The 142,639-nt window shown below is 49.2% G+C and overlaps 1 protein-coding gene across 5 annotated transcripts; it reads left to right on the top strand.

Moving 5' to 3' along the window:
* Positions 1–719: 719 nt before the first annotated feature.
* On the top strand, positions 720–108,448 carry ADCYAP1R1 (ADCYAP receptor type I). 5 transcript variants are annotated; one of them, XM_086398474.1, is made up of 18 exons: positions 46,025–46,378; positions 57,676–57,814; positions 59,577–59,682; positions 75,886–75,993; positions 78,036–78,056; positions 79,298–79,339; positions 81,773–81,882; positions 82,517–82,614; positions 83,077–83,209; positions 84,114–84,267; positions 84,698–84,758; positions 85,310–85,379; positions 89,533–89,624; positions 92,936–93,019; positions 97,014–97,094; positions 100,452–100,581; positions 101,992–102,033; positions 103,538–106,863. In XM_086398474.1, the coding sequence occupies exons 2-18, from the start codon at positions 57,713–57,715 to the stop codon at positions 103,724–103,726; spliced, it is 1,623 nt and encodes a 540-aa protein (XP_086254600.1). In that variant the 5' UTR covers positions 46,025–46,378; positions 57,676–57,712; the 3' UTR covers positions 103,727–106,863. The 5 variants fall into 5 exon arrangements, with proteins under 5 accessions (XP_086254597.1, XP_086254599.1, XP_086254600.1 ...); XM_086398471.1 differs by lacking the exons at positions 46,025–46,378; positions 92,936–93,019 and adding an exon at positions 720–829 and having other exon boundaries at positions 97,011–97,094; positions 103,538–108,448; XM_086398470.1 differs by lacking the exon at positions 92,936–93,019 and having other exon boundaries at positions 97,011–97,094; positions 103,538–108,448.
* The last annotated feature ends 34,191 nt before the right edge of the window (positions 108,449–142,639 follow it).

Below are 142,639 nucleotides of genomic sequence, written 5' to 3' on the forward strand. Positions count from 1 at the left end.
CAACTCCAGGATGTGGTGGGGTGTTGAAACTTCATAATCCAGATGGCAAGGTGTGTGTCCACAAAACAACCAAAACTGCTAATGCTTTTCTATTCAGACATTAATGACAGACCATGTTCTAAGCATGTTACATAAGTCATCTTCATTAATGCTCACAAAGCCCTATGAGACAGGCATTATTTGTGCCCCTGTGTCACGTATAAGAAAACCAAGACACAAAGAGATTACACGATTTGGCAAAGATCACACAGCTTGTAAGAAGGAAGAGTAATGACGTTAGATGGAGAAGAGACTTGAAGAAAGGAGAGGTGACGGCGCAGGGTAGCAGACACACGGGCTGCCCTCCGAAGTTTAGTCCCCCAGGTTGCGGTGACTTTAGAACACTTATTGGAACCCATCAGTGAAGAACTACATAACTCACCACTGGGGTCCAAGGAGTATTCAATCCGAAGATAAGCCCTGAGGGACTATTGTTGAGATAACTCAAAATGTCAGTTAAAGTGGAGAGTCATAAACAATGGCACATGGACCTTACATATTTGGGGACAATTTCTAAAATGCATGCCTCTATTAATCACTCTGAATATACGACCAAAGCCTCTTCTTTGAGCAGAAGTTCACTGACTGAAACTCCAGTTTATCTATTTTTTTTTTTTATAAGCCACACCCATGTTGCCTCATCTTTGGTTTCCTGTTCTGGTTTTTTAATATGCAGAGCAGTCAGGGTGTGGGCTGGTTCACACTTGCTGTGTACAGGGTGGGCAAGATAGCCCTTCTGTGCCCACATGAAGTTCATTATGGCCACATAACTTCCTTGGGTCAGCAGAAGGTAAGTGGAAGTGATGGGAGTCACTCCTGGGCAGGAGCTGGCAAAGCCAGCGCATGCTTCCCCCACGTGTTCTCTTCCTTCTGCCTTGGTTTCTGGCAAAGGTCCAGATATCGGCTGCACCATCAGTCTGAGGCCTGAAGCAGAGCCCCTGCTTACCAGGAGGAGTCTGCAGCAGGACCAAGGAGAAACCTCTGTGTGGGTTGAACTGCTGAGGTCTGGGGAGTGATTTGTTATTGCAGTCTAGCCTACTACCTCCTCCCAACGGGTATACTCATCAAGTACTACGAGTCCAATCTTGGTCTGGGCACTTTGATGTATTTCTCTATATTTCTCCGGTATTTCTGTATGGTCTCCTTAGACCTCATTTCACTCTTATTTCTAGCTTTTGGTTTTTACTGTGGGATACCCAGAGGACCCAGCCCTTATTTATGATGTTACTTCTGTAGTAAATGTGTGTGAGGCCTCCAAGGAGACGCCCAGTGGGCAAGCACGAGGCAGCACACTGAGTGTGGTCACTTGGGACACCCCGGGGGCAGGAACCGTGCCCACCCCGCTCCTGCATTTCCCTCCTGCGGAGACAGACAGCTCTCTGGCAACCCTGGGCATTTTCCCACATTCCTCCTGGGTACTCCACGAATGCAAGGCCCTGACCTCTCTTCACCTGGGCCACTCCTCAGAGTCATGTTTGCCACAAGCAATCTTGAGAGAAGAGGTAACATCTCCCAGGCAAAGAGCAGTCTTTCTCCCACTTTCTATAAAAGTGGAAAATCTCCCGAGGCCAGTGTTCCTCTCCTGTTACTCTAGCCACTGAGTACCCCACCCATCCTGGGCCTCTCGCAAAGCCTGTGTGGGACTTGAGTGGCAGCAGAGAACCAGAGCCAACCATCAGAGTGCTCTGGGGACTGCTTTTGCCTGAGTAATGAAGTCCTTGGTCTCAGATCTAGGAGTCTGGGCTCTTTGGCTGGCATCTGTGTAACAGTAGCAGGCTAACTTGTGAGCTTATACACAGGATAACGGGGTTTCCCAGGTGGCTCAGTGGTAAAGAACCTGCTTGCCAATGCAGGCAACCCAGGTTCGATCTCTGGGTTGGGAAGATCCCCTGGAGGAGGAAATAGCAACCCATTCCAGTATTTTTGCCTGGAAATCCCCTGGACAGAGGTGCCCGTGGGCTATAGTCTATGGGGTCGCGAAAGCGTCGGACATGACTAACTGACTAAATGACAACTACAAACAGGGTGATGTATCAGTCTCTGCCCTGCTCTTGACACCCCACCCCAGTTCTGCTCAGGACCGGGCAGTCTGTGCACTGACGGGCAGTCAGTAAGTGTCCTTTTCACTCACTGACCCGGGGACCGGGGAGTCTCCAGACAGTTCATTCTATACCGGTTCCCTAGGGGCTGCATTACTGATGCTTCCTGGAGCCTCAGTTTTCCCCTCTGCAAGAGGTACAGCACCCAGGACCCAGTTCACACTCAGGGCTATTGGATTCGGGTTTGGAGGAAGATGACTGGCCTTCTCTGGCAATTGCCAGCTGATTTCTGTCTTCCTTTGAGGTGATGCCAGCACACTTGGACTCCAACCAGAGAACTTAGGAAAGAGGAAGGAAGAACTCACTGTGAGTGAGAAAGGGGGAACGCAGCCAGCGGAGACGCACTTGGCCGCGGAGTCTTTCCTTCTGGAGGTCTGCGCAAGCAGAACAGGGGCTCAGTGTTGTCATGAGGCTGGGCTGTTGTGTGTCTCTCCTGGGGTTCTGTTTGGAGAAAGAGATGTGACGTCCACCTTCAGGGAGCTGACGGGAAGGAGTTGCCGTAGTTTCTAGCCAAGGATTTGAGGTGGCTTTGTCAGGGAGGCTGTGGCAGCCTGGGGAAGGTAGCACCTGTGTGCTCAGTTGCTCACTTGTGTTCAACAATTTGCGACCCCATGGTCTGCAGCCCACCACGCTCCTATGTCCATGGGATTTTTCAGGCAAGAATACTTGCGTTGTCATTTCCTCCTCCAGGGGATCTTCCCTACCCAGGGATTGAACCTGTGTCTCCTGGGGGAAGGTAGAAGGTAGTCAGAAACAAGGGGACGGGTGTGTGAGGTCGCTCCCCAGGAAGTGCTGGAATTTGCCCCCAAATCAACTCTTGGCAAAATTAGGATGTGTTCATGCTCTTCCCACTTAATAAATCCAGAGAAACCAACTTAGTGTGACATTGGAAAAAAAAACCCAAAGGGACAATTACTTGACTAGCATTTTTGCTGCGTCTTCAACAGCTGTCACGGGGGAACACCTGTGCGCCTGCATCTCTCTCCTCTGCTTCGTGAAGGAGGCGGCTTAGGGAAGATTGCAGGTGAGGGCTGGAAGGGGAGAAGAGAGGCAGTGGGGGGCCAGGGGCTAAAGCAGGTCTCTTGGGAGGGGCTGCTGCAGGAGAGAGGAGGCATGGAGGAGGGGACGAGATGTGGTTTACTTCTCAGCAGGGTGGGTGGTGTCTGACTGGCTCTGGGGGCCTCGGCGTGCCCTCATCTGCTGCAGCCAGCCCAGGGCTTTCTCTTCACAGAGGATTCTGGCAAAGGTTGTCCCTCGTAGTCTTGGGTCCCAGGGTTTGAGGGGTGGACTCGACCAGTCTCAGGAGCACAGCCTCTCCGCCCTCCACGTAGGAAGGGCCTGTCGCCAGAAGAAGGATAACCCTACTGTGTCCGAGTCCTCATTTCACTTGCAGCTGGGCGCTAATCCAATTGCTGGCTCTAACCTAATTCTCCATTGATGCCCGAGTCCTTTGCCTGCCGATATTAAAACTCTTTTCATTTAATTGTGTAGAAGATAGATCCTCCTCAGCCGTCAGGTGGTAAATATAGAAGAGCTGATGTGTAGCTCTAATTTCTTCCTTGGCAGGGCTCCTGGGGCTCTGAATAATTGGGGACTAAGATGCTCTGGAAGGAGGACCAGGAAGGAGGAGAAAGGAGTTGGGTGGGGCACTGGGACGTTAGCGTGGCCCAAAGGTTACAGCTCAGAGGGAGCGGGGCCTGGTCAGTGTGTTCCTGGCCTGGTCGATGAATCCGTTTCATGAGGACAGTCATCTCCCTCCTGAATCTTTCACATGACTGATGTCCTGAGATGTTGTGGGAGAATCAAATGTTTCTGAATCGAGGATGACCAAGGAGAGGGGGCTGTCCTACCGAAAAGAGTAGGAGGGGTCATGAGACCCCCAGAGTCAGAGGCAGGGAGCAGTGGTCATGATAAGCCCCTTTGATCTCATCACAGAGAAGACTGTGTGAGTCTAGGCACACAGTCACCTGCAGAGTCAGGGTTTTTAATGGACCAAGACCCTCTAAGACAACTGATTGCAGCTCCCTTGTCCGGTGACCACAAGCAGGGCAATGAAGAGGTGGTGACAGAGGGCACGCCTCTTGGTTTCCAGGTCAGCCTATAACAAGGTGGCCATCCTATTTCCCAGTGGAGGGAGGGACGGAGCATCAGAGTAAGACCCTGGTGGCCGTTCGTTAGGAGGCTCATCCACCCAGCAGAGGCCTCCTGAAGTTACTCCTGCCACATGCTGCCTATCCCCACCCTCTTAAAACACCTTATGCAGGGAAAGGTGGTACAGACATAAAGACCACATGGCCCAGGCAGCGGGTCATGGGCAGAGCCTGTTGCTGGCCTCACACCCAGCCTCAAGGAAGCAGGAAGGATCCTAGCAAGAGACCCACTAGTATCTTGGTCACCAGACATGGGCTTCTCTGGCGGCCCACACCAACTGTGGCTTCTCAGGAGCTCACAGCTTCTGGGGCTACCTCGGGCTCTGGAGGGCCTGGCACACACTCCAGCTGTCTTCTCAGGGACAGCTGCCACTGCCTGTAGGCCACCTGCTCAGCCCCAGCTCAGCCCCCAGCTCCTCAGAGTGCCCTGTGCTTGACCACTGGAGGACCAGAGCTTCCTGGACTGGCCATGCTTCCTATGCGAGAGGCTTTGCTATATCTTAGCTTCCTGAAACCCCCCTCCCCCTCCCCCTTGTCATGGACTGGGAGGCACCTCAGATGGTCCTTTCCTCTCCTCTTTCCCTTCCTGCCTCAAGACAAGGCACATATCCAGCATTTCCTGAGGGCTGTTCTCTCCTGGATACTGGGGGATTCTTAAGGCTCCATCCTCTCCTGGCCTGGCTACCCCAGGCCTCTCTGACTCCACGTGTCCACTTCCAATACCAGCTTCTCCCTTCCCACCTCCAGCCTGGGCTCAGTCTTTACCTCTCCTTCACCTGCTGAGCTAGGAGATCCTGGGGCAAGGAGAGGGCACGCCTGGGGCTTGGAGTAGCTGAATCATCTGACTAGGAGATCCTGGAGAAGGTGACCAGAGCAGTTTGCAAGACCGTGGCCCAGATATCACCACTGTTCTTTCCTTCAGAATCTGAGGCCAAACCTGTGACTTGGGGTCACTCTCCCCCATAGTATTTTCAGAGGAAACACTGCTAGGATAGATGACTGCTAGGAACATGGGCCCAGATGGTCCAGTCACAGGATCTCTGAGTGCCGGGGCTGTAACAGCCAGCGCTGCTGAGCAGAGCAACCTTTGCTCATATGAGGAAATTGAAGATCAAATACAGCACACAGAAGGGTGTGTTTGCCCAGGCTCATGCTGTGTCTCCACTCAGAGACCCTGGCTTCCTAACTCCAGTCTACACTCTAGGCATTTCTGCCAGTACAGTCAGAATGATGGGGATTCTTCCGAGCATGGGGGTCAGGATGATGGCATGCCAATTCCATCTCCACCCTCTGCTGGCTGTGTAACCTCCAGAAAGTTACCTGACCTCTCTGGGCATCAGTTTCTTCATCAGTCAATTGGGGGTGCCAATGCTATCTACTTCATATGGGGCTTGAGAATGCACTGAGATCATTCCTCCAAAGCCCCAGCACAGCATTTGGCACGTAGTGAGTAGTAATTAGCCATCATGCAACATTCAGCTTCTCTGGATTGCAAATATCACTAAAACCAATGTGAACCAGAATGAGCATTAGCTATTCAAGAAACAAGCAGGCATTTAATTTACTCCCTCAACAAATCTAAAGGTTCTGTGTCAGGACACCCTTTGGATGGTTTTCCAGAAAAAGAAGGTGACACAGATGTTGTTCTTCCCTCTGTAGAGGTTTCCCAGCCCAGAACAGGGCAACAGAGACATTCCTCTCACCTTGAAGCTGCTCACAGGAAGCAGATGGAGCCATCCGAGTCAGGATGCTGCCGGTCTCTTCCAGAAGGTCCAGAAGCCCAGGACTGCCCTGACCTGCAGCCCACCCTCAACTGAGCAGTATAACTAGTGCTGTGAGAAGCCCCAGTCCCCATCCAAGGAACTTCGGAGCAATGATTACACCCTCCACGGTTCAGTTCCTGCCAAGGCGTTAAGTAAAAATGCTACTACTCACTAGGATCAGAAGAACTAGGGTGAGGAGAGTGGGGCACTCCTAAGATGTAAAATTTAAGAGACACCCTCAAACTCAGTGGGGGCTTCCCAGGTGACTCTAGTGGTAAAGAACCCATCTGCCAATGCAGGAGACATAAGAGATGCGGACTCAATCCCTGGGTCAGGAAGATCCCCTGGAGGAAGGCAGGGCAACCTACTCCAGAATCTTTGCCTGCAGAATCCTATGGACAAAAGAGCCTGGCATGGAATCACAAAGAGTCGGACACAAGTGAAGCGACTTAGCACACATGCATTCCCCAAACTCAGTAGCCAAGATACAGAATATTTCAAGACATTAAAGTTAATTTAAAAATCCATGATCGAACAAAACATCACCCATGCTTTTAAGTGAAGATGGACTCTGTCCCTGCTGAACCGGAGAGTAAGTGCCTCCCTTGCCTCACTCTAGTCCCAGCCCCAAAGCTCAGGTCCCTTCTCAGACAGTAGAGTCAGACTCTCTGGGAAGGGTGTTCCAGACAGAGGTACCATCTGTGGGAAGCTCTGCAGGTAGTTCTGCTGTGCAGAGAGTTGAGTTCCCTTGCTCTGAAAGAAGTAACTAATGCAGGCATGTCTGAGGTTTGCAGAAGAGAAAGAGGAGATACAATGTGATCCCCTAATTGCAGCTGTTTAAGAGTTCTGTGTAGATAGACAGTGCCCCACCCACCAAGGGCGCTGAAATTCTGCTTTTCCAACTTTATTCCTTTGGGGCTTTCTCTGTGGGTTTTCTTTCAGAACCCAGAAACTCCTAGAACAATTAAGCAATGCAATAATTGAACTTGCTGAGTCTTTGCGGACCCTCTGCACCACAGTTTCCACTCCAGATAACTGGGGTCCTTCCCTCTGCTTATTTAAATCCTGTGCAGATTTCCAGCCCCAGTTTATTAAGATTCCGTCTGTGGAATCCCTCTCTCTATTCATTCCATACGTACACATTTGAGGACCTACAATGTGCCAGTCTGGATTATGGACAAGGACTGAATTTTAAAAATTGTGCTTGGGGAAGTCAAAATAATGCCAGCATATAACAAAAGTTAAATTACACTAGAAGGTTCAGAATTAAAATCAGCAATCTCTGGTCCGAACTTCTCCAAGTTCAGTATCATTTCTAGGCGCTTATGACCCTTAATTCTTGTAGGTGTGTCGTCTAGTATTTAGTTCCATTTTTCTAAATATATGCATACAAATTTTTTTATTTACCAGCTTTTGGCATTCACTTTTGAACTCTTGCCATGGTAAAAAAAAAAATAAGACAAATCTCCCATCTCCGTCCCATTTCCTTTCCCTCCATCCTTTGAACATGGTTATTTTTCAGTTTTTTTTTTTTTTTTTACTGAACAATAAAGAAAGCATTGCTGAGCTCAGTTGTACAGTAAAACTGAATTCTTTTTTTTATACAACCTAGAGCTAATAACCTTTTTTATTTATCTGATGTGAGGTATCTATTGTTAACCTTTTCAGTGTCTCTGCCTCTTACCTATCAATATCAATCAAACACGTTGGTTTTATTTTTCCCTCTGTCTTCTTGTTTTAAGCTGGACTTGTTGCTTGCTAAGCCTGGGACTCAAATGTCTTCTTAGGACGCTTGGTCTTCGTCTTCACGCTGAGACATACTTCACTGCACATCTCAGTTCACGTCCTCATTTCTAGAATCTCTTTCTTTTTCTTCCAAAACAGCATTTGTTTCCCTGTTTGGGTGGTACCCATGCTCCAATAGCTTCCTGAGAAAGGGACCTGGGAAGTAAAATTCTCCATCCTTTTATGTCTGAAAATGTCTTTATTCTATCCTCACATTTTGTTGTAAGTTTCCCAGAGCATAAAGTTCTAATCGGAAATACTTTCCACTGTAAAGCATTGCCCATTGACTTTTAAACTCCAGGACTGCTGGTAACCCAAGGCCATTTCTGGTCTCCTGTGACCTGCTCTGTCACTTAGAAGCTCCTAAGATCTCTTCGTAACCATCCTGATTCTCGCTCATGACTTTTTTCACATCCATTATGCTAGGACCCAAGTGAACCCTTTTGTTCTGGAAATTCTTGTCTCTCAACCCTGATGAGGTTTTGTGTGTAATTTCTTTGGTAATTTCTTCTTTTCCATTTTCTCTGTCCTTGCTTTCTTGAATTACCTTTAGCTATATGTTGGACTTCCTAAAATGAAGCTCTAATTCTGTTGTAACATTGTCCCCCTGTATTCTTAAAGAGAATTTTTTTCTGAATGGATTCCTCATATTTCATCTTCTACCCATATATTGGTTTTTAAATTTATCACTCTTTTTATTTTAATTTCTGAGAACTCATTTTTGTTCTCTGTTCCCTGTTCCAAACTCCCTTGTGTCTGGATGTGATATTTTTCTTCTCATTAGGAATGTTATAATTAGCGTTGTTAAAGTTTTCTTCTGTTCTCTGCATAGTCTCTATTCTTCTTCCTTCCTTTCCCTCTTTCTTCTTTCCATCCTTCTTGTTTCTTTCTTTGCAGTTTGGATCTTGTATTTTGTTTGGACTGTAGTCTTTAATGTCAGATGTCTGGTCTTTAATGTTGAGTGTCTAGTGACCCTTGGGTACCATTTCTTACTAAGTGCATGCTCAGTAGCTCAGTTATGTCTGACTCTTTGTGACCCACAGACTGTAGCCCGCCAGGCTCCTCTGTCCCTGGGATTCTCCATGCAAGAATACTAGAGTGGGTTGCCATGCCCTCCTCCAGGGGATCTTCCCAACACAGGGATCAAACACACATCTCTTGTGGCTCCTGCATTGGCAGATGTGTTCTTTACCACTGAGCCACCTGGGAAGAGCTCCCCAGATGCTGACTAAAGCCCTGTGTGCCTGGCCAGGCTCAGCTATTGATATGCTCCACTGGAGGTGGTCAGATGGCAAGCCTGCTTTTCTGTTGGGGAATACCTATATGTCAGATTTTGTTTATATCTATTTTACGGGCTTGTTCAGATCTCCTGAGAAGACTCCTACATCCTGTGTATGGCTGTTGGCCTCCCAGAATCCAGGAGGACTGGAGGGGTGTTGCGGTCCTTTAATGTACCAGAACCTGTTGGTCTGGAGTCGACGATAAGAAAGTGAAAGAGAGAAAGAAGCTAGTATTCCCTGGTTTATGCAGAGAACCAGTAAAACCCTAGAACAGGGCTTGCACTGCTCACAAAGGCACAGGGCATCCTTTCGAGGAGGTCTTGAAAGCCCGGGCAGGAGAATGAGCTTGTGGGGTTTCCACTCTGCAGAGCATTAGCTGGAAGGGGAGAGAGAGAGAGAGAGAGAGAGAGCGAGAGAGAAAGACACGGGGACCCAAGTCTCTGGTGGAGCAAGGGTGTTTTAATGATCTTTTTATGAGTATATATAGGCTGTTATACAAGGAATTTCTTTTGACAATGATAAAGACCAGAAAACCAAACGTACAGTAACGTTATCAAGGAAACAAGGAATTAGCAATGGTCATAAGGTCAGAAGACAATCCATATCTCAAGAAAGAGGGTGGTGACTAAGCAGTTTTGTTGTAAGGAGAATGTTTACTGAAGGAAATCCACGTGTGTGTTTTACCTCACGACCTCAGTCCTGGGAGCAGCGTGCTGCTCCACTCGTTCCCATTACCAGGAACTGATAAGGAACAGAGGATTTATGAGAGACAGAAAACAGCACGCAGGAATCCTCCTGTTAAACGTTCCCTGACAGAGGGGAAACGCCTGAGAGAGGTTTCAGAAGTGGAATCCACAGGACTTGTTTTTCCCTGAAGTTACTAATTTTTTGTTGGCTTCTTCCTTAGTTTCCACATACCTACCACAAATTCTTCCTCAAATTTCCAACAAAACATAAAAATGCTCTCGATTCCGTCAACCTCCTTAGATAAGCTAAAAGTGTGATTTTTTTTTTTTTTGAAAGACATGCCCCTTAGAACCTCCTATTCCTGCCTGGAAGTGATACTCTCCACGTCTCTCCCCCAGCTAAGGAGAATCATTGTAGAGCTGTCCTTCCTTATCATCCTGGGGATTTACTTCTCTCTCTCATGAGCTGACCTCACTGTGTCCTGGATCCGATGCCTTTCTATTTCCTACCTAACTTCCTTGTTTTAGGGTAGCACATTCTCCAGTAACTATCTAAGAAATGTACACAGGAGATAAATTTTGTGAATCATTGAATGTCTGAATATGTATTTATTTTACCTTTTATTTGCTCTTTGTTTTACTTACATGATGGATAGTTGGGCTAGATATGGAATTCTATGTTGCAAATAAATTTTCTCTAAGTTTTAAAGACATTTCTTCATTGTTTCCTAGTTTCCAGTATTGCTGTTGAGAAGTCCAGTGTTATTCTAAGTCTTTGTCCTTTGCACATGACTTGTCGTTCTCCTTTTCCCTAAATTTTTCAGGATTTTTTTTTTCCTTTTGTCTCTGCTGCTCTATGCCTTGAATGAATGAATCTTTTACAATTCTTTGCTGCTAGGTTCTCATGAGTGCTTTCAATGTAGAGACTCATATCCTTCAGTTCTAGAAAAGCTTCTTGTATCATCTTTGAAAATTTTCTCCCCCTTTTATTCTCTCTGATTTCTCTTTCTAGAACTCCTGTCACTAAGATAACTTGAACTTCCAATTTCTTATTTTTTATCTCTTACTTTCCAACTTGTCATTTTGCTCTATTTTTTGAAAAAATGTTTTCAAATTCTCTTTTAGCTCTTCCACTGATTTTAGCTAAAATATTTTTCTCTTTTACTTTCCACGAGCTAGTGGTTATTTTTTGAAAGTTTCCTTTAAAAAAAAATTAGCACTCTTACTTTTTTTCCTCCCGAAGATGCAATATGGTCAGTCTATCACTTTTCAGAGGATATTATCTATACTTTTTGTTTTTTCCTTCTACTTATCTCTGTTTCTCTAAGTTTCTTTCTTTATCTGCCCAATGCCCTTCTCGCTCCGCACTCCTTGTTTAGTGCCTTTCACGTTGAAGGCATTTCTAGTACGTCTGGGGATCCTTGGCAGGAGTTCATTTAACAAAGAGGCACCCACCATCTGATCACAGACTCTGTGGACAGGGCTTGTCCTCAGAGGGGCTTTCCTGGGGGGATCAGGTGCTGAGCTCATGCTACTATCTCTATATCTTTCCTCTTGAGCTGATGGGTTTCTCCAGAGAGGGGCTCTCTCCTATCCAACTGAAAGTCTTTTCAGTGGAGTAGCAGCTGGGACTGGAGATCCACCATTCTGTAGGCAATCCCTCATTTTCAGGATGGCACTTCATCTTCTGCCCCCGCTGCTCAGACCCAGTGTCACTAAGAAATTCTCTTTCCATCCTCAACTAGTAGGGAAGAAATTTGCAGAGAGAATGGGGTGGGAGAGGGTGGGTTTAAGTTCTTTCTTAAAGGGACTTTCACTGTGTCTTGCTCATCCTCACGTCTGCTTTCAGAGGCGTCTGGCCCCTCTCTGTCCTGAGGCTTTCCAGGCATCGAGGTAGAATCTGGCTCGCTTCTTGCTGCTTTCTACTGGCGTGTACGTATCCACTTTCTCAACTTTGCCAAGGCAGTTACTGCTGGGCCATCCACTTTCCCCTTTCCCAAACTGTACCGTGTCATACTGCCTCAAGCTGTGCTCTCCACGATCCTTCTGTCCATACCTGTCTCGTTCGGAATCAAGAAATAGAGCTGAGGGAGGGGAAATAGTTGGCTAAAGGACACGTTGCTGACCTTTGCCCTTCTTCCATCACCCATCAAATCCCAACCTTCCCGCCCCCGCATCTCCTCCCTCCACAGGTATTCAGGACCCTCATGCTATTGACAGCTGCCTTTCACAAGTTGGTCCATCCTAAGGGGATGCCTCCGAGGGTAGATGCCCTAAAGCTTCAATGGTGACCATTCTGGCATCTGGCCACACTCTGGGAAAACAGTGTTGTGTTAACACAACAGTGGCTGCCCTGAGTCTCCCTTGGAGGGAGTATGTGGGTGGCGCCCAGGAGTCCAAGGACTCCCTCCCTCATCTATCCCAGCTCAGATGGAAATCCAATCCCCAGCCTAGACCTTTGAGAAATAAATGCCACTCTCAGGGGTCCACTCCTCAGAGTAAGGCCATGCTAAAATGCTTCAATTCCGGGAAAGACCTGATTGAAGCCTTACCACTCATGTCATCCTCGGTGTGAATGAGAGCCTCCCGCCTTCCCGAGCTCAGCTCTTAATGATGAGGGTGGGAATGCAGGGCACCCGAGAGGAAAATGATTTTGTTGGAGGTCACACAGCAGGAGCGAGGCTGAGACAGGGAGCCTGAACCTACAGTGGTCCTCCGGGCCATGCACCACTCACTCTGTCCTCAGCCTGCTACCCCAGGATGGAGGTGGACTAGGTGGAGACTGTGGAGAAGTGTCTGGGACGGATGTAAGTTGTGGGGGAGGATACGGGAAATGGAGAAAAATTCCGCCCCACCCACTCTGCCTTGAGCTGGTTGCGGATCCCTGGTTCCCACTCTTCTGGGGGGCTGTGGAGAGGGTATGCCTCCACGTGCCTCCCTGGCTGTTGTTCTGACACTGGCTGTTACCTTCTTTCCTTCCAGCTGAGGGTGGAGCCTTTGTTGTTGTTTTTGCGGTGTTTTTGGCATCCAGGGTGAACTCTGGTTGTCATGGCAACCCCAGCAGAGGGAAGCAGGGAGAGGGCTTGAGGGAAGCGAATTTATTCCACCGTCAGCTGGTTCTCCAAGAGGGGATCTGCTGAGGATGGAGACTGAGGGGCCTCTCCCTTCCTGGCCCGACTCCAAGCTGGCTTCTGCACCACCACTTCTCCACCACATGCCATTCTGGGTCTAGAGAAGGATACCCTAGTCGGGGTGGAGAAAGGGGAGGGAGAGCCCCAGAGAAACATCCAGGACCTGGGAACTTGTGCTGACCTCTTAATCCTGTTGGGGCAGTGACCATGGGGTGGGCCAGTGCTAGGAAGTCCTCTGGGTGGCCTGAGAACACAAACTCAATCACTATAGGCCTTGGGCCAGGAAGTCAAATAAGAGCACAGGACCATTGTTTGATGGTTAAATATCTTTCTAAGGAAATCGTCTCCTTTACTATTTTCTTCTTAAAACATATGTCCCTCCCGTTCAATTCTCCACTTCTGACAGTGACACATTGACAGAGTAACAGCTTTCTATGAAAACAACAGCATATGACTGGTGATAAATGGCATCTGGCATTAGGGATGAGGGACGATGGGGAATGGTGGGGACCATGGCCAAATGGAGAGCCCTTTTTCAGGATGATGGGCCCTGTGCCTGCCCACTCCAGTTGACCTGTGCCGTGTGGACATCCTGGGTCAATTGCTCAGAAGTCAGAAATCCATTTTATGTGAAGTTTCCTGAATTTTACCTTTTTCCTCACTGTAGTCCTGTGCCCACCTAGATGCAGGACTTCTGAAGATCATAGACAAAGAGGCCCCTGTGATCACTTAAACAGTTGAAGTGGGTCAAGCCTCTAGAAATGATCTCATTTGCCTCGTCCTGTTACAGACAGAGGAAACTGGGGCAGGGACCTGCCTGGCTAATGGCACTGAATGGGTTAGTGGCAGGGCTGCAGCTGGAGGTACTCAGGTGGATAAACAGAAAGACAGCCCAGGAATACTTGCGCTGCAGGACCACTCGATGAGGACCTGGCCCCGTCAGGATCAGATTGGCTGAGAAGACCTAGGGATCATATCATTTTAGCTCGTATTTATTAGGATAGGCATCCGTCTTGGTTTTTTACTATATGTTGAATGAGCAGGACTTGCCTATTGAAAATAAATTTATTTTCGGATCTCATAGCCTCTTTAAAATGTATTTTTAAGGAGGTCTTCTCTTGCTCCAGTGAAAACTCAGGCTGGTCCTATATCTTTTCCACTCACTCTTAGGCCACAGAGGAGACATGAATTAAAACTCTGAAACTGATTTAACAGCACTTTCCCCCTGGCCCAACTCAGGTATGGAATGTGCCGTGGGAAGATAGAATTTGTTCTTCTGCTAGTGCGTCTCCCCTCCTTCAGCCACTGTCCAGCTTGCTAGCCAGTTTCCGACTCCTCCTCGGTGTGGGAGGACAGGAGGGAGGTGGGGCTGACAAGGGGAGGAAAAGTCTTGCTGGAGCTGGCACCACCATGAACTGACCTTGTATTCTCTGAGCTCAGCAGATGGGTAAAGCCAGTTCCTCCTTTGCAGTCCCCGAGTGGGGGCCATCTCTATTCTGTTGCCCAGGGAAGGAGATGGCACCAATCACGGTGGGTAGCAATGCCCACCCCACAGCCCACCACCTAGCCACAGGGGTCCCCCGATCAATTGGACTATCCCCAGTAACTTGGTCTGTGTCAATGTTTTATGCCAGGACCACTTCCCCACTGCATGACCTTGTTAAAGACCTTGGGTAATCTCTTTTGGTCTCAGTTGTCCTCATCTGTAACATAAAGAGGTCCATACCTTGCCTTCCTGCTGGTAAGGAGCAGCCGGGTCCTCTGGAGGGCATGGGCGAGAGAGGAAACCTCTTTTCCTGGCTCCCACCTGGGCATTCCCTTCACAAGGACTCTGAGTTCCGGTCCCCACGAGACTCTCCGCTGCCTGCCTGGGGGGCCCCTCCCAATCTCTGAGGTCTCTCCTGCCCCTCCAAGCACTGGGCTCCTGGGCTCCCCTACACTTCCTCCCCAGCACCAAGAGTGGAGCAAGAGAAGCCGCTGACTGTGGGGTAAGGAAGGGGCAGGAGCTGATGCCTGGTGGGTCTCTGGACTCCTTTTCTTTCTTGTCCTCCATCTCCTGACCCCACCCTGTCACCAGGCAGAGACCCTGCTCTTGGTAAACTTGCCATGGAGGAAGGTGAGGACCCCAAGGGGCCATATCAGTGTTTGGATGTGGGGTACAGGGGTGTAAGGTTGGGGAGTGGGCTCATCACCAGGAGTTCCTGCTCCTCCCCCCGGACTCAACAGCTGTGTCATTGAGGCCAGGAAGCCACATGGATTCTTAGATGAGATGGGGCAGGTCAGATTAACCCGGAAACTTGGAAGAATCCCCCCGACACCTTTGCCCCAACCCCCTAGGCTCTGGCAGGCCTCCCTGCTGGTGCCTCTGCTCCAGCCCTTCGAGCACTCTGCTGCTGCTGCTGCTGCTAAGTTGCTTCAGTCGTGTCTGATTCTGTGTGACCCCAGAGACAGCAGCCCAGAGAATCCCCGTCCCTGGGATTCTCCAGGCAAGAACACTCGAGCACTCTAGGGATGGTCATCTTCCTTTGAGGCCCAGGGCTGGGCTGTATCTGTTTCCCCTCGTAGACTCCAGCCCTAGGTCTCCTACCTGGCACAGAGTGGCCATTTGACCACTCATTGCTGAATGAGTGAATACATTTGGTAGGATAAGCGGGGGAGAGAGGGGAGGGGCGGGAGCCCGGGAGGAAGGGCTGGGTGTGAGCCCAGTTCAGTCCAGCTGGGTTCATTTCTGCCTGGCGGGAAATATGGGGGTGGTGGTGGTAGGCTCTGAGGATAAGGCTCCCGGCTCTAGTGTGTGAGGCTTGCCCCAGGCTGACAGCTCTGCCGCTAGCATGAGGGCAACAGCTCAGCCCCACTCCTCTCAGTCTGCCCGGGTCTAGGGGTGGGGGGCAGGGGTTGCTCTGGGGAGAAAGGGGGGCAGGTGGAGGAAGCCAGGGGGAGGACCAGGTGGGCATGGAGACCAGAAGAGGAGAGAGACTCAGAAGGAGGGAGACTGAAGCAGGGATGGGGGATCTGGAGAGGTTTCCTCTCCCAGTCCCTCATGCCTTGGCTGACAAAGCACAATTTGCCTATGTGTATCTCTCCTTCAGGAACCACTTCCTGGTTCACTGACCCTGGCCATCTCCTCTGCAGACGGGTGAGGACTACCACAGTGCCTTCTGTAGGCTGTGGGCTCCGAGGAAGGCACTGATCCATGCCTGGGGGGTGGCTGACCAGAGCCATTCAGGCTCACCCTCTTAGTCCTTAGACTCAAGGGGGCCAAGGTAGTGAAGAGCGTGGCATGCTGAGAGATCAGAGGTCCTGGGTTCTAATCCCTGACAGTTGTTCACTGGGTGCCTCTATGGGCCAGTTGCTTAAGCACAATCTGCCTCAGTTTGCCCATCTGTAAACTGGAGATAATAATCAGACTATTTCATGGTGGTGTTGTGAGAATTGAATGAGACAATCCAAGTAGAGCACTGAGCCTGGGACAGCATAAGGTCTCCGTAAATATGTGCTATTTTTACTTGGGGCTCTCTGAATGGACTTGGGACAACAGGCAAACATTTAACATCTGCATGTTGATGATCATATCCACCAAAAGAGAGAGAATGACCCTGGCTCAGACTGCCTGCCAAAGATGGTGAGAGAACTCAAGCTGATGATGGGTGGGAAAACTAATAATTTCCAATAATTCCAATGGCCTCCTCTTTGGTTTTTTATATTATTTCCAATCTTCACTTACTCCTTTGAAGAAGATGTAAATGCCCATTAAACAGATGAGGAGACTGAGGCTTGGGGAAGGTAGGTGGTTTTCCCAGGGTCACAGGCCCTGCTGGGGACAGCAGGGAGGGCTCCTCTAGATTCCCACTTGGGGAGAGGACTGGGGTGTCTAGCGTGAGAGCAGGAGGAAGAGGAGGGGCTTCTGCTTCATCCCTGCCCAGTAACCCTCTCCATGTGTCCCACACACTGCTCCCTGCTGATTCTGAGCAGCAGGTCTCAGATCTCCCTGCCACAATCACCTGTCTGTTGAGGAGAAAATTGGTATAAAATGGTCTGGAGCATTCAGCCTACAGTTTAGGAGAAGCGAGGGTGGGGATGGATGATCAGGATCAGGGAGGAAGAGAGCAGCTTCTGAAGTGATATTTGCACTGCCAGGACCTCAGAAGGTAGCAGTCCCAGGCCCAGGTCCATGTTTGTGGAGGAGGTAAATGCCAGGAGTCAGAGGACTTAGACCCAGGCTCCCAGCTGCAAGACCTGAGCTCCCAAACTGCTTCCCCAAGAAGATGTGGTGTAAAACCCATCCAAGACCACTGGGATCCCAGAGTTTTCCTCTGAGAACAATAAATGTAGTTGTCCAGGCCAAGGAAAGGTGGAGGGCATGAGTGGGCCGTCCGAATGTTGGAGACCCTGCTCTACACTCTGTCCTCTAAATCCTGGTCTTCACTTTATTGGCCTCCTGGAAACATTGGGATGGAGACCTGTGACCTATCCTTCAGGAAGCCCCTGGCTGGTAAGGAGACCAGCCTCACCAGCTTGTCAGTCAGAGAAGAGCCCAGGCTGAGGTGAGAGCCAGGCTGCAGGGGAGAGCTCAGCCCTTTGGGACATGGGAGTTCAGAGAAGGGAGGTCCATGGGGGTTGAGGCTGTTGGGAAACTCCTCTAGGAGGGTGGATAGAGCTGGCCTTTCAAGACTTGGACAGAAGAACTGAGGCAGAAGACCCTCATTGGAGGCTGACATTTTGCAACATCAGTTGGGGGAAAAGTTGAGAATAAACTGAGAAAGGATGGAGGAAGGTGAAGGAAAACTTCACCTGATTGGATCAAGGAAGTTTGGCATGGAGAGTAAGTCAGGAAAGACAAAACAGACCTGGAAGCTGATGGCAGAGAGAGTTAGGTGTGATGCAATGGGAAATAAGGAGTCACTGAGGATTTTAGAGCAAGGGAATGGCTTGGTCAGATTAACAGGTGGCAAGACTCATTCAATTCCTGATGGAACAGTGGCGGAGAGTAGAGGCCTGGTACCTGTGGGGAAGATGTTGCAACTGGTAGAAGGTAACAGTCCCTGGCTTGCGCAGTTCCTTATAGTCAGAAAAGAGAAACAAAATGCCTTTCTAATGTAAATGAGGGACAGGACTAGTTGGATTAGATCAGAATAGGAGTGATCTATGTAGAAGAGGCTAATTCTTAACTAGGTTTCTGATTTGGGCCATTAGGTCATTTACAAGGACTGAGAATGCAGAGATAGCTGGATTTTGGACTGGCTGACTGCCAAGTATCTGTGAGGCATCAATGTGGAGATGCCCAATAGATAGTTGGATAGATAGGAGTGGGGCTCAAATGATGGATTTGTTCTCATTGGTAAATAGATTGGGAAACAGGGTGGTGCTCAATGGGGTGGGCTTGGGTGCACAGTAGGAGTATCAGAGTCCATGGGGGACATCTCTACCCCCTCCCACAGGGACCGAGCTATGACTAAAAGTGCTGCTGCAGAGTGAGAAGAGGGTGGGGACACAGCCCAGGGCCACCATCGTTTAATGGGGGAGCAGAGGAGGAGTGGCAGTGGGTGGGGTTAAGGAAGTTCAGGGTCAGAGTCATAGGCGTCTGTGTGGCCAAGGGGAGTGCAGTGAGGTGTGGGTTATAGTATGGGGTCAGCTGACGGCAGAGCCCATGTTCCAGAAGCCAAGTCACTCCTGCTGTGGCTGGCTCCCACTGGCTCTGCAAATTGTCCTGGAAGGAATGCGGGGTGCACTACTGTGGGCCCCCAAAGCCCCAGGGATGCCCTCCATCTTGTGCTCACGGGAAGAGGCAGCTGACTAGCCAGCATCTCTCCCTCTCCTAGCCCATTTGTCTCGGGTCTCTGCCATCTGTCTTCTCGGCCCTCCTAGTCCCTTTCCTCCCTGCCTCACACTTTCAGAGCCAGAAGACTAGGCCACTGGGCCTGAGTGTGTTACCAGTTCCTGCACCCCATTCCGGGGCCCCAGAGCTCCCCCTTTCCAGGGAGGCAGAAGTACCACGCAGACTGAACTCAAATTTTATGCTGCAGATCTGACCTCCTATGGCATGAACAAGCCATTCCTGGTCTTGTGAGGGAGTGAATAGACTTTGTGGGCAGGTATAGGCTGGGCCCAGTTTTGAGGTGACGAAGTATACTAGTAGTTGGCCACTGGGACCCTGGCTGGGAAAGCGGATGGTCTCTGCCACCCGCCCGATGGCTGAGGGAGGCAGCCAGCACCAGGGGTGTTGGGCAGCTGAAGGCACAGCTCCTGAAGTCCGCATAGGGGGAGCCTGGCTGTCTGGGCAGCGGCTGAGTCATCTCTGAAGCTGCTGTAGCTGGAACATCCAGTGCCCACTGGTGGACAGGAGCTTATCTGGGCCACCCGCTGCCGGCCTGTGTCTGACGTGATCTCCTGGAGAAGACTGTGTCCCTGGCACTGGTCTGCAGCATGGAGGCCTTGCAGAGCTTGGCGGAGGTGGTGAGGAGGCCCCTGAAACCTGTGGCCCAGGACCAACACACAAGACTCGGGTCTTACAGGCACAGGGTGCGTTCTCATCCAAAGAGATCCAAAGTCCCTTTGCTTCTATTTCAGCAACCCCTGCCAGATAGCTCCAAACTATAGCTCCTTCCCTAAGGGACACTCATATCTCCCGCCCTGGGCTAAACAAGATCAGAAATACCTACCTATGCCCGGAATGGAGGCTTGCTGTGGGTAGGTGGTCTGGCAACATGGAGAGAGGTCGAGAGCTTTAAATATGGAGACTTGGAGAATGTCTTGCCTGGTGTGGGTTTTCAAACATTTTTAGCAGTGGCTCAAGTACATGAAAGTAGTCACAGTGACTGCCCTGGGGGGTGAGGGGCTGGGGTCCCTGTTGACCCCACAGCAGCCCCTGGAGTGTCTCTGATTAACACCTGCAACTCCAGGTAGCACAGTCTGAAAAGCCGTATGTGTCAGCTTCAATCTCTGCATGATATATTCAGCCTCCCTGGTTTACAGAGAGGCACGCTGAGACTTGAGGAGGAGGAACGATCTACATGAGGTTGTTTGTGGCAAAGCCAAGGACATGAACCCCGGTTCCTGCATCCCAGCCTGGGGCCTCCCAGCTGCCTGAGAGAACTCCATCTTCCTGACTGCTGATTGGATTCCAACAGCTCTGTTTTAAAGAATAATTTTATTGTCCTAATTATGCATCTCAATATTCTAAACCATCTTACATCTGCTTTGGAAGCAGGCAGAGTGAAGGTCGTCAATGCATATGTAAAATCATTATGTTCCTTTTTTTCCCCCTTGGGAAGAAATAAAAGGATGAATCTGGTCCCCGCCCTTGATAAGCTCACAGTCTGGGTGGGGTGTTGGGGGAGAGAGGGTGGCAGACTCTGGGTCCACCCTCAGAAGCTGCAGACAGATGGGGAGGGCGGCAGTATGGCAGACACCACCAGGGCATCTGGCTAGCTGCAGAGAAGAGGCATATTCATAGTTCCTGTGTCTTTGGCCTGAATTCTATTAAGAATGTAGATTCTGCCACTTAATAGCTATGACCTCAGACAAGTTTGCTCACATCTTTGTGCCTCAGTTTCCTCATCTGAGTGTAAAGATGATAAAAGCACAAACCTCAAAGAGCTATTATGAAATTTATCATGTATCGGTTCATGCAAAACACTTAGCACTGCACTTGGCAGGTGGTAAATGCTGCTAACAGTCAGCTGATGATGGTGATATGACTGGCTTCCCGCGGGCTCAGGTGGGGTGTCTACCCGGAAGGAGGGGCTATGGGATGAGCTGTCCCAGGGGCAGCACTTCTCGCCCGAGGCTTGGTCATTAGAACCTTGATTGAATATAGAGGAAAGTGTGCTGGCCCCAGAAGCAAGAGGCTTGGAACTCAGATCCTTACTCTGCCACTGGGGCAGGTCTGTTTCTTTCCTGAGCCTCAGTTTTTGCATCTGTAAGATGGGGAGCATCATACCAAACACACCATGGTGCTGTGAGTGTTAGATCAATGTGTGAAATGCTTATCACTTTACCTGGCATGCTGGAAGAGGCATTTGGAAAATATTAGTTCCCCTCCCAAAGAGAACAGGGAGGTGAACCCTGGGTAATGCATCACACAAGGTTCCTCTTCAGAGTTTGGGGAGAAGCTGGCAGTGGCAGCACCAGGAGCTGATAGAGATGGGAGCAAGTGGAGAAATCCGGTGAGACATTGGAAAATTTCGTTTTCATTCACTGAGCACCTGGACAAGAACTGTGTCTGGCCCCTGGGCTGGGTCCTGGGCAGATATAATCTCTACCTATGGGAGCTCCCGGCCTGGAGGAAGCCGGGTGAAGATGTCCCCTTAACTGAATATCATGTCAAGTGTAGCTATTAATGGGGGCTGAGGGCCCTTTAAGCTGGAGATGGTGGAGGTTTTTCTTTGTTTTGTTTGGTTGGGGTTTGAGAGACAGCTTTGATAGGAGACATTTTGGTAGGACAGGTAGGTTGGAGGGCATGCCAGGTGCAGGGAGCTCGTGGGCAAGGGGAGGGGTGGGGAATTATGAAGGGTGTTTGGTAGACTGAATGAAGGTCTAAATTGCGAAGTTTTCTTCCTCAAAAGGAGGCAAGCCTGAAACTCTGCTCCATCCCCACCAGTTACTTAGATCACCCTATTTAACCGGATCAGAATTCTTCCTGGAAGAATTTCTTAATATACAGACCAAAGCTTTAGGACTGCACAGGGGAATATGGACTGCAAGTTCATCACAGGCCTTGGGAGGGTCCAAAGAAGGCTGTGGTGAGCCTGGGTAGAGTCAGCCTAGGCCTGGAAGTCTTCTTGGAGGAGGTACTATATATGGAAACCTGCCCTTGTGTCAGGAGAAAGCCAAGCTAAACAGATGATCATTTACTTCGTACTGCATATCAGAGCTGAGAGTTTCCCTCAGATTACTTCTCACTAAGAAGACAGGCCTCTATTCAGGCATGGCAGTTCTGTTTTCCCCAGATGAGGATAATCAGCTTGTTTGGGAGTCAGGCTGACAGCTCAGGCAGCAGGCAGGGGCTGGGGGTGGGAGGCCCTGGGCTGCAGGCAGCTCTGAGGGAACCAAATGCTGCTGCTGTCTGCGTGACAGCCCGGGGCAGGAGGGGACTTCTGTCTGCACCATGGAGGAGTAGGCTGCAGGGCAACGAGCTCAGTTATGTGAACCCCAGAGCCTGCCTGGCCGTCTCATGCCTGAGTCCTGCCACCCCTTCCTCCAAGAAAAGACATCCATCAAGATCTATGCTTGGAGCTATGCCAGGTCTTTTCAGCCCTCCTGCAGGGAAGGACCTGATGCCCTCCTCTCCCTCCCCCTTCTCTGGGAAGACATCCGTTGCTGATGGCCCCACCCATGTGCCCCCACAACCCTGAGAGGCCCAGCCTCAGACTCCAGCCTGGACATGAACTTTCATGGACCCACAAACTGGGGGGCAAGAGGGGCACCTGCCAGCCTTGGGGTCTCCATGGGCAGGCCACAAATGAGCCACTCTTCTGCTTGAGGGTCAGCTCCACGCCCTTGTCCTGCTCGGCACAGCTAAGCATTTGACTGGAGAGCTTGAGTACTGAACACAGCAGGGCCAAGGATGGCTATCTTAGAATCACCTTCAGCAAAACAACCATATGTACCCTGAGCATGGCGACCTCGACCTCGTCTCTGCAGGTCTGTGGGAGGCCCCATAGCTGCTTCACCAGCTTTAAGGAGGCAAACCTGGACATATAGCCTTTCTCAGAGGCTTGCACTTTTCCCTCCACCCAACATACCCTTTGATTTCCCCCTGTGTGGAAGGAAGGGGGCGAACTTGACTGGCTCCAAGGTCCCGCTGCCCCCATCTCATCACCCCTTCTCTGGCTCCCCTCTTGGGGCCCAGCTTCCATCTCTCAGTGTTTGCGTATTCACTTCCAGGGCATCCAGAGCTGGGAGATTTCCTCAGACTCTGTGGGTGCACATGCCGGCGGTCCCAGGGAGTGAGGTTTAGTGGGGACCTTTAACAAAGCCTGAGGTCTTTCCTGAGGATGCAGATGGGAGACCTGGCCGTGGAAACCACTACGCCCCCTGGCTGTGTGTTGCTGGGTTGCGGCCCCTGGAGGTCTGTAGAGTCCAAGGCTGAGGGGCAGGACCCCTTGCTCTGTCCTGGTTCCCCCACCAGTGAGTCTCAGCGTGTCAACCTGTCAGGTCCTCCACCGTCAGCGCCTCAGTTTCCCCATCTGCCTCCTGCATATGGAGGAGGGACCTGCATGGCTTCCCTGCTGCCGGGGCCCCCTGGAGAGGTACCTCTGGGACCAGCAGCCATCGGCCCTCGGTAGCCGTGTGAAGCAACTCTCCTTCTCCGTGGTCTCCAAGGCAACACCGAGCTGCCTGCCAAGCTCGCTGCCGAGGGTTGGCTCTCTGCACACATCTTTAGTGCCTCACTGAGATGGCTGATGGCAGGAGCCAGGGCGAGGCCCAGCCTCCCCAGCTGTCACAGGAGCAAATCGGACAAAGGCTGAGCGGGGTCGAGAGGGGCGGCGCCGGGGCAGGGGGCCTGGGAAAGCAACTCAGAGGCTGGGCTACCCTCCGCCTACCTCATCCTCTTAACACTGCCCTCTCAGTGACCCCTGCTTTCTAGAACACTCCATCTGAAATCTCAGTTTCCCCATATATCAAAGGGGTGGGGGCCAATCTGTAGCCCTTCATACATTAATGGCCTGAGACAAGAGCCCAGTTGGGATATCAGAGGTCTAGGGAATGGGCCCTGAACAGTCTTTGGACAGCTGCCCCAGCAGGACATCAGAGGGTGTATCTCTCCATGGCATTTACTAGACAAAGTTTCCAGGAGCATTTGCTCCAAGGTCCAGAAGCTACCCTCTGCTCCTCACTCAACACCGCTGGTGACGAGCCTTCTCCTAGCTGCCAGTCCAAGGACTGGCAGGCTCTGGGGGCCAGATACCTGTTTCTTAGAGTCACTCCTGCATTAAGGACACTATCCCACTCCCGTTCAGGGAGGAGTGGAAGTTTGAGCTGGCCCAGGGAGTTGGGACCAGGGGGGGATGGACAGAGAGGAGAGAGTCCTGCAGATGGTTGCCTTGGTATATGAATAGCTGGGGCGGCGGGAGCAGCGAACTCCCAGCACCCACAAGACAAGGACAGGGAAAGGAGGTGCCATTCCACCCCCAGCAGATTGCCAGGTTCAGAGCACAGAGGCAGGGATTCCCCACCCAGGCTGAGTTCCCTGGGTCCTGGGCCGGGCTTGGGGCATGAGAAGGGACCATTGCTGTTATGGAGAGTTCCACTGGGACTGGGCAGCTGACAGCATTAGGTCAAGATACTGCCAGCCCCTGTGGCCCCTTTGTGTGAATTAGAGAAAGACTCCTTCTCTGGGCAGACCTAGCCCTGCAGAGCATGGATTTCTCCCTTTGCCACGTGTGCAGGTGGTCATTGCTCAGGGCTGAACCTGAATTGCCATCCAGAGCAGCTGGCCGAGCAGCAACTGGAGAGGCAGTGATGCTTCGACTAACTCCCTGGAGAGTCAAGGGTGGTTCCTGGCACAGCTGTGTGGGGAAGGGTTGGGGACTTGGAGTGAGGCCTGGAGGCTGGGTCAGAAAGGGCATTGGTTCCTTCAGTCCTAGCTGAGAGCACTTACTCTGCCTGGCTCCCCTCAGGATGCTGGGAGGACAGTGGTCATCAAGACAGACAAGGTCCCTGTGGTCCCGAAGCTTACGTTTCAGAGTGAAGAAACAGATGACAGTAACCCAGGAAAACATGAGACAGCTTGCAAAGACTTACACTCCAGGGATGGAGAGTGAGTGAAGAGCAGTGGGAGCTTGGAGGTGGGTAGAGATGTCTGACGGTTTCCATAGAGCCGTACAGTGAGGCCTGAGTAACAAGAAGGAAGGTGGGAGTGGGGTTGCTTCTGGCCTCTAGGGAGTAGAGGTCAGAAAAGAAACAAAGTGTAGTGGCTTAGTCATGTCTGACTCTGCGACCCCATGGACTGTAGCCCACCAGGCTCCTCTGTCTATGGGATTTCCCAGGCAAGAATACTGGAGTGGGTTGCCATTCCCTTCTCCAGGGGATCTTCCCCACCCAGGGATTGAACCTGTGTCTCTCGCATTCCAGGCAGATTCTTTATCATTGGAGCCACTGGGGAAGCCCCAGTAGAGGTCAGGGATGCTGTTAAAAATCCCACAAGGCACAGGACAGTCCCCACAACCAAGAATTGTCTGCCCCAAAATTTCAGTAGTGCTGAGCTTGTGCTCCCCAGGGCTGCTGTTCTTTTTGGATAATCCAGGGCCCCTGTACTCACATTTCCAGCACTTTCTATATATACTCTGGGTTCAAATTCTGTCTCCACCACTTGCCCCCAAAAACATCAATGGTGCAGAGGATTAAAAACTCTGCCATGGAGGAAAAGTGGAAACCTTGAGACTATTTAGACCTGCACAGGTCCACGTGGCGGCCAGTGGCCATACGGGGCTTTAGAGCATTGAAATGGGATAGTCCCAGCCGATGTGCTGGGGGCGTAAAACACTGGACTTAAGAAATAGTGCAAAAAGATGTAAAATATTCATCTTTTAAAATTGATTATATGTTAAAATCATAATATTTTACATAGTGGGTTGAATAAAACATTAAAACTAATTCCACTTAGTTTTATCTTTTATAATGTGGCTAGTAGAACATTTTAAATCATATGTACAACTTCTGTTTGTAGCTCAGGTTATTACGTTTCTATTGGGTGGTGCTGAGTTGGACAGTGATGATATTAATTGCTTCCTATGTGCCAAGCACGATTCTTTTTACATATACCATTTGACTTAATTTTCATAATGACTTCATCAGGGATATATTGCCATTATTTTCACTTCCATGTGAGAAAGCTGTGGCTCAGATGGGTCAATTAACTTGCCCAAGGGCACACAGGGAGTAAGTGTAGAGCTGACTCACTGGGTTTGCTTTGAACAGCAGGTGGAGGGTGATGCTGATCCCTGAGTTGGGGAAGCTGGGGGAGGAAGCAGGCATGTAAGTGGACTCACGTGTTCTGAATGGTCCTGCTAAGCTTGAGATGACTGTGGACATCCAACCAGAGATATCAAGAAGGCAAGGGGTTTACGGGGAGACATTTGGGGTAGAGATACACAACTGGGGGTCAGCAGTAGAAAAATGGAATTTAAAGCCATAGGGAGCAATGTGATCGCATAGAGAGGGTTTCTTAGGACGGAGCCTGAAGCACACCAACATTTGAGGTAGAGACGTGGAGAAGGAGCCCCAACAGGAGGCTGAGAGAGAGAAGCAAGTGAGGCAAGAGGAAAACTAGGCAGCAAAAGAAGATGTCTCAAGAAAGAGTGTGATCAGGCTGACCTGGGAACCTGGGAGCTTCTGGTCGGTTGGAGCAAGACAGGAGGAGAACTCATGGGCCTGAGGTAGGACATCTGGGGGACTGGGCTCACCATGAGCTGGAGCTCTGCAGGCTGGCCAGACCCATGGTGAGCTCCAGAGCTAGACATCCCTGGTTCCTGAAAAGATCAGGGAGGGGCCACGCCAAGTACACCCTGCTAAAGTGAGAGGCAGGCCCTGGGGTGTGGGAGTGGGACCCAGACAGCTCATTTTATTTGGCAACCAGGAAGTCCTCCCTTATGCCTGACTATAATCCTAGGGCCTTCAAAGTTAGCCTAACAGTTCTTGGTAGCTAAGCTGAGCAGATGCCCTCATACACATCTTTTTATGGTTGGAGAGAGAAGATGCTTCTTTTCTCCTCCACCTTCTCATAAATCCATCAGCCCTTCTCTCCTGGGCTACTCCTGCTTCTTTTGCTCCTCTTTGCAACAGCCCATAAACTCAGCTCAGAGTTTGGAGTTCAGGACACATGGGGATTTATAGGTAGAAACTGATCTGAGCCTCCAGTGTCCTGTCTCTTGTTCTAGAAGCTTCTGGCCCCCAGCCTTATTTCCCACTGTCTCTTTCAGTTGATTTGAAAGTTCTCTGTGTCCAGGAATCTGTTCTCAAGAGCACTTGTTTCTGCTTTGGCAACCTCCTCGCTGGCAGCTGGCTCCTGACCACAGCCCAACCTCGCTTCTGTTCTCAGTGTGCCCACCGTGGACATTTCGGGCAGTCCCCGCCAGGAGCCCATGCCTAGTCTGGGCTCTCCTGCGGTTTCATTAGCTCCATCTCCCCGGTGCACTAGCCCCTGCATGTCCCCAGTCACTAATCTCTTCATCAGCAGCTTCTCTTCAACCGCATTGCCCACAGAACCAAGTGCTTTGTCGATGAAAAACTCCTTTGGGGGCAAACACAGGAAATTAAAGACTCCGAGTGCAGTAAGAAAATCCATTCTTTTTCATAGATTTCTTCAGTCTGATTGCTTCGGCTTCTGCTGACTGGCTAGGATCTCCTGGTTGGAGCTCACACCCAAGGGGCCTGGCCAGAGGAGGTGCTATCGCCAGGACAGCATGACTCTGTCTGAGATTCCACCATCCATGTCTGTGCCTCTGGGGCTGTAGGGCTGGCCACCTGGTCAGCAGGATGTCCTGGGCAGGAGGGAGCCTTCAGGGTACCATCAGAGCTCATACCTAGAGTGGATCTACCCATGGTCAGCTGGGCAAGAACATGTCCTTCCAGAGGAGAGCTTTGTGACTCTGAGTGTAAAGTGTGAGGGGAACTGCCTTCTCCAGGGATGCGAGGGGACCATGGCCCTACCTCCTAGTCCCAGTGGGTTAGTGCTGCTCTGTGACTCCATGGCTCAGTCTGTAAAATGAGGGAGTTTGGATTGATGGTGTTTAAGGTCCTTTGGGTATATAACTGATGCAACAAATGCTAGCTGAGCTCTGTCCATGTGCCAGAACTTTCAGGAGCCTCAATCAACAGCTCCCAGGGCTTCAAGTCAACCAGGCAGTAGCGGCCTCCCCTAACCTCCTGAGTCTGGCCACCGCGGAGACCAGATTCAACCTGCCACTCAGCTCACAAGCTCACTGGCCCAGACCTTTGGAAGTGCCTGCAACACCAGGAGGCCTCAGGGACACTGGGCTCAGGTGGGTATTGGGTGTCTTCTCTGAGAACCCCTGAGATTCCACCAAGGCACTTCACTGTGGCTGGGCTCTGCACCCAGAAGAGGAGACTGGGTCACTGAGAAAGCAGGCCAGGTGCAGAGTGATGGAAGCAGGGGATGCCCTGCAGGGCGGAGGCAGAGGGCAAGGAGACACGACCTACATCCGGGACCCTAACTCACCGTCTCTGGGAGCAGAAAGAGGAGCAATGAATGGAGAGGGCAGGCAGAGCCGAATCTGGAGTAGGATGCAGGAAGCACTCCTTCAGGCCACTCAGGTCCTGCCACAGGCCTGAGTGTGGGAACTGGGGGCTGGGGTTGCAGCTGGCCCTGGGAGAGCCTCCCAACTCAGGGTTCCAGGGAGTGGCCCAGTCCAGGCACTGGGAGAACAACTCCCACAGGGCAGGACAGGCCACCCTGGCCCCATGGGTGCAGCAACAATCAAAGACGGCGGCTGGACAACCTGTCAGCATCAGGGTAGGGGCTCAGCATCAGCTGTCCAAGCCTGTCAAGTCTTCTAGTCCCAGCCAGACATGGGCTCCATCATCCCATTCATTTGTCCACTGACTCATCCAGGGAACATTTCCTAGTTGCCCTGCTTTTGCCACCACCACCCTCACCCCCACTGCCTCTTGCCCAAGGGGCTCCTTCCCCACTCACAAGCTGTCGATGCTATTCCCTGTGGACTCTCCCGTGTGTCAGGCAATACTTCCTGGTCGTGTGTCTGACCTTTCACATTTTCTCTGGAGACCCCAGGTTGGGTAACTGATTTCTCACCTTGGAGATGGTCATTTCAGGTGCTGGATCAGTAAGCCCTCTTCCTGCCAGCCCATAATATTGCCAGAAATCTCCTGGTTACAGGGAACTCATAGTCCTCAGACTTTACATTTGTACCACACTGAACAGTTACTTGATTAATATAAAGGAAAAAGAGGAACTGATAGGCAGCTACTCTGAGTCAGGCCTTTTCCTGATTCACTCACAATTTCCTGACGTTTGTGTAATCTGTCAACAGCAAACATAGCTAATATTTACTCTTGGCTACTGCGATGGTCTAAGCTTTATGCGAGGTGATTTGTAGATGAAGAAGCATCTTCAGAAAGATAAGTGCTTCATAACTTGCTTAATGTCACATAATCAAAGGTTGGTAGCACTGATATTCAAATGGGTCTGGTGATCCTTGCCACCTTCCCCCTTGACTTCCCAGGACAGACGTGGGTTGTCACATGCTGTGGGGGACCCAGACGAGGGAAAAACATGTTTGATTTCAAGACAATGCTATAGCTGGGACATCCTTCTGGGGGACTTCCTATCATGACCTCTGCCCTCCTGACCTGCAGGCTCCTCCTGACCAAATGCTTCATGGTTTTCACTGAAGTCAGGCTCATTCTTCTGTAAGCATCGGGGTCCCCTTCCTCTCTTTGTCTGCCTCCCTCCCTCGCTCTGTCTTCCACCAAACCTGGAGAGCAGCAGAGATGGGGAGATGAAAGGTGTTCATAAATCCTTATAATTTCATTACTGGCCGCTTTGATGCTCTCCAAAAACTTACCGTCTTGGTAGGAATGAGTAGAACTAGGTTATTTTATAGAAGAGAAATTGGAGGTTCAGGAAAACAAAATGGCTGGAAAGAAAGGGAGCAGTAGATACCCGGAGTGCTCCCTGTGTGTGAGGTCACAGGCAGCGAGCCCAGCTCTGGTGACAGCCTTGGTGGAGTTCCCGGGGGCAGGGCCTCCACCCATCAGGGAAGGTGGAATTTCCTCCCTTGTGGCTTCTGGCCAGCTCAGCTGTGAGGACTGGAGCAGCTTCCTGAGTGGCAGCCAGGCAACCCCAGGAGGGAGGGAGGGAGGGAGGGAGGAGGATCCGTTTTGTCACTCCAGAGCCTGGTGACGTCAAGAGGGCTACTGAGTCGTCTCTTTGTGTCGTGTAAGAACTGGGGTGGAGACGGCTGGGCAGTTGCTCTGTGTTGTCTGCTCTTCCGCCTGTCCCAGTAGGTCCAGGTGGTGTGAGAGGGCCTGGAATTGATGGGACTGGAAGATGGATTCTTTTGTCATTCTCTACTCCTTCCCTTGGCCATCTCATCCATTCCCACAGCTTCATTACCATCCACACTACTGGTTCTCATCTCTGGCTGCACGTTAGTACCACCAGAGGGGATTTCTAAAGATGCTGATTCCAAGCCCTGTCCCAGACTGAACAAATCAGAATCTCTGGGGTTGGGCCCGGGTATCTGAATTTGTTAAATGCCCTTGTGCAGTAAGGGCTGAGAACCACAAATTCATTCTCTGATCATACTTTCTTCCAACTCCGATCTTTCCCACCTGCTCCCTGGACATCTCTTTTTGTTTCCTTCCAGAAAACAACTTGCCCAAGTTACATTCACAATATGGACAAATCCCACCTCGTGCCACCTTGAAGCCTGTTTTTCCCCCAGGATCCCTGTCCTAGTGAGCTTGACTCACACCATCCAGTGGTGTAAGCCAGTGACCGGATGGCAGCCCTGTCTCTCTCGTCCATATTCTTCATGTCCAACCTGTCGTTCTATGAAGATATGATTCAGCAGCTGTAACAGAGAGACCCAAATAGCAGTGCCCAGACAAAATAAAGCTTACATAAAAGGGTGAGCAGAAAATTCAGGGCTGGCATGGCCACTCCGTAATCACCGGAGGCCCCATCTCCCTCTCAATCGTGTCTTCGCTCTCCAGCATAAGCAGATTTCTTCTCTTTGTCTAAGATGGTTTCTTTAGTTCCCACTGTCATGTCCCAATTCCAGCCGTTGGGAAGGGGCAAGGGGGAAGGGGAGGTCACGGCCCTTTAGGGCACACATTGGATGTCATTCACATCACTCCTGCTCACATCCCATTGACCTGAATCTAGACACAGGTCCACACCTGGCTGCAAGGAAAAGTGGGAAATGTATCTTATTGATTTCATTTGCTCTGATGGTCTCTGGCTCCTCCACTTCCTCTTCCACCATCCCCTTAGTCCAACCCATAATCTCCTACCTTATCGACTGCAAGAGCCTTCTAGTGGGTCTCCCCACATCCTCTAGCCTGGTTTTAAGTGCAAATGAGTGATATGGTTTAAAAGCAAACAAGACCAGATCATCTGTTCAGCAGCTTCCCATTGCTCTCAGGATAAGTCCCAGAGGCCCTCATGATCTCACCTGGTCCTCTGGCCTCAGATCAAGCCTCTCTCCCTTGCTGTCTGTCTTCCAGACATACTGGTCTCAGTCCAGTGGGTTGAGAGCAGCTGGCTCAGTCTCTCTGTTCCTGGTTCTTGTTGCTTTCTCTGCTAAAATACTTTCTCCCCACCCTGACCCCTTACCTACCCCTGCCCACAGCCCCATCAGACTTTGTCCTTTAGAACCAAGAGAAGTGGACCATTTCTCTGGAAAGCCTCTTGGATGGCGTGGCTAAGATCAGGCCACCTGTTTCTTAGGCTTACTGTACCCTTTTCTTTTATTTCAGTGTTACAGGTTGGATAATGTTACTTGTGTGATCATTGCTTAACTTTGGTGCCCCTCTTCTGACCCAAAGCTTCAGGAGGGCAGGGACTGTTGTGACCCCCGTGCCTGGCATGCTGCCTGGCCCACAACGGTCCTCACTAAATGTTGGCTGCCTGGGTGAATTGTGAGGCATGGCAAAGTGTGAAGAATGACTCCCAGGTTTCTGGCTCACACTGAATGCCAAACGTGCAGTCAGGGCCCAGGGAGGTGGGTGCAGATTGGAGTAGGATCCTGTGTGCAGTGTTGGAAATGGCGGGCCAGGGATGTCGACTAGGCTGTTGGATAGTGACCCTGGACTTCCAGGAAGATGCATAACTTGAATCAACTGACACTGGATTCTCCTCTTGGTTCAAGGTTATCATGGGTCAAGGCTGCCACAAAGGCAATCATTTGGCGGGGGCCGGGGGTGGTAAGAATAGGGGTCCTGGTCTTGTGTCCAACTTTAGATGAGAGGAATTGGGAAAGAGGTACCAGAAGAACTCCTTAATGCAATTTTCTCTACTGAATGCTATTCTCAAAAGGGCCTGTTCAAGGCCTTAGATTGTCAGGGAAGCTGAGGGTCTGGGTAGCAAGCACAGTGAGCATGGAGGGGCTGGAATGGTGGTGACAGGGCACACTTCTCACTACGCTCTACACCCATGAGCAGCCTTGTTCAGCAAACACATACGGGATGTCTACTGAATGCCAGAGGCCTGGGGATCAATCATGATGGTGGCAGTGGCAGAATAGTATAGCTGCTATTTATAAAGCCTCACTCATATCAGACATCATCCTAGGCACTAGGCATAGAAACATTTCATCCTTAAAACAACTTCATGTGCCATTATTCACATTTTACAGCTGGGGAAACCGTGCTCAGTTGCTCAGTCGTGTCTGACTCTTCGCAACCCCATGCACTGTAGCTCTCCAGGCTCCTCTGTCCATCAGATTTCCCAGGCCAGAATACAGGAGTGGGTTGCCATTTCCTTCTCCAGGGGGTCTTCTTGACCCAGGGATTGAACCCACAGTCTCTTGCGTCTCCTGCATTGGCAGGGGGATTCTTTAACACTGAGCCACCTGGGAAGCCCAGGGGAAAACAAGGCAATAAAAAAAGTCAAAACAAGATCACAGCTACTTGGTAGCAAAAAGAAGAACAACTATAGCCCCTTTGTTTAAAAATGCTTAGAGACTTGGGATTATCTTATATAGTGAGGCTAGCTAGTATCACTCCCCTTAGGTAGATGAGGAAGAAGATCTGGGGGCTGTAACACTTTCTAGCTGTATTAATCCTCTCTGCCTTTCTCTTGCCCTTTCCCTTTTGCACCCATTATGACTACTCAAGTTTTCTTTGGAACAGGAAAAAATTAGTTTTAAGAAGACAGTTGGTGGGCTGTCTGCATTTCAGTGAAAGGTGATGGGTGATCATGGCAAAGTTAACTTTCAGCAACCTGCTGGGATAATAATCCTTCACGGAGCTTGGCAGTTTAAAAGGTCCTTTATAGAACTCAATCCTGTGAGATAAATAGTATCGTCTATGAGGCACATATGACTCTAAGAAGTTAGGTGACTTGCCAGGACTGTGGGGCTGCTAAGTTGTGGATCCATTAGAGATGTAAACTCTGTTCCCCAGACTTTCTGTCCAGAGCAGTCTGCATCACCTTCTCCAGATGTACAGCTTCATTTCCACTTGTGTCTTTCATTTTCCTGGTGGTACATTTTTCTTTTGCCTTTCCCTACCAGGTGTTCTTAAAACCTGCTTTTGCTAAATGTCAACAGCTCCACGGATGAATAGCTAATTCATACTAAAGTGTTAATGACTGATAGTGGCACTCAGCTATTCCCTCTCCAGAAAGTTTTATATTTTATGACAATAATGATAACAAAAGCTCCTCTTATGGGTCTTGCCTCTTGGAGTCTTCACAAACAGTTCCTATTGATTTATCTTATTTTTTCTCTCAGATCCACCCCTATCCTTTCACATCTATGTCCACTGTCATAGTCCCTTCAGCCCTTCATCATCTGTCCTCAGGACTACCTCAATAGGTTCTTAACTATTTCCCTGCCTCTCATGCATCCTCTATTGTGCTGTCCAAATGATTCTGTTTAGCATGCCTTGCTTTAAGCCCTTCCCTGGCTCTATATCCTCCATAAATAAGGTCAATCTCCTGGTGTAATTCTCCCTACACATTGGGCTGGGACATGTCTCTGAGGGGCAGTCAGCTGTCAGCCTCTGTGCCACCCAATTTCAGCAAAAACTGCCAAGCTTTCCAAGAGAGTCTTTTCAAGCTCCTTTCATGGGGCTGGGATGAGGGCAAGTGCCCTTTTCTATGTGCCTTCCTTTGGGACACGCCCCCCACAAACACATCCTTAGTAGTTTTAACATGTCTTCCTCATCTTCTCTCTTATAGCTTGGAGGTGGTGGTGGGCTGATGTTGGTTAAATAGGTTTGAGGCTCTTCCCTTTGCAGTTACTGCATAGACGATGTCTCTGAATAGTTCTCAAGCGGGTAGAGAATGGGTAGTGGTGGGTATGCATGGGAGGGCTTTTAATGTCACAGTGACTGGGCAATGCCATTAACATTTAGAACTAGGGACTGAACTAATGCTTAATGGTGTGCATGGCAAGGGAAAGTCTGGCAATAAAGAAGAAGTAGCCTAACCAGGATGCCCACCATGTGAGGTTATGTGGCAGAGGTATGGTTTAGAAGCAGTACGTGATCCAGATTAGAATGCAAGGCTTCTCCTCATCAGACCAGAGCTCTTTTCACTGTATATTTCCTCTATCTTCCAGAAGAAAATGAGTCTCAGTGGAAAGATTTTTGTGCAGCACTGAACAGGGAAGATTGCCCAGGGGATAGAGGGTTTTTCCTTGTGACCCTCATATCTTGTGGTCATCTGAGCCAAGTGAGGCTGGATCTTAGTAGAGGAACTGCCACAGCCCCTGGAATATGGGGGACAGTTTCTGGCTTCTTCGTCCAGGTGATTGCAGCTCCAAGAGGTTGGTGGAGCTTTGTTCTTTGTCCATTTGTCCTTTCACCGCCTTACCTTCCTGGGAGTGAGCAGTGTGTGTGTCAGACATTTTAAAGTGCCTAAGGTGGGGAGCCTCCAGTTCTGCTGGGCACCATGTTGATGGGAAGAAGGCAGCTGTCCTTCCACCTTGGAGATGCTAAAAGCAGAAGCAGGGAATACACAAAGACTCCACTTTATTTGTTATTTGGATTATTACAGAGTTCCTCCTTCAAAAGCGCTGGGCTCATTAAGGAAGAACAGTGACCTATTCCAAGACACTAACACCAGGCCAATCAAAGCCAAGATGGTGAGTGGCAGAAGGGCAGAAAGGAGTGCAGTTGAGGAAAGAGCAGAGAGGTTGGGAGACCTGCATGAGGCACATGTCTATCACTAGGCTTACAAATGTTCATCGATATCACCAACTTCATTTGTCAAGACCACCCAGGCAAGCATCACCACAGCTATCTCCACCTCCAATACCACCAGGGCCACCTTTGCCGATGCTCCTCTGGCTCTCATGCTGCAGTTTGCATCTCCATCCCCAGCAGTGTCTTGACAGGGTCTGGTCCACCGACAGCCTTCCAGGTTCTCTTCCAGGTTGGAGCAGGACTACCTCTGAACTGAAGCCCTTCCCACAGCAGGGAGGGGAGAGTCCACTTGCTCTGGGCTTTGAGAGGAGACAACCCGGGTCTTTGTAGCTGTTTCTGGAGCTTTAGAGGTGTGGGGCTATTTTACAGTTTAAGGAATCCTCCTGGCTTTTGGATTCTTTGAGGTGAATTCTATTTTCAGAGATCTGCAGACTCATGAAACATTGTTTGGAGGAAAGTGTAGCTGGGATCAGGCTCCCCAGGTGGCTCTAGTGGTGAAGAACCTGCCTGCCAATGCAGAGACATAAGAGATGCAGGTTCGATCCCTGTGTTGGGAAGATTCCCTGGAGGAGGGCATGGCAACCCACTCCAGTATTCTTGCCTGGAGAACTCCATGGGCAGAGGAGCCTGGAGAACTACAGTCCATATGGTTGCAAAGAATCAGACAAGACTGAAGTGATTTAGCATGCACGCACTTAGCTGGGATCAGGGTTCAATCTAGAGGATAGTCTGTAGCTGGGATAGGGGCTTCCTATGGGACTGGGACTGGGGCCTAATTTGAGAGAAGTTCAGGGTTCAGTGTCTAGCCCAGGTCAAAGGGCTGGCTGGGATTGAGTCAATATTCAGGGTAGAAGTAGTGCTAGGGGCTCATTAATTGAACCTCTGTTTAATATGCACAATTTCTCAAGTACCATATATTCTACCCTAGGTCTACCATTCTACCCTAGGTCAATCCGTTTTCTTGAGGGATTCCTCCATTCTCTGCCCCCTGGCCACCTCCCCCTTTTAGCCCTGGGTCTCCTGGGGCTCATAACCTAACCACACTCCTGCTCTAGGGTGTGGACTTCAGAACAGGATAGAGCACCTGTCTGAACTCCAAGCACTGTGCAGCCTGAGCCTGCCTTTGGAGGGAAGGGCAGAGCCAGACCTGGGGCCCAGCCGGCCCTGGCAGTTGGATGGCCAGCTGTAATCCGGATTAGAGCAGGCCACGCCCATGCCCTGCATGCTGCTCCAATCCCCTCCCTTCCTTTCTCCTCCTGCATCCTCATTAGGATGCAGTCTTAGGCTCCACCTACCTAGCCAGCCTCATTGTCTCAGCCAGTGCCAGCGCCTAGCAACCCTCACAGGGGAGCCCTTTCCCACCACTGTCCTGGCCCCTCTCCATGCCCCTCAGCTCTGAACACCAGCACAACTTATGTTTGTTTTTATCACTGCAAAGAAGTCAACAACGCAGGGCCATCTAGTCTCACCGGGTTCTCTCAAAGACCCGGTTCTGAAATTCTGGTGTTCTCTCCAAGATTCCTAGGTTCTATCAACAAATTGCAATTACATTCTGAGCTTCCAGAATTCCATTCTGGAATTCTCCAAGGCCTGGAGTCCATTCTAGGAATTCATGAATTCTAGGCTTCCAGGATTTTATGACATAAGTTTCAGACCATTTCATCACAGGGTAGAATTTGGTTATTATGGGACAGACTCACCTTGTGGTTCCAGAAGTAAAGTCTGTGGTCATGAATCAAGGTGACAGGTTAGAAGATGATGAGGGCATGGAAGTTGCATCTTTATTCTCTTTGAGAACTTCTGAAGAGCACAGAGAGAAATGAAACCTCTGCCCAAGAAGAGAGAAGGTAGGATTCACTCACTGATTCAACAGGTGCTGGAATAAAGCAATGAGCAAAGAAAAGCCCTGCCCTCAAGCAGCTTCCATCCTCTTGGGGGAGACAAATATTAAACAAATAGACAAATAACATGCAACATATTTGTTGCATAGCAGATAGTGATAAGTGTTATAAAGAAAAAGAAGAACAAAGGAATTATTAACACTTTATTGTATTTATTCTATGTTAGAGTCTGTTCTAATGTTCTTCTTATTTATTTTTGGCCACATCATATGGCATGCAAGATCTCAGTTTCAGGAATCTAACCCAGGTCCCCTGCAGTGGAAGTGTGGAGTCTTAACCACTGGACCTCCAGGGAAGTCTAATGATTTACATATATTAACTTATTCACAGCCATAACAATGTGATACTACTGTTCAGTCCCACTTTAAAAATGAGGGAACTGAGGCACAGAAGGTTAATAATTTGTCCAAGTGGCAGAGCCAGGATGGGAACCCAGTGGTCTGGCTCCAAAATCTGTGCTTACCTACTGTGTTATAACTTGGGGTCAGGAGCCGGACAATGATGAATGCAGTGACATTTGACCAGAGCCTTACAGAAGGAGGGGCTTCCCTCGTGGCTCAGCTGATAAAGAATCCGCCTGCAATGCGGGAGACCTGGGTTTAATCCCTGGGTTGGAAAGATCACCTGGAGAAGGGAAAGGCTACCCACTCCAGTATTCTGGCATGGAGAATTCCAAGGACTGTATAGTCCACGGGGTTGCAAAGAATCAGACATGACTGAGCAACTTTCACTTACAGAAGGAGAGGCAGTGATGCATGAGGATCGCTGGGGAAGGATGCTCCCCTGTGGAGTAAGGCAGGTCTTGTCTCCCACGATGGACGACGTGTGTTCTCTGTGCTCTGGATCTGGGAAAAGAAAAAAAAAAGCTCGCATGGGGATCTGGTGGGAGGGGTAGGCTTGGTGAGATATTTGTCTCTGTGGTGATAAATGACCTGATTGCCCAATCCCAGTCAGATTCCCCTGCATCCTCTTCTCCCTGGTTATGCAGACAGGTCCCCTCCTTTCCAGAGAATTGTCCCCAGAACACAAAGGAGAGCGCTAACAGAGACAGTCCCATGTGACAGCACTAATCAGCTTGCTAATTATGAGTAATTAGAAAGACCTCCCTGCCTTGTCAGGCTCTGGGTGGCCCAGTGTGAAACGGTGATGACTTAATCCCCACGGGAAGGCAGAGTCACGGGGGAAGGTGACCAAGCATCCCCAAGTACACACACGGCCTCCTCCTGCTGCTCTCAGTCTGTCCCACCTGCAGACACAGACAACTCAGCATGGAGAAGGGAGCCCCAGGGACGTGGGGATCAAGTTGAGCGAGCTTGAGTCCTGATTTGTGATGGTGCCAGCAGCATCTTTGGAAAAATTACTTCGCCTCCCTGAGACTTGGTCTCTTCATCTGTAAACCTTGGGTATTCATCATCCCTAATCACACAGCTTTATGACAATTCAAGGAGCTGGTAAAATAACCAATCGTGATGTCTGGCACACAGTAACTGCTCAATTAGCGGCAGTGCTTATTGTTTTCCGACTTAGCCATCAGTTGCCTTGGATGACTTGAAAAAGTACTTTCCTTTCTCTAGTCTTGGCTTCCCCACCTGTATATTGGAGGTAGGAGTTGGTGACTCACTTATTCAACTGAAAAATATTTCCTGAGCACAGATTTCATGCCAAACACTTGGATGGAACAAGACTAACATGGGTTGTGACCTCAGAGATCTTTGGTCAAAGTTGTTCCCACCCCATCTCTCACATTCAGTCTCTAGATGACAGGGACCTCAGTAGACAGGATTGTAAGGTGCCCTGGGATACAAGCCCACACAAGTCCCTCCTCTCAGATATGGACAGGATGTAGAAATATAATGGATTTTACTTCCCTGGTTAGGCTAGTTACATGGCAAAGGGGAAAGATTTTGTAGAGGTTGTTGGGCTTCCCTGTATGGCTCAGATGGTAAAGAATCTGCCTGCAATGCAGGAGACTTGGGTTTGATCCCTGGTTCAGGAAGATCCCCTGGAGAAGGGAATGGCTACCCACTGCAGTATTCTTGCCTGGAGAATTCCCTGGACAGAGGAGCCTGGCAGGCTACAGTCCATGGGGTTGCAGAGAGTCAGACAGGATGGAGTGACTAAGCACACACACATGATGCTTTGACTTTAAATTTGTCAAAAGGAAGATTAGCCCAAGACAATTTGAGATAATCAAATGAGCCCTTTAAGAGAGAGTCTAGACTTCAAAGACGGAGGCATCAGTCTCTCTCCTGTTGGCCTTCAAGAAGCAAACTGTCATGTTCTAGAGAGGACCAGATGGGGTCCCGGAAGCTGACTGCTCAGCCCCTCAACCATATGGAATAGATTCTATCGACAAGCTTAGAAGAAGACCCTGAGCCTCAGATGAGACCCCAGACCTGACTGACACTTTGCAGTCTTAAGACACCTGAGCAGGGGACTCCACCTGTACTCCTGCCCTAGGGAAACCATGACATAATCAATGTGCATTATTTTAAACTGCCAAGTTGGTGGGAACTTGTTACCCTGCAGTAGAAGCCTGATCTACATATTCCGCCCCTGAGTACCTACAAGGTCTTGGGTCAAGGTCATCCTGCCAGCTCTATCTTCCCAGCCCCCACTCAGGGCCCAGAGCCCCAGCACCCCCAGTGAATTCCCAGCAGACAATGCTCCCATCAGCCGTGGCAAAGAATTGTTTCATCAGCTGCCAACCTGCTCCCAAAGTTGGTTGTCAAAGAACGTTCTATTTGCCCTACTTTTAATATAATTATCAGCATCGTTTGCACGACACCGAGTCAGGGCTCAGCCCGTCACAGGCCCCCTATTATCCTGAGTTGCTTTTCTGGGAACGGCTGGATCCATGCCTCACGCTTGCTGCCTCCTCCCACATGAATTATCTGTAATTTCTACACCTCCGTGCTTGCTTGCTGGGGTCCCGCGTGAAAGCTAGGACTTGTGCTGGGCCGGGTGCACTGTTATTTTCCAGGAAGACAAGTCAGGCTCTGAGGAAACTGGAACAACAGCAAGCAGGACCAGGCTTTTTCTGTGGGACCTGCAAGGGGTGGGGAGGGCCAGCAAGGGGTGTGGGGGCCCAATCCAGCAGGAGCTGGAGCCAGACTGAGGGCAGTGAGCAACGTGGCTCTTGAACACCTGCAGTGAGGCCCTTTGGAGAGTGCCCAGGAGGGGCCTGTCTCGCAGTGGAAAACCTCACACCAACTCCAGAGTGTGCCAGTGAAGATGGGGAGGATGGAGGTGCAGGGAAGAAAAGAAAGTCCGGTGAATAGAGAATTGGAGATGGAATGGAAATACGCATTCTCCTTCCACCAGAGTTCCCGCAGGGTATTTGGCTCTCATGGGTAAACAGCTGAGTCCCTGAGGAGGGGACTACGGAAGGTGAATGGGAAACTCTGCTTTACGAGGAGAACTGCCTGACAGTGATGAAGCTCTGCCTGTGCAGAGTGGCCCACTGCCTGGCTCAATTCTACAAGAGAGAAATGGCCTCTCTTGGTAGAGACGGTGTACTTTTGCCCGGCAGATCTGTGGATGGTGCCCGTGTGCGTGTGTGAGAGCATGTTTGGACCCTAGGCGAATGCACCTCTGGGCATACCTAATGGACAGAGAAGCACATGTGCGCCTGTGTGGCGAACACTCCCATGCAGCAATGCGTGCTAAGTCGCTTCAGTCGTGTCTGTCTCTTTGCAACCCCTATGGACTGTAACCTGCTAGGCTCCTCTATCCATGGGAATCTCCAAGCAAGAATATTGGAGTGGGTTGCTATGTCCTTCTTCAAGGGAGAAGGACCCAAAGATCGAACCCGTGCCTTGGGTGCCTTCCCCACCCAAAGATCGAACCCGTGTTTCATGTATCTTGTAATGGCAGGCGGGTTCTTTACCACAAGTGCCACCTGGGAACCACGCTCTGAACGCAGCAATAAGTATGTGTATTTGGGTGTGTGGGAGGCTTCCCTTGTAGCTCAGCTAGTAAAGAATCCTTCTCCAGGCCAGAGGCTGCAGTTGGGTACTTATGTACACGGGGGACAGAGATAGGACATTTGGCTCTTCACATGTATCTCTCAATTTTGCCTCTTTTTAAAAAACTTTTTATTTTGTATTGGGATATAGCCAATTAACAAACAATGTTGTGATGATTTCACACGAACAGTGAAGGGTCTCGGCCATACATATACATGGATCCATTCTCCCCCAAACTCCCCTCCCATCCAGGCTGCCGCATAACATTGAACAGAGCTCCATGTGTACACAGTAGGTCCTGGTTGGCTATCCATTTTAAATATGGCAGTGTATCATGTCCACCCCAAACTCCCTAATTATCCCATGCCCCATCCTTCCCTCCCAGCAACCTTAAGTTCATCCTCTGAGAGTCTCTTTCTGTTTTGTAAGTTCACTTGTATCATTTCTTTTTAGATTCTACATATAAGAGAAGTCAAACACTATCTCTCCTTCTCTGTCTGACTTACTTTACTCAGTATGACAATCTCTAGGCCCATCCATGTTGCTGCAGATGCATTATTTCATTGTTTTAATGGCCGAGTAATATTCCATTTCACTTTTACCTCTTTTGATGCCTACTCACAGTTACCTACACTTTCCACCTCCCAAGAAGATCCTCTTCCTTTCTAAGAGTTATGGTTCAGGGGACAGAACTCAGGACTTGAAATCCAGAGATCTGGTATGTGGCCCCAGCTCTGATAATAATTAGCTTTTATGACTTTGAGCCAGTCATTCCTGTTGAGCCTCATTTGCTTTCTCTGTGAAATGGGGTGCTTAACCAGTCAAGTCTGCACTTAGAATTTAGGATTCCCAAATCGGTGACCCCTGGTCTCTTTCTCTTCCTCTGACAGTTCTCCCCTTGCTCACCCTCATCCATCACCGTGCCCTGTGGGTATGGAACAGAGAGGATGCAGAACTCCTGAGCTCTGAGGAGCTCCCAGGAGGCTCTGAGAACATGCCTTCCTTCCGTCTGTGCGCCAGGTTTCTGGTGAGGCAGCTTCAAGTATTCTAGAGTTCCTGGAGAACAGTCTGAAAACCATGGGTCTAAGTAGCATGGTGTTTATTGCCTTGGTTTCTTAGAAAATTTCAAGGGTCCCTGGGGTAGCTGAAAAGGCTCTGGAGGGTACTGGTGTATCCGCTGAGGATGCTGCCCCCTGGGTGAGAGGGCAGCAAGCCTGCTTCTGGAATTGTGCTCTCCCCGGGGAGCCCAGGCCTGCTACCTGGATGTCCCTACAGACTGTCTGCTGAAGAGGGGAGCTTTAGAGGCACTGGGCCTGCCCTACGCACCATCATGGGACTGACCTTCCAGAGCCTCCCTGCTCACCCCACTGTGTTTCTGGGCTGACTCCAGCACAGATGCAGGGGGTGACCAGAGGCCCTTCAGAATCAAACTTCCCCTGGAACTGTGCACGGGCTTGCGTGAGAAGTGACCCAGGGTCAGCATTTTGCTCCTTCATAGAAAGAAACCCAGACTCCACAGCCTGCCATGCAAGGCCCAGCATATTCCCCAAATAGGAATTAGATGGGCAAATGTACAGAAGGCAGTTACTTTCCCATCCTTTTCATGGCTGGGAGCATGTAGAAAACAAAAACATATGTATATGAATAGTTCCCAGAGGAGGTAAAAGGGGCTGCTGATGGTTGTGAGGGCACTGAGGGATGGTCCCTTGGCATACCTCTCAGGGTTCCAGACATGTGAGCATGCCACCTTGTGACACGCACAAGGAAGGCATTTAACACAGGGCTATGACAGTGGTTCTGAGCCTTGGCTGCACATTACAATCCACTGGGGAGCTTTTAAAAAAATCCTTTTGCCCAGGCCTTACCACAGACTGTACTGATCTTGGTGGTGAGACTTAGGCATGGGGACATTTTTAAAGCTCCCCAAGGATTCTGTAGCACCGGAAGGTTGGAAACCACTGGCTCAAGATAAGGTGAGCATTCAGCAAATGTCAGCTGTTTATTGTACAATAAAAACGCCTCGGTGTCCTCAAATGTGCTGTTCTCCCCGCCTGCGCAGCTGGACTGGTGTGGCTGGCATGGGGTGGGGTGGGTAGGGGCTGAGAGTCACGGAGGGAACCAGTGCTCAGGAGAGACAAATGCTGGATATGGCAGCCTGGCATCCATCTCCCTCTGCCACATCTCAGAAAATTGAATTAAAATCCATCTTTTTCGGCTGCTGCCCGCCTGGCTGGCTGGCTTGTGGAAGGGAGCTGAGGCAATGAGCACCTCAGGGGAGGGAAAAACTGTTGAGGAGACCCCAGCCTCCCACCCCAGGGGAGAGAAGGAAACTCCAGGGGTCCTCTGGGAGGAGCGGGTGGTCCCATAGGTGGTCCCTTGGCCTCCAGTCTCCCTGAATGAAGCCAGGCAGGCAGGGTGAGGAGGAAAAAGAAAGTCTGGTCCTGTCCTTGGGGAGGCCCAGTCTGGGAGACCAGAATTGGCATAGCTCCTGCTGAAGGAGAACCAGGCTTGTCTGGAGAGACCAGAGCTGTATGTCTGCATGGGTGGAGAACAGTCTGGGGCATGAGAACCCAGCCTGCTCCAGAATGACTGGGGCTGTTAGCTAGGTCAAACAACACCAAACTGGGCACACGGACACAAACTTTAGTCCCCAGACTAAATGCGTCCTCGGGCTCATCCTGTGGCCCCTCCAGGCTTGGGTGCTTCATTCATAGAGAAGGGGACGAGTCAGCCTTCCTGGATCCCAGCTCTGATGATGCTCATTCCTGTGGCTCATCTAAACTGATGTCATTAGGTACGGTAGGGATTAGAAGCCACCTATAAGGACTGCAACACCTTGGAGACAGTAGAGAGGTGCCCTGTCCAGAACCAACTATAAGAAGTGTCCCTTATGGTGGACTCTATGTGCCTGGCTTAGTGGGCAGCAGGCAGAGCAGGAGCTGGATTTCCACCCCTACCTGCTCCATGCTGGGCATGGATGGCACAGTGGGACCCGGAGCCCTGGCTGACCCCTAGCTGTGGTCAGCTAGGAGCCTGCCCTCTGGCTAGGAGCCTGACGGCAAAGTGGGAAGAGGTGAAGGAAAGGGATGTGGGCGGAGGACTTCAGGTTAATTCCTGTCCACTGGCTGCCCAGGCAGAGGGGGGAAGGGATGCTCAACCTGCTCACTGCCCACACCAAGCAAGACACACATCTGGGACACAAAACAGAGAGCAGGTGTTCCAGAGCCCAGAGGGGGACCTGAGGTATGGAAAAGAGAGTAAATGTGGAAATGAAGGCTGGCTCTGAGCCAAGGGTCCTCCTCTAGTCGCCTGACTGTGGACATTTCCAGGGACAGCCGGACAGCCGCAGGTGACCTTCGTCACACTTCGTGCCTCCAGTGTCCTGAGTTCCATGCTTCCCTCCTGACTCTGAGATGGCGGTAGCCCCTCCTTTCTCCTCACGTTTCACAGTTTACAGAACACTTTCACACACAACATCTCATTTGATTTTCAAACACCCGGGTTGGAGACGGATGAAAGGAAGGTGCCAGGGGTCAGGCAACAGTCTAGAAAGGGGTCTACTCAGGTCTGGAGGGAAGTCCTGCTGGTCTTGTCTGTCTGACTTGACCAAGGCACCGAGCCCTCTTCTCTCCAGAGGGGTCTCACTCTTTATTGATACAGATAAGAACTAACATCCTCCTCTTCCAGGAAGCTTTCCTGGACTGAAAGAGATGTGATCCATGCAGACCAACACTGTGGTGTACCAGAGGGGGCCAGGGTTCACTGTGTTGTAGAGAGAAACCATCAACTCACTGAGCAGACTTTCTGGACACTCCAATACTTCCTTTGTTTCCCTTATGGAGTCCTGCTCCATCCTCCAGTCCTCTCCTCCTCAGCTGAGCAAGAATTCCCAAGGAAAGGAGCTCAAGTCTCTCTCTTCCTCCTCCTCCTTCTTGAAGCTTCCTTAAGAAGGTGGCATACCCAAAACTCTTGAATAAGGAAAGCCAGAGCCTGGTTGCAGAGCTGTGGGCTGGGGTATGGAGGGAGCTCTTCAGATGCTGACACCTGGGGTGGGACCAAGAAGCCATGAGCAGGGGCAAGTAGGAGCAGTGGTTGGCTGGTGGGGGTGGGCAGAGGGTAAGTGCTTGGCATGGGAGTATGTAACTAACTGTTCTTGGTTGGGCTTTGGCTTTGCCACCAACTGGCTACCTGACCTTGACCTGCTTGGGGCTTCCCAGGTTGACTAGTGGTAAAGAATTCATCTGCCAATGCAGGCGACACAAGAGACTCAGGTTCTATCCCTGGGTTGGGAAGATTCCCTGGAGGAGGGCATGGCAACCTACTCCAGTATTCTTGCCTGGAGGCTGCCATGGAGAGGAGCCTGGAAGGCTGTAGTCCTTACGGTTGCAAAGAGTCAGTCAGTTCCCCTCACTAAGCCTCAGCTTATCCATCTATACCAGGAGGAGGTTGAGCAGTACAATGACAGTTGTTCAGGCTCTAAGTCATGTTCGACTCTTCGTGACCCCACAGACAGCAGCAAGCCAGGCTTTCCTGTTCCTCAGTGTCTCCTGGATTTTGCTCAAACTCATGTCCATTGAGTTCGTGTAGCAATAGTAATTAATTCATTAGTGAGGAAATAAAATCAGTGAAAACCTACTTAGTCCTAGTCTTGTTTAATGCTGTTGACAAGAGGTGGGGGGTTGGGGGGGGAGGTACTGTGATGCCCCTGTACAGGCAAATAGCTGAGGCTCAGAGACACCCAGTCACCTAACCCCAGCGCACAGAGCTACCCCTGGCACAGCCTCGACTGGAGCCAGACAATCTGAGCCCAGAGCAGTGTTGTTTTAAGCTGCTGTAGGGCGCCCCTGTAAGGCACCCCAACCTCCCTTTTTGGCCATAGAGGCGATCACATTTGAAGACATTCGGACAGGCTCCCAGAAGCTAGCTGACTTTCCCAGTCCAGGGCTGTGGGGGCAAAGAAAAATCCCAAGGGGAGTCTGGCACTTGCCCTGTAAGGAAGGCTTCCTGGAGGAGGAGGAACTGGTTCTGACAGGGAATCAGAAGGACGTGGGAGGGAGAAGACTGATGGTTTCTCGCTCTGGGTATTTCGGGAGGGTTAAAAGGAGGGAGGTGAGCCCCGGGACTGAGTCCCGGAAGCCGGGCGACAGAGGGGGGTTGTCGCCTCCTCATCCTCGCCCCCGGGTCTCCACGCCAAAGCTCCTGCTCTGGTCTGCGGCGGGCGGGGTCCGGCTCCCCTAACCCCTCCCCCGGGCGCCCATTGGCCTGCACCCCACCCCCCAGCCTGCGAAGCACGGGGGGAGGCGGTGGTCGGTCGCCTCCCTCCTGCCCCCGGCCTGGCTTCGCGGTGGAGGCGGTGCCTCTCCGGCAAGGCAGACCAGGCTGGGCGGACGCGCGGCGCGGGGCGGGCTAGGGAAGGCCGGGGGCCTCGCGCTCGGGCCCCGGGCGGCGACTGACAGCGGCGGCGGCGGCGGCAGCGGCTCCAGGCGAGCGTGGTCCCCGCGTGCGCACAAGCTCGCCGCCGCGCAGGGACCCACGGACACCGGCGCCGGGCGGACACACAGACGCGGAGATCGGGCTCTGCGCGCGCTACTCAGCGCACGAGCTCCCCATCCCTGGGCGGAGCGGGGCGCGGACTCGCCGCTGCGCGCCCTCCCCGCGGAGTCTGCCCCGGGCAGACCCGCAGCCCGCGGCCCCGCCGCGAGGCCCCTGGGTGAGCAGGTAAGCGCCGCCCCTCCGCCCTTGCCCCTCTGCGCCTCATCCGCCCTCCCCCGACTCCAGAACCTTCGCCCCTCCGGGGCTACGGGACCCCCTCCTCCAGCTCAGCTGTCTCCGCCAGCCGCGTCCTTCACCGACGGAGAGCGGGCCAGGGCCAGAGCGGGGCCAACCTCCCAAAACCGAAATGAAGCCCTCTCCAGCCGCTGCTTCCTTCCTGCGCGACACTCTGCCACCCTCTGTCCCGAACCCACCCCCCCGCCCCCCCCCGCCTCCACCCCGTATCTGGGATCGCGCCCCGGAGATACCGATCCCTGCAGCCCGCAGCGGGTGGGATGGGCTAGCTCCCGGGCGCCCCTCCTCGTGCCATAGGGAGGACCAGGGCAGGAAGGCACTGCGACCGGAGGGACCCAGAGGGACCTGTCTACCTACTCCTGAAGCAGACGGCTACGCGGATCCGATCGGGAAGGCAACGCTGGAGGGTTCCCTGGGGGCTGGGTACCGCAGTCTTCATGGGGTTTTTGAGGGGTGGGCTCGGGACATGCTGTGTAGAGGGTGAAGTACTACAGCGTGTATAACGTTCCGGAGTAGTGACACCTTCGCAATGGTTCAAAAGAGCGTTGTCTCTGGGTTTCCCGCGGTGCAGAGGCAGGGGTCGGGATGCCTGGGTTTCTGCGGTTCCGCGGAGGAAACGGCCCACCAGGGCCTGTGGGAGAAACGTGTCGGTCTCCCCTGGCTGAAGTGGGCCCGCCTGAGATGAGACCCCTGCCGGCTTCCTTAAAGGCACAGGCTCCCGCTGCAGCTATGGGAGGCAGGGGCCGGCAACCTGGGCAGGCAGGACCTTTGCAGGTTTGCAGGAGGGGGCTCGGGGGCCGGAAGCGGGGGTGGTGGGTTAGAAGCGGCCAGAGTGCCACTGGATGGAGCTAGACACTCAGGAGGGAGCCCAGCCACAAACTGATTGTATTTCATGTGGAGCTGGGAGTGGAAGCTCACCCCTGGAAGGTGCTGAGACCCACTTTGAAAGCTGCTGGGGGAGGGAGGGTGGACCCCTGCCAATTCTCCAGAGGATTTCTATGCTTTTAGTACAGGTGCATCAGTCTCCTTTATCTCCTCTAGCACCCTCCTCCCGACTACCAAAAGAAAAGACATGGCATTTGGCTTTTCCAGTGAGCAGCCCTGCGTGGGGTGGGGGGCAGCTGGGAAGTGAGAGGGGGCTACACAGTCAGAGGGGGGCAGCTTTCCCTGGAGAGAGGCAGAAAAGCATTCTGAAGGTCAGGCTAGAGGCTTCTGAGTGGCTGTGGGCCTCTGGAGGGGTTAAAAAACTATATGAGCCTTGGAGGGGTTGTGGGGAGTGGGGAGGAGCAGCACTCAGATTATCTCAGAAGGCCAGTCTGAGTTGGTGTTGGGTGCAGGTGGGGTTGGCAGAACCCCTAGTCCCTACCCAGATGAATCCTACCCTTCTGACCTTGGGGAGGACAAGCAGAGGTGCCAGTCTGGACACCAGTCAAAATTTGAGTTTATAAATTAGAAATAGAACACACCGGAGCAGGCCCTGGCCAGATCTTCCAAACAGTTCATCAACAAGTGTGTGTGGGTGGCCAGGGAGCTGAACCGGTGCCTTCCCGCCCCTGCCCTGGGTCATTCGTACGTGATTCTGTGCCTGGAACGGGATGTATGACTCTGTTTGCCCCTGTTTGCAATGAGAGGGAATGTCTATGGGGAGATTCCTGAAGGACTTTTGCCTATGTTCTGGGAACTAATCAGGCTGAAAGATCCATTAAGTCTTGTTTTATGTCAGGTTTGGGTGAGCAGGGAGTTGATTGGAGAAACACTGGAATCCACCCTTTTTACGCGGCCACCCCTCTCTGCCATGCCCCTACTTTGGGAAACTCCCTCGATTCCTGTTGAATAATCCAAATAAAACAAAATGGGGGTTTACAGATCAACATAGATACCTGGAAGGCTAGGAAAGACAAGACTTAAGGCCGCAAAGTGGCGTTCTTCCTGGGGATGTGGCCACAGGTTATGTGTCCCAGGTATCCGGTCTCCCGGATTTCCCTGACCAGGGCTGGCACTAAGGGAGGACACCTTGTGCTGTCTGCTAGAGGGCAGAACCAAGGAGCGCCGAGCACAGAGCACAGGCTCAGCTCGGTGCCAGAGAGGCCTTGCTTCCCCAGGAGCCACCCCAGCGTGGAGCCGACACCTGCGGGTGACAGGTGGTTTCCTGTCTGGGGAGGTATGTGAGCAGAGATCCCGTGCCCCAGACAGGTAGGCCTAGAGCCCCTGGAAGCCTCGATTACCCCTGCATGGAGGAATCTATGAGTCTGGGGTCTGAATGGGCTGGGACTAGTGGTCTGGCTGCCTGGCAACATGCAGTCTGGAAACTCATCAGCTGCAGCATGCTTGCACTAAGCCCTGGATGCCGTCAGAGGCACATGGTGACAGCCACCCCCACAGTGACACACAGAGAGGGAGTGACACACCGCTGGAGTGGCATCAAGACTTCCTGTGGCACCTGCCAGAAAGCCAGGGCAAACATACAACAGCAGAGAGCAACATACGTAGGGACATGGGGACACGCACATGGACATGGAGACACACCCTGTCACACAAATCTGGACACGCCTGGGGACTGAGGTGTCTGTTCATGAAGACCACAAAGTCTGCCTTAGACACTAACGAGTGTCCATGTGCACGACGTTGACACTGAATGGAGAAAGTGTGTGTGTGTTGCGTGAGGCTGGAACGAGGGTTGGCAGGCTTTTTCTGCAAAGGGCCAGATAGTAAATTATTTTAGGCTTTTGCTGGCTGTGCACTCCGTTGCAACTGCTTCATTCTGCTGTCATAACGTAAAAGCAGCCATAGATGCTACTTATGCAAATGAGCAGAGCTGTGTTCTGATGAGCTTTATTTATGGCCACAAATTTGATTTTCACACAGTTTTCCTGTGTCATGAAATATGAGCCTTTTGATTTTTTTCCTGACCATTTGAAAATGTAAAAACCATTTTTGGCTCCCTGACTGTATAAAAATAGGTGACAGGCTGGATCCAATCTGCTAGAAGGGTTTGTGATCTTCTGGGCTATAGGTTAGCAAAGAGAAGTGGTTTAAGAGGTGGAAGAATGGAGGAGCTTTAGTCCTGGGAGCCCACATTGCTCCAGGGTCCCCTGGATGCCTGTCTTCACCCTGCCTGGAGCTCAGGGTACCTGTCTATTTAATGCCTGACCTCAGCATCCTAGACAAGCTTCTGCTGGGTTCATGTTATACATCTCCCATGCTAAGGACACCTGGAGATGGTGTTCATGCCTGAAAATGAAAGGATATCATGTCACTGGACTCACCAAACAGGTCCTGAGCCCCTCTCCCATTCACCCTGTTGGCCAAGGACATGCCCATCTCCACCAGGAGGAAAACCCGCAGGGAAACCAGGGCATGCCCCTTGTTTTCGGACAAGACTTCAAACTCGTAAAGACAAGGATGAGACCTGAAACAGCCCCGGCAGGGGTGAGGGGTTTCCTCATCTAGGTCTGGTGGTTGTCAGAGGAGGGTGAGGCCAGTGGAGGTGGGTGCAGCCAGGCTGGGCTTCCTGGAAGTGGTGATAGGAGGTTGTATTGTCCTTGTGGAATACCTGCACTCTCTTATCCCAGCTCCATGCATTGCCTTAGTGGTCACCTTTCTCCCATGACAAATGGGCACCACTGAGGGGTGGCTGGGGAATAAAACATAGAGTCCCTTTGTGGATACCCCTGAATGTTCCAGCTTCTGATTTAAGGCTGTGTGGTGGACCGGGTCCTGCTCAGTTTCTCCTATCCCTCCTGTCCCCTTCTGACATTTCTTTCCTGCCGTTTCCCCAGAGGAGAGGCATGGGAGATCTTTCTCCACTTTCTCAAGTCTCTGGATTCTGTCCTCCACTTCCCATTCCAGCTGCCCTTCCCTGCCCAGACCACCATCTCCTCTACCTGGATCCCAGGTTTTTTGCTTGTGTTTTCTTCTTCCACTGAGCTCACCAGCCTTCTGAGAAATATTCCCTAAATGAGAAGCCTAGCACTTCAGTCCCCTGCCTGAAACTCTTCAGTGCCCCAGCCCTCTCTCCTGTAACTAGGCTGCTGCGTCCCTGGCATTCCAGACTGGCACCAACCTTCCACCATCTCACCACCCCTCACCTTGCTGGGTCCCTCAACACTCTTCAGTCACCTTTCTAAGCTCATCACCAGGCAGCCCTCGAGTTTTAGGGTCCCCACCGAGTGCCCTACTTGTTCCAGGTGCCAGTCAGAGCTGGCCATCCCTTCCAGGGGTCAGCATCCCCTCCAGAGGGACGGTTGGTTAGCAAGAGGCTCAGTGCAGATGGCCACGCTCTCCATCCCACCGGCCTCGAGCCTCAGGACCGGCCTGGGAGGGGCACAGTCACCCATCCGCAAACCAGTGCCTGCTTCCTGTTTCCCCTCCCGCACTATGCCCTCTCCTCCCACCCCTGCCTCCCACTGCCTTCCATCACCTCCCGCCCCTCCTCATGCTCTCCCCTTTCTTTTATCTTCTCTTTCCTGATTTCCATTCTTCTCCCTTCTTCCTCTTCCAGGCCCTTGGGGGGCTGTCCCTGACAGAGGATTCCTAGGACCCTTCAGGGATAGGAGATGCGCCTGGACTAGCTAGTGTGGAAAGGTTTGGCAGCGTGACCTTGAGAAAGACTCTGGGTCACTTTGGGCCTCTAACCCTCACTTATGAAATGAGACGTTATTAACAATGGGTGGGCTTCCCTGGTGGCTCAGATGGTAAAGAATCCACCTGCAATGCAGGAAACCCAGGTTCAATCCCTGAGTTGGGAAGATCCCTTGGAGAAGAAGAGAGAAGTCCCTCAGTCGTGTCTGACTCTTTGCGACCCCACGGACTGTAGCCCACCAGGCTCCTCAGTCCATGGGATTTTCCAGGCATGAATACTGGAGTGGGTTGCCGTTTCCTTCTCCAGGGGATCTTCCTGACCCAGGGATAGAACCCAGGTCTCCCGCATTGTAGGCAGACGCTTCAGGCATTCTCTTCTACCCTGGAGAAGGGAATGGCAACCCACTCCAGTATTCTTGCCTATGGACAGAAGAGCCTGGCAGGCTACAGTCCATGGGGTTGCAAAGAGTTAGATATGACTGAGTGACGAACACACACACACACACACACACACATGCCACCAGTGCCCGTGTATGCCCAGCCTTTCCTGAGCCTGGGTTCCCTATGTGTAAGAATAGTAGGAGACCCTTTCAGGGATATGACTTCTGTCTTCTGCTGTGCATAGGCCTCCGGGAACTAGACTTTGAAAGGGGAACATTTGAACATCAAAGAAGAACATTCGCATTAATGATTAATCTGTCCATTGCCAGAACTCCCCTCACTGCAGCGTTGGGCACTGACCTTTATCAGCTCTGACCTTATTGGTGAAAAAAGAGGTTCTTCTTTCCCAGAAACAAGTTAAGTTCCCTCCATTTGAGGGGTGAGTTGGAGGGGCAGTGTTTCATTTTTCAGCCTTCCCTCTCTGGTCCCCTGTACTAGGAGGGAGAGGAGGAAGTCAGGGGTGGGTGCTGCTCAGGTTTCATAAGTAAAGGGGGCATGTGTAGAGTAAGGGAGGTGAATGGTCCACTTTCTCTGGGTCGTCTTCGATCTGGTGTCCAGGCTTGGCACTGCTCCATGATGGGGACGGATGCTGAACGGCCAGAGGAGATGCCAATAGCAGATGCCCCAACCCCATGAGGACAGAGGAGGGACCCAGGGCTATGCGCCTCCACGGAGAAGAAGAGTGAGATGCTGCTCTCCTCCAGTGGGCACTCCCAGGAGACAGAGGAACCTGTGCTGCTCAGGGCTGGCCTGGAAGGATGTGGTGGAAAGACATCAAAGCTTCCCCTGGGGGCCCTAGAGAGGGCTGAGCTCCCAAGCCTAGAAACTGGACCATCTCAGCAGGGAGGGCTACAGAGAGGGTCCTTCAGGGTGTGGGGCAGCGTGGGAGATGCTGCAGGGTCTCCAAGTCCCCTCCCACTCCATGCAGAGCCCAGTGAGTCACTGCTGGCTCCGGTGTGCTGACTGATGATGCCGTCTTCCTGTGTGCCTGGCGCAGTGGCTCGCTGCAGGACACGGCTGCTCTTGCTGTTCCTGCTCCAGGCCAGTCACTGGGCTTGTAGGTCCTGAGGAGGGCAGGCCCTCCCAAGTCTGGAGGGGGGAGCCGACTCCCCTGTAGTCTGCATATTTGTCACACATCCATTCCTGCCAGGCAAGGCTCCAGAACTCTCTTTTGGGTGACCTTGGGAAGTGTCTCCCCAACTCTGGACTCAGTTTCCCCACAGGAAGCTCAGTACCATGGGGAGGTGGCCTTCAAAGTCCATTTCAGGTCTGAAATGCTATGTCTGTCATGAACTCTTCCATGTAGGGAGCTTCAGACATAGAAATGTGGGTAGAGGGGTAGCAGACGGCCTCACTAGTCCAGGGGATGTGAGAGGGATTGCTATTAGGATACCAATGGATTCTGAGCTGGTCTTCCTTTTAGCAATAACAGAGAGTGGTGGGAGCATAGGGATGGAGTGCACAAGCTTTGAAGCCAGGCTCTTTCGGTTCACTCCCCAGCTCTACCACATGCTTGCTGTGTGACCTTGGGGAAGTTGCCTACCCTCTCTGTGCCTCAGTCTTCTCAGCTGTAGAGTGAGGATAATGCTAGTAAAGATGGCATAGGTTTGGGGCAGGTGAAATGAGATAATGTATATTTATTGTTTGGAAGAGTGCCTGGCACGTACTGACTGTTTAATAAATGTTAGCCATTAGTGAATAAAAGTGCAGACCTGATGTTCCCATTTTGAATGTGACAGAGGGCTTCCCTGGTGGCTCAGATGCTAAAGAATCTGTCTGCAATGCAGGAGACCCAGGTTCAATCCCTGGGTCGGGAAGATCCCCTGGAGAAGGGAATGGCAACCCACTCTAGTATTCTTGACTGGAGGATTCCATGGACAGAGGAGCCTGGTGGGCTACAGTCCATGGGGTCACAAAGAGTCAGACATGACTGAGGGACTAACACTTATGGGGTAGAGATGACAGTAAAAAGAGATGATTAAAAAAAAAAAGCCTGAACACAAGGTGGTAAGATAATAATAGTTAGCATATGGCTAGTCCTTATTGGGAGCCAGGATGTACTCTACTGTCTATGGCTTATTGTTGTTTGGTTTGGTTTGTATTTTTTTTTAATTGTTTGTATTTTTGTATGCTTTATTAATCGCTAAGTCGTGTTCAACTCTTTCGGGACCCCAAGGACTATAGCCCACCAGACTTCTCTGTCCATGGAATTTCCCAGGCAAGAATACTGGAGTGGGTTGCTGTTTCCTTCTCCAGGGCATCTTCCCGATCCAGAGATTGAACGCGGGTCCCCCGTGCAGGTGGATACTTTTTCACTGAGCCACCAGGGAAGCCCTGTCTATAGTTAACTTACATGAATTGGTTGATGCCTCTTAGTAACATCTATGAAGTAGGTATTATTATTCTCATTTCACATATAATTGAATCAAGGCACAGAAAAGTTAAGTGGCTTGCCTGAGGTCTTTAGGCTTAAAACTCTAGCAAAATGGTTCTCAAGTCCACCATACTAAATGCCAGTATATAGTTTAATTGCCTTCAGATCAGTTGCAAAAGCTGTTTTATCTCAGCAGAGCCTGGACCCAAGAGACAGAGCCTGGGAATATCGGTGAGCTGGTCATCCTGAGCCACATGTGTGGTGGGGCTGAAAGAGCCCAGCATCCATCCTGAGGGAGGGGAGAGTCCAACCCCGGGCTGTAGTGGCCAGGCTTGACCGTGGCCCTTATGAGGGTCATTGACAGCTTGGGGGAGTCCAGAAAAGGGAGGCAGCCTTGACAGGAAGCAGGGGACAGGGCTGGCAGTGGCAGACCCAGGGGTTACATTTGGAAGGGCTTTCCTGGGACAGAGGACCCCCCCCGCCCCATGTGGTCCAGATGTATATGAGGTTTGGGGCAGGTGGCCTCAGACTGTAAGCTCTAAGGGTTGTACAGTGGTCTTGGGGTGGGGGTCTGGGAAAAGAGGTGGGCCTGGGATTATATCCTGAGACCAGGTTCCCAGCTGAGGTTGGGGAGAGGGATGATCAAGGCCTGGGAGCCCGCAAGTTCCCTCTCTCCATGCCTTGGTGAGTGATGTCTGTGTCCTGTTGGGCAGAGGGTAGACTGTAGTTGGGGAAGGTAAACTAGAGAGAGCAAAAGTGGGAATCAGGAACCCAGCTCTAGTTCCAGAGGAGGCCCTGTATTGAGAGTATCCCCTCTACCATGCGGCACAGGGTTGGGGTGGGGTGGGGGCTTACACTGCTGTCTTGGTTCTCATCATTGTCTGAGCAGCCTGGTGACAAAGCAGAGAGCTGGGGGATGGTTAGGCAGTTAGGCTGGGGCCTCTGCTCCAGCTTGTTATTAATTCACTGCAGGGATAAGCATCCTGCAAGTCAGGGCATGGTGTGTGTGTGTGTGTGCGTGTGTGTGTGTATGGATGTGTTTGTCTATGTGTCTGTGTGTGCATGCTCATATGCTCATATGCGTGTGTACCTACAGTCCCATCTGAATCCGGATAAATCTGCTGCCTCTAAATTCTGAATGCTTTTGCAGAATGAGTGCGTGTATGGTTACATGCGTTAATAATCCGATAAATGTACCTGAAGATGTAAATCTCTGGGTGATGCATCTGCACATACCTTTGTTCTGTGCTCTGTGAGGGTGCCTTGGCATTTATGTGAACATGTGTGGAGTTGTCTGTTGATCCCCCAAGGAGTTTCCACCTTCATTATTCCACACTTGGGTGTTTGTATTGATGCCTTCAGGTGGGTGCCCTGGGGGTAAAGTCTCTGTGGAATTGATGTGTTGTCATGCTCTCTCTGTAGACCTGTTTCTGTGTGTGTGTGTGTGTGTGTGTGAGAGAGAGAGAGAGAGAGAGAGAGAGAGAGAGAGAGAGAGAGAGAGAGCACCAGTCCTCAAAAACAAACTCCTGCTTGCCTGCTGCCACCCACTTGCCCCCTAGAACAACCGCAACAGGGCCAGCCACTTGCTCTTCCAGGCTAATGCTCTTGGTTCTGTTAAGTTAAAGTTAAAGCAAAGGCTTAAAGCAAAGGCTTTATAATCCTGTCTCTACATGAGAATCTCCTGTAGAATTTAAACAACACTGGTACCTGGGCCCAGCCTGAGGGATTCTGACTCAGTTGGGTGGGGGTATTTTTAAATGCTCCTCAGCAATTCTGCTGGACAGCCCAAGTTGAGGACTGCCAGGGTGGTCGACAGAGGTATGGGGGGCACCAGCCTTGTCCTGGGTGGAAGCTTCTCTGACCCCAGGCCCCATCAGCCTTTGCTCCTCATTGTAGCACGTGCGGGAGAATTAGCCCAGATATCGGAGGCTTCCTGCCTTAGGAGCTTTTCTGAGCCCTTAGTCTCCAGCATCTGCTGAGGCACTGTGGGCCCAGCATTCCTCTCTTCCAGCCAGGTGTGTAGGGAGCTCCAGTTCTCTGAAGACAGGGCCTTGGGCCTCCCTAGGGTTAGTGGAGATGACAGATTCCCCTGGGGACCACCGGTGCCAAGTTGTGCCAGAGGTAGTGTGGCGCCAGGTGTTTGGAGGATTCTGGGAGGGGATACAGAGGCTGAAGCCTGTGCCTGGGATGCCCAGGGGTACTGGGGCCAGTGTTCCCCCAGCCTGCCCAGTCCTTCTTGACCTGCAGGGGAGAGACTGGGCCAGCATCCCTAAGGCACCCCTGGCCTCAGAGCATCTCTTGGGGATACCCTGGCCCTCCTCAGTATTTCCAAGTGATCCCCAAAAGGCAGAACAGCAGGTAGGTAGAGAAGGTCCCCCTTTCCTTGAACCTTCCTAAAATTGGTTTTCTTTCTTCTCTTTGGGTGCTTATTTGTCACCAGATTGAGCTTGAAGAGGTGAGGAGAGGAGGGAGGTATGAGGAGGCAGAAATTCTGGGGGCACAGAGGGCCCTGGAGTGATGGCTGCTCTGCCCATTGATGGGGGTGTGCAAGGACTCATGGTTGGGATACAGCCCCTTGGGTCTCCCCATGGATGCAACCCCGGCACCTATGGGTTAGTGGTGGCCCTGATATGGGCCTAGTCAATATTTTTAGTAATAATTTAATAGTAATAATAACTTTTAATTACTGTTTAGTACTTCATTGTATGGCTATGCAGGGGTCTATAAACAGTGCCTGTCGGATGGATGGTTGGCTACCCCATTTTTTTTTTGCTGTTGATGCTATTTTAAATGATGCTGCAGTGAACATTCTTGCATATGCTTCTTTCTGTACAAGTGCAGATATCTCCCTAGGATAGATACCCAGATGCCAAATTGCTGGCATGTGAGGCATATCAATTACTGATTGATTTTAGAAGCAGACTAAACTCTTCCTCTGGGCAGGTGCTGGGGCTCCCTCAACCTCCTCACTTGACTCCCTTTGCCCTGTCTGGTCCCTGGGAGCTCTGAGGGGGAGATCCTCCAGGTCTGAGCACATCCTCCGTAGCATCACGTTTTGTCTGTTGCATTGGTGATGGTTTTATCCTGGAGGCCGAGTGGGCTGAGGCAGGGTGAAAGGATGCTATGTTTGTTGGGGACCAGGCTCGGCTGCTGGAACAAAGTGGCCCTGTATGAGCTAGTGAGTTGGAGAGAAGAGCAGCTCCTTGTCACCTAGTAGCCAGCAGCTAGGTGGTCCTTCAGGCTGGCAGGGAGGCTCAGCGCCCTGGGGCCCACTCCGTCATCCTGGCTGCCCCTGGCGAGTTGTTCCCCATCCCTCAGGTGTTATCCTGACTGCTCCATCCAGACTGGGTCTGGGGAGGGGAAAGAGCAGCAGGGGCAAGCACGTGCTGCCTTAGGGATAGGTGGTATTGGGGTGGCACGTGTCATGTCACCCACATTCCACAGGTAGGAAATTCATCACATGCCTGCACCCGAGAGCAGGAGGGACCTGGAAATGTCCTCTCCGGGTGGGCATGTATGTGCCAGCTAAAACTTTGCCACTGTGGAGGGAGATCCAGGGACACAGTCATCTGCTGCGGAGGACAAAGCCATCCAGACCATTCTCATAGTCCGATGGGCACCCGGGCCAGCGGGTTCCCTGCTGTGGCCTCAGCGCCTGGTACTGAGCAGGTGCTTGGCAGATGCTTGTGTGTTAGAAGAATAAAGAACTGCACATAAAAAGGCATGGACGGGGGTGCCCTTGGAGGCTTTGCTGTGCGTAGGGGAGAGGGAGTGTCCCTGCCCCTCCTGTGCCACCGAACCTGCGGGAGACATGCTTTTCCTTTCTTTCTAGCCTGTAGACACCTGGGGTTGAGCAGTGGCGGCTGTGAATGAGAGGCGGGCGGCACTGGCCTGAGCCGCCTTGCAGGCTGAGAAGCGTCATGGCCAGCATCGCGCAGGTCTCCCTGGCTGCTCTCCTCCTGCTGCCTATGGTAAGGACCCAGGACCCGAGCTGACCTCGCGCCCGCCCCTCCGCCGCCCCCGCCATGACCAGCCAGAGCCCCAGGCTCACTCGAGCTCCCACCTGAGATAACCTGTGTCTTTTATGTGGTCTCAGCCAAGCTCAATTCACATGGCTGGTATCTCTGCCTGTACCCCAACTGGACCATCCCGCACCATTGTGTGCATTGAAAAGGGTGCTTCTTCCTGAAGATCTTGTACCGGTTTGACAAGAAATTGTTACATAATTTACAAATTGATTATGATAGTAATATATGTGGGCTTCCCTGGTGACTTAGACGGTAAAGAATCTGCCTGCAATGCAGAAGACCCAGGTTCAGGAAGATTCTCTGGAGAAGAGAATGGCTACCCACTCCAATATTCTTGCCTGGAGAATTCCATGGACAGAGAAGCCTAGCAGGCTAATAGTCCATGGGGTCACAAAGAGTCGGACATGACTGAGTGACTAACACACACACATATGTGGCAGCCTTTAGAGGTGTGCAGTATACAACCTGCTAAGCTGTATTCATGGGCCCTCATTAGGGCTGCATAAGGCAATTTAGATCCTGGTTCCCAGCCTGCTAATCTCTGGCAGGCTAGAGCTCAGAAGCCTCTAGCTAGAGCTCAGAAGCCTCTCCTTGACCAAGAGGGATAGGGTGGGGGGCTCCAAGGCATTGCCCCCCTGCTCCTCTATCTGGGAATTCTGACCAGCATAGATGCAGCTCTCTTCAGAGCCCTTGATGCCAGTCCTGCCTCTAGCTTGCCTTACTGTGTGACTATAGACACGCTCAGCTCTTTCCCTACACAACTGTGAACAGTCAGCGCTAGACTGGATCCCTGAGCCCTGCTCTTGGCAGCCTGTGATGCCTGGCACCTGCCTCCACACTTACCAACATCCCCTTGTGAAACTATCCCTGCCCTGGAGTTTTAAGCAGAAGTGACAGCATAAGTATGCAGCTGTCATGACAGCATTCATGGGCTTTGAAGTTATTTGATCCTACACTTAAATCCAGTATCTGCCACTAACCAGCAGGCAGTATGACCTTGAGCAGGAGTTGTTTTTAACTTCTTTGAGCCTCAGTTTTCCTCTTTTGTAAAATGGGGCAGGAGTAAATGAGCATGGTTAGTAAGCGCCATGCAGTGCTATCACTGTCCTTCACCTGCAGCTCCTGGGCCCCAAGAGGAGAGAAAGGATGAACTCTCTCAACCAACTCCCTCCTCTGTCTCACCTGCTGCTTGCTCCCCTAAAATGCAGTCATAGCCTCGGGGTCTCTGAAGCTAGACTGCATGAATTTGAATTCTGGCTGTTCAGTCTACTAAGCTGTGTGACTCTGAGCAAGTTTCTTAACATCTCTGTGCTTAGGTCTCACATCTGTTGAATGGGAAATGGTAAAAATAGTGCCTTGTTTGTAGTACTCTTGGTATATATGTATGCATGGATAGGACAGAGTAATGCATGCACTTTAGTATGGTGCTATCTATGTATTTGCTAATGTTATGATAAAACACGGAAACTGAGAGCCAGGGAGGGGGTGGGATCTGCCCGGGTCCCGCACTGAGCTGGTAAAGTGGAAGAGTCCTCATGGCATTTGTGACAAAGCGGAGGCACTGCTGCTTCTGAAATCTCTCGGTTGCTGTCCTCTTCCTGCTTCTTTTGCTCCCCACCCCCACTGCCCCTGAGGCTTAAGTAGCCGGGCTTGGCAGTGAACCTCCCTGCTCCTCCCCACCATTTATCCCCTGTGTCCCCTGCAGGCCACCGCCATGCATTCCGACTGCATCTTCAAGAAGGAGCAAGCCATGTGCCTGGAGAAGATCCAGAGGGTGAATGACCTGATGGGCTTGAATGACTCCTCCCCAGGTGAGGATGGTGGTGGGGAGGGCCACCACCTCTGGAACATCTAAGGTCAGCCTTAGAACTGAGGTTGCCACCTCTGGCCACCTACAGAAAGTGGTGGAGGGTACAGGTCCTTGGGTCCTTCAGAAAGCCCTTTGGGGCGATGGAGCCCTGGATCTGCTCTGGGCAGTGATGCTGGAGTTGCCCTCCTTGAGGATGGCCTGCCTAGATGCCTCCCTCTGAAAGGGGCTATTCCAGGTGACTGCACGTGGCTGCCTTCACTCCCATGGGGGCCGAGAATGAGCTGGTATCTGGGTTGGGCAGCCAGCGGCTGTCAGAGAGCTCATTAGCAGGCAGCCTGGGTCTTGTGGCAGAAGGGACACAGCTGTTGCTGGTGGCCAAGTTAGAGAGCACCTGGTCAGCTCAGAGCATGAGGTATGGGATCATGCTTGTCTCCTCTGCTCACCCCATCAGAGGGCAGAGAACAGGTTGCAGCGGGAAACCCAGCCCTGTGTGTCTGTGCCGCTGTTCTCCTGGGCTGCTATGAGCGTGGAGGGCAGGAGGCTGCTCCCTTAGGTCGGATGCTGCCGCACATGGCAGGACATTTAGCGGCCCTCGCTCTCCCACTAGATGCCTGTGCCACCCCTAATCTCAGTGACAGCCCCCAAACCTCACATTACCAGGTGTCCCAAGGGAGGAGCCTGGCCCCTGGCTGCCAACCAGTGGTCCTGTGTACCCTTTCCTCCTATGGGACACCGAGGCCCATAGATCAAGGGCACCCTGACCCCAGCAGAGGCAGGAGGGTCTGCATGGGAAGCTGGGGACTTGAGGGTAGGGGGCATCTCTGGAGAACTCCTTAGACTTTCCCATGCCTCAGTTGCTGGAAGGTGGGACTCTCTGCCCCCTCTAGAGGGATCTACCTTTCTCTTTGGTCTTCTCCATTCTCAGGGAGCTCTTTTGAGAACCATTTATTTAAATATTTAGTTAGCCTGCAGATCAGTTAATTGTAATGGTCCCTCTGGGCTGAACTCCCTAGCCAGTCAGCTCAGCGAACATTAACTAGTAATGGAGTCCCTCCCAGCCATGCTGGCCTTTCCCTCCAGCCATGCTCTTGTTCAGCCCTACCTGAGGCCAAAAGTGGATCTGAGGCCCCACCAGCCAGGGAAACCAAGGTGGGGGGCCCAGATGGGCACACAGTTGCAAGAGACTCAACGAATAGCCGATCCAGGCCTCTTGTCTAGAGGATGGGAACGTGGGACCCAGAAGGAAGTGATTCTTTGCAACCATGGGAAGAGGGAGTGTCAGACTCAGGCGGGCCTGGAACCCAAACACCCTGCCTCCCAGCACGAGGCCACTGTTCCTGAATCACAGGTCTCAGATATACTTGGGACTGAGCGGTAGGAAGCATCAGGTAGGGACAGGTAGAGATGGGAAGTAGGGTGGGGACTGGGCCCACAGGTGTGCAAGTTAATCGCACCCATGGAGCCCTGGGCAGGAGGAGGACAAGAGGCCCTGCCTGCATGGGTATCCTGGCAGAAGTGTGAATGTGGGCGAGGCAGGTGTAATGATGGGTGCCACCCAAGAGGGGCAGGCCAGAACCGCTGGGAGGGGCTCTCCCCTCCAGGTGTTCTCAGGAGAGGACGAATGAAAGGAATTCTCTGTGGGGAAGGATTCATGGAGAAGGTGGCGTTTAAGCCAGATCCTTGGTCCTCACACCTGGCTGCGTGTGCCTCAGACACGGCAGCTTTTAGGAAAACGTAGCCAAGACCCAATCCAAACCAATTCAACCAGAACCTCAGTCTGTCATAGTCGCCATGACTTTTAAAGGCCCCCCAGGCAATTCTGATGAGAAACTAGGCTGAGAATCCTTGAGTTAGGCCCTGGGGAGGGGCAGCTCTTGACGGTAGGTGAGAGCTGAGGGATGGATGATTGGGGAGAACGTTCTAGGCTGAGGGAACCACAGCAGCAAGAGGCGGGTGGGGAAGGGGAGTGAGTAGGTCCCTATATCTGGAACCCTGGATTGAAGTCTGTGGGGGCGAGCTAGAGGGAGGTATGGCTGAGGTCCAGGGAGCAGGTATGTGTGTATTGTGTGTCCACTGCCCCTGGAGCCGGAGGTAGGAGGGGATGGCACTGGGGGCTTCCTCCCCCAAGCTACTATCTCTCCAGCTTTTCCCAGGATACCACCTGGACCTCTCTCCTCTAACCCTGCCTCGGGGACCCTGTGAGTCAGGTTACCCTCAAACCTGAACTTGAGCAAGGGATCTCAAGCCTATGGAAAAATTCCACTGACCCACCCACTGGCTCATTCATTCACTCACTCACTCATCCCCTCACCCTCTCACTCATTCAACTCCCATGACAAGCTGGCATCTTGGATCCTGCCTGGTGGAGTGCAGGCAAGGTCAGGGGAAGGATGGGGGCCTGCCGAGAGAGAGGTTCACACACTGATAGCCCTACCTGTAGAGTTCTCCTGGGGAGTGTACAGACATCTCTACGGAATAGGTCAGTGAAGTTCAGACCATCTGGGAAGGCTTTCTGGAAGAGCAGAGAGGGATTAGGGACCAGATTTGGGGAAGATGGGGAAGCCAGGGAAGTTCCAGGTGGGGACTGACCCCAGTAAAAGTAGGAAGGGGGCAGTGAGTATGGTCGGAGGAAATTGTGACAGCTGGCACTCAGATACCAGGGGCCAGGTTCTAAATTATTACACATTTACAATTGCATAGCATAGCTCATTTAAACCTCACCAACCTACGAGCCGGGTAGCATTTTCCTCCCATATTCTGGATGAGGTTGTACAGACTCACAAGAGAGTAAGTAGGTCACTACCTGTTACCTAGTAAGTTACACAGCCTGGAAGGGTGGAGCCAGGACACGCCTTTGATCCTTCCAGAGTTCGTGCTCTCTGATCACTAGACTGCATTTTGGTTCAGAAAGGAGGGAAGAGACAGCCCCCCCCCCCCACTCCCCCGCATCCCCGCCCCACCCTGCTCCCGCCCCCCGCCACCGAAGGCCTGCAATTTTCTTGGCTACTAAAGGCCAGAGGGTGTTTGTGTTTCTAAGGGCCGGGCTGGCTGGAGGCCTCAGCCTCTAGTGACCTGCTTGGCTAGGTCTCCCAGGCCCCAGCTTCAGCCTTGTGGAAGGAGAGGGGCAGGTAGAGGGGAGGCATGAGTGTCCAGCTCAGCTCACTTCAGGGCTCCTTCCTGCTGGCTGAGGTTGGAGTAGCCCACCTCGAGGGTCCTTCAGAGCAGGGGGCCTCTGGGCACTCCAGTGCAGATGTCCTGGGAGATACCTGCTATCCTGTCAGCTGCCAGGGCTTGGGCTTGACTCAAGACTCAGGCTGGGTCCTCGGGGCATCCTTGGCTTCAGGTTTAACACATTTATGAACCATGGGTAGCCATTCATCCCATTGTGCCTTGTAGAGCTTCTGGGAGCATTTAAAGATGCTGATGGTCAGGCCCTCCCCAAAGCAATGAGGGGAGCATTTGGGCACGGTAGCTTGTTGAGAGTGTGTGTTAAAAGCCTCTCAATGATTCTAGAGTGTATCCAAGTTTTAGAACCACTGGTTTGGTCAGAGAAGACCATCCTCCAGGGTGCTCATGTCAACTCAGGCCAGAGAGCAGTGCTCAGGGTCCAGGCAAACCTGTCTGGGAGACAAGAGTCCAGTCTGACAGTAAGCAAGGGTCAGCAGTTGTGCATTCTGGTATTGAAATCTGTGCCTGGGGTGAATGGAGAGAGACTAGCTCTCCTGCTATATAGCCCTTCTCTGCACTTCCCCTGCCCCTTCTGTCCCAAGCACACACGCTATGCATGGAACATTGGTCAAGGGTCAGCCAGCATCACTGAAACACACCTGAACAAGGAAATCTGTCAGCCTGTTCCAGTGACTGTGAGTGTGAATTCACGGCAACACTTATATATATATTTTTATGCTGATGGCTCAGCAGTAAAGAATCCGCCTACAATGCAGGAGATGTGGGTTCAATCCTGGATCAGAAAGATCCCCTGAAGGAGGAAATGGCAACCCACTCCAGTATTCTTGCCTGGAGAATCCCATGGACAGAGCAGCCTGGTGGGCTACAGTCCAAAGGGTCACAGAGTTGGACACGACTAAGCAATTGAGCAGGAGCATGTACTAATATTTATATATTTACTACTTGTGGGCTTCCTTGGTAGCTCAGCTGGTAAAGAATCCACCTGCAATGCAGGAGACCCTGGTTCAATTCCTGGTTCAGAAAGATCCCCTGGAGAAGGGATTGGCTACCTCTCCAGCATTCTTGGGCTTCCGTGGTGGCTCAGATGGTACAGAATCTGCCTGCAATACGGGAGACCTAGGTTCAATCCCTAGGTTGGGAAGATCCCCTGGAGGAGGGCAAGGCAACCCACTCCAGCATTCTTGCCTGGAGAATCCCCATGGACAAAGGAGCCTGGCGGGCTGCAGTCTATGGAGTCTCAAAGAGTTGGACACGACTGAGTGACTAAGCACAGCATAGCATATTACTTGTATGTCCCCATGAAGACTCTTGAGAGTCCCTTGGACTGCAGGGAGATCCAACCAGTCCATTCTGAAGGAGATCAGCCCTGGGATTTCTTTGGAAGGAATAATGCTAAAGCTGAAACTCCAGTACTTTGGCCACCTCATGCGAAGAGTTGACTCATTGGAAAAGACTGATGCTGGGAGGGTTTGGGGGCAGGAGGAGAAGGGGACAACAGAGGATGAGATGGCTGGATGGCATCACTGACTCGATGGACGTGAGTCTGAGTGAACTCCGGGAGTTGGTGATGGACAGGGAGGCCTGGCATGCTGTGATTCATGGGGTCCCAAAGAGTCGGACACGACTGAGCCACTGAACTGAACTGAACTGACTGAAAGTGAGTGCATTGGAATGAGGACACTGGTCTGTTAGAGATGAGATGCGTCTGTGGCATGTTGTAGCTGTGTAGCTGTAGGTGGGGGGCTCCCAGGAGGGCACCTGCGTCTGCTTAAATCCTACTCCTCACTGATCCTGGGATACCCACCCCCCACCCCTAAAGAGAATATGGGATGGTAATGTATATAGTGGCCTTCAGAGTGGAAGCCGAGGGACAGTGATAGGCTGGGGAGGGGCACTGGAGCTCCGCGGGGGCTTTAGCGAGTAGAAAATACAGGGAAGATCATGGAGAGTTAAAGCAAGTTTCTGACTGGGTGGTTTCATCCGCACCATCCTTGGCAGGTTTTAAGGATGTTTATTGGGACTCTTGTTGAGGCGATATATTTAGTGGTTTTGTCCCTCATTCCAAACCCCTGCATGCGAACTAGATCTTGAGACAACACCAAGTCCGGCTTCATCATGACGCACGGAGAGGCCGAGGCCAGAGGTGGCCATCACTGGCCAAGTCACACTGAGGGCTGGAGTCAGCTCTGGGACAGGCCCCAGGTCTGCTGTCCCAGCTGGGGAGCGCTAGGAAAAAAGGAGACAAGAGACAAGGAGAAAGGACTCCTGTGCGTGGGAACCAGAGTTGCCTCTCTGAAGCGTCCCCAGGCCCACGCAGGGCACAGGCACCACCCGCTGGGCTGGCCGCTTTGTTCTCTCCGTTCAGCCCAGGCAGCCCTGCCAGCCCCCGTGAGTCCTGCCAGCACCTCTTCTTTGTGGGGCTGCAGGCTGTCATCAGTCTGGAGGCCTTCCCTGCATTTAAGTGGGCTGGTCAGGTGTGGTCCTCCTTGGGGGTCCCCCGCCCCATACTCTGGAGGAGATGGAAGAGGGAGGCCAGCAGTGGCTTTGGCATGAGCAGGAGGAAAGCGACTTGGAGGAGACACAAGCAGCCTGCTCATTGCTATTCTGACCCAGCCGCTGAGGCCTGTCCAGGGTGCAGAGTGCATATCCCAGCCCCCACCTCCACTCTCACCAGGCCAGCAGCCTGAGGGGTTGGGGGTGGGGAACCTCTGCAAGGCTGGGCCCAGGCTCGCCATCCTTGAAGCAAGATCAGCTTCTTGTCTGCACCTCCCAGCAGCTCTGAGAATGAACAGATGGGGGTCTGCAGGGACCCTCCCTCTGAGGAACTCACTTCCCAGATCTGACAAAGGGTTCAGTTTCTGTCCAAACCTGTTTTCCTTTGGTCCCATAGTTCTCAGACGTAAGCCTGCATCAGAACTTGCTGGAAGGCTTGTTAAAACCCGGATTGCTGGGCCCAGCTCCAGTTTCTGACCCAGTGGATCTGATGGGGCCGGAGTGTCCGTACCTCTGGCAAGGTCCCAGTGGCACTCCTGCTTGGGGGTCTACACTTTGAGGACCACTGACTCCCACAGAGAAGGGCTGCGTCTTTAGTCCTCTCTCCACTCCCCTAGCACCGAATTCACAGCTGGTCTGCATTTTATGGATCAGCAACATTGGCTGTAAAGTAAATTTCAGTATGTTGAATCATTTTTTGCCCTTGAATCATGTGCTGAGATGAGGAACTTGTTCTAACAATACCCGGGCACCCTCGGGCAGCTTCTCAGAAGAGGGGACCGCGCTTTTGTGTGAGTCCCCCGGTCTCACGAGTGTTGAACGCTGTGTGGAACTGGACGGAATCATCGCCATGACAACCCGAGATTAGCTCCTTATTTTGTTCCAGTCGGGGCTAATGGCTCTTGCTTTCTGCCCAAGTGGTCTTTCCCCCTCCTGCCGTCACAAGGCACTGCGTCTCCTTGGCTGCTGTGCGTCTCAGCGTCTCAGTGGGAGCAGCCCCAGGGAGTGTGCCCACCATCACCTCCCACCCCAGCAGAAATCCCCCTGGGCCTGAATTCCTCTCACCGAGTCCCCATCGAGACTTTTAGTGGGATAGACTGAGCCAGGAAGGCGTAGGCAGGTTTCATGGAGAATTGGGAGGCTTGGGGTGTCAGAGTGGAGAGTTCCCCCAGGGAAGAGCACTGTTCTGACTTCCTCTGCGTGGGGAAGAACAGGACCGGAACGCTCTTGACCCTGAAACCACGTCTGATGCACTTTACCAGCTCCTCCTTGAAGCAGAGTTCGCTGCAGCTGCGTCATCAGAATCTTCCAGTTTTCCTTGTGTTTCTGGCCAGCCCTCCAAGTCTTCTTTGCCAACTTTTCTTCTGAGTGGTGACCTTCCTTTTGTTGGGCCAGGCCCTAGTCTCTTCTCTTTTTTTTTTTCCTCTCGAATCTACACCCTCTCATTGGACATATTATCTGGGCCCATGGCCCTACATAACTTCCTTGTGCTGACCGCTTCTTGTTCTCTTCCTTCAGTGGCAACTTCCCTTCTGAACACTAGAATTTTATCTAACTGCCTGTTTGAAATCTAGTTCTGCTTGGCTCTTTGCATCATCTCAAGCTAAACACACCCCAGATGACACTCTTGAGTTCCAGCTTGCTGATTCCCTCCACCACCTGCTTCTCATCCAGCCCTCCCCACCATGGCCGGTGGCTTAGTCAGCTAGCCATCCGGGCACTCAAACCCAGGTGCCAACCTCGGTGCCTCTTTCCCCTTCGCTGCATAAGTCAGGGTAGCCTAGACCATGGTGCAGTAGCAAATGAACCTTAACAACTCAGAGACTTAATACTGTAACATTTATTGCTTGCACATCACAGGCCAGTGTGGTGGGAAGAGTGGGGAGGTGAGTTTGACTCCACTTAGTCCTTCAGAGATCCATCTCGGGACACTGCCACCCTGGATATGTGGCCTCCAGGGATGCTGCAGGGAGGGGAGAGAGAGAAAGGCTGCGGAGTCTGCAAGGGGTGTTTTTGAGACCCATTTGTTATCCCCCGCCCCACTCACCATGAGTGAGCACTCAGTCCCATGAGATGGATGAGCGTGCATGGTCCCTGGCACACTCACCAGTTGTGTCCAGCCAGTCTGTCACCAAGTCCTGCCTCCAGACCCTCCTACACAGCACTCCATTCTATCTCGGCTGCCATGGCTCTTCATCAAGCCCCACCACCCTCCTCCCAACTGCTGCCACATCCTGGTAGACGTGTCTTCGTGTTTGCTTTCCTGCTCTTGAAATGTATTACCTTCCCACACAGCCAAATCAGTCCACGTGCCTCCTTGTCTTAAAACCCCTCTAGGGGAGGCAGAATAATGTCCCCACCAAAGATGCCTACAGCCTCATCCCCCAAAGCCTGTAGACTGTGTTGCCTTAAAAGACAGAAGGGACTTGGCAGGTATAGTTATATTAAGATGGGTGAGTAGCCTGGATTATTCAGTATATTCACAAGCATCCTTATAAGTGACAGGAGGCAGCAGGAGGGTCAGAGGAGAGACATTTGAAGATGCTATGCTACTGGCTTGGAAGATGGAGGAAGGGCATCTTTGCATCATCCCACCACAGGGCAAGGGATGTGGGTGGGCGCCTGAATCTGGAAAAGATAAGAAAACAGATTCTTCACTAGAGCCTCCAGAAGAAATGCTGACACCTTGACTTTGGCCCCTTTCTGACTTCTGACCTCCAGAACCGTGAGATAAGAAATCAGGTCATTGTAAGCCACTTAGTTCCCTGTGTTACAGCAGCAATGGGAAAGTAATACACCATCCAGGGTCTTCTTCAGCATTTGGCATTAAATCCAGATTTATTCCCGTGGTCACAGACTATAAGCCCTGGGCGAGCCAAGACCAGGGGTGCTCATTCATCCCACTTTTGCTTTTCAGTATCTGACTCTTAACAGACACTTAATATTTCTTGAATATGTGAGTGAAGAACAGGGAGGGAAAGAGAAAATGAGAAGATGAAAAAAAGACAAAAGGAGGAGAGGGAGGAGGAGAAAAGGCCTCTTGAAATCTTCTAGCCCCAACAGCACTAAGCTTTGTTGGGGCTGGAGTCTGGAACAGATGGGGAGAGAGAAGCTGGACGTATTGCGTGGGTGTGGAAGGAAGATGAGTCGTCGTCCTTAGTTAAAAAAAAAAAAAAATCCAAGGTGCTCTCAGGAGCCCAGACCCAGTTCTCATCTCCCTGGAAAGTGTTCTTGGGAGCACTCGGCTCTAAGGCTCCTGAGGCCAGAGCCTACCCATCGAGAATGGGAGAGAAGACAAACCCCACCTCCCTTCTCATCCGGGTCCAGCTGAGAGGTGATAACTGTAGGAAAAATGTGCGCGAGGCATCCTGGGAAGCCCTGAGGAGACTTGCATCTCCTTTGACCCCAGTGATGCCAGCCAGAGGGGTGGGTGGAGGGCTGAGAGCTCCCTATGGGATCAGGGACATTGTCCCATAAAGCAAAACTGTTTATCTATTCACAACATTTCTGACACCAAATGTGTGCGTTTTCCATACCAAGCAATTCTCCAGTTTTCTATGGACACCCACTGGATGTCCCTACAATTTAATTCAAATCTGACCCCAATTACCTAGAGTTAGCACAGACCCTACAGGTGAAGGGTCAGTTTCAGGAGACTGCTCCCCCATTTCAGATGCCAGTTGCACATCGTGGGTCCTCAGGTAACCCACACTTCAGTCTGACTTGGCTACCGATCAGGGGTTCCCATGGCCTCCTTCTCACACATTTACCAGTTTACTATAAAGGATTTTATAAATGAACAGCCAGATGAAGAGGTCCGTAGGTTGAGGTCCAATAGAACCCCAGGTGTCGAGCTTCTGTCTTTGTGGAATGTGCCACTCTCTGGCATGTGGATATGTTCACCAACCCAGAAACTCTCCAGATCCCACTGTTTAGGGGTTTATGGATGTTCCACTATGTAGGCACCATAGGTTAAATCATTGGCCTTTGATGATTAACTCGATTTCTGGCCCCAAGGTGAGAGGTGGGGCTGAAAGTTCCAGTTCCTTAACCCCACAGTTGGTTTCCCTGTGGACCAGTCCCTATCCTCCAAGAGCCATGTCATGAGCATACACTCAAGTATGGCTGAAAGGGGCTTATGAATAACGAAAGCTGCTCCTCTGACCCCATCACTCAGGTTGTTCCCAGGATTTTAGGAGCTCTACGCCCTAGTGCCGGAGAATTGACGCTTTCGAACTGCGGTTCTGGAGAAGACTCTTGAGAGTCCCTTGGATGGCAAGGAGATCAAACCAGTCAGTGCTAAAGGAAATCAACCCTGAATATTCATTGGAAGGACTAATGCTAAAGCTGAATCTCCAATACTTTGCCACTTGATGCAAATAACTGACTCATTGGAAAAGACCCTGATGCTGGGAAAGATTAAAGGCGAAAAGAGAAAGGGCCAGCAGAGGATAAGATGATTAGATAGTATCACTGACTCAATGGACATGAGTTTGAGCAAACTCCGGGAGATCGTGAAGGACAAAGGCGCCTGGTGTGCTATAGTCCATGGTGTCACAAAGAGTCAGACACAACTTAGTGACTGAACAGCACCAAACAGTCAGGAATCTGGGATGAAGACCAGATGTGTAATTCTTATTATATCACAATATCATAGTCTCACAATATCAAAGTCATTATGAGTTATTATATCACGATATCAAATTTATTTTATCACAATATCATAGTCTCCTAAACCCAGACACTAGACTTGGGCCCTAAGGTTTGGGTTCTACTTTTAGGCTTCCTACTTGCTCTGGTGCTATAGGAATTATCCCACTAGGATCTTTAGTCTATGGAGGGGAGGCAGGCCAGGAACCAGGAGGGCTTGTAGAGTGTGGTGGGCCATGGGGCAGGTGAGGGGACCTTGGCAGATGCCCTGTTGAGGATGTCTGTCCTGGCAGTGGGGCCAGGGAAAGCAGCCCCAGCCTACTGGCCATCCTTCCAGATTCCAGCAGGTCCTGAGTGACTCTCTTCCAGATCTGAGCTCTGATCACTCAAGGAGCTGGGAGACCACTCAGAGTCACCCAGCCCTTGATGTGCTCAATGGGAAACTGAGTCAGGCTGGAGGGTGTGGAGACTTGCCAGAATCATGCTGTGAGCCCTTGGCAAAACTCGAGCCACTGACGTCCTGCCGATGTGGAGGGGGCACCCTGTCCTTTCCCTCCCACTGCCCTCAAATGCGAACTTCTCAAATTTGTTTTCTCCACCACTGTAGCCCTGGGCCTGATGGGCCCTGGCACATGCTAGCTGCTCAGTAAACAGTTGTTGGGAGGATGGATCCCTCACTGCCTCCGTATCTCTGACCTTCAACCTGGGAACCCTGCCCCATTGTGCCACCTACGCCTGAGCTCCTCAGCCCTTGTGACTATGTTCCCTCACTCATCTAACAAGTTCTGGGCCCCGGAAACGTCAGCTGGCAGAAGCAGCTGGCTGTGCCAGGGCCTAATGTTCCACATTAAGGAACATCTGTTGGTGAGGGCTCCCAGGGCGTGGGCCAGACACAGCCACACTCTATGGCCATTTTGTGGTCAGCACGGGCCACGTCGGCCAAAGATGTACTGTTAGGTCTCTTTCAAGGACATGTTGTCATGACTAGCCATGTGTAGGGGGGAGTCCTGCTGTAATGGGCGGACAAGAGTCATCAGTAACAGGCTTGGTACCCATCTCCCTTCATGTGGCCCCCAGAATCCTCATTATCTTGGTTTGTCATCCTCAGAGCTTTCTGTGATGCTTCTACCTCCCAAATGCAGTCATTCTGGAAGCAGGATACTATGGGTTAATGTGACTGCATGTGAATTCTAAAGTTGTTGTTGTTCAGTCTGTAAGTCGTGTCCGACTCTTTGTGACCCCGTGGACTGCAGCACAAGCTCCTCTGTCCTCCACTGTCTCCCGGGGTTTGCTCAGACTCATGTCCATTGAGTCAGTGATGCTATCTAACCATTCTAAAGTAGCCAGGTCTGAATTCTAAGAGATAGGGTTTTTTGCACATAGTAACTTCGGACGCTTTCTGATCTAAACATGACCTGAAACTGTGGGCCCCAACAGAGTGGCTGTGAGCTCAGGAGGCCCACCCCAGGCCCCCACCCCTGCCCAATGCCTGCCGGGCTTCCTCTGTGTCTGCCCAGGGGCCCTCTACCAGCCTTTCTCACCTGCTTGGGCTCTATTTCATCTCTCTGCCTAGGTCTGTCTCAGGGGAATGATTCCCAGGGATACCTCAGTGAAATAATGAGATTAGTGGTAATAACAATGGTGACCAGGCACTGAGTGAGTCTGCCTTTCTTCCAACAACTTTTCATGTATGAACTCATTGATCCTTCCCACAGCCCTGGGGGTGGGACAGGCACAGGCTGTCTTGCACCTGGCAGAGGAGCCCTCCAAAGTCCTGATTTAGAGCCTGCTCAGCCAGGTGAGGTCCCTTTCCTGGAAGTCTGCACTCTGCCATTGGACACGCCACATACTGCCTCCTGTCTCTGCCTTTGCGTGATTGTATCACTCTATGCACTTTCTCTGCCCACCTGGAACACGTGGAGTTCCCTGCTCCTCTCATGTTGTGTCCTTTCCCTGGATGACCTCTCACCCCATGGCCTCGCCCGTGCCCCTTGTGCTGGAGTGTAAAGCAAGGAGCTATTAAGGAGCTGAGGTGATAGGGCCACTGATTGGTGCTCACTGATAGTGGTGGCCATGTGACTCAGTCACATCTTTCTTTGGAAGAGCTCGCAGTCACAGGTGTGTGGGGATGAGTAAGGAGACCAATGGGGAAGCTGTAACCAGGGTCCTAGGGAAAAGTGGTCTGCCCTTGACCTGGTGGAGGTGCATGGATTCCACAAATATTTGACTGTCAGACCAGCAGGACTTGGGTCTACAGAGCACAAAGAAGGTGACAAAATGAGAATGATTCCAGGATTCCAACTGGGGCTGAGACAGGAAATCAGGTTTTGTAGGAAATGCTCAGATGAGTCTTGGACAGGCTGGGTGTAGGTTGTCTTGGGCCTTTCAAGGTGGGGATATCCAGCAGGCACCTGGCTGTGAGAGGCAGCCCTCAGGTTGTACAGGAGACAGGCTTGGGACCTGTGTGTATAATTCTGTCAGGAAGCCCTTGAGCCTGGTTCAGTTCAGTTCAGTTTACTGATTGAGGAGTATCTGACTCTGCAACCCCATGGACTGCAGCATGCCAGCCTTCTCTGTCCATCACCAACTCCTGGAGCTTGCTCAAACTCACGTCCATCGAGCCGGTGATGCCATCCAACCATCTCATCCTTTGTTGTCCCCTTCTCCTGCCTTCAATCTTTCCCAGCATCATGGTCTTTTCTAACGAGTCAGTTCTTAGCATCAGGTGGCCAAACTATTGGAGCTTCAGCTTCAGCATCAGTTCTTCCAATGAATATTCAGGACTGATTTCCTTTAGGATGAACTGGTTGGATCTCCTTGCAGTCCAAGGGACTCTCAAGAGTCTTTTCCAACACCACAGTTCAGAAGCATCAATTCTTTGGCACTCAGCTTTATTTATGGTCTCTCACAGCCATATATGACTACTGGAAAAAACATAGCTTTGACTATATAGACCCTTGTCGGTAATGTCTCTGCTTTTTAATATGCTGTCTAGGTTTGTCATAGCTTTCCTTCCAAGAAGCAAATGTCTTTTAATTTTACTTGCTCCTTGGAAGAAAAGTTTTGAGTCTGTTGATCTCGTCTAAGATGAGTGGAGCAAAGGGCCGAGGGCAGGGCAGATGCTAGCCCCTGCATTCAGTCAGGTGGGTCCCAGTGATGAGGGCCAGGAAGGTCAAGAGGCCTCTCAGTGGAGAGGAGGGATGACGTCAGATGAGGGGTGAAGCATGAAGGAGAGGTGAGGATGGAGTGACAAGGAGTGCAGAGAACAACACCAGGAGGCTGGTAGGGGCTGGGAGGAGAGTGGGCACAGGGGTTGGAGGATCTACTGAGCGCCCCAAATCTGAAAATCTGGTCTTCAAACTTGACCTCTTCCTCCTCCTGGCAGCTCACGTGCTGTGAGTCACTGTCTTAATGATTCCTAAATAGTTCTCAGTTTGTCCTTACTCCTCTCCATCCCTCGGTGCTCACCTGATCTGGGTGTGCGTCCCCACCATGGTGGCCTCTGAGGTGATCCCTGCCTCCTATCCCTTTGTGCTCCAAGTCCTGTCATAGTCCTGGGGTTGGCTGTGTAGGTCTCTGCCTGGCTGACTCTGCCCTCCTCCCCACCCCCATCTGACCAGTTTGTGCTCCTCCTTCAGGTTCCTCCTTCATTTTCACTCCATCTCTCCACTCCAGGCCTGTCCCAAAAGGCAGTGGGTGGCCGGGGCACGGGGTAGTGGTGGCAATGGAGCATCCTCAGGCCAGCTAGTTCCTGCCTCTCCCTCCATCCAGGAGGTAGATCTGAAGCTGGACCTCACAGTGACGTGGAGCCTGGGGATGTGGAAGAGCTCGTGCAGGGTGCTGTGTGTGTGTGCTGCGTGTGTGCTCCATGTGTGCGCTGTATGTATCTGTGCTCTGTGTGTATGTGTGTCTGTGTTTGTGTGCTGTGTGTGCTGTGTGTGTGTCTGTGCTCTATGTATGTGTGCTGTATGTGTGCTCTGTATGTGTGCTCTGTATGTGCTCTGTATGAGACACCATGGTCTCTGTGTGTATGCTCTGTGTGTGCTGTGTGTGCTCTGTGTGTGTTGCATGTGTGCTCTGTGTGTGTGTGTGCTGTGTGTGTATGCACTCTGTGTGTGTGTGCTCTGTGTATGCTGTGTATACTCTGTGTGTGTGTTGTGTGTGTGTGTGCTGTGTGTGTCTGTGCTCTATGTGTGTATGCTGTGTGTGTGTGCTCTGTATGTGTTCTCTGTGTGTGTGTGCTCTGTGTGTGTGTGCTGTGTGTATGTACTCTGTGTGTATATTTGCTCTGTGTGTGTGCTCTGTGTGTGCTGTATGTGCTCTGTGTGTGTGTGTGTTGTGTGTGTATGCTCCGTGTGTGTGCTCTGTGTGTGTACACACTCTGTGTGTGCTGTGTGTGCTCTGTGTGTGTGTTCTCTCTGTGTGTGTGCTGTGTGTGTACGTGCTCTGTGTGTGTATGCTCTGTGTGTGCTCTGTGTGCTCTGTGTGTGTGTTGTGTGTGTGTGTGCTGTGTGTATGCACTCTGTGTGCATGCTCTGTGTGTGCTGCATGTGCTCTGTGTGTTTGTGTTGTGTGTATGCACCCTGTGTGTGCTGTGTGTGCTCTGTCAGTGTGTGTGCTCTGTGTGTGTGTGCTGTGTGTGTATGCACTGTGTGTATGCTCTGTGTGTGTGCTCTGTGTGTGTGTGTTGTGTGTGTGTGCTCTGTGTGTGTGTGTTGTGTGTGTATGCACTCTGTGTGTGCTGTATGTGCTCTGTGTGTGTGTTGTGTGTATGCACTCTGTGTGTGTGCTGTGTGTGCTCTGTGTGTGTGTGTGCTCTGTGAGTGTGTGTGCTCTGTGTGTGTGCTCTGTGAGTATGTGTGCTGTGTGTGTGTGTGTGTACACACTGTGTGTATGCTCTGTGTGTGTGTGCTCTGTGAGTGTGTGTGGTCTGTGTGTCTGTGCTCTGTGTGTGTGTTGTGCATGTGTGCTCTGTGTGTGTGTGTGCGTGCTGTGTGTGTATGCACTCTGTGTGTGTGTGTGCTGTGTGTGCTCTGTGTGTGTGCTCTGTCAGTGTGTGTGCTCTGTGAGTGTGTGTGCTCTGTGTGTGTGTGCTATACGTATATGCACTCTGTGTGTATGCTCTGTGTGTGCATGCTCTGTGTGTGCTGTGTGTGCTCTGTGAGTGTGTGTGCTGTGTGTGTGTGTGTGCTGTGTGTGTGTGCTCTGTGTGTGTGTGTGTGTGTGTGTATGCACTCTGTGTGTACGCACTCTGTGTGTGTGCTCTGTGGATGTGTGCTGTGTGTGTGTGCTCTGTGTGTGTGTGCTCTGTGAGTGTGTGTGCTCTGTGTGTGTGTGCTATATGTATATGCACTCTGTGTGTATGCTCTGTGTGTGCATGCTCTGTGTGTGCTGTGTGTGCTCTGTGAGTGTGTGTGCTCTGTGTGTGTGGTGTGTGTGTGCTCTGTGTGTGTTGTGTGTGTGTGCTCTGTGTGTGTTGTGTGTGTGTGCTCTGTGTGTGTGTGTGCTGTGTGTGTATGCACTCTGTGTGTACGCACTCTGTGTGTGTGTGCTGTGTGTGCGTGCTCTGTGTGTGTGTGTGCTCTGTGTGTGTGTGTGCTCTGTGTGTACGCACTCTGTGTGTGTGCTCTGTGGGTGTGTGTTGTGTGTGCGTGCTCTGTGTGTGTGTGCTCTGTGAGTGTGTGTGCTCTGTGTGTGTATGCACTCTGTGTGTACGCACTCTGTGTGTGTGCTCTGTGGGTGTGTGCTGTGTGTGCGTGCTCTGTGTGTGTGTGCTCTGTGAGTGTGTGTGCTCTGTGAGTGTGTGTGCTCTGTGTGTGTGTGTGGGGAGGGACTGCTGGACTGCTGGACACCATGGTTTTCATCCCCACAGGGTGCCCTGGGATGTGGGACAACATCACGTGTTGGAAGCCCGCCCACGTGGGTGAGATGGTCCTGGTCAGTTGCCCTGAACTCTTCCGAATCTTCAACCCAGACCAAGGTGGGTTTCCCCCAGGGCCTCTTTAGGCTACACTCGGTCCAGCCTGTTCCCCCAAGTCGGACCCCAGGCATTCCTGGGAGACAAGCACCAAAGACCGGGGTAACCTGCAGGGAGGTGGTTCCCATTTCAGAGCTCTGTGCTGGTGAGATGAAATCAGGGACCCCTGTGCACAGAGGGACACAGAAGCACCCCTCACACATGGCAAGGCCCCGTAGAGGTACGTCAGAGGGGCAAGGCTAGGCTCTCGGATGTGGGCTCCATTGCGTAACCCATCTGGGGACCTTGAGCAGGGCAGTCACCCCTCTGTCCCCCCATTTCCTAGTCTATCAGATGGGAATGTGGAATGGTGACTGGGAGAATTTAAGTGGAAGATGCTGGTGGAAGTCCCTTAGCAGGACTGGGTGCAGCTTGATGGTCAGCCGTAAGTGTGAGCTGATATTATGACCACTATCACTCATACAGGGAGGCCCAGATGACTGTTCTCCATGGGGAGGGGCCTGAGGGGAAAGGGTTCCGAGGGATCTCTCCTTTGGATGTGAGTCTGGGGGGCTCTCCAGGCCTCTTTCTGCCTTGGCAGAGACTCATGAACCCCAAAAGAAGGTTGGTGTCTGCTTTTAGTGCACATTGACACTGGGAGGGGCCTGGAGCCAGACTGGCCCTCCGCCCCAACTCTGTGGGTGTCCCAGAGTTAGGCTGGGTAGAGGGAGATGGAGGGACTGGGCTCCAGGCAGGTGATGTACTGAGAACCATGCATGGACCACCTAGTCCTGGGTTGGGGCCTTGGTTTGAGTAAGGAGGGTAGGGACTCCTACAGGGACTAGAGGCTCTGAGACACTTGTGTAGCCATGCATGAGTCCCTTGAGACCTGGTCCTCAGCTTCCTCCCTCACGTGCCTAAGGCCTCGGCCAGTGTCCCTCTAGAAGTAGAGAGTCTCCAGGCTGTGCTTCACTCCACTGTCCTCTAGTCCACGTCAGAGGCAGGGGCAAATTTTTTTCACACCTGAAAGTCCAGCAACCTTGTTTCTGCCTGCAGGGGAGTCTGCTTGGAGGAGGTGGTACGGGGAGATAGAGGCAGTGTCCTGGGGATGCCCGGCCCCATCCCTGGCTCCCCGCCCAGGACTAGAGAAGGCAGGGTCTCGCTGTGCTGCCCCCATCTCGCCTCCCCGACTTTCCGTTTGGGCCCGTTAGCCATACCTCCCACCTCCAGAATATCAGTCCAGGCCAGTCCAGCAGTTAAACTCTCCCATCCTGACAGTGGCATGAGGACTGGATCCAACCCAGAGCAGAACGGGAAGTGCTGAAAGGAGAGGCACAGTGTGAGTGGTGGTTCATCAAGCGGGGTGACAGCCCAGTGATTCAGCTCCAATTTCTAATTCATTCCTATAGAAACCAATTAATCACTTCCTCCATTCACGTACTCCTTTCATTCAGTCATTTATTTAAAGTTGACAGAACATCTACTCTGGGTCAGGTACCGTGGCAGGACTACTTTTCCACCACGCACAGAAAAGGTAAAATGAATCAGCCGTTAAATAAAATTTTCTTAAGATATGCTTTCTTTCAGATTCTATGCCTCCCTCTGGCAATTGCACAATGAATGTGTTATTTACACCTGCCTCTTAATGGTTCATTAAGGCAGGGCCTTTTAGCATCTCCATTCACAAAGTTAGACTTGACTTAAATACTTAGAAAGCTGAGAACCGCAGTTTTCCTTTTATTTCCTGGTTCCCAGGGCCGAATCTCATGCTCATAGAAATAGTTGCTGCTTTGCAGCTGTTGGAGATGCAGGAACGCGATCTCGCTCCTCCTTTGGAATGCCTCACTTTCTCAGTAACTGTGCCCTGTTCTTGCAGGAAAGATAGAAGTCTCTAGTTGAACAGTAGAATCCCAGCTTGTAGTTCTCAGGCCTCTGGAGCCCCAGCACAACCTCTCTTCAGAGTCTGGGAGTGGGAAGGAGGAGGGCACCATCAGCAGGGCTCAGAGAGCAGATTGACTTTAGCCAGCCTCGCTCACCTCTGTGTTTTCTCTCTTGCTCTGTTTCAGTCTGGGAGACGGAAACCATCGGTAAGAGGAACCTTGGAGAGGACAGACTGCTGATCATCTGTCCATCTGTCCATCCAGCAGGAGCCCAGCTCTGACTGTTAGGAGTGGGTGGGGATGGAATGAGAGGTTCATCAGGGGCTGGGCTCATCCTTGCTTTCCCTTCCCTCCACCCTTGGCCATCTGGAGGCTAGGGAGACACAGGGAGATGAAAAATTGCAGCCCTTGGTCTCAGGGTGGTCATGGGCTTGTTTGGGAAGATGGGACTTGCCTATAGAGGGGCAGCAAGCAAGGACACCTGTGTGCTTTGGCATGAGCTTCTGTACACATACAGGCCTGACTGTGTGTGTGAACCCATGCCGATACTGACATCCCCAGGGCCATGGAGTTGGAATGTATGGCAGGCTCTGGAGCAGAAGAGACCTACCAAGGTGACGTGCAGGCAAACTAATGATGCTGTCAGGGAAGGCTTCCTGGAGGAGGTGACATGTCAGTTGGACCTTGAAAACACAATTTTGAAAAGTAGAGGGAAATGGGGGTTCATTGCTAGCAGAGGATTCAGCCTAAAAAAAAGGTGGAGGTGGAAATAAATAATTGGGAGAGAAAGAGAAAAATATGTCTGAGGAGGAAATCTTTGGAGTTCTGGGGTTCCTTTGGTGGGAGCAGTTTGTGGGCTGAGATGGAGGGTTGAACACCAAACAAAAAACCCAAGAGCAGGACCCATATTGCTATTCTATGTCCTTTTTCCTGAAAAGAGCCGGTTAATGAGCTTGTTTACAAAACAGAAATAGACTCAGAGATAGAAAACAAACTTAAGATTATCAAAGAGGATAGCAGAGGTGGAGGTAGAGGCAAATTAGGAGTTTTCCACGAACATATACGCACTATTTTATACAAGTTAGACAAACAACAAGGAAAGACGAAAAAGAGAAAAGGCCAGTCACCCTCTTCCAGTCCTCTCTCACTTCAGAGGCCTTCCCCTTCTCCTGACAATGTCTCATTTCCATACCCTGTTGTCCAGTGGGGAGAACTGAGCCACCATTAGCATCATAGAAATACAAAGCAAGTGGGATGGCCCTGGAAGGTGCAGTGTGTATGTGGCTGCTGTGTGCGATGCTTCCTCTTGGCTGAGACCCCACCTCCTCCCAGCTCCCCTTCTCTAGACCAGGGGCAGCCTTGACCTTCCAGGGAGCAGAGTAAGCAGTGGATAGCCCTGGCAAGCTGATGGTCAGGTGTCCTGACTCACGTCCACGTCTGTTTTGCAGGAGAGTTCGGTTTTGCAGACAGTAAATCCTTGGATCTCTCAGGTAAGGGATGAGCTAAAATTGACCATGGGCGGGCTAGAGGGAGAACATCTAACATATGAGGTCACAGGGAGCTAACCTGTGAGCTTGGGAACCTCCTTCCAGGCTGGGCTATGCCCCTCTGTGGCTCTGTGATCTTTGGTAGCTCACTTTCCTTCTCTGATTAAGTTGTGGGTTTTCTCCATGGAAATTTGCATGCAAGTGCTCAGACAGAACACTGTGCATATAATTTCAGGAAAGGACAGATCTCAGTAAAAGAACTCCTGGATTAAATGGCCTGTGATAGCTTGGAGCTCCCACAAGTAGAACAGTGGTTCTCATACTTTGTGATCACAGTCACGGGCGTGCTAAGTCACTTCAATTGTGTCTGACTCTTTGTGACCCCGTGGACTATAGCCCACCAGGCTCACAGAAGTCCATGGGATTCTCCAGGCAGAAATATTGGAGTGGGTTGCCATTCCCTTCTCCAGCACAGTCACCTAGTGGGCTTGTTAAAACAGATTCCTGAACCTCACCCCAAGAGTCTCTGATAGAGCAGTCTGGGTGGGGCCTGAGAGTGTGCATTTTGGCCAGTCTCTCTGGTGATGCTAATGGGCCCGTCTAGGGAGGGCACCCACTTCGAGAACCTCTGGCCTAAGATTCTGTGCTTCTATGAAGTTGCTGGAGCAAAACAGCCTAGTGAAGTAGGCGCAGGCACTGCAGGGTGTGGGCAGTCTGGAGAGTACTCCATCTTCCGGAGATTTCTATCAGAACAATAGACCAGAAGATTCATGGAATAGTTCTAAACAAAAAGGTTTATACTTTTCTGAGCCCACACTATGTTTTGAAAAGGGTAAGAAGGAAAATAAAAGAAAGGAAATGGCTTGTATCTCCAGGATACTTTTTAAAAAAAAAATGTTTTTCAGTGCAGCTTCCCTTTCCTCTTCCCACCACCCTGATGTGGGCAGAGCAGAGAGGAGACCCAGGGAAGGGAAGGGCTTGGCCACTGCCATGGTCCCCTAGGACGTGCAGACTTTCTGAAAGAAATGTTCAGAGGGACTTGGAAGGAGGGTGCCAATAGCAGCCTGAAACAGATTTGCTGGAAGAAAAAACCATTTGGCATCAAACTGTGGGACAGAAGTGACCTCGTCTCTCCTGGGCCTGCCAGACGTCCTCCTTGTCCTGGGTCACATACAACTCAGAATCTGAGCTGCAATAAGAGACCAGTCTCCCTGCTCTGGGCAGAGGTCTCTTTATGGCAGGATCACCCACCCTCTGCTGCTCCCCAAAGCCCGAGGAAGTGCATTTCTGACTCTTGGTTGAAAAGAACTGGCCTTGGATCTTCCAACTCAATCAGCAGGACACGAGGTTGGAAAAGTGTTGGCGTCTCCTGTGTTGGCTGCTGCCCTTGTCCCTGTCCGAGCGCCCCAGAGATGGCCTTCTGAGCAGGGCTTCTTCCAGCAGCATGGATGCTGGGGCCCCTTTTATGCAGATGTCTTTTGTTTATGATTTCCTGGCCCCTGAATCCTGTGAAAGGAAGAGCCACCCCCAGGTGTTCTAATACACCAGGTAAACTCCCAGGAAGCCAGTCGGGGAAGGGGGGTCAGCCTAGGGCCACACTTAGGGGCTGGGCTGGAGGCAGAGGGGGCTGCTGCCTTTTCCCCTCCCCTAGACATCGTGGTTCACCGCTAGACAGTCAGGAGCAGAAAGGATAAAATGAACAATCGTTAAAGGCTAAAAGGCCCCAGGCGGGGTGAAAACCAGACTGGACTCCACTCTGCAGACAACAAATGACTCCTGCCTCCTCTGGTGTCCTACAAAATGGCCTTTAAAGTCAAGCTAAAGAAAATTAAAGTACATTAGTGATAGGAAACAGACTTCTAAACTTGAAAGGGCAGAAGTCTTTTTTTTAACCTGAATATGTATCTTAATAAGATCTGATGCTAGGTTAATGGAGGTCTGGTCCTTGTTAATTAAGCAAGCCTCGTGCCCCCTGGACACCATGGAAGTTGCTGGAAGGCCCAGAACTCCCGGTGAAAGCCTCACCTGGAGCTTCTCCAGATATGACGAGAGCTCCTGCCACGCCACTGCCCAAGATGATTCTTGGGCCAGGAGCTCTGGGCCTGGAATCTGCATTTGTGATCCCAGATCATTCTTGCGCTGTTCCAAGGCCTTCAGGAGGGGCTCAGGCCTTTTCCTAGAGGGAAGGAGGCTGGATTCTTCCTGGCTCAGTCCTCTCACTCCTTGTTTAGAGGTCAGCTTTCATTGAGCCCCCCTGCACCCCACGTTCTTACTATACAGACTAAACAATTATTATTTTCACTTGGACACTGCCATGCTTCTCAGATGGACATGTGGATTTCCAGGAATTTCTACTTAAGGAGTAATTGGCCATTAAGAATTTTAGACCCCTCTTACATCACTTCTGTGCCTCACCGCGTTTTTGTTCTGCTGCAGACATGAGGGTGGTGAGCCGGAATTGCACAGAGGATGGATGGTCGGAGCCATTCCCTCATTATTTCGATGCCTGTGGGTTTGAGGAGTATGAATCTGAGACTGGGGACCAGGTGAGTATCTGCTGCCCTCCTGAAGGTGGAGGGAGGGGCCGAGGAGGCCTGTGGAAGCACGTGTCCCCCAGGGGTCCTGACTCCTGATGAACTGCAGAAATTCGAGTCCCCGGCAGCATTCTGAGTGCCTGCTGTGTAGCCAGATGCATGCAGGGCAAGACTTTCGCGCACTCATTCTAGGCTGAGAAACAACTGTCTTGCTGCCTGAGCTCCTCCAGCCCCCAGCACATGTCCACCACCTCCCTGGTGGCTTTTCCAGGACACCTGCCTTTCTGTGGTCCGGCCATTGTAGGGTTAATGCAGGCCCAGCAGGGGGCCCCCTGGATCCTTCTCCAGGCTAAAGGCTGGCTCTATTCTGGCTGGTCAGTGCTCCTGCACTCTACCAGCATTTAGCTTCTGGCAATGCAGATGGGCAGGAGGAGGTGGCTCAGTGGGAATGGGCTTGGGGAGCTTGGGGTGGTGGAGGAACTGATGGGGGAGGGGAGGAAATGTGATCAACTAGAAAAGAGGGGAAGGAGGAGCTGGGTAGCACGCCCAGAGGTGGGCAGGCCTGGCCTGGGAGACTTGGTGCCATCCCAAGGGGGCCGGAGGCAGGCCCCACACTGAGCCCTGCATGTCCTGTGCTCTGCTCCAGGATTACTACTACCTGTCAGTGAAGGCCCTGTACACAGTTGGCTACAGCACGTCCCTCGTCACCCTCACCACTGCCATGGTCATCCTGTGTCGTTTCCGGTGAGATTCCCGACAGCCTTCGAGTGATTGCAGCCCACCGCCGTACAGAGCCCTGGCTCTGTGCCTCCCACCCCCGACTCCTGCCCTGGATGTCAGCCCTGGAGGTCTCTTGAAAGAGACCTACAGTAAGAGATAGGACCCCAGAGAGCACAGCTAACTTGTCCAGGGCCACACACAGCAAGGCAGACCACGGGCAGTAGACCTACGCCCCTCGCATTATCTTCCTGGTCTAGATGGAGAGAGGTCACAGCAGGGAGCAGTACGGCCCCCAGTAGTGGGGCCAGGTGGTGGGAGCCTGGGACTGAGTGAGGGTTAGAGAGCTGGGAAGAAGGGGTGGTCTAGGTGGACGACCCCCTTGAGACAAAGCTGTGGAGTCAGCCCAAAGCGGACCCCAGGGTGGAGGGTGGAAGGCTGTGGGGCTCCTTACTTCAAGGCATCTGTCTTCCCCTGCCGTGGGTGTAGGAAGCTGCACTGTACCCGCAACTTCATCCACATGAACCTCTTCGTGTCGTTTATGCTGAGGGCCATCTCCGTCTTCATCAAAGACTGGATCCTCTATGCTGAGCAGGACAGCAATCACTGCTTTGTCTCCACTGTGAGTGCGCTGAGCCCCGCCACAATTGGTCCTCCCTGCAACGCCCCGCTGTCCAGGTGTTTTCCTGCAGGTTGAGATGTTGGCCCCAGTGAGCACAGAAACCCAGGGATGACCATGAGGTTACTAGCAGCCGGTGAGACCCCGGCTTGACGTCACTTCCTGTTCCTTGGCCTGTGGGTATACTTGGCAGAGCAGTTGAGGCAGGTCAGGTGGAGATGTCAAGTCCCACTTGACTAAGGAGGGAACTTGGCTCAGAGAGAGGACTGGCCTGGTCATTGGTGCTTTAGCCCAAGACGGAGCCAAGGGGCTGACTGACTGGAGTTCCCTCCATACCACCTACCCAGTTCTGATAGCTTTGGAAGTAAGCAGAAAAGACAGGCTTTGATGGGGGCAGGATGAGAGAACAGCCCAGAGCACAATGCCTTGACCTGAGAGGGCACACTTGGAGGTGGTGTCTATGAGACTTCTGGGGGGACCAAGGGTATCCTATTTATCTGTGTGATATCTGAACCCTTTATTGTACCAAGGAGGCTCCTTCCTCTTTATTCTCTTTATTCTCCTCTTTGTTTTCCTCTTCTATGGGTGTTGGGGAAGGGGCAGAAAGTGGGGGAGAGTTAGCCTTGGGAGAAGAGAGGGTTCTGTGTGCACCCCCTGACCCCACCCCATCCCCATCCTTTTCTTACACATGCAGAGCTGCCTCCATGGGCAACTTTGATTCAGACTCATAGGATGCTGCAGTTTTAGACTCTGAATCCAGGAATGTTGAGTCTTTCAGACCCAAGGGTGTTTAAGCCGGACATGCCTAAGCCAAGGGCCCTCAGGATTCCGCCTGGTCCTGTTGGGCTGGATTTTCAAAGTCTGTTGGGGGCTTGCACCTCCCTCCTCTTCCCCACTCACCCTGCAGGTGGAATGCAAGGCTGTGGTGGTTTTCTTCCACTACTGTGTTGTATCCAACTACTTCTGGCTGTTCATCGAGGGCCTGTATCTCTTCACCCTGCTGGTGGAGACCTTCTTCCCTGAGAGGAGATATTTCTACTGGTACATCATCATTGGCTGGGGTAGGTCTCTGATTGTGGCCTGGACAGGTTCAGGCCCCATGAGCAGGACGTCCTTCGTCCCGCCATCCGGGAGTATTAGTCAGAGGAGGGAGGCAGAGGGAGGTGCTGCCCTGCCTCACAGCTATGGCATACTGCTGGATCTTGGATACTGTCTTGCTCTTCTCCTTGTAGAAAGCCTACTGGCTGAGGGAGGGGATATGTGCAGGGAGGCAAGGTAGCCCAGGGTCTGAGGGAGACATGGACCCTTAGAAGGCCTGGGTATGAGGGACAGTTAGGGTCCCCAGGACACCGGGTCTGAGAGGGACATATGCCCCATGGATCAGACCCCATGTCTGAGGGGTCCATTGGCCCCCAGAAGCCCCAGGTCTGAGGGGGATACTGGGCCTATTAGTCTTCCTATTATCATGGGGCTCCTTTTCTTTGTATCCAGGGACACCAACTGTGTGTGTGTCTGTGTGGGCTATGCTGAGGCTCTACTTCGATGACACAGGGTGAGTACATGCTCGAGAGCCAGGGCCCAAGCCCCAGGTAGGCTGTCAGTTAACGTCCTGAACTTCATGTTGACTGTCTCAGATAAACCATCCGACGCCGGGCCTGGCTACACCACCAGCCCTGGGCACTGCCTATGCCCTGAACCCACTGTGGGTGGACCCACCCTGCCAGGTCTCAACTGGGACCCAGTGAGGGAGTGCACACTGCCTCTGCCTCTGGGCTCAGCTCTGAGTGACTGCTCTCCTTTCAGGGAGGAGGGGAGGAACAATGAGGCTGAGGCAGCATCCCCAAGAACCTGAGTTCTCAAGGGGGAAAGTGGCCTTGCCCAGGAGCCCAGCAGTGCCCTGACTCCTGGGCTCCAGTCACTGCCTCGACAGTGGAGCAGAAGAGAGGCCCAAAGCACTGGGACCAGGATTGGGCTTGGGGGTACAGTCCGTCAGCTCTCCTTTCAGCCAGCCCTTCTTCAGAGCCACAGGGGAAGAAGTGGCACCCCGTTGTCTTGCAGGGCTCCCGGCTCCCAAGCATCATCTCTCTTTTTTCTGTCTTACAGCTGCTGGGATATGAATGACAACACGGCTCTGTGGTGGGTGATCAAAGGCCCTGTAGTTGGCTCCATAATGGTGAGTGTGCTTTGGACAAGAAGCAGGAGAGAGAGAGAGGTCTGGGCTGAAGGGTCCGGGAGAGGAGAAATAAAGTGGTCACCACACAAACCAACCTCCTTTTTCATGGCTGTGTTATGTTCTGCAACGTGGATGTCCAAGTTATTTAGCTATTTCAGGAGTGTTGGACACTTGCCTTTATTCCCTTTTACCTCATTATGGAAGATGCTGCTATGAAGAGTTCTGTGCATAGTTTTGAGAATGTGTGAATATTTCTTTAGAATTAATCCCTAGAAGTAGAATTGCCAGGTCAAAAAGGGTATCCCATATCATTGTCTGCACTTGTAATTTCAATCATTTAAATTTTTGCACAGCTTTGTGGGAGATAATGTAGCTCATTGTTTTAATTTCTCCACATTGCTTGTGCAACAATTTTTTAACACATTTATTAGCAGTTTACTTTTTTTCTGGTTACTATCTGTTTATGTCTTTGCTTATTTTTTCTAGCCCAGTTTCTTACTGTTTGATAGATAGTAATGCTTCATTTGTTACACATATTGTAAATATAATTCCAACATTGCATGGTTTTATACAGTCAGACCACCAGGCCTTTTCATCATGAATTCTGAGGCTTATTTCCTATTTCTGGAAGTCTTTCCCAACCTAAGAATATAAAAGTAATCTTAATTGTTTTATAACGATTTTATAAATTGGATTATTATATATATGATGGGCTTCCCTGGTGGCTCAGATGGTAAAGAATCTGCCTGCCAATGCTGGAGACCTGGGTTCGATTCCTAGGTTGGCAAGATCCCCTGGAGGAGGGCACAGCAACCCACTCCAGTATTCTTGCCTGGAGAAACCCATGGACAGAGGAGCCGGGCGGACTACAGTCCATGAGGTCACAAAGAGTCGGACACAACTGAGTCACTTAACACTTCCACTTCCATTACATGTATGTCTTTAATCCGTCTGAAATTTTATTTTTGTGATCTGAAATGATATCTAATCTTATCAAGTTTTTTTTTCCCAATGGATAGATATCCCACCCTCTAAATATTTTTATTGAATAGGTCATCCTTTCTCCATTATGTAGAAATGGAACTTTATTGTAAACACTCCATGTACTCTACTTACGTTTTGCTGCAGACTTCCTGCTCCATGTTACTATCTATGCAGCTGTTCTTGTGGCGAGTACCCCGTAGTGCTGGTTACTATACTCTGGCAGCATGTTTTGATATCTGCTGTGGCTAATATTCCTTTCCTTATTTTTTCCCTTCAGAATTTTCTTGCACATTTACTTTTTCACATGGACTCGCACATTTGTGAAGTTGAAGGAAAAAGACCGGTTGAGATTTTTTCATAGGAATGCCACTGAATTTATAAGCAAATTTGGAGGAGAAGTGGTTTTCTTAAAATACTAAGTCTTCCTTTCCAAGAATATGGCACGATCCTCTATTTATTTAGTCTTTCTCACAGAGTCATTTTGTATAGTGTTCTGTAAGTTGTCTTGGTAAGTTTACCTTTATGGTGTCTGAGTTTGTGCTCGTGTAGGAATTATTCTTTTGTTGGATTTTCTAGTGGGTGTGTTTGTGCTGGTGTTTAGGGAACCTATTAGTTTTTGTGTATTTTTTCCTTTCTTGGTTACCTTGGAAGCTCTTTTATTGGTTCTTATCCCTTTTCAGTTGGTTCTCATGGAATATTATATAATCTGTAAATGAAAATATTTTTTCTCCTTCATTTCCAATATGTATACTGCTTATTCCTTGGTTTTGTTGAGGATGATGTTTGCTACAGTTTTGGGCAGCTACCTTTCACTGAATTAGGAAAGTTTCTATTTCTGACTTGTTTCAGTGTGTATTTTTTAAAATAAGGAATAGATGTCAACTTTTATCAAATGTGTTTTGGAGACATTAATTGCTCATTCCTTTAGTGATGAACATTGTTAATATTCCAGTTTATCTTCATGATGAACAATGCTGCTGTGGATATATGTGTGCATACCCTTGAGTATGTATGAATGTGTCTTTAGAATGTACCACCAGGAGTAAAATTTCTGGGACAAAGGATATATACATTTAATATTTTCATGGACATCAATTGCCCTCCACATGTGGAGTATAAAAGTGCTCATTTCTCATGTTTTCATTGATGTTTCGATTACTGAGCTGTTCACCAATCTTATGGGGATAAAGATAGCTCATTGTTTTAACCTGTTAATGTAACAAATATTGGGCTTCCCTAATGGCTAAGTGGAAAAGAATCTGCCTGACAGTGCAGGAGATGTGGGTTCAGTCCCTGAGTTGGGAAGATCCCCTGGAGAAAGAAATGGCAACCCACTCCAGTATTCTTGTCTGGGAAATCCATGGACAGAGGAGGCTGGCGGGCTCCGTTGGATGGCAAAGAGTCAGACACGACTTAGTGACTAAACAGCAGCAACAAGTGTTACTGGATTCTTTTTCCTCTTCGCATAAAGCCTCTATGGCCCTGATCTGTTTGTCCTTTTCATGCACTGCTAAATTTTTTGTTTGTTAATATTCAGTTTATAGCTTTTGCATTGTTCTTTGTAAGTTCTCTGGTTTTAGACATGTGTCTGATCATATGTGTGAGCATGGTTTCTGTCCTTGTCTGGGTTTTGTAGCAGGGTTTTGTTCACCTCATAGGTAATTTGGGAGGTTTTCTTTTTATTTGCTTTTAAATAATGATGTAGCATGTAAATTCCATCTTCCCTAAAGGTCTTATGAAACTGGCTGGTCAAAGGATCTGGGCTGGTGCCTTTTCATACACGCATCTTTGATTATTTTTAAACTTTTCCTGAGGTCACTGTGCTATTCTGATTTCTAGATCTTGATTTGACTTGATTAATTTATATTTGACCATGTTGTCTGATCTTTTTCCTTGTGATGATTCAAAATACTCTACACAGCTGTTGTCTTGTCCTCTTTCTCATCCTTGAATTTGTTTAATTGCATTTTCTCCTTTTGGAGGGACTAACTTATGCAGTTAACAGTATTGACTATGCTAAATTCCAAGTACTGATTAGACACTGGGCATGTAGGAGAAGGCAAAACTGACAGAAGCTGCCCTCCAGGAAGGCCCTTTATCATTCTGCTTGATCTGTGAAAGCAAAACAAAACCAAAAAATGTTATATTTATTATCTACTTTTTTTTCATATTTCTTTAATGAAATTTTATCTTTAACTTCCTTCTTTAGAGGAAGTAGACATTTAATTTGTGGTACTCTTTCCCTAAATTTTGATTTGAATGCTTAATTATTTTATCTTCAATATTTCTTATCTTTTAATAAGTTAATGTTTCCCTGAGCCCTGCTTCACTCCAGCCAGGCGTTGCTGTGTGGTCCCCATTGTTATGTGTGTGTTAGTCACTCAGTCATGTCCGACCCTCCTCAATCCCTGGAACTATAGCCGGCTAGGCTCTTCTGTCCAGGGGGATTTTCCAGGCAAGAGTCCTGGAGTGGGTTGCCATTCCTTTCTCCAGGGGAGCTTCCCAACCCAGAGACTGAACCCAGGTCTCCCACATTCTTTACCATCTGAGCCACAGGGAAGCCCATCGTCTCTACTACTCCCCTCCTGCCTTGTCTTTATTTATTTACTCCCCTCCCTCCTGCTGTCTCACCATCCTCACAGCTTCCTAGTTTGTTCAGAGAGCTTTTGTCCCTGACCTTTGTCTGAAGGTAAATGCTATTGCTATTCAAAGGCGGTCCTTTAATTAATAATCCTTATTGTTCTCCATTCTGGTTCTCCGTATTCAGTGACTCTGAACTTGGAGTTTCTCCAGAGGACAGCTCTCACCTCTGCAATAGCCTCTTCTCTGTTTCGCATGGTTGTTTTTCCATCACCCTGACGCTGTTTGTTCCGTCTTTTCCAGAAACTGCTCGCTTTTCCGGCTCACGCATGACAGTTTTTGCTATTTCTCAGTATTCTCCTGGAATCTTTTTATGCCTCTCTTCTGTGGTTTCAGTGATATGGAAGGAGGCTGGAGTGTTCTCATGCTGCCACCTTATATGTGCTTATAATGCTGCCATTAGAAGTCTAGATGGCATCTTGACTGATGGCAAGAGGGCCTTGTTGAGGGAATAACAGCTAGTGTAGTGGCAGGGGTGTGGAAAGTCTTTGCTCAGAACCATTTTCACTGCTTTTTCTTTGCTTCTCAGGTTAATTTTGTGCTCTTCATCGGCATCATTGTCATCCTTGTGCAGAAACTTCAGTCTCCAGACATGGGAGGCAACGAGTCCAGCATCTACTTGTAAGTACCACTGGGTGAATTCCATGGTTAAATTCCAACAGCTCGGTGGGGCCTGCACTCAGGACACAGGAGGAGAAGGCCTGGGCATTGCTAACTGGGTACCCTACATGGGCATTGGCAGGACTTCTTTTGGATTAAAATGACTTGAAAACATAGTTGTCCATCTATCCTTCAGCCAACCCAGGAACCCCTAATCCACATAGTGACAACATGGAAACGAGAGAGAAAAAGATGGACAGATCCTGTGTCTTGCTAGGAAAATCAAGATGGAAAAGGCAGATTCCTTAAGGTAGTTAGGGTGGGTCTTGTTGGATTAGAAACTGTAGTTCTTTTGGGGGTCTTGGTTCTCAGGGGAGCGCGTGACTGCTGCTGGATACAGTGCCTGAAGTCCCCGTTCCCAGGCCAGTGGGTACAAGTTGCTCAGTCCCCACTAGTGAGTGAGTCGGGCAGACAGTCTCCCTGGTCTGAGTACTGGAAGAGAAATTCTCTTTGCACCTTCTCTCGGGGCAGCTCTACTAGGTCAGGTCGTCTTCCCGCAACTCCCTCCTCCCTGGGCAGAGGGACATCTAACATGTTTGGGATTGATGGTGTTCGGGGGAAACCTCTTGGTTTCTCCACTTCCACGGCCATTCGGTTTGTTTCTTCCCAGTGTCTCTGCAGCCAGGTCCCTCACAGCTTATCCCTGCTAGCTCTGTCCCAACCCTCTCCCAGCCCTCCACCTATGCTGAATCAGACCAAGCATCTTCCATCTCAGCCTTCTTGCCTTGTCATCATGACCAGCTTGGTGTATGGGCTGTGGGAGGCAGTTTGATCCCCTGTGGTTGGCTGGAGGGGCCAGAGAGGGACAGACTGAGAACAGTCTGTGAGGTGGAAGCCTCTGTGTTGCTTCCTCAGTTTGAGAAGAGAACAGGCGAGAAGGAACTTTGTCAGAGACCCTAACCTGGGGTTCAGAACCTTGATGGCTGCCCAGAGGGCAAGTGGGACAGCAGAGAGACTCTAGCAGAGGGTCCCCCCACCCAGCCATTCTCCTGGAGAGAAGGAGAGGCAGGAATGCTTGGGAACCAGCCCCGGATCCTTCTCTCAGCCTCCTTGAGACTTCCCTGGGTTTGTGGAGCTTGTCCTTGGTCCCTGCGGTCAGTCCGGTACCTCTTCCGTGGCAGCCCTTCCTCGGGAGTGGGGATCAGCACAGGGCCTGGCTCGGTCAGGCCTGTTTTCCCTGCATGTAGGATGATTACCCTGACCGCTGCTTCCTCTCCTTTTTCTGGCTATCCATTTATTGTCTTTTATTTTTTCATGCTTTTGTGAATATTTACCAACCTTTGCTTATATGTGCGTGTTACGTAGCACATAAAATTGCTCATCCATATAAAGTCCCCTGCACTGAGGGACTGCGGGGGCCAGCTCTCTGCAGATAACTGACCTGGAAAGATCATTCCTGCCTTTGTCTCCTGGAGCCACGAAACAGGGCCCTGCTGCTCCCCCTACCTTCTTGTCCAGCGTCAGAGACCACATCCTTGTGCCTGGCTTGTTTCTCCCACTTGAGGGTGGTTTTGCTCCTGCATTAGCAGTTAGCTGTCGCAAATGTCCTCTGAAGCTGGCAGGTAGCTAACTAAGTCAGCGTCATCTCTCCTTTGAGCATCATCTCTCCTTAAGCAATCTTGGCTCCCCTCCCCACCTCCCTGCCACCTTGATTCCTGCTGCTGCTGCTGCTAAGTCACTTCAGTCATGTCCGACTCTGTGCATCCTACATGCAGGCATCCCACCAGATCTATTTCTTCTTCTGAGGTCCCTGAGACTTATCCTCCTGGGGCTCCCCTAGCTTCCTCTCTGTCTGTGCAGGGACACACAGGGACTCAGCCGCAGCCTGAGTAAGGACACTCTGCTGACCCCAGAACATTCTTTACCAGCTTGGACATCTTGCCCCAGGCAGCAAGAAACCCAGAGTGCAGAGGGAGGGAAGTGTAGGGCCAGGGTTTTGAAGGTGTATTGTAGACTAGGAGCCGTGGAGTCCTATAAGACCTTCCGAATGCATAGATCAGAACTGTCTGTAATTAACACAGGGCTTATACATTTAAGTAAAAATGCTTAAAGAACCAGCTGCAAGCATACCTCATTTTATTGTGCCTCACTTTACTGTGCTTCACAGATACTGCCTTTATTACAGATTAAAGGCCTGTGGCAACCTGGGTCTGTGTTGAACAAGTCTGTCAGCCCCATCTTTCCAATAGCATTTTCTTACTTGGTGTCTCTGTGTTATATTTCGGTAATGCTCGCAGTATTTCAAGCTTTTTAAAAAATTATATTTGTTGTGGTATCAGTGATCTTTGTTACTGCTGTGATTCACGGGAGGTTCAGATCATTAGTGTTTTTTAGCAATAAGGTGTTTTTAAATTAAGGGATGTACATTTTCTTAGACATTTTGCTATTGTACACTTAACAGGCTGTAGGATAATGTAAACATAACCTTTATATGCACTTGGAAGCCACAAAATTGATGTGAGTTTATTGCAATATTTGCTTTATTGCGGTGGTCTGAACTGAACCCGCAATATCTCAGGGGTATGCCTATAGTCGGTTTGCTCTTATTGTGTTAAAAATCCCCTTGAAATTTCAGCAAATTCTTTAAAATTTTTTTAGAGACATCTAAGCTTGAGCTCATCTCAAGCCCCAGATTAAACCTCGGGAGGATGTGGTCTGTAAGCCAGGTGGAAGGCCTGACGCAGGACAACGGGGATCGGTTTTAAGTGCAGCTACATGTTTGAGTGTTGCCAGGGTCAAGGAGACTCTATTGGTGAATGTAAGGGGTAATCAAAGTGGCCATGCTGCCAAGCATTTAAAAACACTTGCCACTCATTTAATGCCCACAGACACCCAACAAATCTGGATTAAATATAATCCCCATTTTACAGCTGAGGGAACTAGTTATCAATGAAGTGGGATGAATCCAGTGGGAAAGAATGAAGCCATAGCTACAGTGCAGGCAGGCAGGCCCTTGACTCCGAGCTTGCTTGCACCGTTATTCCTTCCCTCAAGGAATTTACAGGCAAGATGATATTAAACAAGGCTTCCTGGAAGAAAAGGCCCCAGTGGGTTCCAGTCTTGTACAAAACTGCCCTACCTGGAGTGCTTTGAGCTGGGAGGTGTCTACTGCTGGGTGGGGAGAGGAGGGGTCAATGGGGGAATTCAAAAAGGGGCAGGATGTGATGGGAGAGGGAGATTTAAGAGCTGTGTCTGAATCCCCTTGGTCAGCAGAGTTATGTGTTGGGCTGATCTGCCCACAACAATTTTCTGGGTTTTCCCTCTGTTCCCAGAACAAATTTAAGCCTGGGAATCCCCAGGAGAGACCGAGAGGACCTCCTGCCTGTGCCCACAGACCGGCACTCACTCCTTTTCCTGTAGGTTTGTTCCAGCGGCTCAGATGATGACGTTTGCCCTCCTCTGTAGACCAAGATGATGCTCCAGACCCAATCAGAGGACCTGCTGGGGGCTGAGGTTCCTGCAGGGGGCAGCAGCCCTGAGCCACCTCCACTCTCACTGGCTGCTGGGAGAAGGAATGGCTGGGCTCAGAACTTGGGCAGTGGCCAGGCATGGAGTGTGGGCCTGAGTCTGGGTTAAGCCTGTGCTTAGGCTCAACGCTGTTTGAAGCCAGGGCTTAGGGCTCAGCCCCATTCTGGGGTCAGGGTTAACCTTCCTTTTCTCGGGAGCAGAGTTTACCTCTGTGAGAAGCTGACTGGCTCAGAAAAAGGAGGGTGAGGTTTCTGTGCTGAGAGCATCTCAGGCCTGTCTCTGCGGGGAGCTGGCTTTATTCCCAGCGGTCTTCCTGTTGCAAGATGGGCATTGGAGCAGCCTCTTGAGTCTGGGTCAGGGAGGAAAACCTCGTCTTTATTCCCCTCAGGGACCCCACAGAGCAGATCTCCATGGCCCCTTGGGGTAAAGGAAAGAGAACAGATACTGTGATGTAGTACATAGCTCAGCAGGGCTGTGACCTACCCAGTGTCAGAGAGACAACATTCGCCTCTGAAGACAGACTCTTCCCTGTCTAGGCAGAAGTCCAGCCAGGAAGCTCTCAGTCCAGGAACTCAGCCCACAGCCTGAGGTTCCCAGTTCACATGGGGCTCTGTCTTCTCCTTCCAAAACACCCTCTCCCCATCCTCTGTCTAGGAGTACCCTATCCTAACAACTCCTATTAGGGATTGTCAATAGGGAATGGTTGCCCCCATTTCGCAGGTGGAGAAACTGAGGTCCAGAGAAGAAAAGTGGCAACACCTAAGATCAGCAAGTCAGTGGCCAAACAAAGCCTTGAACTCAGGTCCCCAAGCCGCAGGTTAGGCACAAGGCACAGGGGGCTGGCAAGTCCTCAGTGGTGGGGGGAAATGAGGGAGGGCAGGGAAACTCCAAGATCTGCTGAGCTGGGCTTCTGATTGGAGTGCCAGTGTGGTGGGGAGTGCTTCTCTGGGGACTGGGCCAAGCTTTGAAGGGGGACAGCATCTTAGCAGCATGAGGGACACTATGGAGAACGTTCAATTCAGGTCACGAGGTCACGACATTCTGTGGGTCTGCTATGTGTCTAGCATTATGCTGATCAGTAGGATCAGGGTGAGATAGACAAGGATCCTGCCTATAAAAGGTTCCCCTGCAGGGGTCTCTGTCTAATATCTGGGGGCTACAGTCCAGGCAGCCATACATACAAAAGGCACTACAACATGCATGGGGTTTATTTAGCTTGAGACCAAAGCAAGGTCTGAAGAACCCATGTGCTGCATCCCTGAGTTATAGATGGCAGTGTTTTTCCTTCCTGCAGACACCCAGCAAAGCTGTGGCAGAACCAGGCCTGGGAGCCAGGGCCCCCTGACTTCCAGATGTGGGTGTCATTCTTGCACCCGCTGTAGGGGTCTGCTGCCTTCTGATTTAGGCTGACGATGCTGCTCTCCATGCAGCCTCCACCTGGTATCCTTGTCTGAGTTGCTTATCCTCCCTTGGATCCAAATCAGAACTAAGCTGATCAGCCCACCCAGGTTAATCTCTTCCTCTTGATTGAATTTCTTTTTTTTTTTCCACTAACTGTAGTGACTTTTCAGTGATTTGGACATTTTTCTCGTGCCTGTCTCTGGCTTTTCTGCCACGCTCTTTCCTTTCAGTTTCTTTTCATTGGATCCTTTTGAACAGTCACTGGAGGTTTGGGGGAAGGAGGGTGTTTGGGAAGAAGGTCCTTTAACTTCATCTCTTCTCCCGGGAGCCCTCCCAGGCATCAGGTGTCATTTTTGATCCACCCTCCTGCCTCCCCCGAAGAGACACACATCTTTACTGGGGTGTGATTTCCCAGCTTACTTGTTGCTCAATGGCCTTTAGTAATATTTAAAGAAATCAGAAGGGCCTATGTTTACTGTATCCAGGGCCCAGAAAGAATAGGGAAAACTTGGAAACTCAAGGAGAAGAGATCTTGGAGGAGAACAGCTGAAGGTTCTGAGAGGTGAGAGTTTAAGCCTAGTGTGTATGAAGTGACCTGTGAGGTTTGGGCTCTCAGGCTCCCTGACTTGATTTTTGTGGCTCACCCAGACCAAGGTTGAGGGGTGAGGCCACTTGCCTTAGGAGAGAGTAATCAATCTTTCAATCTGGGCAAGGTAGAGAATAAATTTGAAGACTAGAATGGCTTCCATTTCTGAATATCCAATTAAACTCTTTTAATGATCGAGAAAAACATACTTATGTGTCCATGTGTCTCTTTGTAACGAAACAGACCTTTGGTAGTCATTGAGGCACGTGAAGAAACTTCTCAGATACATGACTTCCTCCCAACAGTGTTCTGAAACTTTGATTTGCAGGCAGATCACCTAGGGATTTTGTTGACATGCAGATTCTGAGGCAGTAGGTCTGAAACTCTAAATTTCTGCATTTCTAAGAAGTTCTCAGGTGGTACTGATGTAGCAGTCTGGGTAGCAGAGCCTCATACCATCCCTCATCTGTAGAAGGATCTAGTAGCACCCACCTCAGAGTCTGGCACGAAGTGAAAGATGTTAATTAAAGGAGAACCACACACCTGACTGAGGCAAGGATGCTGCGTGGACCTCAGCTTGCCACATCTATGACATGTGTGATTCAGATGTCTACCTCAGCTAAACGATATGTCACTACATGTCAGGGACCTTCAGACTTACTCTTACAGAGCTGGGGTCACACATTCCGAATCCATGAATGCCGAAGGTCTGGGCTCTTTGGGCAAATCCATTCTCATTTGCTTCAGACCCCCGCAGGGCTGTCAGGTCACCAGCAGCTACTAGGGGCTCTGCCTCACCGTGCCTGACGAGGGTGTGTGAAATGGGCCTCTCCTTTGCAGTCTGACAAGACGACACGGCTCTTCTTCCATCTCTTACATGTTTGTCAGAGATGGGAAAAAAAAAATGGGTAGTGTTAGCCAGGGGTAGGCAGGACTGAGAGGGGCTAAAAGAGATGGAAGTTGAGCCTCTCTGAGGAAATGTCTCTGAGGAGACAGAGCTCTGTGTCTCCCCCAGGGACAGGTAGAGCTGGACAGGCATCCTGGACCCACGTGTGGATGGCTCCTTAAGGTGGCTCATTTCTGCAGTCAGTGGAGCAGAGCCCGAAGGGTGTCCCCTCAGCCCTCAGTCCCTGCCCGCTGAACTTTTATGGAGAAGTCTAGCCAGCGCTGTGCAGTAGAACCTCAGCAGTGTTGGCAGAGCCTCCAATCTGGGAACCGCTACCTACCCGTGAGCTGCTGCGGTGTGACTCAGTCCACTGAGAAAGTGGATTTTTCATTTTGTTTCAGCTTGCATGGTGGGTGTGTAGCGTCTATCATCTGCATCCGCTCCACCCATCCTACCTCTTCTCCACTTAGGCCCACACCACGGTGCTCAGGGTTCTATCAGGGGAAGGCGCGGGCAGAGGAGGGAGAGGGTGGGAGGATGACCAGTGGATGTTCCAGTTGGTTTTCACAAGCAAGCCCACAGCTGGCCTGATTCCAGGGGTTTCCAGCTGCCCCTCTTGCCTTGGGATCTCTGGCAAGGCCATGCCCCAAGCCTGGAGCTAACTCTGGAGACAGCTCATGGTCCCGTGTTGAGACCCAGCCAGGCCCGGCTTATAAACACACACGTTCTCCCGTGAACCCCACCGCCACCTTTTGGTTTCCCAGTGTGAGTGTTCACGTATGCCTGTGTGTCTGTGTGCACACGTGTATATGTAGGGGTGTGTGTTTCTATGTCCAGAGCTGACCGCATCTCGGCCCTCAGCTTCCCCCATGTGACGCCCCCGCTCCGTCTCTACACCCCGAGCTGCTCTACGCTCCCCGTGAGCCGTGTCACTCTAAGTCCCCACCTCAGTTTCTCGTGGCCCAATGCCCCCAGCTGACAGAAATGCTGATCTTGTCACACCCAGCAGCTGCGTGCAGAAATGCTACTGCAAGCCACAGCGGGCTCAGCAGCACTCTTGCAAGATGTCAGAACTGTCCACCATTACTCTGTAAGTGTGCGTGGCGAGGCTGTGGCCGGGTGTGCTGGATGGGAGGGGGACGCATGCTGCTGCTGCCTCCACCTGGAGCTCCCGTCTTCCCAGGCTGGAGGAGAGCGGGGAGTGAGCCTGTGCCTCCAGCCCTGAGCCCTTGCCCGGCTGTTGCATGTTGACATCTGTGCGTCTTGTGAGTTCTCTGCAACCCTGTGGCCTGGGGTATGAGGGGAGGTGGCGGGGATGGGGCTATGGACGTCGTGGGAGCAGCCGGGGTGCGGCTGGTTCTGAGGAGGAAGCAGCTTGGAAGCCTCTGCAGATGCTGGTTCGACATGTGGTCTTCCCCCAACCCCCCACTTCTCTGGGTTTCAGCCTTTGCAGCTGTTAGATGATTTCTAAGAGCCTTGAGCTTGAATTCACTTAGACTGTCCCCCTGCAAGGGGTGGGAGCCTCACCCAGGTGCCTCGCTCACACTTCACCTGCAGAGTGACTTACTCCCCACACAAGCCTTGAGATGGGTACTTGTATTATCCTCTATTTACAGGTGAGGAAACTGAAGCACAGAGAGGTGAAATGACTCACTCAAGGCCAGAAGTTGGCAGGGTGAGGAATTGAACCCAGGGAGTCCTAAGCACTAGACCCTGAGGCATCTCTAGCTGGAGCTTCAGCCCCTATTTGGAAAGCCCTTTAAGTAGGGGATCCCACCTTCATTTGGTCATCTCTGGCTGTAGGAAGCTCTCCCTTGTGTTTCTTTAGGCCCCTTCTGCCCATCAGTGTCTCCTTGGGGCAGGGGAACAAAGGCTAAAGGCTTGTGTCATTGTCTCTCTGGCTTAATCAGATCATAGGGTGATTCTGTGACTCCCCAAGGAGGGGTTCTAAGGTTCAAACCTTATGTCCCCATTCCAAGGCCTCTGGTCCCCGCTCTGAAGGACAGAGTCCTCGAAGTCTGAGACCCGTGCCTTCCTCATCCACCCCCACTGCTGCATCTATCAGGAGTCATTGGGATGCCTGGGTCCCTGGCAGAAGTCCCTCATTCTTTCTTGGCCATCGCAGGGCTGCGGGGGAGGGAGGGCAGGGCCCTTGGGTTGCACTCTGGGATGCTAGGGGGTGGGAAGTGCTCGAAGGCTTGTGTTTCTCACATACTGAACCCGTCCCATCCTCTGCCACCACAAATGCTGGAGAGGGTTGGCCTTTTGATTTCTAGGGCTTTCCTGGTGGCTCAGATGGTAAAGGATTTGCCTGCAGTGCAGGAGACCAGGTTCAGTTCCTGCATCGGCAAGTTCCCCTGGAGAACAGAATGGCAACCACTCCAGTATTTTTGCCTGGAGAATCTCATGGACAGAGGAGCCTGGCGGGCTACAGTCCATGGCGTCACAAGAGTCAGATATGACTGAGCGACTAACACTTTCATTTGTCAAACTGCATAGACAGATCCCTGGAAACAGACCCATTTGGGGAGAGGATAAAGGGACCACAGGAGGCCGGGCTGCCTTCTCTCCTCAACTTCTTAAGCTGCTCTTTAAAGTAACTTCTTTAGTCAGGGTCACAGAGGGGCCCTCAAGATGTCCATGTTCCTGTGTTTCCAGACAACTTTGCTTTTCATTCTTCAGCCAACACTCCCTGCTGTCCTCTGGGGTGAGGCTCTGGGTGCCTGGAGATGAGTGGGACCCGGGCTCCCAGGTCATGCCCAGTGTTCAGGGCTCTGAGGTGTATCATCCCAGGCCTGTGTGGTTGTACCTTAATGAACACACACTTTTTGAGCATGGGCCCCATGCCTGGTAGGTGCTGGCCAGGGTAGATGACAGATAAGTGAGGCACCACACCTGCCATCAAGGAGCCACTTCTGAGAGAGGACAGACAGAAGAGAGGTGAGAGGCTAGGACACTCCGAGACCACAGCCAGGCTCTGAGTGGGATCCTGTTGGCCCCCACTCTGGTCCAGGCACCCCCAGGTCCTGCAGAACCGGCCACCTGTGAGCATGTGGAAGATTGGTGGGTGCTGGGCAGTCGAGGGGCCTTTTTCCAGTACTGAGCCATGATCCACCTGGAGGTCTCCCTGGGCTATTCCTTCCCCTTTCTTAGTGTACCTCCCCTCTGCTTCTCTTTCTTCCCCTTCCCCATCCTTTCCCTCTGAGTAGGCGTCACTCAGACTCTATGGACTCTGCTTCTCCTGAAAATCTGGAGCCCTCACACTCAGTGGAATAGTCTCTCCCAGAAAGGCTGGGGTCAGGAAGAGGGAGGGGCATCTAGTGTAACTGCCCCAGATTGAAGGCCTGCCCCCATCTTCTGCTGCCCACCTCATGGACTAGCTCTGCCAGGAGAGGGTGAGGCTGAAGCTCAGAGGGCCCCAGGGGGCACATTGCACCTGCAGGGTGGGGCCGGTTCTTCCAGGAGGTCCAAAGAGAACCAGTCTGCTGGGGTAGGCGGAGATGGGGTCCCACTCTTGAAGACCCTCTGGGTGCCCCCCTGCCCTGGGAAGGACCCACAAGAGCACGTGTCACCATGCCTCCTCTTGACATTTTCCCGTGGCTTCTGCGGTCCACCCTCTCAGACCATGGTCCCACCCCACTGGGCCTAGGAGCCAGCTGCAGTCAGAGGAACCCCAGGAGAGCTTGCCGCAGGCAGGTAATGAGGTCCCTAGGGCCGTTTCTCTTCCCGGTTCCACTCCCAGCCCCGCAGACAGCCTTCTTCACCACCTCTGAAGCAGTTTCCCAGGTGGCAGGTTCCTCCTGCTGGATGGTGGCTGTTTACGTTCAGGGTCAGTAAATCCTTCCTAGCATCCCTCCCATGAGTCTCCTGTGCTCTACCCTCTGGGCCCACACCCTCCCAGTGGTCAGCACCTCCCCACCACTCTCCATGAGCATCCCTGGCCAGCCCCAGACTCAGAGAAGCTGACTGTCTCTGTGGTCCCATAGGGCTGCCCTTTCCAGGCACAGAGAGCTTCCTTTCAGTGCTGAAAAACATTTGTTTTGCTTGAAGATGCATCACGTTGTCCGTCCAAATCCCACTGCAGGATTTTGCCCTGACTTCATTTTTCCAGAGGGCTTCATACCTTCCCAGAGAGGTTTCTGTCAATCACATACTCACCTGTGCACGTTCAGTGGTTCCACAGGACACCTGTGTGGCCTAGAGGAATGGGCACCCCACAGACTGAGGGAAGTCTCCCCAGAACTTCCCAGGGAGTTCTGGAAGCTGGGGCTCTGTTGACCATCTTCTCTAGGACCCACGCCCTGGGAGAGAATCCTGAGGGTGTCGATGGGCAGGGGCTCCGGTGCTGGGGGAGAGGAGCGGCTGGGACTGCGGTTCTCTGCCCTGCACGGCTCCGGCCTCAGGCCCTGGTGGCCCCCGGAGTAGACGGCTTGCTCTCTCCCTACAGACGGCTCGCCAGGTCCACCTTGCTGCTCATCCCACTCTTTGGAATCCACTACACCGTCTTTGCTTTCTCCCCGGAGAACGTCAGCAAGAGGGAGAGACTCGTGTTTGAGCTGGGTCTGGGCTCCTTCCAGGTAGGCGTGGTGTGTGTGTGTGTGTGTGTGTGTAGGGAAGAGCTTGTGGGGAGCCAGGTCCCTGGCCTCTACCTTGTTGGTGGTCCTAAGTCGTTAACCTAAACTCAGCTCTGAGTTTCCCCTTCTGGAATAACAGTACTAGATTAGAAGACACCTGGGAGGGCCCTTCATACTCTCTGCCCTCTAGGCTTCCATGAGAACACATGCCGGTGCTTTCGTGTTGCTGGTGCATCTGGGAGTCCTGAGCCAGGCCTCCCTTGGGCCATCAGAGACAGCAGACAGCAGCTCCCTGTCCCTCAGCATTAGCCCTGGGGATGGGTGGAGTGTCCTCAAGAGACCTCTCTCTCCACATCTGACTTCCCTCTCTGAGTGCTGGAGCTCTGAGTTACCCAGGTCGAGATCCCCAGCACAGGATCTGATCCCAGGGAGCTGAATGAGCTGAACAGGGGGATGAACAGTTACATAAATAAGTGATCCAGGGAATGAGAAAACTGGAGGACTAGTAAGTCTGTTCTTGAAGGAATCAGCAGACAGGGCTGTAAATGAGTGAGTGAAGCAGAGTGAGTCAGTGCAAGGATGCATAGTGAGTGCATGAACAGATGGGTGCATGAGTGGGTCAGGGAAGGCAAGGTTGGCTCCTTTGAATGTCCCTAGGATACAGTGCCTCTTCCAAGCCCAACTCATTAGAGGAGTATTTGACCTTGATGGTTGAGAAGTTATTCTGTTTATCTGACTTGATTCTCTCCCTTCTCCCATTTTAACTCAGTTGTTTTACCTGATAAGGTTCTTAGCCTGGCAAGGCTGAGGGGTTTATTGGCAAAGCCCCAGACTGGGAGTCAGAGCCTGGGTTCCTATCTCTCAGCACAGGAATTCTAAATGCCCAGACTATAAGTCAAGAATATATGTAGAAGAGCCAAACACCTACTAGGTAGCAGGAACCACGTGGTGTTCCGTACGTTCCATGTACGAAGCTGTCTGGCCAACGGGGTGGGGAGGTGGTGGTGGATAAAGACAGGGCTGTTCTGTCCTGAAGGCGTGCTGCCCTCAGGGGGCCTGCAGGCTGGCTTGGGAGCCTGAACACTTTGGGGTATGTGGGGAAGGCCTCTTCTAGAAAGTGGGACAGAGCTGGCCCTTGGGAATGGGAAGGATTTGACCAAGGGAATGTGAGATCCAAAGCCAGGGTTGTGGGTGGGAGGGAATGCCGCCACCAGCCACTTGGCTTCAGGGGTGTGGCCATCTCAGTGGATTAGAACTTTGACTGCTTTACTGCAGGCTCCTGGGCAGGTGCTCGCATCTTGGTCACTTATTTCTCTGCTTCCTGGTGTCACTCCTGCCTCCTGCTGCCTCCCACACCCCGCGTGGGAGGTTCCTTGCTAGCATTCTCAGGTTCTGTTTGTTCTCTCTCCTTAGGGCTTTGTGGTGGCTGTTCTCTATTGCTTTCTGAATGGAGAGGTAAGTAAGATCCTGGGTTTCTTAGTGGTGGAGGTGCAGCTTGCTGGGGAGCAGACAGGGGTATGACCAGCTGGCCACACAGGGTTGATCCTCTAGACCAGGGCTCTGCGGACTCACAGTGCCTACAGGAGGAGGATGACAGCCTCCCCCCAACCCTGCCACCTTTCCTGATGCCAGACTCCCTCCCGCTTTGCTGAGGCCCAGTCTCAGGAGCAGAGATCCGCCCATAAAGGCATCAACTTCTGAGTGCAAACCCACCTGGGAGGGCTCACCGTAAGACAAACCTTAGGAAATGGTACCTACAGTACCAGCCACAGGAAATGGTACCTACAGTTCATGAGGCTGCTCTTGGGCAGGGATACTGAGAAGGGAGCCATCCAATGCTTGACACTGCCCCAGCATGCCAGCCTGCTTGCTCAGACCTGTCCCCTGTAGAGTAGACTTGATTGATCCTGGGGAGAGGCCTGGAATCTTCTAGTAATTCTCTCTTGCCAGGCCTCCTGCTTTAGCCTGTTAGGATGATGTTTTGAGTAGAACCCAGAACAGAGATGCTGAGATGGGAGAGGGCGCTGAGTGGGTGGGTGGCTTTGGAGAGTGGGCAGAAGTCATTGCACCAAGCGCTTGGGTCTTGGCTGCATGACTGTGGCAGGCTTCCCCTGATTTTGTATCTGAGAAATAAGAAGACTTTCTCAGACAACCTACAGAGGGGTTGCTACTGCCAAGTCACTTCAGTTGTGTCTGACTCTGTGCAACTCCATAGACGGCAGCCCACCAGGTTCCCCCATCCCTGGGATTCTCCAGGCAAGAACACTGGAGTGGTTTGCCATTTCCTTCTCCAATGCATGAAAGTGAAAAGTGAAAGTGAAGTCGCTCAGTCGTGTCTGACTCCTAGCGATCCCATGGACTGCAGCCTACCAGGCTCCTTCATCCATGGGATTTTCCAGGCAAGAGTACTGGAGTGGGCTGCCATCACCTTCTCCAACAGAGGGGTTAGATAAGGAGGCAGACAGAGCCCTGCAGGTAGCGGCTGTGAGAAACAAGAAGTAGAAACAAGAAGTAGTCCAAGTAGCTTGTCAGGGCCATCGGTGGAAGTGGGAGCTGGAACTGGAGGCTGTGGGTACTGGTGCCACACAAAGGTGCTGGGTGGAGGAGGTTGGCATGTGGCCTCTGAAACTGGACGTGCCCCGCATGCACCATACTAAGAGCAATGTGTTGGGAGTTCACCCAGAAGGTTGCTTTATTTAGTGATCCTCACCCCTAACAGCATATTGGAATCCCCTAGAAAGCCTTAAAACATGTGGGAGCCCTACCCCAGAGATCTGGGTGTCATGGTTCAGGGGAATGGTCTGGGCATCTGGGTTGTTAAAACTCTCCAGGAGATCCTCATCCACAGCTGCTGTTAATGGGCATGCCCTCATGGGAGGGGCCCCAGGGTGCCCAGATGGGCGGGTGAGGTGTGAGAGGGTGTCCACCCAGAAGTGACCGCCTGAGTTGCCACCCGCAGGTGCAGGCGGAGATCAAGAGGAAGTGGCGGAGCTGGAAGGTGAACCGATACTTCACCATGGACTTCAAGCACCGGCACCCATCCCTGGCCAGCAGCGGGGTGAACGGGGGCACCCAGCTCTCCATCCTGAGCAAGAGCAGCTCCCAGATCCGCATGTCTGGGCTTCCGGCCGACAACCTGGCCACCTGAGCCCACCCTGCCCCCTCCTCTCCTCTGTACGCAGGCTGGGGCTGCGGTGGGGCGCCAGCCCACGCATGTTGTGCCTCTTCTCTCCCTTCGGGCAGGCCCTGGGCTGGGCGCCTGGCCCCCCGAGGTGGGAGAAGGATGCGGGGCACAGGCGGCTGTTTAGCCTCCCTGTTTTGGCGCTGGCCCCACCCACCGTGGGCCCCTGGGCCCTGACCCCAGACATGTAAATACTCCTTAATTTTGGGAAAGTCATCCCATCCCTCCCCCTCTCCCCAAGGTCCCTGCTCATCTCAAGCAGGTCCACAGATCCACCCCACCCCATCCCCACCAGCCTCAGTAACCACCTGACACTGCGTGGGAGGCCTCCCATGGGCTGAGGCTGCTGACTTGGCTTTGGGGGCCTTGGGCTGGGGCCTGCCTGACAGCTCCCCCCTGCAATGTCTGACTCTCAGTGTGGACTCCTTGAGTCTACTCGCCACCCCGTGGCCCTTTGCAGGCCTGGTCCAGTCACCGAGGTTACTGGAAGTCCAGCTTGGATGGCCAGACAGCTTTTTGGCACAGGCAGACCCATGCTCACCCAACATTTTAGTGTCCAGGTGCCCAGGTGCCCAGGTGCCCAGCTGCCCAGTTCCTGGGCATCAGACAGTGGGAAAGCTCCAGGGATCTACCATTCAGAGACTTCAGTTTGGATGTAGGGCTGAGGCCAGAGAAAAGTTCTGGTGCTTTTCATTTGGCCCAAGAAAAAACTGCCAAGATCCAGAAAAGTGGATCTGAGTGGAATTTAGATGCAAAGAGCTTGGAGGGATCCATGAAAGAAGACATTCCCCACCTTCATTATTTTATCCCTGACTCAAGGTAGGCAAGGGCTCTTCTGGAAGTTTCCCTCTTCCCCCTCCTGTCCCCAGGCATCACTTGCAGAAATTTGAGAGATGGATGCCTCAGAGAAACTGCTCCCCAACAATACCTACCACACAGAGCCCCTAAGCCCTCCCCTTTCCCATTTCCCTTGAAGTCAAAGCCATTACTAGGATGAACCAGCCGCCTTCCTGTGAATCCTGAAGCACCTTACACCTCCATGTGCCCAAGTCCAGGGACTGGGGCTCCCCTTCATGCCCCCTCACCCTCATGGACCATGAGGAGCCCTAGTTAGCCTCTGGCTTGGGTTTAGCTACTGAAATCTGAGACCTCTGCAGAGACTTCCCTCTGGATGTTGAGTCAGCATGGATACCAGTGTGTCCTAGGGCTTGGTGGAGGGAGGTGGGAAACCCCACCCACCATGCCTGTTAGCAGAAGCTGCTGATGGGAGGAGTGACTGCACCCCGACTCCTGTCCTGACTGTGTAGCTGCAAGTTACTGGACCACGGCCTGGGAATTTAAAACGGGGCAGAGCCAGGTTCAGGGAAGGTGGAGGAAAGTGCTAGAGTGCCATGGCCTCTATGTGGGACCCACTTCATTTGTATCAGCTTGTGGTGTTGCTGTCCAAGTGTTTTGTGGGCTTGTTTTGTGGTTGCGTTCTGGAATGCTTGGAGAGTTCGGGGGGATGGGGAATGTTGCTTTGCTTGGCTTTATGAAGAGGAAGATGGCCCAGGGGGCTTAGTGACCTGTTCCTCAAGGTCTGTGAAGTGACTGGGGAAGGGCTTAGTGCTTGCTTTAGAGATGAGCCCCATGTAAAGAGGGAGAACCGGCCTGCTTGCCCTGCCTGGGCATACTTGGCAACTCAGGCTGGCCATGGGGTATGTGGTGGCCCTTCCATCCTGCGTCTGCCTCATGACGCCTTTCCGTCTGTCTGGGTGCCTCGTGTATTACCTGAGGGGCTCTCCTCTGGCCACCTTGCATTTGGGGCCCTGTTGGGAGACCTGTTCCTGGCAGGTTGGAAGGATTCACAGGCTTCAATTCAGAGACAGAGCGTCTGTCCCAGCGGGGCTCAGACTGCGGACATGGACATAGCGCTCCCTGTTTTGGGCCTCAGTGTCTGCATTTGTGAGATGAGGCGGCTCCCACGGCTCCTCCAGGCTCTGTGCCCCAGTAATTCTCCGGTTCAAAGCCAAGGTGGTAGAAGGGCACTCATCACTGTTGTGTGTATCGCTTCTGGTTCTGGAGTGTCCGTGTTTGTGTACATGTGGAGGGAAGGGGGAGTTCTGTATATTTTCCCTTTCTTAGAAAAGGGACACCTGTCCCTTCCATTTGGACCCCGCAGTGGAAGCTGGCGGGCCGGAGGGAAGGCTCAGGCCAGGGACAGTCGGCCAGGTGCCTGCAGCACCATGTGCAGACCCCTCTGTGTCCCGGCCGGGTCAGGGTGCCACGACTGGGTGGGCAACGGCTACCCCCAGATCCTAGGAGCAGTCCCCTGAGTATGGACCCTATTTCTTCATCCTCACACCCACCAGCAGGTCTGTTTCACCATGGAAGAGGAGGCTTTGGTTTTATACATCTATTGTCACAAAACAGCAAAAACAAAATCCATCCCAAATCCCCATGCCATGCTGCCACCTGAGCCTGGAGCCCACATCCTTGTAGAGGCTCCAGGTTTCTGTTGGTTGGTTTTTCTCTCTGAACAAATGATTGCCAGCCCTGTGAGCAGACTCAGTTGATGTATTTTGAATGCTCCAGGAGGGTAGGCAGCTGTCCTTCAGGGTCACGGCAGTGGGGGGATAGTGTAAGTCTGGGTATAACCCTTCCCTCTCTGACCTTTTTTTTTTTTTTTTGAATTTGTATAATGGGCCAAAAGACTAGACGGTTTATGTAGCCCACTGGATCTCTGAAATTCTTGTCAAAACACCAGCTATCTACTGGGAATGGCTCCAGGCAAAGACTGCGGTGTTTGCTGAAGGATGAGGGGCTAAAGGGACTTGGGAAGGGCAGGCTGGAGAGGAGCAGAGTTATCCAACTCCATGTCTCTAGAAGGGGGCTGTTTTTGTTCTATGCAATCCTGAAGAACAGAACTCGTCCAGGGGAGGCTGAGTTTTCCTCGGGATAAAGAAATCTCTCATCCTCAGTCATGATTGTCCCATCAAGGAACAGGCAGTGTTAGGAGAGACTCCAGCCCTGGGGGAGATGGGTCGCCAAGTAAAGGATGCTGAGCCTGTGAGGGGCTGGAGTGTGGGTATAGGGGTTCAGGGCCTCTCTGGTGTTTCCCAGCATGACAGACTTCATGACTCCCCACCATGCCTGAGGCCAAGCCACCTTCTCTGTCTCCATGGGCAGCTCTGTGACCCTACTCGACACACCCAGTGGGCCACAGTCATTCCATCTCTAACCCCCACCCCTCCCTGAACCGACTTCCCTGGGGGACAGGACCAGAGAGCTGGAGCCAGGCTCAAGGCTTGAAATACTCCCAAGTCCATCATCACCCACCAATAGAGTGCTGACTCACCGCCTTCACCTGACACTCTCCCTTCCCGGGAGGAAAGCTTGAAGAGGCTTTCTTTGTAATTCTCTGAGTACTCTTGACCCACTCAAGGCCACCCTAGAGTCAAAGCAGGGAGTGCTTCATCATAAATTCCTACTTGGGGCCCAGTGACCATGGATGCCTGCTGGAAGAGCTCTGAGCCGGGAACAGGGGACCTGGGCATCTCCTGGCTCTGCCATTGATCTGCTGTTTGGCCTGGACTCCTTCCTCATGTATCTCTGGGGAGACTCACAGAGCACTAGAGCTGGGAGGAAACTTGGCGATCTGCAGGTCAAGCCTCCCCCTTGGGCTGCTGAGAAAACACTGACAGGTGGGCTTAACATGGTGCCTGTGCCATGTGGGGACCCAGGATGCTTTACAAACCTGAGTGGGGAAATGGGCCTGCTGATGTGTGTGCCTGCCCTGCATATGAGCCAGAACAAGACACCCAATAAAGCTTCCGACCAGAAAACATTCAGCCTTGCGCAGGAGAGGGGCTCTGGTTACGGAGGTTGTCAGGACTCCAGACTGCAGGAGGAGCGTGGAGTCGGTGTCATGACGGGAGACCTGTGTTCCAGCCTGGCTTCACCACCTGCTCTGGGCTCCAGCACTGATCCTTTCTGGGCCTCTGCTTCTTGATCTGAGAAATGGGAGGACCTGATTTTCAATCTGACCCACAGGTCAAGAGTGAGATTCAAATGAGATGCCTTGGTGTGTAAAAGGGAAACTGCACAGATGTGAGCTGTTTCTGGGGTGAAGACCTCTGAAAGGGGGACCCCATGCTGTTTGTCAACTGCTTTGAGCCCTCCTGGATTAACTTTTGCCTCATTTGTAAAACCACCAGCACTTGGGGTGGGGGGGGGGCGGTAAGGGAAGGCCAGTGGGCTCTGATGGACACAGAATTCCAAGTTTATTCCCATCAGCTGGTTGGTTGTTCTGGAGAGAGAATGAGGAGACTCCCATATGGGTGATGTCAGTGTTTCCATGCCACCCCCATGAGAATCCTTCAAGGATCTGGGACATCCTTCAAGTAAGCTGTGTGCCTGCCTTTTTCCTTCCCCTGAACTCGATGTCCTGGGATGTGTCTATGCTTGGCCTTGTGCGTCTTGTCTTATGTCTGTCTTCTGTAGCTTTGCCCCCGTGAGGGCTGGAGTGGGGACGCCACTGGCACCCCAGACTTCAGGCTCGCTGTGGGAGTTGCACCCGCCTGGGTCTCATCTCCCACAATAAAGATAAGCCCCACAGACCTCACTGCTACCGCTGTGCTCACAACCTTGTCCGGGATTTTAAGGATGTCAAACTGCTGTAGATGACTCAATAAACATCTTATCATTTTTCCTGTTGGCTGTAATTGGCAGATGTGGAGGTCCGAAAGGAGGGGAGATGGAAGGGGAGGAAGTCTGATCCCCCAGAGGAATCCAGTCTTCAAGGTCCTGTGGCCTTTTCCAGTGAGCTTAGAGTGTACTTGGAAAGTAAAGTCCTGGCCTCAAAAGAACCTGCAAGGATCATGCAACCTGAGCGGAATTGAGGTCACTTGGATGTTTTGGGGGCTCCTGGAAATGGAAGCATCTCACCTCACAGTCCTTCTTGCCTCATGGCCTTTATATGTACTTTTTTTTTTATGAAAGTGGCCCCCGAATATCCCCAAAGATTGCCTGCACTGAGCGCTTCATTAGTGCTATAGGTAACCAGAAGTTGCCAGAGTCCCAACCCTTAATGTTTCTGGGCTCTTCAAATCATCAGCCCGACCAGAACAGATAAGCAATCCATTTCCGTGAGCTTCTATTGATTTTCACGACTTCCAATGCCCATAGTTATATTACACTTTTTAGTTTCTAACAACAGGATATCATTTTGGCTGATATATAAGAAAAAATAGTTTAGGATAAAAAATACTGGGCAGCTCGTAGAATTCTTTTGAGGCTGGAGAAACCAGAAAAGGTGTCTCAAGCCTTACTGTCTTCTGGAACTGATGACAGAGCTGTTGACTGCTGCTCTCAACCCAGGCATGGCTCTTCCGTGCTAGGGAGCCAAACTCACAGTGACCAGCAGCCCCCTTGCCTCCAGCTGCTCACGTCTGAATCAAAGTCTCACATGAGTCCATCAGACTGGCTGTGTTCTCTCCACAGTGAGGCTGGAAATTTGACTTTTCTGGGTTCTACCTTGGGGAGGTCAGCCTCATGTATCTGGAGAATTTCTAGATTTAAAAATAGTGTTTAAAAGTCCTGAAATAATAAATGCCTACCACCACAGGCCTGAGATCTATGGCAATTGCAGAGCCAGCTCCCTCCAGTGTTCCGGTGGGCCACTCTGAGGAAGTCAAGTCAATGGAAGGATGAATCCCAACCCACCTGCATGTGGTCTCTACAACCAGACAGACTACTTGCCAAAAGCTCCCAGGTCTCCCAGCTGGGGTACGCCCCAGCTGTGGTGCAGGCTGGTTCTGGTGTTTGGGGTCACCCCTGCTGTTTCCTTCTCCAGGTCCACACAGATGATTCTCCTAGAGCTTAGAAAATATTCTTACCGATGTGACCATGATACTTTGAGACTCTACATGTTTCGTTCTCAGAGAGAGGTCACACTCAAGAAGTAAAGATAAAGTCTTGAATTCCATCTTAGACTTGAATTTCTTGGCAATTGTGAAGATCACCCAAAGACTTGGTACAGATGAACACTGATTAAATCCCATTTCCTCTATCCATTACCCCCAACTTATCAACTATTCCAGCTCTCTTTTCTCCCAAACCCAGTAAAATGTACCTTCAACCCTAGTTATTCCTGTTGATGCTCTCTGCTCCTGGTAGTATGAGCAATTCCTTTTGGGAATTCAGTGGTTCTCAAGTTTTAGCATGCATCAGAATCATCCAGGAGGTTAATAAAATACAGATTGCTGGGCCCACCTTCAGAATTTCTGATCCAAGTCTGAGGCAGGGCATGATAATTTGCAATTGTAAGAAGTTCCTAGACGTTCTACCTGTTAAGGTATAACATCTAAAAAAAAATGTATAACATCTTAGCCCCTTTTAGGAAACCTTGAAGCTTGACAGTGATTAACTTCCCCCTATGGGGAGGACAAGCAGGAACATCCACAACATGAACTTTAATTGACTTTTTCTTTCCAGGTCACTGTTTTAGGGATGAAAAGCAGAAAGCTCCAAGAGAAAATCAACCCATGGATGTCCATTTATTTTCTTTTTTCCCATTTATTTTCAATTAAGTATAAAACCATCTCTGTCTCAACTAGGATCGAGTTCAGCATGCCATAGATGAAAAACTCCAATGAAAAGTGACTTCGAGAAGATAGAATTTAATTTTTCTCACATCAAAGAAGTCCAGAAGAGGCATTCCAGAATCGTATGGTGGCTGTGTGGTCTCTCCAAGGACTCAAGCTTCTCCCTTTCTGCTCCTCTAATCTTAGCATAAGACTTCCAGGCTCAAGGTCACCTCATGATCCAAGAATGTCTCCTGGAGATCTGGATGTCTCCAGACTCAAGGGAGAGTGGAAGAAGGCAAAAGGTCCTTCCTTCTTGTTTTTAAAATCTTCTTTTTGGAAGAAGCCTCACATCTGCTTACATCTCGTTGGCTCACAGTTAACCACAGGGCCACATTTCAACACGGGTGATGGTATGCCCCCCTAGGAAAACGGGGAGAGAGAATGGATATTGGCTGGTGAACAGTGGTTTGTGCCATAGTCTCAAAACCCCAGGTCTTTCAGAATTTAGGTGGTGGTTACTGAGCTCATCCACACTTGGTAGAAACTGGAGGCTGACTGATGACATTGATATCTCACTGAGAGCAAACTGGAGGATGCAGTCTCCAACCTGGACCAAAGAATACCTCGAGAGGGTCCCCAGTCAGCACTGAGGGAGCTGCTTGCACCCACTCACCGGAACCTACTCTGATGTGAAGTGTGAGGTGTGAGGGTATGTTTGGGTCACTTCTGGTTTCCTCCATCCTTCTTTCTCTCCCACGGCTGCATTTCCTAGTGGATTCTGCGCCCTTGCGGCTTCTGCGTTATTTCATCTCTTTTTAATTTGGAGAATCATCAGAGTGGTGATGTAGTTCAGGTTTTTATTTTTTTTTTACTTTTTTCGGTCTTTTAATTTTTGTCAGTTGTCCTCAAGTGAACCCAACTTAGGAGCTTCTGAACTTCTCAACTATCTTAGACTGCCCTCTGGTGGATGCCTGTCATAGCCATTCTTCTGATCAGCGTCCCCTTCCCCCCTCCCCAGCCCAATCCTAGATAAAAGATTAAGAATTTGATGTGTGAAACTCAGTCACTAAAAGTTCTTCTAACTTTAAGGATGTGGTCTTGTAAATGCTCATATGAAGATAGTTTTTCTTGGCCTCTTGAAATTGTTCCCTAAATTTCTCTAAAGCATAGGCTTTGGGTGTCAATATTTTTAGAAGGAGGACGGTGGCAATAAAGCTTGTACCTTTCATTTATTCAACAAAAACCTGTTGAGCATCTAACGTTCCATTCACCAATTACTCCGTGACAGTCTACCATGTGCCAGGAGCTGTTCTGTCACTGCTGAGCATCACCGGTGAGATGAGGGCCCTGTTTTCAGGAGCTTACATTCTAAGTAGAGAAGCAAAGAAAACAGTTTCAGATAGAGGAAAATGTTATGAAGAAAATAAAGCAGCTAGGACCCACCCTAATACAGTATGACCTCGTGTTAACTCATTACATCTTCAAAATCCCTATTTCCAAATAATGCCACATTGATAGGTACCTAGAGTTAGGACTTCAGTGTGTCTTTGGGGGGTGGGGGTGGAGACACAGTTCAGTGCCCAGTGAAGGGAAAGAGTCTGAAGCTTCACAAACTTCACGATGCTTTGACTGAGATGATATGGAAGAGATGGGAGTTGATGATGGATATGTGGGGTAAGATAGAGAGACAGCCTCCTCTCACCCACCATCACCTCCTGGCACCACCGATGGGTTTCAATAATAATAATAATTTAAAAAAGGAAAAACATATATCAGCCCTAACTCACCCTGGCCCTGATTTGGTCCCTTTTTGAGTATTTCTCATGGAAATTGACTGGCTCCTAATATTCCATTGCCTGCTAGATCACAAGCCACACAGCAGCATTCAGATCCTTAGAGGGCTCAGTCTCAGCTGGTGAAGCTGGAAGAAGTTCATTCAAGCAGGCTGAACACTGACCTCTCACTGTTCAAACAACCCCAACTGTCAAAGAAACTGAGAGCCCATTTCCAAGCAGAAACAAAAGCAAAACAATGGCCTGAGAGCCACATACACTCGTGGATGCCAGAAGACGTGTATAAAATCATCACTCACATCTTTTATTCTGACTCACAGACTCTCTTAGGGATTGGGAGTGATGCCTCAGCTTTAGCTGGCTTATCCCCCACAAACTTGGTGGGAAGCATCTTTGTTCTGGAGCTCAGGACTTTCTCCCAGGCCACCCCACTAAGTCACTCTCTTCTCTCTTCCCCTTACAGACATCCCTTCCTCCCTCATCCCGGGTCCCTCCTCTCTGCACTTGATCTAGACGCAGGCATGGCTGGGTGGTCAATGTTTTCCTTGCGCTGATATTTTTTGGACCTCCTGTCTTTTGAGTTTCCCTGACACTTGGGAATTTTCTGTGGTTTTATCCTCAACCTTATTCTCTTTAGACACTCTCCCCATGGGCAGAAACATCCATTCCTATGCATTAACCTTGATCTCAGTTGGTAATCCTGACTCTGCTTTCCAGCACAAGCAACTGGCACAGGCGGGGCCAGTGCAGTTAGTACCATGGAGAGAGCTGAGTGAACTTGGCTCTAGCACCACAGACAGTTCCAGGACACTGTACTTACTTGAGAGCAGATTGTGGCCAACTTATCTTGTGTGAACAAAGACACATCTAAGTTTTATGGGGCCTGAAACATGTAATTTGGGGAGGTCCTCTTTAATAAAAAATGTAGAATTTAAAATTCAGGATTAGGTGTAAAGATGAATTTTTTTAGAAAGAGAAAAGTCGACAGCTATCATAAATATTACAAAATCAGAAAAAATAACGTATTTGTATTAATTATAATAGTTTTAACCTACTTTCTGGCAATATATTCTTTGACTCCATCCTTATTGGACAAAAGTTTTTATATTGTTTTCTAGACAGATAATTTCGGAGAAGGCAATGGCACCCCCCTCCAGTACTCTTGCCTGGAAAATCCCCTGGATGGAGGAGCCTGGTCCATGAATGGGGTCACTGAGGGTCGGACACAACTGACCGACTTCATTTTCACTTTTCACTTTCATGCATTGGAGAAGGAAATGGCAACCCACTCCAGTGTTCTTGCCTGGAGAATCCCAGGGACGGCGGAGCCTGGTGGGCTGCCATCTATGGGGTCGCACAGAGTCGGACACCACTGAAGTGACTTAGCAGCAGCAGCAGACAGATTATTGAAATATAATTCAGTCATATGATTAATCAAAATATGTGTTTTATTTATGTGTTCATAGCTTTGACTCAGCATCAAGAACAGAATCCTTCAGTTCAGTTCAGTTCAGTTCAGTCACTCAGTCGTGTCCGACTCTTTGTGACCCCATGAATCGCAGCACGCCAGGCCTCCCTGTCCATCACAAACTCCTGGAGTTCACTCAGACTCACATCCATCGAGTCAGTGATGCCATCCAGCCATCTCATCCTCTGTCGTCCCCTTCTCCTCCTGCCCTCAATCCCTCCCAGCATCAGAGTCTTTTCCAATGAGTCAGCTCTTCGCATGAGGTGGCCAAAGTACTGGAGTTTCAGCTTCAGCATTATTGCCTCCAAAGTAATCCCAGGGCTGATCTCCTTCACAATGGACTGGTTGGATCTCCTTGCAGTCCAAGAGACTCTCAAGAGTCTTCTCCAACACCACAGTTCAAAAGCATCAATTCTTTGGTGCTCAGCCTTCTTCATAATCCAACTCTCACATCCATACATGACCACAGGAAAAAACATAGCCTTGACTAGATGGACCTTTGTTGGCAAAGTAATGTCTCTGCTTTTGAATATGCTATCTAGGTTGGTCATAATTTCATGGCTGCAGTCACCATCTGCAGTGATTTTGGAGCCCTAAAAAATAAAGTCTGACACTGTTTCTACTGTTTCTACTGTTTCCCCATCTATTTCCCATGAATTGATGGGACCGGATGCCATGATCTTCGTTTTCCGAATGTTGAGCTTTAAGCCAACTTTTTCACTCTCCACTTTCACTTTCATCAATAGACTTTTGAGTTCCTCTTCACTTTCTGCCATAAGGGTGGTGTCATCTGCATATCTGAGGTTATTGAGATTTCTCCCGGCAGTCTTGATTCCAGCTTGTGTTTCTTCCAGTCCAGCGTTTCTCATGATGTACTCTGCATAGAAGTTAAACAAACAGGGTGACAATACACAGCCTTGACGTACTCCTTTTCCTATTTGGAACCAGTGTGTTGTTCCATGTCCAGTTCTAACTGTTCTTCCTGACCGGCATACAGATTTCTCAAGAGGCAGGTCAGGTGGTCTTGTATTCCCATCTCTTTCAGAATTTTCCACAGTTTATTGTGATCCACACAGTCAAAGGCTTTGGCATAGCCAATAAAGCAGAAATAGATGTTTTTCTGGAACTCTCTTGCTTTTTCCATGATCCAGCAGATGTTGGCAATTTGATCTCTGGTTCCTCTGCCTTTTCTAAAACCAGCTTGAACATCAGGAAGTTCACGGTTCACGTATTGATAAAGCCTGGCTTGGAGAATTTTGAGCATTACTTTACTAGCGTGTGAGATGAGTGCAATTGTGCAGTAGTTTGAGCATTCTTTGGCATTGCCTTTCTTTGGGATTGGAATGAAAACTGACCTTTTCCAGTCCTGTGGCCACTGCTGAGTTTTCCAAATTTGCTTACATATCTGATGACTGGAAAAATTTTCCAAAGCCTGGCTCTATATATGTCAATATTTGTGTCTCTACCATTACTCAGAGTGCCATACACTGTAGAATATTCCATGTTATGATGTGATCTCTGACCTGTCTTTGTATGTAATGCTAAGTGGAATATAGGATATTAATAGTCTATATGATGAAGTAATAGTATACTACTTAATTGTAACCCAAACTAAAGTTGACCTCCACATAACTTCCCCGTAGCAGATCTCCCGTCAGTGGTCAGTTCAACACTACCACACGTGTGAGATGGTGTTCAGTGTTCAGTGTTTGGTCTCTTGTCTCGTATTGTGTCTTGACTGTTAGAGTCATCTGATGCAGCTTCAGGAGGGGTTTGGCAAGCAAACTTTTCCATGAGACTTTGCTCTTAGGCTTGAGTATTAATGATGGGGGGAAAAAAGAGAGAAAAGGAAAAAAAAATTAGAGGCAGAGAAATTATAGCAAAGACTTTTTCACTTTCTTCCAAACAGCTTTTCATGAGCTCAAATCTTTGATGTTTTCCCATAAAATTCTGTACTGAAGCCACATTGAATTCTGAGCATGTATACAAGAAATGTTAATGGGACATCTACTAGTGTCTATGTGTTTTAGATGCCTGGGACTAAAACTGAGTTAGAGGTAAGAATTTTCTTCTTACAGGGAATACATTCTAATCAAGAAAGCAGAAAATACATAGGCAAACAAATATGTCCCTAAACTGTTACTATGTATGATGGGATTTAGAACAGATGCCAAAGGCCGACTGGGAGGAGGAGGGGTCTGTTCGGAAGCACCCCTCACCCCACGCTCCACAGGGCAGGTGGCAAGCGGTCTCTTCACATGAGAGCTTATCCCAGCCTCCCAGGGGTTTGTGACCTAAGTCACCTGATGGAGGCAGGACAGGCAGCTGATCACTTTGCAGTCCTTATTGACCCCGGTTATTATGGGCAGTTTCCAGTACCTTTAGGAACCATGAGCCTCTGTCACCAAAATCCAGGACTTGTCCTAGCCTGCCCTCTTGTTAGAGAGCTGAGTCCAGGCAGCAGAAAGGGCTGGGCAGGAAGAATTGGCAGCTGGCTCAGGGAAGGGGCTCAGTTAGGAGTTCTATCTTCCTCCAGGATGGGTTGGGTCAGGCCCAGTATTGGTAGAAGCCATGGAGAGTCCAGTCCGCATGCCTACCTCTTGAAGGAAGGAGGGGAGACTGCTAGGTTGAGAACCAAGCTCTGGATGAACCAGTGGGGATGGTGGTGGAAAGGCCCTGCTGGCAAAGGGACTGGTCCTTTATCAGTCCTTTTTCTCTCCCAGGAAGGAACTTTGCTGGAAAGCAATCCTTTTGCTGGAGTGAAAGGGATGCAGGGTAACAGATGAGTTGAAGATTCGATGGGTTTTGTCTTTAGGCAAGTGCAAGGAAATGCTGCCTTATGTGGCCCACTCAAGCACCCAGAACACTGGATCCAGCCCCGGCCCCAGAATGTCTGCCTCTTTAGCTTCGACCAGTATCCCAGGACCAGCCTGGGACCAGAGCCCCATCCCTGAATGCAACCACACACCAAGGTTTCTGCTCTGAGGGCCTATGTGATATGCAGGCTGCACCAGGCCTCCCAGCAACCCACGACTTGAGGCTGGGCCCTGGTCCACAGGTAGGCCACACGGAGGGGAGAAGATAGGCATCGTGGGCTCTACAGACAGCCAGTGGTCCTGCCTTGCCATTCATTTGCATCACAAGCACAGAAAAACTGAAAACAGGTCCTGACACAACCAGTCATTTAACCTAAATTAGGCGAGGCAGCAGCAAATATAAAAGGTCTGGGAACCAAGAGCCAATCCTTCCCCACGCCAACCAAAATGTCTGCGGGCGAGATATCTTGATTTGTCCTGGTCAAAAAATCAGTGCATAGGTCTGTGCTGCCCTCTGTCGGTCACTTGGTTATTGGCATGGGCAGTCTTGCCCTAACCTGGAAAAGGCAGGAACGCTTCCCAGCACCGAGTGTTCTGCTTACCAGGCTTGTTTGCATACGGTGACTCATAAATGAGATCATGTGGGCAAGAGCAAGTTAAAATATTTACTATAATTAACATTGGGTGGGAAAACTTATATCTTAAGTCTCCTGTGGAAAGACTGTGGCCTAGAGAGATTTCTGAAATGGGTTTAACCCTCTGCATTCCCTGTGGATAAAGCATGTGGCTGCTGCTTAGTTGCTTCAGCCATGTCTGACTCTTTGCAACGCTATGGACTGTAGCCCCCTAGGCTCCTCTGTCCGTGTAATTCTCCAAGAATACTGGAGTGAGTTGCCATGCTCTCTTCCATGGGATCTTCCCGACCTGGGTTCGAACCCGGGTCTCCTGTATTGCAGTCAGATTCTTTACCACTGAGTCACCAGGGAAGTAGATGAAGCATACCCTTACATTTTTTTTTTCCTGATCATACAGAAAATTTATTATTTATTTCTGAAGGTCACATAAATATAAGAAATATATGTTTGGTGTCATTTAGGAAGTGAATATATGTCTAAGAATTTTCACGTTTCATTGTAAGCATGAGTGGTCACATATATCCATTCATTCCTTCCTCAGATTTTCAATGAGATGTTTGACATGCCCTCCCCATGTGCTCTGGGGAGCACAAAAGTGAAAAAGATAAAGATGCTGGTGTCAAGGAGCACGTTGTTTGCAGGGAAGTTAAGAAATATCTAAAAGAAGGCAAGAGACATCTGTCCAGGCGCTATCGGTGCCCGGCCGGGCTCCTGGCCAGTCCAGCTGTTGCAGGTGTGGGCTGTTAATGGCATGCATCTGTCCCCTCTCCAGATGCTCACTGGGGGATGCCTGAGGGGTAACACTAACCCCAGGCCATACTTCTTATCCCTGGTTGCCTGCAGCGGGAAACTGATTAATGTAGGGGTTCCATGGCCCAGGCCCCTGGGTGGAGCAGCCTCTGTGGTGGTGTACACTGCAGGGCAGGAGGAGGCTGATGCTCCTAAAATGACATCCTTGCCTGCCTCCTTCCTCTTCCCTTCCCTGCTTTCCTCACCCCTCTCTAGTTTCTCCCCAGGCCATCCTTCCATGAATCACTTGCTGAAGAATCTCTGTTTCAGGCTCGACTTCTTGGGAATCCAGACAAAGACATGTGCTCTCAAAGAGGCCCAGAGAAGATGATGTCTAGTGTCAGGATCAGGGAAAATGTGCCGTGAAGATTAGTTGAGATTTGAGCACATTTGAGCTATTCATTCATTCCACAAACACATATTGACAAGTGCCTTCCATGATCTGGGCTCTCTTCCAGGCCTTGGGGACACAACAGCAAACACGACAGTCTTGTTATCACTGGCACTTACCTTCTGTGATGGGGAAGGAAAGAAATAAGAACACAAATAATGGACGATTAGATGAATTCAGGTAAGTCCTGTAGTAAAAATCAAACATGATAATATCTCCAGCTCTCTTTCCTAGCATTCTGCAAACACTTACCCATGAGAACAGGTAATTCAACCTTTCTCTTAGCAGTTCTAATTCTTTACATCCAGTGGTTCAGATTTCAGTCAATGCCAACTCCCACTGAGTTACTATTGTAGATAATTATTTTAAACCTTAGCATTGACCCCAAACATTTTCTCAAACACTTTCAAAGCCTGAATTTGGGGTCTGGGAGCATTCTTTAGGCTTTCCACAATCGAAACCTTGAAGAGTTTCACTTAGTCTGATTTCAGAGCAGAGAGTCCCTCTAGAGGACTGGGAATGCCGTAAACTGTAGGAGGCAAGCCCCTGGTGTTGCTGGAGATGAATACATGTAACTGTCTGACAGGTGGTTCGGGGGATGAGAAGTTGGCTTTCCTGGGAGCTCAGACTTGATTTGTCCTGCATGACTCAGGTCCGTTCTCTGCACCATTGTTCCAGGACCACCTTTGATCCAGTGTGCCTTCCCAAGGCCTGTAGCCTTAGGCGCTAACATCGCCTCTTTCTGGCCTGCGGGGTCTCCCCAGGCAGAGAGTGTTTGATTCATCTTTCTGTGTCCCAAGGGCACAAACAAAGCCTGGTGCACAGCTTAACCAGTGACATTTGTGGAAATTCGTGAATTCCAGGCCCCTTTTAAATTCATGCCTTACTATCCATGGTCTCCTAAAGCCAGGCCATCATCCCTTCTCCATTCGACAAATCTCAAGCCCTTTCTAGCCACCGTGCCTTTGTGCAGCCTGCTCTCCTGAGCAGTGGCTAACTGGGTCACTGAAAGACACCTCTGGGCTCTTAGGGCTGCCAGGCCTGCACTGGAATCCCAAAGTGTGTGACTTAGAGCAGAGGACTCCCACAGACACCTTACCCACAGTGTCTACTCCTGCCTGTACGTAGTAGGCACTCAATATATGTCTTTCTCCAGCTCTCCCATCTTCTACCCAGTCTGCTTTTGAAATGTCCTCTATTTTCACAACCAAACAGCATCTACCTTTCAAATTTCACCGCCTTCACAAAGGCTCCCATGATTGCTGTGACATAGACTGACCTTAGAACCAGTTATTTTTCTCTAATTTGCATGGGACAGGCTCTTCCCAATGCTGTGGCAAACACTCCTATGAAATTCAGTTTTCCTTTTACATAACGCCATGGGTGTTAGGCTTTCCTGGGTATCCTGATCCTTCTGTTTCTGAGAACAGAGTTGCATGGCAACTCCAAAGTCCTTGAAGTCAGGCATAGGCATGTGACACACACTGGCCAATGAACTGTAGCAGAAGGGAGTTCGGCCACTTTGCCACTGAGGTATTAAAGAGTCCTGTAAGCTTTGTCATCTTTGTGTTCCCTCTGCTGGAGCAAACAATATGGACCTACAATTTGCACTGGAAATAAACTTGGGCTGTTTTAAGTCACAGGGATTAACCCAGAGTTGCTCATTTCTGCCACAGAATGTAGCTCATAATGACTGAAGCACCCATTTTAGTCTCCTAAAATGAAATTAATAGTATACATGTGTGTCTATATGTATATATGCTGTGCTTTGCTTAGTTTCTCAGTTGTGCCCAACTCTTTGGGACACCATGGACTGTAGCCCACCACACTCCTCTGTCCATGGGATTGTCCAGGCAAGAATACTGGAGTGGGTTGCCATGCCCTCCACCAGGGCATCTTCCCAACCCAGGGATCAAACCCAGGTCTCCCGCATTGCAGGCGGATTCTTTACCATCTGAGCCACCAGGGAAGCCCCTATATGTATGTATCCACAAGTCCCATAAGTGTTCATGGCTCAGTCATGTCTGACTCTTTGTGACCCCATGGACAAGACCACTGGGCTCCTCTGTCCATGTTCTTCAAGCAAGAATACTGGAGTGGGTTGCCATTTCCTTCTCCAGGGGATCTTCCCAAACCAGGGATCAAACCTGGGTCTCCTACATTGCAGGTGGTCTCTTTATTGACTGAGCTACCAGGGAAGCCCTATATGCCTATGTACATATACATACACATATACATATAGTATGCACATATATGTATTTAATTTAAAGGAATTATATAATGGTCTAACTGCAATATGAGGGTGAAATAAAGGGGCATTAAACTGTAATGACGGAAAAGGCACTTGCAACCACTCCAGTACGCTCGCCTGGAAAATCCCATGGACGGAGGAGCCTGGTAGGCTGCAGTCCATGGGGTCTCGAAGAGTGGGACACGACTGCACGACTTCACTTTCACTTTTCACTTTCATGCATTGGAGAAGGAAATGGCAACCCACTCCAGTGTTCTTGCCTGGAGAATCCCAGGGACAGCGGAGCCTGGTGGGCTGCCGTCTATGGGGTCACACAGAGTCGGACACGATTGAAGTGACTTAACAGCAGCAGCAGCAAACTGTAATGATATATGTTCAATAGGAAATGCTCTCAGATGACACTCGCTGACAGAAAGAGGCAGATACTTGTCCTTATCCATCCTAGCACTAGGAATACAGCAGCTGCGAATGCAGGCTCTTAGAGCTATGCCAATGACTCAGACACCACTGGCAGTACTATTGCCATTGACATGATTATCTAAAAATAGGAACACATCTCAGTAAGGTTTTTGATGAGACTTTAATCCACCCTTGATTAACAAAGCAGTTGGTTTCCTGAGAAAATGCAACGCATTTTGAAATTGCAGTCCAAATACTTTGTGTTTAAGTATAAACAGGAGTTGTGTTCCCGGTCCAGGTTTAAATGTAACCTACAGTCGGCCCAGGTTTTAAGTAAAAACCTACATGTTTTGCCTACATAACAGAAGGCAAAAGGTCTGTTAGGATGTTGGAAAGTTGTGCAGGATATGGGACAATTCATTTTTAGTGTGCACCTGCCCTGTGTATTACAGGATGTCTACTGTCCCTGGCCCCTGCCCAGTAATTGCCAGTTGCACCCCAACTCCAATTGCTATGATGATAAAATATCCATCCCCGCTCACCCACCTAAAATTTCCAAAGTAGCCCACAGACGCTGGTTTTTCCCTCCGTGTTTCTGAAGAAGGACTCTGTTTTATACTTTCTCAGAATCCCTACCACCCAGCATCGATTTATTAATAGTTAAAAGTAGCTTTCTTTTAAAAATCTGTTGAGCTGGTTTTTAAAGCTGATTCTGTTAAGCTGATTTATTTCTTAACACCAGCTGCATGATTAACCTGACCCTAGCTCAGTTGGTAAAGAATCCACCTGCAATGCGGGAGACCTGAGTTTGATCCCTGGGTTGGGAAGCTCCCTGGAGAAAGGAAAGGCTGCCCACTCCTGTATTCTGGCCTGGAGAATTCTATGGACTGTATAGGCCATGGGATTGCAAACAGTCAGACATGACTGAGTGACTTTCCCTTTGCACAGGTCTATCTCTGATGGCAGCACAAGGACCTGTGATTCAGGGCTGGATACGCAGATGCCCTCAAACACCATGGATGTTCTGAGTGTCCCTAACTTTTCCTTGTTTGTTTGTGCAAGTTCATCACACAGGTCCTTTCCCATGATCATCTCTGCAGTTTCCACCCTATCTCAGTGCCTCCCCATTAGTGCTAGTTTCAGATGGCCAGACGCGGTTCAGGAGATGGCGGGCCTAGGGCTGGGCTGGCTCAGCTGAGATTGGTTGTCTATGGTAAACAGGAGCACGTTGTAGGCAGCTCATGCTCTTCCATGCTTCTGGAAAGGATGGCACTCCCAGAGCCGTGTGGCCCTCTGTGCCTTCCTCTTCCCCGAGACCCACCATTCACTGCACCTGGCCAACCTCAAGCTTTGCCGAAGGGATCCCCTCCTGCCTTGTTTTCCACGGCTGCATTTGAGAGCGAGATTCAGGATGTCCCTCCACCGGGTACTGCTACACTTCACTCACTTCCTGTTGGCGTGGTTTTGGAAACCAGGGGCTGATCTTGAGGATATGTATATCCTGACCCCCATTTTCTAGTGTTAATTAATCCTGATTGACAATCCGATCCTGGAAGCTCTGTTCTCTGCACTTCAGTTCCTCAAATCATGCTGTATGGTGGCCTTTGGGGCTTCCCGGGTGGCTCAGATGGTAAAGAATCTGCTTGTGAATGCAAGAGACAGAGGGTCGACCCCTGGGTTGGGAAGATCCCCTGGAGAAAGGAATGGCTGACCACTCCAGTATTTTTGCCTAGAGAATTCCACGGACAGAGGAGCCTACAGTCCCGGAAGTAGCCAAGGGTTGGACATGACTGAGCAACTGCCCATTTGTACATAGTGTATATATGTCAATATCACTCTCTCAGTTTGTCCCACCCTCTCCTTGTTAACTGAGGTGACTACTTTCCTGATTTCTGCTTCTGAAAGTTGTGTCTGGTGGGTGGAGTGTAGAACTTATCTGTTTCTTGTCTTCAGGCACCAGTTCTGACTGGCACTCTCTGGCAGACAGCAGGGGTGGGAAGGAACTGAGGGTACCATCGCCCCCCATTTATTAAATCCCTCTCTGGTCCAAATATTTTCTGCCATGTTTTCAGTTTGTGAAACATGATTCAACTATATTCTGCTTATAGGAGACACAGTTTAGGTTCTAAGAAACAGGCAGATTGAAAGTAAAAGAATGAAAAAAGATGTGTCATACAAATGCAACCACAAGAATTCTGGAGTGGCTCTACTGATATTACCTAAATAGACATATAAGGAGGGGTATAAAAGGGTCAATCAGGAAGATATAACAAGGATAAACGTATGTGAACCTAATAAAGAATATCAAAGTATATGAAACAAAATTGAAAGAATTCAGGGAGAAATAGACGATTCAGAAATAATAGTTGCATACCACAATACTCCACTTTATTTTTTAAATTGAATTGAATTAAAATTTAATTTAATTAAAAAATTAAAAAATTAAAGTATAGTTGATATACAATATTATGTAAGTTGCTGCTGCTGCTGCTGCTAAGTCACTTTAGTCGTGTCCGACTCTGTGCGACCCTATAGACGGCAGCCCACCAGGCTCCGCTGTCCCTGGGATTCTCCAGGCAAGAACAGTGGAGTGGGCTGCCATTGCCTTCTCCAATGCATGAAAGTGAAAAGTGAAAGTGAAGTCGCTCAGTCGTGTCTGACTCTCAGCGACCCCATGGACTGCAGCCCACCAGGCTCCTCTGTCCTTGGGATTTTCCAGGCAGGAGTACTGGAGTGGGGGCCATTGCCTTCTCTGATTATGTAAGTTACAGGGGTACAATATAGTGATTCACAAATTTTAAAGATTATGTTCCATTTATAGCTGTTATAAACAATTGACCATATTCCCTGAACTGTACAATATATCATTGTAGCTTATTTTATACAAAACAGTTTGTACCTCTTAATCCCTTATCCCTATATTGACCTGCCTCTCATCCCTCTCCCCATTGGTAACCACTAACTTGTTCTCTATGAGTCTTTTTGTCATATTCTCTAATTTGTTTTAAGTGACATATCATACAGTACTTTTCTCTCTCTGACTTACTTCCCTTAGTATAATATTCTCTAAGTCCATTCCTGTTTTTGCAAATGGTATTTTTTTTTTTAATGGCTGAGTATTTCATTGTACACACATACTACATCTTTATCCATTCATCTGTTGATGGACACTTAGGTTGCTTCCAACCTTGCCTATTGTAAATGTGCTGCTATGAACATTGGGGTGCGTGTATCCTTTTGAGTTTTAGTTTTATTTTGAAGCCATTTTAATAGGTGTGTAGTCATATCCACTGAAGTTTTGATCTGTATTTCCCTAATGAATTGTCCTGACAAACAACTTTTCACATGTTTATTTGCTATTCATCTCTTTCCTTTGGTTAAATATCTGTTTGTATCTTTTTTCCTCTAAAATTGGGATGTTTTCTTATTATTGAGTTGTTAGAGTGGTAAAAAACACACATTTTTCAAATAAATCCTTCATCAGATACATGATTTAAAAATGCATTTCCCAGTCTGTGGCTTGTCTTTATTTTCCTCATAGCATTTTTAGAAAAACAATCATTTAAAATTTTTATAAAGTCCAATTTATCAATCTTTAAATTTATTTTTACTAATATTATTTTCAGAGGGATTTCGTGTGAAGGAAATGGCTTCTGAAGGATTTTGTGCAGGTGAGAAATATCTTAAAAGAGACATTAAAACAAAAATTGGTCTGATAGTAGACAATGATATAAACTGCAGTCCAAGTAATTCTAGAGTAAGAAAAATCACCTGTTACAATAAATAAGGTATGAAATAAAGAACAATTTAAGTAAGTATAGGAACAACAAGAATTGTAGTTTATTAAAATTTTATCTCTCTGCTTAACTAGAATGTACTAATGATTACATAGGGTTACTCCAGGCCAGGGTGGGGTGACTCCAGAGGGAAATCAGGAGTCCTCTGAGAGGCAGAATGAGGAAGGCCAACTTCCTTCAGTCCATCTGGTCCATCCTCAAATGTATTTTCTTAATGATTTCCTATTCAGCCAGGAAACATAAATTTTCTAAGATGTAATTTAGCAATAATACTTATGAGTTAGCTACAACTGTATCACAAATCACTCCAAAAGAATTTTAAAACAATCAGCATTTGTTTAGCTCATGATTTTGAAGACTGGCAATTTGGGTTGAAATCAATTGGGTGGTTCTTCTGGGCTTCTCTGGTGGCTCAGATGGTAAAGAATTTGCCTACAATGCAGAAGACTCGGATTCAATCCCTGGGTCTGGAGGACCCCCCCACCCTAGAAAAGGGAATGGCTACCCACTCCAATATTCTTGCCTGTTCATGGAAAGAGGAGCCTGGAGGCTACAGTCCACAGGGTTGCAAAGAGCTGGACACAACTGAGCGACTTCACTTTCACTTTCTGTTTGCTATTGGGCCCTCCCATGGATTTGTGAATAACTTCGCTCATCTCTAAGAAGAGATGGCAAGAATACACAGAAGAACTGTACAAAAAAGATCTTCATGACCCAGATAATCACAATGGTGTGTCACTGACCTAGAGCCAGACATCCTGGAATGTGAAGTCAAGTGGGCCTTAGAAAGCATCACTGTGAACAAAGATAGTGGAGGTGATGGAATTCCAGTTGAGCTATTCCAAATCCTGAAAGATGATGCTGTGAAAGTGTTGCACTCAATATGCCAGCAAATTTGGAAAACTCAGTAGTGGCCACAGGACTGGAAAAAGTCAGTTTTCATTCCAATCCCAAAGAAAGGCAATGCCAAAGAATGCTCAAACTACCACACAATTGCACTCATCTCACATGCTAGTAAAGTAATGCTCAAAATTCTCCAAGCCAGGCTTCAGCAATATGTGAACCGTGAACTTCGTGATGTTCAAGCTGGTTTTAGAAAAGGCAGAGGAACCAGAGATCAAATTGCCAATATCTGCTGGATCATGGAAAAAGCAAGAGAGTTCCAGAAAAACATCTATTTCTGCTTTATTGACTATACCAAAGCCTTTGACCGTGTGGATCACAATAAACTGTGGAAAATTCTTCAAGAGATGGGAATACCAGACCACCTGACCTGCCTCTTGAGAAATCTGTATGCAGGTCAGGAAGCAACAGTTAGAACTGGACATGGAACAACAGACTGGTTCCAAATAGGAAAAGGAGTACGTCAAGGCTGTATATTGTCACCCTGTTTATTTAACTTCTATGCAGAGTACATCATGACAAACGCTGGACTGGAAGAAACACAAGCTGGAATCAAGATTGCCGGGAGAAATATCAATAACCTCAGATATGCAGATGACACCACCCTTATGGCAGAAAGTGAAGAGGAACTCAAAAGCCTCTTGATGAAAGTGAAAGTGGAGAATGAAAAAGTTGGCTTAAAGCTCAACATTCGGAAAACGAAGATCATGGCATCTGGTCCCACCACTTCATGGGAAATAGATGGGGAAACAGTGGAAACAGTGTCAGACTTTATTTTTCTGGGCTCCAAAATCACTACAGATGGTGTCTGCAGCCATGAAATTAAAAGACGCTTACTCCTTGGAAGGAAAGTTATGACCAACCTAGATAGAATATTCAAAAGCAGAGACATTACTTTGCCAACAAAGTTCCGTCTAGTCAAGGCTATGGTTTTTCCTGTGGTCATGTATGGATGTGAGAGTTGGACTGTGAAGAAGGCTGAGCGCCAAAGAATTGATGCTTTTGAACTGTGGTATTGGAGAAGATTCTTGAGAGTCCCTTGGACTGCAAGGAGATCCAACCAGTCCATTCTGAAGGAGATCAGCCCTGGGATTTCTTTGGAAGGAATTATGCTAAAGCTGAAACTCCAGTGCTTTGGCCACCTCATGCAAAGAGTTGGCTCATTGGAAAAGACTCTGATGCTGGGAGGGATTGGGGGCAGGAGGAGAAGGGGACGACAGAGGATGAGATGGCTGGATGGCATTGCTGACTCGATGGACGTGAGTCTGAGTGAACTCCGGGAGTTGGTGATGGACAGGGAGGCCTGGCGTGCTGCGATTCATGGGGTCGCAAAGAGTCGGACATGACTGAGCGACTGATCTGATCTGATCTTGCTCATCTTAGGGTTCTCCCATGTGTCATGGTGTTCTGCTGGGATGATTGTCTCTGCTCTGTGTTCTTGTAAGTTCCAAGCAGGCTGCCTACAGTTTGCTTGGCAGTTGGTAGGGTTCCAAGACATGGAGGTGAGGCACACAAGGCCTTGTAAGATCCAGACTCAGAATTGGCAAGTGTTTTCCACTGAGCTTTGGGGGGACAAAACAAGTCAAAGCCAGTCGAGACTCAAGGAATGAATATAGGGAGAAGAATAATTGTGACCATTTTTGCAGACAATCTATTTCAGTGTCTATCTGATGTCCTGCTATAAGGTCATTTTTGTGACATTTCTTGAGATGAAAAGCATCTTAGAGATCCTTTTCCTGGGAGTTGACAGTGAAAGGATTATTTCTAAGACAGACTTTTATTACGCTCATTATTGCAGGACCTGGAGCCCTTAAAAAGAACCAGAGTTAAGATTTAAATTGGAAATCCCAGCTCTTGTTATGTGCCTTCCACAAGGATAAGAAACAGCTGCATTATTAAGTGCTGTGCTTTGCTGCAAATATTAAATAACAATTGACCCTCTATGGGATTTTCATTTAGTTATTTATTGGAAGCTGTTCCCTGTAATTTTCAACAGTGCTGTTATCTATGAGATTATCTTTCTTTTAGCTGTGCTGGGTTTCCAGTTGCATTAATACAGCTTAATATCTCTTCCTGTTGCTTCTCTAATTAAAAGCTTGTTGGATATCCAAACAAGAACTACTATATCCTGGCACTAGTAATAAAGACTGCTAATAATCAGGAAGAAAACATCAGAAAGGGACATCAATCAGACATGAGTAATCTTCTGATCAGGCAAAGATAAGGGACCAGGGGTCTGGGGAGGATTTAGGGCAATGATAGGGCTTCCTTGGGAGTTCTTTACTGTCTGTATATGCAGACAGTAAAGAATGTGTCTGCAATGCAGGAGCCGTGGGTTCGATCCCTGGGTTGGGAAGATCCCCTGGAGAAGGGAATGGCTACCCAGTCCAGTATTCTTGCCTGGGAAATCTCATGGACAGAGAAGCCTGGCAGGCTACAGTCCTCGGGTGGCAGAGTCGGATGTGAGCGACTGAGCACTCATGTGATAGGGCAATAATATAGCTCTGAGAAGCCGGCCTCCCAAGGGAGGGGCGGCAGACACCCAGTGGGCAGCCAGAATATAGTTCAGATGCCCTGTTCTGAGCTGGATGTATGAATCCTGGGTCCCTGAAGAATAGCTCATGTCTGCCTTTCCAATCACTTCCCATTTCCTTTGCTGATTCCCGAAACTTCCGCCTTCCTCCCCTCTGGCTGCCTTTGCCGGCTTTGGTCCTCAGAGCAGGTAACTGTTCCGCTAGTTATAAGAATCAGCCACAAGATGGCACCAGCTGTTCAGATTAAAGTGCTGTATTGGGCCCGCTCTGCGGGTCCTTCCTCTGAGAAAGAAGGCAGGATCTGAAGACGGCTTCCCCTCTCTGCCACTGTCGTTCTTTCTCCTACATTTCCCTCCATCTTCTCACTGCATCCCAACCCCATTTAAAATATAGGTTTATTCCAGCAGCAAATTTTAAATGATTCTGAAGGAGGAAAACAATGTGTGTGTGTGTGTGTGTGTGTGTGTGTATTTGTGTGTGTGTGTGATGGAATGGGGTTGTGGGGAGGGAGAGGGAATTTGTGGGCCCTCTAAGGACATAGATGCAACTCTGGACAAGAAAGAAGATAAAACCACAACTACTCACGACTCTCACCTCTCTTGAGCACCCCCACTGGGCTGTTCCACAGGCACCTCTACTGTTTCAAAAACTTGACTCGTTATTTCCTTCTGCCTTCCTCTCCAACCTCAATCTTGTCTTTCTAGTTTCCTCCTGATTCATTACACTCTCATAACCCAATCATTTCAAGAACCTCAAACTCATCCTGTTTTCTTACACAACTCTCACCCTTCTATGCGACTTGCTACCAATCACCCGTTCACTTCACATTTGCCTCCTCAGCCCTCCCTTTCTGTGCATCTGCACTGATTGATGCTGCTCTTTGTCTGATCACCTGTGTGTTTAAACGCAGCAGTGGTGTTGACACTGGGGATTCAACAGTAACATCTAACCTGAAATCTTAGAGATGAGTTGAAGTTAGCCAGGCAAGTGTGGGTAAAGGCATTCTTAACAGAGCAATGGATCCCAGCTGGGAACAAGGGGAGATTTTGCCGCATAGGGATCTTTTGGTAATGTCTATGGACAGTTTTGGTTGTTACATCCTGGAGGGCGGGGGTGGTGGTACTGGCATCTACTGGGGAGAGGCCAGGGATGCTGCTGACCATTTTACGATGCACAGGACAGTCCCCAAGACAAAGAATTATCCACCCTCAGAGGTCACTAGAGGTGAGGCTGAGAACCCTGTGAGAGAAGAAGCAGCTGAGGGGTGAGAGAACATGGCTTTTCTAGGCACTGGAAGGGTTTTATTATGATGGGAAGGAGTGCTGGGGAGAGGTGGCCAGAGACCCAAGTGTGCAGAGTTGCACTCAGGAGTTTAGACTGTTCCCATGTCTAATGGACAGTTCTCGAAGCCGCTGGTGCCAATGCAGACTTTATTCTCAGGGTCACTGAGAGCCAATGGTGGGAACTTTGGCACCTCAGAAATATTTAGTGAATGAATAGGCCCAATTTCAGCCAATGATTTGAACCAGGCCTTCTTGTCCAGGCCTCGTGTAGAAAAAATATTGATATGCTGTGATCTTTCCAAAATAAACCAGAAGTAATCATAGTCATTCGTTTCCTTAAACAAATAAATAGATGAATTAAACTTGCATACCAAAGCACAGTTCTAAGCTTTCCATAAGATTTTTACCTTTCATCTACCCAACAACCCCTATGTAGTAGGAATGTTTTTGTTTCATATCCTTGTTTTTTCAGATGAGAACACAGAACTTGGAAGAGTCATCTCCCAAATATCAGACAGCACGGATTTAGGAAGGTGGTGTTGTTTAGTCCCTAAGTCGTACCCAACTCTTCGCGATCCCATATACTGTAGCCTGCTAGGCTTCTCTGTCCATGGCATTTCCCAGGCAAGAATATCTGAGTGGGTCGCCTGCCCTCCTCCAGGGGATCTTCCTGACCCAGGGATTGAATCTGCATTTCCTGCATTGCAGGCAGATTCTGTAACCACTGTGCCACCAGGGATGCCTCATAGTAAGGTATGTATATGTTAAATTTTAGTAGCTACTGCCAAATACTTTTCCAAAGTGGCTGGCTGTACAACGTAACACTCCCACCAGCGGTATATGGAATTTAAAATTGCTCACCAACACTTAGCATCAATCTTTAAAATTTTAGTTATTCTTGTGGGTATATATTAGTATATTTCATTATGGTTTCAATATTCATTTCTCTGTATAATAATGACACTGAGCATATTTTTATGTATTTCTTTGGACAGTTTGGATATTATCTTTTTTTTTTTTAAATGCCAGCTCAAATCTTATGTCTATTTTTCTATTGAGTTGACAACCTTTCTTGTATTGATTTGAGGTGTTTCAAAAATATTTTCTGGATACAAATCTCTTGAGAGTTATATATATTCGATAATATCTTCTCCAACTATGTGGCTTTCAATTTTACTCTCTTAATAATATAATCTTTTGATGGATAGACCTTCTTAATGTCAATATAGGCCATCTTACTAATCTTTTTCTCTTGTGTACTTTCTCTTGGTTACTATCAGGGTTCTATTTAAGAAATCTTAGTCTATCTCATTTTCATGAATGTGTTCTACATGTCTTTTTAATGTTCTTTTAAAAATCATTTTAAAAGATTTTGATTCATCTCAAGTTTACGCTTGGTTATAATGTGAAGTCAAAGCCAATGTTCATTGTTTTTCCATATGGCTATTCAGTTGACCCAGCACTGTGGCTAGGATTTTGACTGAAATTTCTTGGCATTTTTAGGTCCATTTGGGAGTGAGTAGCTGACACCTTCAACAATATTGAGTCTCCCAAAACATAAACATGATAATATTAAGCCATTTCTTCTTTTTTAAAAAATATTTTTCGGTGAAATTTTATAGTTTTCTGTGAAGAGATGACATCTTTTCTTAGATTTGTTTCTGGTGTTTAGTTTTTTGATACTTTTGAAGATGGCATAATATTTTAAAATTTTACTTTCTAATTTTTGTTACTTCAGTTCAGTTCAGTTCAGTTGCTCAGTCGTGTCCGACTCTTTGAGACCCCATGAATCGCAGCACGCCAGGCCTCCCTGTCCATCACCAACTCCCGGAGTTCACTCAGACTCATGTCCATCGAGTCAGTGATGCCATCCAGCCATCTCATCCTCTGTCTTCCCCTTCTCCTCCTGCCCCCAATCCCTCCCAGCATCAGAGTCTTTTCCAATGAGTCAACTCTTCTCATGAGGTGGCCAAAGTACTGGAGTTTCAGCTTTAGCATTATTCCTTCCAAAGAAATCCCAGGGCTGATCTCCTTCAGAATGGACTGGTTGGATCTCCTTGCAGTCCAAGAGACTCTCAAGAGTCTTCTCCAACACCACAGTTCAAAAGCATCAATTCTTCGGCGCTCAGCCTTCTTCACAGTCCAACTCTCATATCCATACATGACCACAGGAAAAACCATAGCCTTGACTAGATGGACTTTTGTTGGCAAAGTAATGTCTCTGCTTTTGAATATGCTATCTAGGTTGGACATAACTTTCCTTAATTATCTGTAAATTTTAAAATATTCTACATGCAATCAGGGCTTCCCAGGTGGTGCTAGTGATAAAGAACCCACCTGCCAATGTAGGAGATAAAAGAGACGTGGGCTTGATCCCTGGGTTGGGAAGACCCCCTGAAGGAGGAAATGGCTATACACTCCAGTATTCTTGCATGGAGAATCCCGAGGACAGAGGATCCTGGAGGGCTATAGTCCATGGGATCTCAAAAGAGTCAGACACTACTGAACACACACACACACACACGTGTGTGTATGTATACACATATAAACACATATATCATATATATAATAATTATATATAATATATTACATATATGTGTATGTATCTGTGTGTAGATATAATGTATGTTGCTATTAACACAACTTTTGAGTTTTAAACTTTAGTTTTTAAATTAAAATTCTATTTTTTCTATTGTACTGTTTGCAGTTCTCTAATTAAACCTACCATCTTGTCACCTAATTTCTTGAACACCAATAATCACTGATTTTAAAAACAGTGTCTGATAAAACCAATATTGATTCACCTGTGACTCAGTGTCTGTTACCTGTTTTTCTTTCTTTTTTTTTTCCCTCATGATTTATAGCATCTGGCTTTATTTTCTGATGTTGCAACAAGTTTTTACTAAGTCCCTACATTGCATATAAAAATATTTTGGGGATGGTCTGGATGGTGTTATCTATACCTAGAAAGGGTTTGTTTTGCCCTGATAGACATCCAGGGTAGGATAGAATTATTTTAATCCAGTCAGGTAATGAGTTAATTTGAAACTAGGCTTCAGTCTTTATAAGGGATGGACTATTTTCCAGGTTCATCTCTACTTCTGCAACACAGATCCTTTAGGGCTCTCAACTGAAATTCTTCGGTGTTTATTAGGGTCCCTCCTCTACTTGTTTTGCCCGAAGTCTTATGGAAGTGTAGGAAATACTTGCTCAGTTTCTCTATTATTAGCCACCACTTGTGAATCATCAAATTCCTTGATCAGAAAAGCAGTATGAAATTAAGGTCAAGCTCACCTCATTGCAAACTCATTCTTTTCAGGATTTGTTTTTGCAAATCTTCACTGTTTTGTAGCTATTCAAGAACTTTCAAATACATATTTTAAAAGCATATTCCAAGCGTTGTTTTTGGTTGATTTTAGTGGGAAAGTTGGTTTGAAACCAGTTACTATGTAATTATCAGAAGCATAAACCTCTAATTACTAAAATTTGAAGTATATATCACTTTCCTGGATGGGATTTTTAATAAGGTTTCCGTGGAGGATAAGTATGGGTTCTGTATCAAGGTAGATTTTTCTTTATGATCCAGGATTTGGTATATAAATTCATTTTACTTTTATCTTTTTTCCTAAGATAGATAGATAAATTTCCTAAGATGGATAGATATCTGTAAGGTTTTTCTCTTTATCCACTGCTACAAAGAAAATGTTTATGGGTTCCATGTTTATATTTCCTGTTCTTTTTACTTTACAAAGACTTATGGGGAGATGAAGGAGGAAATTCTAACTCTATAATGCTATCTTCAAATCAGAAGTCTGATCTCATTTTCATTTTAAATGAATCACATTGGCTTTTGTCTGGAACATTTTATTTCAAATAGTGAAAGATTGGAATAAACCTAAATGACATGAATACAGAATGGTTAAATAAATTATGATAAATTCACATAATAAAACATCATAGCCATTAAAAATAATTAGGTGGCTTTCTATGTAATGATATGGAACTATTCCAAGATGTATTGAATGAAAATATCAAGGTGTGAATATGTCATTACTGCTACAATTTGTGTTAAAAAACATGTATATATACTTTTTATAAATGCATTAACTGTCTGGAATACATACAAAAACTAGTTAAAAGTTACTACTTTCTACAAAAGTTACTTCTGGGAATGAGACAAGGTTATTGAATGACAGATTCAAGGCAGACATTGAACATATCCTCCTGTATGTTTGGGATGTTGTACTATGGGTATGTATGACCTATTCAGAAATGTAAGTAAAATATTTTAAAAATAAAACATGCGTTTTCCTATTCTCTGGTAAAATCATTTTCATTTGTAGGCTTTATTGACCTGCTTATTTCTTTTCATTTTTTGCTTTTCATCATACATATTTTATATAATTGTAATCAGAATCTATTAAGAAATTTTTCATAGTCTTCAAAATTATTTTAAAATGTTGCATAATATTTTGTTTAGTTCATGTACCATAAATTTGCTTATCCTTTGTCCAGTGTTGGTCATTTATATATTTACATGTTTCCTTATTATGTGTAACATAGTAATAAGTGTCTTTGTGAATGTATATTCATTTGGTCTCTACAATTAGCTCTGATACTTTATGGTTATTTGGTAGGGCTGAATGAAAATAAAATAAGCACTACATGGAGTAGATAAAAGGTCAGAATTGATAATAGATGATCCTCTGGATACTTAGGATAAGCATAGTGATTTTAATTCTTTTTAACATTTATCTATAAGGGCAAAACAAGCAGAGTTGTTGCTCTTGAAATACACATATAGTGAAAATTGAGCTCATAGGAAATAATGCACTTAAAGAATCATTAATTATTACCTAATTACTTGCACCACTGTGGCATGGACAGAAAAGTACTCTGCGATGATGAAGTTGTCAATTACAGTTGATAATTAAGGGGCCAGGTGCATGTTTAACTTAACAAGATAAATATCTGCCCAGATGTTGTTTGTCTGCTGCTTCATTACCAGGTAGGTTAGAAGATTTTCGTAAACTAGAAAGACTATTAAATTCATAACCTTGCTACATCAAAAAATCTTTAACAAATCTGTTACTATAGCCAATATTCATTTAAATAGGCTGTCCATCAGACTTCCTGGAAAACTGAAGAAGTATGTGTACACAATACCATATTTGTAGATTCTCAGTGAAATGGCTATTTGAACATAAAATAGGGCTAAAATATGACACCTTTGGAAACTAGAGAAGATGCTTTCCCATGCCAGAAACAGAAAGGAATTTTATGCAAGATTTAAAATGGCAGATTGAAAGAAGACCACAAAGAATCAGGCCATGTTTCAGTTCAGTTCAGTAGCTCAGTCGTGTCCGACTCTTTGCAACCCCATGAATCGCAGCACGCCAGGCCTCCCTGTCCATCACCAACTCTCGGAGTTCACCCAAATTCACGTCCATTGAGTTGGTGATGCTATCCAGCCATCTCATCCTCTGTTGTCCCCTTCTCTTCCTGCCCCCAATCCCTCCCAGTATCAGAGTCTTTTCCAATGATTAGGCCATTCCAAAAAAACCAAGATCCTTGTAAGTAAGAGATGAAGATTTTGGTAGAGTTACAGTGAGACATCCTCCACTGAAGGGGAAGGTGGGGAAGAAATGACTGCCAGCAGAAAACGTGGAAGTCAGGTCATGTCACTCCTTGTGTTAGTTTGCTTGGGCTATCATAACAAAATACCACGGACTGGGTGGCCCAAACAACAGAAATTTGTTTTCTCAGAGTTCTGGAGGCTGGAAGTCTAGACTAAGGTACTGGCAGGGCTGGTTTCTCTTGACACCTCTCGTTGGCTTGCAGGTAGCTGCCTCTGGCTCTGTTTCACCTGGCCTTTTCTCTGTGTGTGTCTCAGGTGCCTCTTCCTCTTCTTATAAGGACACTAGTCGTATTGGATTAAGGTCTCATCCTTATGATTTCATTTAATATTAATTAGCACTCAAGAGAACCCTATCTCCAAGTACAATCACATTTAGTGCTTCAAAATATAAATTTTGAGGGAACATAATTCAGTCTATAACACTCCTCTCTTTAAAATCCTCCAAAGGCCTTAAAATGACCTGAAAGGGCCCATATAATCTGGTTCAATGTACAGAGGGTTTCTCCCAGGGTGGGGGACATGGCTTGGACCGTCTTGGTGGCTATAGCAGAGAAAGCCCCTATGCACTTACTACTCTGTGGCCTCTTCCTTGCACAAAGGACTATGACATTTCCCAGCCTCCTTTGCAGTTGGTCTGGGGCCATGTTGTCGGTGAACTTTACATGGAAGAGACACAAACCACATTTAGCTGGAGGTACTTAACAGTTCTCTTTTTTCCCTCTCCTCCCCTGCACAGTGACCCTGGAAGTGCTTTGTTAAGAAGCAAAGCTACAGGGATCCTTAAGGTACAAATTATGAGAGGTTTCTCTTGAGTGCTATGGACTTGCTGAAAACTTTGAGTGAGAAACAAATTTTGAGCTTTGTTACCATAGCATGCCCTTCCCTGATGACTCCGCTGGTAAAGAATCTGCCTGTAGTGCAGGAGACACAGGAGATTTGGGTTTAATCCCTGGAGGAGGAGATGGCAACCCACTACAGTATTCTCACCTGAAAAATCCCATGGACAGAGGAGCCTGGCAGACTATAGTCCACAGGGTAGCAAAGAGTCGGACACGACTGAGCAACCAAGCATGCATGTGTGCACGCACTATAGCATAACCTCACCTCATTGAAATGAGTCAAATACTATAGTGACTAGGGTACATTCCCCAGAGCTAGAGCAAATCCGGGAGAATTCTGATGAATCCAGACTGGCTTTACCTGGACTAATCAATGTGGACAGGAGGATAAGTTAACAGGATGGGTTGAATTATGTGCAGAGTCCTCTGACCAGGGGTTGGGTCTGTTATAATAACATAAAATTAATAATCTTATATTAAGAACAATTACAGTAATCTCTGGGAAGCGTCTGGAGTCGCACAGATATAGCTACTATTGGGAGTCATGAAGATGTCCCAATTTGTGGCTAGTTAATTAAGGCAAACAAGAAAATGATAATAAACATGAATATAAAAATTAACATTCTTTATTGAAAATAAGCAAAACCAATAAACAAGCCCAACAGTTATTTCACTGAAAGAGAAAGTAAAATAATTAAGTCTTTGGCTGATTTTGTTAAGAAAAAAGAAAACACAGAGACAGAGTTAGAAATTAGAAAAGGATATTGGCCATCAAATTCAAGGGGAGCTGATTAATAATCATATATTTGAAAAGTTTTATGAAATATGTGCCTTTTTTGGAACATGACAACATGATCTTGAAAAATCATATATAATAATAAATGGAAGGAAATTGCCAAGAAAGTTTTGATAAAGAGAGACAAAGGGGAATGACTTTATTTATTACTAAAATATATAAAATAGTAATTTATTAAATTATACAGAAATTACTGGGCTTGTTTTTATTGTAAGATTATTAATTTTGTGATTTTAATATTTATGAGTAATAACCATATATATGATTATTAATTTTTAAATAATTGAATAAATTGATTTATGATCATTTTATTTTTACTACATATCTTCTCTTTTAAAAACATCATTTGTACTTCATTTTCTACCATGTTTATACTTTATAATTCACTAAACATTTAAAATTGTGTAATTTCAGAGTTCATGGCTAATCTACCTTCTACATCTTTATTATTTTTCAGTTTTTTATTTAGTTCATTTTTCACCACAGCACTTATCACTACTTCTGTGTGTGTATAGACACACACACACACACACACACATATATATATATATAATTTTTGTCTAGTGCTTTGTTAATATTCATCAATGTTATTATGTGTAATATTTTATTCGTTTTCATTACTATATGGTATTCCATTAAATAAAGGTACTATAACTTGTCCATCAACATGGATAGATAATTGGTTATTTATAATTATTGTGGCTATTATGAATAGTGTTTCTATGAATGTCATCATATATATACATATACATGTATGTATATATATGTATACACACATATATACATGTATATACATATATGTATGTATATATATGATGTATATATACACATGTATATACACATGTATATATACATGTGTATACACACATATACATGTATGTGTGTGTATATATATATCTCACACATAAGCATACATTTCTGTAAGGTATAGGAATAGAATTAACACATAACAGTTTATAGGTAGTGGAAAAATGCAACCTTTTTCCCAAAGTGGTTGTACTTCATTTTAAAGCAATCCAGCAGATGTGTAGTGACATCTCATTGTGGTTTTAATTTGTCCTGCCCTGATTACTAATGAGGTTGAGCTCCTTTTTATGTGTTTATTAGCCACTTGAATTTCTTCCCTCCCAAAGTGCCATTTCACGTATTCCAGTCTTGGTCAATTGACATTTTCTTACTGACTTAGGAGTCCTTTACTTATTCTGGATGTAATAGTTATTGCAAAAAAACTTCTTTTCTGTAGCTTACCTTTCATTCTCTTAGTGATCTCTTTTGATAAATATAGTTTGTTTCATTTTTGGTGTTTAAATCTTTTCTTTAATAGTGATGTTTATGTCTCTTTTAAGAAGTCTTTTTTTCTGGGACACAAGAGCCAATCAGATGGTGCTCCCAATATCCAAAACAGTTTGAGCAACAAAATAAATAATGATCATATTGGGTTATAACCCACAGAATAAAATAAATAACTATTAACTCATACTGATACAAATAAATCATTGGCTAAATTAAAAAATGGGAAGATGGATAGCTCTTCCTTATATTGCAGAAAAACTCTAATTTTAAAATGTAGAAGACTTTCCTGGTAGTTCAGTGGATAAGACTCCATGCTCCCAATGCAAAGGGCCCAGGTTAGATCCCTGGTCAAGGAACTAAGATCCCACATATCCCAACTAAGCCTGCATGCCATGAAGACTCAGCTAGACAAAATAAATAATAAATATTGAAAAATGTAGAAGACATAAGGCAATAGAAAGTTACCATTAGACAAACACCATAATATTTCCTGTAAGCAAAGTCTCCAATGGATGCTAAAAACATCCATTGGATGAAATTTTGAGGGGAAACAGGATATTTGCTTAGTTTCAAAGTATTTTCCCCAAGAAATTTATTGATTACAAAGGGAAAAGAGAGTGACTTTGTAATGACCCAGTAGACACTAAATCAGGGAATCAGTTAACAAACAGGTAATAAGACATACTGACACCTTGATAATCCTTGATATCATGCATTGAAAAGAGAACATTATCACTTCTAATTGTTTTTATAAAAATGGATATTTTACATGTTTCAATGCCATTCTCCCAAATCTTCCACGATACTGGATGCTTGGGGCTAGTGCACTGGGACGACCCAGAGGGATGGTATGGGGAGGGAGGAGGGAGGAGGGTTCAGGATGGGGAACACATGTATACCTGTGGTGGATTCATTTTGATATTTGGCAAAACTAATACAATTATGTAAAGTTTAAAAATAAAATAAAATTAAAAAAAATAAAATAAAAATGGATAATCTCAGTATAATTATGAGAAATTACCAGACAAACCCTAAGTGGTAAACTTCAGGCGAAATAACTTCCTAGTTCAAAATGGCCAAGATCATGAAAGACAAAGAAAGACTGAGGAATTATCACAAATTCAGATCAGATCAGTCGCTCAGTCATGTCTGACTCTTTGCGACCCCATGAATCGCAGCACGCCAGGCCTCCCTGTCCATCACCAACTCCCGGAGTTCACTCAGACTCAGGTCCATCGAGTCAGTGATGCCATCCAGCCATCTCATCCTCTGGCATCCCCTTCTCCTCCTGCCCCCAATCCCTCCCAGCATCAGAGTCTTTTCCAATGAGTCAACTCTTCTCATGAGGTGGCCAAAGTACTGGAGTTTCACCTTTAGCATCATTCCTTCCAGAGAAATCCCAGGGCTGATCTCCTTCAGAATGGACTGGTTGGATTTCCTTGCAGTCCAAGGGACTCTCAAGAGTCTTCTCCAACACCACAGTTCAAAAGCATCAATTCTTCGGTGCTCAGCCTTCTTCACAGTCCAACTCTCACATCCATACATGACCACAGGATTGGTGGACAATAAATGGACATAAATCAATGGAGGATCCTGGAGTGGATCTCAGAATAGAGAAAGGAATTTTTCCCCCTCTTTGAGTTCAATTCTCTTTCTGACATGACATGTACTGTGGAGACCTTACTAGCAAGTAAGCTTTAAAAGAGCCAGAAGTAGTTATGTTTAGTTTTCCTAAGTAGCTGCAGTGTCTATAGTACAGGATCTAACACAGAATGCTGAGCAGTCAGTCTTCATAGAATCAATAAATTAATAAGTGAATAAACAGAGTTTTAGCCGATAGGCTGTTTGTATGCATTATCTCATTTGGTTCTGTTAAAATAAAGTTCATTTGAAAGGAGAAATGTATGTACTGTTACACTGCTGCATTCAAGTCATCCTACCAATTGTTTATACAAAGATTTAATAAAAGCAACAGTATTAAGAGTTTAGGATTTTTGTGTTCTCTGCAGAAGTGAAATGCCCTTCTCTTTCGTATGTGAATGTGAATTTGTCTTCTATTGACTCTGTTTTTACCATGTCGTGTGGGCGCTCTTCGGTCTTGTTTGATTTAAAGCCCCTTTATTCAGAATTCTCTTGCCAGCGATGTCTTCCCAGTTTCTGTTAGATGTACTCCCGCCAGTAGTCATCATGTTGGCGTTGTAGGAGGCACCTTAAAATCCAGTCCAGCTGGTTACTTACCTCAGCCTTCTTTCTCTTCCAGAATCAGAACTTTCTAGGGAGGAGGAGATGAAAACACCACCTGAATTCCCTTCTGCTTTCCACTGAGATTCCCTGAGGTTGCACTCCGCGTTTCTCCCAGCTTTGTGTTTGTTCTCTGTGAAATTGTGTAAGTGAGAGGAGTCTGTGGGTTTGAGGTGCTTTGGTAGCTTTTCCTCACAAGTGTTTACGCACAGACTGTAGGACAGTCGATTTTACTCCTTGAGGGTCTTCACGTTGGCCCCCTCCCGGGCTGCCCTTAGACCTTCACCTTCCCCGTGGAGGCCACACCTGCCACTCCCCATGCTCCTCTCTCACTCAGCCACAGTCCCACAGAAGCAGCCTGACTTCAGACCTCCCGCTGGTTTGTAGTTTGACCTTGAAGAAGTCGTAGACCTTCTTTGACCACCTGGGAAATGGAACTTACTTCAGAAAGAGAATAGTGAACTGAGAGTTGTGGAAAAACTTAAAAAAAAAAAAACAGCAGCTAAATGAGTTAATTATGCCAGTGTTTCTCCACCCATTTTGTTGATGAAAGAGCTTCTAAAACATTACCTGTCAATCTGATCCTTCAGATAAAAGACTCTCCCTTTGAAAACCGTCATCATGTGAAAATCTGAGGGCCAATATCAATATTTATTAGGGAATGCCCACCCCTCCTGTCCTGTCGTATCATGGGTTTACAGCGCACCAGTTATCCTGAGCTCCCTAAGCTCTTTCAAGGATTGTGCTGAAATTAAACTTGTCGGCTCTTCCTTCGGAGAATCGCAAAGTTTCAGGCATTTGTGTAGCTGACTTGCCTGCAGAAGTATGGAAGCAGGGTTTTGTTTCTTTTAATTTCAAGTTAGCAAAATACTTCTCCTTTTATCTCTCCTAACCTTGTCGTTCCTGGTGATTAGTATCCAAAGGCCAAATTCCTCTGGGAATAGCTGCCATCTTCTGCCACTACATAGGTCAAAAGGGAGGATGAGATAAACGCTGGCCATCAACTGATGGGAGACATAGAAAGCTTGACAACTGGAAGAAATTAGACATAGAAAGGAATAAGGAACAACCGTGAAAGGAAGAAAACAAACTTTATTTTCTTAAATTAATTTTAGATAAAGATTAGGTCAATCAGGAAAGTTAAAAAAGCTCAGTGCCCAAAGCAAGGAGCAGCAAATGAAATGATGGTCCACATGAGCTGAAACTAATGCCAAGACAGATTTAGAAAGAAGTAGGAGAGCTTGTCCCTAAAGGGAATGCAGAGATACATCAATAGTCAAGTGTGTTGGGCTGTATTAGATACAGTTCCCATTTTTAGAACTCCAAGAATTTCTTAGGGACAGAAATAATAACTGCAAGTGGATGCATGAAGTGAACAGAACAAGGATGTTGATGTTCCTTCTCTGACCTAGCCAGACTGCACCTGGAATGTTGTGCTCAAATTGTAGGACCACTGAGATGGTGGTGGTCTAGAAATCGTGTTAATGAAGAATTTTGAAGAAATTGGAAAGTTTGATTTCAAGAGGGATACTTAAGGCTGTGGAGGTACCTCATACTGCTGCTGCTGCTAAGTCGCTTCAGTCGTGTCCAACTCTGTGCGACCCCATAGACGGCAGCCCACCAGGATCCCCCGTCCCTGGGATTCTCCAGGCAAGAACACTGGAGTGGGTGGCCATTTCCTTCTCCAATGCATAAAAGTGAAAAGTGAAAGTGAAGTCGGTCAGTCATGTCCGACTCTTAGCAACCCCATGGACTGCAGCCTACCAGGCTCCTCCATCCATGGGATTCTCCAGGCAAGAGTACTGGAGTGGGTTGCCGTTGCCTTCTCTGGAGGTACCTCATAGCTACTTCCAAATCTTTAAAACCTTAGTGAATTAAATAAAAATCTGAGCACCAGCTCACAGCCCATCCTGTGCATGGAGCCTGAGATGGGTAGATGAATATGGACTTGTGCTGCTTTCTGGACACTTCTCATGCGGGAAGGAAAATGAGACTGATTCTGCATGCTTCTAAAGAGACACCAGTGGCTCAAACTTATTCAGTTTAATAAAAGGAAAAGGGCCTTTATAAACACACCTGTCCCAAGATGGAAAGAGTCAGCAAGTCTTCCTGTTGTGTGACCTCATGGTAGGGTAGCTTTGGGTCTTATGGCAGGGTAGCATGACCAGGGATCTTAGCTGTCCTAGAGGAAACACTGGGTAGACAGGACAACCCCATGTTTGGGCTGTCCTTGGACTGGAGTCTCCATTCCCTTCCATTTCTCATAAATCTGTGTTTCCAAATCTTAAGATTTAGGAGAAGAAAGAGAATAGAGTAGCCAAGTAATAAAGGAAGCATAGTTTGAGTTAATTAAAGCATATATAATAATTGCAAACTTTTATTGAGAGCTTGGCAGGGATGGGCAGTACCTATCCTGTGAGGCAGTGCTAGCTTATCTTCTTTACACAG

The sequence above is a fragment of the Bos grunniens genome, chromosome 4 (assembly GCF_055505025.1).
Source record: "Bos grunniens cultivar Pamir isolate PY7600 chromosome 4, Bosgru_T2T1.0, whole genome shotgun sequence".
Lineage (NCBI taxonomy): Eukaryota > Metazoa > Chordata > Mammalia > Artiodactyla > Bovidae > Bos > Bos grunniens.

What these genes read in the sequence shown, in the direction of transcription:
- ADCYAP1R1 (XM_086398474.1), top strand. Translation starts at nt 57,713, where the DNA reads ATGAGAGGCGGGCGGCACTGGCCTGAGCCGCCTTGCAGGCTGAGAAGC. An exon ending in TAAATCCTTGGATCTCTCAG is followed by an intron (nt 79,340 to 81,772) that starts GTAAGGGATGAG and finishes GTTCTGCTGCAG; the next exon opens with ACATGAGGGTGGTGAGCCGG. An exon ending in CGGCACTCACTCCTTTTCCT is followed by an intron (nt 93,020 to 97,013) that starts GTAGGTTTGTTC and finishes CACACCCAGCAG; the next exon opens with CTGCGTGCAGAAATGCTACT.